The sequence below is a fragment of the Mixophyes fleayi genome, chromosome 5 (assembly GCF_038048845.1).
Source record: "Mixophyes fleayi isolate aMixFle1 chromosome 5, aMixFle1.hap1, whole genome shotgun sequence".
In the NCBI taxonomy this organism is placed as follows: Eukaryota; Metazoa; Chordata; class Amphibia; order Anura; family Limnodynastidae; genus Mixophyes; species Mixophyes fleayi.
Window position 1 is genome coordinate 218,698,420 of NC_134406.1, and position 144,179 is coordinate 218,842,598.

At 38.1% G+C, this 144,179-nt stretch overlaps 1 protein-coding gene across 1 annotated transcript; it reads left to right on the forward strand.

The window, feature by feature from the left end:
- The first annotated feature begins 11,284 nt into the window (after positions 1–11,284).
- Positions 11,285–111,370, forward strand: ASXL3 (ASXL transcriptional regulator 3). The gene is made up of 14 exons (XM_075214416.1): positions 11,285–11,338; positions 26,945–27,061; positions 43,156–43,238; positions 51,575–51,577; positions 61,256–61,364; positions 62,104–62,212; positions 64,825–64,922; positions 85,653–85,770; positions 87,296–87,415; positions 93,530–93,693; positions 97,452–97,548; positions 99,550–99,655; positions 100,508–102,422; positions 105,705–111,370. Exons 1-14 carry the CDS (start codon positions 11,285–11,287, stop codon positions 109,236–109,238), a joined length of 6,627 nt encoding a protein of 2,208 aa, XP_075070517.1. The 3' UTR covers positions 109,239–111,370.
- Positions 111,371–144,179: the final 32,809 nt, after the last annotated feature.

Consider the following 144,179-nt stretch of genomic DNA (forward strand, 5'->3'; position numbering starts at 1 on the left):
ATTGTCTTGCTAACGTCCTTATTTGATATTACCTGCTGAACTTTGAATAAATAGAGTTGATATGAAAGGTCAAAGACTTAAAGCCATTGGCCAATACCAACACTGTTGGGTTTAAAGAACCGCTATACTTATCAAAACATATCGTCTAATTCCTATAGCTGATGGGTATTGTTGAATGTAAAATCATCCAAGCATATCAAAAGCTTGTTCTGTGTTGAGCTCTATCTTAAGGGCAGAAATATTTTACTAGTATTATAAATTAGGTCAATTGCATGTCTTGGGGTATATTTACTAAACTGCTTGTTTGAAAGATTCTAGTTATCATTTATTTAGTACATTCTACAAAATGACAGCTAGAATCTTATTGGTTGATATAGGCAACATCTCCACTTTCAAACCCGCAGTTTAGTAAATATACCCCCTTGTGTTGTCAGAGGCTTGTTTGTCAGGTATGAACCCCACTTGGTCCGAATGAACTAGAGATATAATTACTCTATTTAATCTACTGGCTAACATTTTAGCAAATAGTTTGAGGTCAGCATTCAGTAAAAAATAGGCTTTTAGTTCCCAAGTTAAGGTTCCTCCCTGAATTTGGGATAACCATTTTATCTGCTATAGTGTGACCCACAAAGTGGGATAAAGGGCTTCCTTTTTAATAGCATATGGCAGTAAAGTAATCTGGTTTATGTATAGAACTAATTTTGAGCTCCTTAACTATTTGGCTGATCTTGTCTATTATATATCTTTTTATTGAATAAATAACAGGTTCTGGGCGCTGATCAGTGTGAGATATATGGCAAGATGGATAAGTGAATTAGGATATAATAGATGTTTATTGTAACATGGTTTGCATGAAACACATTCCGGCCGGAAAAAATTGTGCATGCAATGCACTACATAGTGTAATAAAGGCACATGGTAACACAAATGTATCACAAAAAATTATATAAATTGAATAAAATATTGATATATATCACAAAAAAGGAGGTCACAAAAATTGTATATTTGTGTGTATACAGGAGCTCAAAAGTAACGGATAACAGTGGAAAGACAAATGAAGGTAAAATCACGGAAAAAAGACAGTCCTGGCTTAACATGAAGCCCGCTATGTAGGCAATGAGCCCTTGTGGATATAGCGTTAATGATTGAGAATGTTGTCCAAAGAACCAATGTGTATCCAAAGGGTTAAACAAAAAGTCCAGGGTGACTTACATATTTTCGTTCGACAGAGAAGGTTTGTTCGCGGGGCGAGGATTCCTCCTAGGATGCGGCAGCGTCTCTTGTCCCTCGGTTGTGGATTTGAGAGAATCGCAGGCACGCAGCCTGTGTATACAACGGAGGTGGCGTGTGTAACGTATGCACGCTCTCTTTGATTCGCGCCCAACAAAAACCTGATAAGATGATTCAGATGAATGAATGAAAATCTAGCATGCTAGATGATCCTTAGCTGGAAGAGTGATGTCGCTATGTATCCAACGCGTTTCGCTCGTGGCTAGAATGCCGGTGAGCTTCCTCAGGGATGGTGTGTCAGTGCTGGTCTTCCTCCCAGTATGTTTATATATAGTCCGGATGTTTGCAATTATCCGGACTATATATAAACATACTGGGAGGAAGACCAGCACTGACACACCATCCCTGAGGAAGCTCACCGGCATTCTAGCCACGAGCGAAACGCGTTGGATACATAGCGACATCACTCTTCCAGCTAAGGATCATCTAGCATGCTAGATTTTCATTCATTCATCTGAATCATCTTATCAGGTTTTTGTTGGGCGCGAATCAAAGAGAGCGTGCATCCCTGAGGAAGCTCACCGGCATTCTAGCCACGAGCGAAACGCGTTGGATACATAGCGACATCACTCTTCCAGCTAAGGATCATCTAGCATGCTAGATTTTCATTCATTCATCTGAATCATCTTATCAGGTTTTTGTTGGGCGCGAATCAAAGAGAGCGTGCATACGTTACACACGCCACCTCCGTTGTATACACAGGCTGCGTGCCTGCGATTCTCTCAAATCCACAACCGAGGGACAAGAGACGCTGCCGCATCCTAGGAGGAATCCTCGCCCCGCGAACAAACCTTCTCTGTCGAACGAAAATATGTAAGTCACCCTGGACTTTTTGTTTAACCCTTTGGATACACATTGGTTCTTTGGACAACATTCTCAATCATTAACGCTATATCCACAAGGGCTCATTGCCTACATAGCGGGCTTCATGTTAAGCCAGGACTGTCTTTTTTCCGTGATTTTACCTTCATTTGTCTTTCCACTGTTATCCGTTACTTTTGAGCTCCTGTATACACACAAATATACAATTTTTGTGACCTCCTTTTTTGTGATATATATCAATATTTTATTCAATTTATATAATTTTTTGTGATACATTTGTGTTACCATGTGCCTTTATTACACTATGTAGTGCATTGCATGCACAATTTTTTCCGGCCGGAATGTGTTTCATGCAAACCATGTTACAATAAACATCTATTATATCCTAATTCACTTATCCATCTTGCCATATATCTCACACTGATCAGCGCCCAGAACCTGTTATTTATTCAATTTAAACCCTGTTTCCCCTTGGGAGGGTAGGGATTCCCTCCTACACATTTTCAGGTTCGTCTATTGGCTGCTTCACATATCTAGAGGTAGCGCAACCCACCCTATCTGTCTATATCCTATATCTTTTTATTGAGTAAACCATGTTTGCACTTTTAAATAATTTAGGAAGGCGCAAGGTACTAAGGAATTTTTTAAAAAAATAAATAAAATCCCCCGGCAGTTGAAACATAGCTTTTGGGCCGCCTCTGGACCCCCCCAGGCTGGATATGGTGCGCGGTGGGTGAGTAATGTCTATATGCTACTTCTCTGTCGGGTAGCCATTGTAACTGTGTGTCCCAGCTTTTCTTAGCAATGTTCCAAGTTTGCGTGCCTATCTATTTATTAGCTATTTTGTTGACAATATTTGTGCCTTTCTACCCCCCTCCCCCCCTTCCCTTTCCTTCTCACCCTCCCCACCGATATAAAAGTATAAAACTCAGAAGAAACACCTTGATTATTAAGATTTTTCTTCTCAAAAATGTTGTATGTACTGTTCCTGTTGTTTCCTCTTCAAATAAAGAGTTTAAAAAAAATAAAAATAAAGGGTTAGATTTACTAAACTGCGGTTTTGAAAAAGTGGAGATGTTTCCTATAGCAACCAATCAGATTCTAGCTGTCATTTATTTAGTGCATTCTACAAAATGACAGCTAAAATCTGATTGGTTGCCATAGTCAACATCCCCACTTTTTCAAACCCGCAGTTTAGTAAATATACCCCAAAGTGTCTATTTGTGAATACAAGTTATAGAGGGATATTTAGTAATCTCTGAAACTATTAGCTTTTTTAGGGGGATAGTAGATGAGTTTATGTCTAGCTTTTGATCAAGTTGAAGTGATTATAAGTATGTTTGTCTCTCAAAGTGTGTCAGCACTCTTCCTTTTCATAAAATTTCTTAGATCAATTAATTGAAGGTAAGTTTTGCATTTGGGGTGTGGCTAGTGTGTAAATATTAAGATTTGTGTCTCCATATAATAATCACTTTTGGCCTGGATGATTACCTAATAAGCCTTCAATAGAATCAAGGGAGAAATTCGCAAAGAACTGTTGTGTGCATATGATTTTTGAGTCACTTTAGAAATCTTTGTGACATGTTTAAAGGAGAAGATACTAGTTAAGTCTCAATTTTGAGTGGAATGGAGGTGAAGAGGCGATGTTGATCTCGGGGATCATTGAGGAATGGTCAAACCAGGACACGGGGAGAGAAGATGTTGTATTTTATTAAGGACACTATAGGGGAGATTCAATATGGGGCATATTCAAGTAGCCACGATGCTGCGCACGTTTTATGGTACTATGGCACTTCAATATTGTAGATTTCTCCTCGCACCCATATAGGGGGTGGTGAAGAGAAATACGTGATGTTACATCGCTGCGGAGTGCCTTCGCGACTGGAGGCACTCTGCGGCTAATTGAATATACCCCGATGTGTCTCTGGAACAGTCCATGGAGACACATTGAGGAGATGTCCAGCATGAAATCCTCGCTCATTTTGAGCGGAGATTCCTTGCCATGATAGGCGGCAATGTGAGCAACTGGATATCGCAGTAAAGTTCGACAGCACATCTCACTAAATCAAATTTCCCCCTATGGACTTTAGAATTAGGAGTAACTGCAGCTATAATGTGCAATTCTGCACCTTGGCAATACCAGGCTGCTCTGCAGGGGTGGCAAATTTAAAATGTGCATACAAATTAGAAATTTGGAGAGAGGTGTGTGGATAGAGTTGCTATTGTCCAGTTCTTAAACGATGTATCCTGTAAACATTATTTATTTTTGATTCTGAATAGTTCTGATCTAGTTATTAGTGATTGTTAATTACAAGAGATGGGTATTGTGATGACTTGGTGAAGATAGCTGACACGGCTCAGTATTTCATCTTGAGCGATGCTTCCGCTTACAATACTCAGATTCAGCTTGTCTGGATTCATCTGTAACATTGGTGGATTTAGTGATGTATCTATTATTTCCGTTATTATCATTTTGGTGTACTTAATAACTTTTGTGTCAGTGTTATGGTAGTATGACATACTACTTTGTTACAACTAATAATATTTGTTAATTCTGGTGTTCTGGTGCATCTTTTAATAAATGTTATTTGTGGGCATATGTGTTTTGTATATTGCACATTCACAATAGTCATCTTATGTGACTGAAACATTGGTGAAACAAAAGTTATATTATGTTTTGAAAAGTCCTGCACGGGGATACATACTAATGAGCCTGTCATATACACTATCTATCTAAATATTTATTTGGAAATGGTTTATTTGAACATGTTATATGTGTAAGTGCTTTAATATGTTTAAAGTATGAAAAATATATAATTTTGCTATTTATCACATATCACCTTGAGGTTTGCTCTCATGCCCTTGGAGACAGGACACTTTCAACAACCCTCCACCCTTCTGCTGCCATGGGCTCCCTTTCCTCTAAGAATGTGCTTGATGTGAAGTTACTGTTGTACACTTATCGTGGTCAAACTGTATTTAAACCAAAAGAATAAAGATGGCGAACTATCTTGCTTGTTTACATTCTAACATACACTAAACTTCAATGTGCTGAAAACAGAGCATGTCCAGCATACCTGTGAACAGGAGAGTTTGCCATAGGGGAAACATATTCCCAATGGCTGCTCTTTTTTCTTCTTGTAGTTTAAGTGTGGTTTGACTATAGTAACTTCACTGCAGACTAAAATAAGTTTTTACCTATACCAACCGAGGTGGTTACATGCACTTTGATAAAGTTCAATTCAATTCAATTGCCCCCTAAGTACCGCCGCGTTACAGATATTATCGTTATTATGGTAATATTAACCCTGTTTTCTGCTCACAGCTCTGCAAGCAAAACTCTGGCGTTACAACTACTGTAATAACATGCACTACTTTGGGGGAATTGAATTAATAAACATGGCATCTTCTTGTACACCTAGAAGTACCATGCCAAAAATGTTGACACTGTGCTGTGAAACCTTACTTGCTGTACTGTTTTATTTAGCATATGAGGCTATATGGAGGTATTTTGGCTCTATGGAACATATTAACTATCTGGTTTCACGTAATGTTTTAAATATAGAGGTATACTGGTTATGTGGTAGCATGTGAGGCTATATAAATGTATATTTTTTATGTGCTGGCATATTGACTAAATGGGGAATGCGAGACTAAATAGAAGCATTGAGGGACAGTAGCCTCTGATGTACAGTACTGTACATGCAATATTTTTTGCATTATATGTAGGGATGTGCACTGGCGACTTTTGAGGTCTCGTGTTTTGTGTTTTGGATCCGGATTTTCGCGATGTTTTGGGTTCGGATTTGTTTCGCAAAACACCTGCCGAAAGGTTTTGGTTCAGATTTAAGGTTTTGGATTCGGATTTTTTTTGAAAAAAAACTAAAAAGTGTAAAAATCAAGTTTTTGGGCTTATTTTCACTCCTACGCTATTATTAACCTCAATAACATTCAATAACACTATATAATATATAGAAAACCTTCAACAGGTCTGCATTACACCCAAAAATAGTATCTGGACTGCATAGAGTAGTGGGTACTGGCCACCACAATAAAAAATATAGAGAAAAACTTCAACAGGTCTGCATTAGACCCAAAAATAGTATCTGGACTGCGTAGAGTAGTGGGCACTGGGCACCACAATAAAAAATATAAAGAAAACCTTCAACAGGTCTGCATTAGACCCAAAAATAGTATCTGGACTGCGTAGAGTAGTGGGCACTGGGCACCACAATAAAAAATATAGAGAAAACCTTCAACAGGTCTGCATTACACCCAAAAATAGCATCTGGACTGCGTAGAGTAGTGGGCACTGGGCACCACAATAAATAATATAGAGAAAACCTTCAACAGGTCTGAATTACACCCAAAAATAGTATCTGGACTGCGTAGAGTAGTGGGCACTGGCCACCACAATAAAAAATATAGAGAAAACCTTCAACAGGTCTGAATTACACCCAAAAATAGTATCTGGACTGCGTAGAGTAGTGGGCACTGGGCACCACAATAAAAAATATAGAGAAAACCTTCAACAGGTCTGCATTAGACCCAAAAATAGTATCTGGACTGCGTAGAGTAGTGGGCACTGGGCACCACAATAAATAATATAGAGAAAACCTTCAACAGGTCTGAATTACACCCAAAAATAGTATCTGGACTGCGTAGAGTAGTGGGCACTGGCCACCACAATAAAAAATATAGAGAAAACCTTCAACAGGTCTGAATTACACCCAAAAATAGTATCTGGACTGCGTAGAGTAGTGGGCACTGGCCACCACAATAAAAAATATAGAGAAAACCTTCAACAGGTCTGCATTACACCCAAAAATAGTATCTGGACTGCGTAGAGTAGTGGGCACTGGCCACCACAATAAAAAATATAGAGAAAACCTTCAACAGGTCTGCATTAGACCCAAAAATAGTATATGGACTGCGTAGAGTAGTGGGCACTGGGCACCACAATAAAAAATATAGAGAAAACCTTCAACAGGTCTGCATTGCACCCAAAAATAGCATCTGGACTGCGTAGAGTAGTGGGCACTGGGCACCACAATAAATAATATAGAGAAAACCTTCAACAGGTCTGAATTACACCCAAAAATAGTATCTGGACTGCGTAGAGTAGTGGGCACTGGCCACCACAATAAAAAATATAGAGAAAACCTTCAACAGGTCTGAATTACACCCAAAAATAGTACCTGGACTGCGTAGAGTAGTGGGCACTGGGCACCACAATAAAAAATATAGAGAAAACCTTCAACAGGTCTGCATTACACCCAAAAATAGTATCTGGACTGCGTAGAGTAGTGGGCACTGGGCACCACAATAAATAATATAGAGAAAACCTTCAACAGGTCTGCATTACACCCAAAAATAGTATCTGGACTGCGTAGAGTAGTGGGCACTGGCCACCACAATAAAAAATATAGAGAAAACTTTCAACAGGTCTGAATTACACCCAAAAATAGTATCTGGACTGCGTAGAGTAGTGGGCACTGGGCACCACAATAAAACATATAGAGAAAACCTTCAACAGGTCTGCATTACACTGCACATACGGCTGCTCCTCCATCCTCTCCATCAGTGTGGAGTTTCAGCGTGTCAAAACCTCTTGTTTTTGATAATGTCAGTGCATTTTGAATATTTTTCGATTTGCCCCACAACACTGAATGTACTTTATCTATGATACGCATCTATCTTTCTTGACTGCGTAATGTGGTGGCCCCGGTACACAATTTGGTACCGAGGCCACAATATAATTAAAAAACCCTCCACGGGTCAGAATTCCACCAAAAAAGGGTATGGACTGCGTAGTGTGGTGTGCCCGGAACACAATTTTTTACAGCGCCAACAATATAATTTAAAAATTGGGCATCAACTGTCACCGTTGTTTAATATCTGATACACCTAAATATGGACTGCACAGTGAAGTGGCCCGGTAGTAAATTTGGTGCCGGGGCCTCAATACCTCCTCCGACTTCCAAGTGTAGTGTTCATAAAGACAGACAGCGTCGAAGTGTTATTTGTTGACTTTCTTAACTCTAAAATTGTCCCTGTTGCAAATATTCGTGCAATGGGGAGTTACTTTTTCATTGAAAGACTCAAGCTTTCAAGTGTAGTGTTTATAAAATATAAACAACAATATAGTAGTTCTAGAGCACGACAATACCTCTTGTTTTAAATTATGACAGGGCATTTTACTTTTGGTTTAATTTCTTGAATTTTTTTAAATTTGGTTTTACTTTTTGAACATGGTAAACGACTGTTGATTGGTCATATAATGCAAAAAAAAAGTTCCAAGATGGAATTGTCCTTGGGCCCTCCCACCCTTATGTTGTTGAAATAGGACATGCACACTTTAACAAACCAATCATTTCAGCGACAGGGCCTACCAAACAACTTTGGCTGAAATGATTGGTTTGTTTGGGCCCCCACACCAAAAAAGCTATTCATCTCTCCCTGTACAGACTAAACAGGCTCTACTGAGGCAAGATGTCGTCCTCATCCTCAACCGCTGATTCCTCTCCCCCTACAGTGTGTACTTCCTCCTCATCACACATTATCAATTCGTCCCCACTGGACTCCACAACCACAGGTCCCTCTGTACTATCTGGAGGGCAGTGCTGTACTTCATTGAGGAATTGATTATTCATTTTTATAAACATCATTTTTTCAACGTTATGAGGAAGCAACCTCCTTCGCCGCTCACTGACCAGGTTCCCCGCTGCACTAAAAACTCTTTCCGAGTACACACTGGAGGGGGGACAACTCAGTTAAAATAGAGCCAGTTTGTACAGGGGCTTCCAAACTGCCTTTTTTTCCTGCCAGTAACAATATGGACTGTCTGACATGTCTACTTGGATGGTGTCAGCAAAGTAATCCTCCACCATTTTTTCAATTGTGACAGCATCCAATGCAGCGAGAGTAGACATGTCTGCAATGGTTGGCAGGTCCATCAGTCCGGACCAGATGTTATCAGCATCCCCGCCCGCGCCTCTTTTAGGAAAACTGAGCTTTTTCCTCGCAGCCATAGATGTGGAAGAAAATGAGGGTGGAGCTGTTGGCATGTCACGGTCCTCTTCAGAGGACAATCTCCTGACCAGCAGGTCTTTGCACAGCAGTAGACTTGTGTCCGCCGGAAACAGAGACACAACATACGCTTTAAACCGAGGATCGAGCACGGTGGCCAGAATGTATTCCTCTGACTTTAAAAGAGTGACCACCCTCGGATCCTGGCAAAGCGTACGAAGGGCTACATCCACAAGAGCTACATGCTTGGTGTAATCGCAATGGCTTACCAGCTCCTCCCTCACTTTCTCCAGCTGCTTCTGCAACAGCCTGATCAGGGGAATCAACTGACTCAAGCTGGCAGTGTCGGAACTGACTTCTCGTGTGGCAAGTTCAAATGGCTGCAGAACCTTGCACAACACGGAAATCAGTCTCCACTGCGCTTGACTCAGGCGCATCCCCACTCCTTTGCCTATGTCGTAGGTGGCTGTGTAGGCCTGAATGGCCTTTTGCTGCTCCACCATCCTCTGCAGCATATAGAGGGTGGAGTTCCAGCGCGTCACAACCTCTTGTTTGAGGTGATGGTACCAATGGACTTATACTGCTGGATTGGTTTTGCAAATTTGGTTATAATTATTATTTTTTTTAATTTTTAATTTTTTAAAAACTTTTTTTTTATTTTTTAAAAACTTGGGAATTATGGGGAATAACTATGGCCTTAGAAGCACAGAGCACAGGACACAGCACCACTGGACTGAACAGGACACAACACAGGACCCAGCAGCACTACTGAACTCAGCAGGACAGAGCACAGGACACAGCACCACTGGACTGATACTGCAGAATGTGTGAACTTTGTAATATTGCAGTACCACTGCACTTTTACTGCTGAATGTGTGAGCTTGGTAATATTGCAGTACCAATGGGCTTATACAGCAGGATTGGTTGTGCAAATTTTGTTGTAATTAAAAAAAAATTAAATTAGTGTTTTATATTTTTTTAAATATTTTTTTTTTTTTTTTTTTAAACACTTGGGAATATTGGGGAAATAACTATGCCCTTAGAAGCACAGAGCACAGGACACAGCACCACTGGACTGAACAGGACACAGCACCACTGAACTCAGAAGGACAGAGCACAGGACACGGCACCACTGGACTGAGCACAGCACAGCACAGAACTGAACAGCACGAGATATAGCAGGACAGAGGACCACCTAACACACCCTCCGTCTACCCTGATCAATGCCCGAGTGAAGATGGCGGCGACTAGCCAGGAATTTATAGGATCCGAGTATCGCGAAATCCGACAACGGGATTATGAGTCAGAGCCTCGGTTTCAGATTTGAATTTGGCGCCAATACCCGGATCTGTCTCGGATCGGCAACGTTCGGGTGGGCTCGGATTTCAGAAATCCGAGTGCGCTCATCTCTAATTATATGTTTATATTTTTGCAGTTTATCTTTACCGTAATGAAAAATGTCGGTAACACACTTGCACACCATGCTAGTTTACGGGATTAATCAATGCAGCGCACTACATATAACTTTAGAGAAACCTAAATGTTTGATTTAATAAATAGATTCATGTTGTAGCATGCAGTTCTAAAGTAACATCTCGCACTACAGAAGTCTGGGATGTGCATGATTGGCCTGTATTGGATCTAATAGAAATATAACTATAACCTGAACTAAATGTTGGAAGTTATTTGGTGAGTGACTCCTGCTGCACAGCCCCATGTAACGTGTGTGCGGGCAGGGAGGAGAGAGGAAGCAGCGGGCGACTGGCTGGATCTAGCTGGAGGGAGGGAGGGAAAGATGCATGGATGGATGGAGGGGGAGGAGATCTGCACAGGGAAACCCCGGCCCCGCTGACTGGAATTCCAAGCGCTGCCCAGGGAGAGCTCGCGAGCTTTGGCCGCCGCTGCCGCCGCCGCCGCTGCCTCTTCCCTCGCGAGAGCACCGGGTCGCCATTCGCAGTGACGTCACTGTGTATTGTTGTGAGGGGGAACGGGAGCATCCCAGAGCTGTCAGCTGAGCAGTGTCCGCTACCTGAGCCAGTGCTGCAGCGGCCGTTCTCCTGTCACGCTGAGCCATTGTCTCCACGCGAAGCCCCGAGTACCCGTGGATACCCCACGTCATAAGAACCATCAATGAGATGCAAACATGAAAGACAAGAGGAAGAAGAAGGACCGCACCTGGGCCGAGGCTGCCCGCCTGGTAGGTGCCTCTCCTTCCCTTCCTCTAGGCAGCCTGCACAGCCGGGTACGGGGCTTTGTTGTCATGGGCTGTACGTGCAGCACCAGGAACGTCCTCCCATACATTGCACTCACATGCATTATGTGTGCTCAGTGCACAGCACACATACTCACCATTCATACTCTGCTTTCTAGTATTATCACACATGTGTCTATATATAGCCTATATATATATGTACAATTCCCTTTATTCACACTGTAAGCTGCATACATGACTCTGCATTACATTTGTGTTTCATCTCTGCTTGCATAATTTAAGTGGCTCATGCATATTTAATATACTTCAACAATATAAACAAAGCATGTTCATCCATTAACTATGACTAATTTCAGGTATATTATTAGGTTGTTTTTTTTTTTAATTACAGGTGTATTGTGTGCATAAAAATACAAGCATATTGTATAACTACATGCATATATTGTATGAATATATCTATAATAAATATAATTGAGTAGTACAATTACCTTAATACTTTGCTTGTTTTATGTGTATTGTTCTTTTTATAAAAAAAAAGTAAATGTATGTTTGTGAACATTTACTGTATGTGTTACACTGTGTAAATATCCTGTGCATCCCTTTCATGCTGTCATGAGATATGTGCTTTAAATTGTAATTTGCTTTTCAATTCATGGAAATACTGTACAATATTCAGAATTTGCAGAGTGATGCACATTTTAATGACTAACAATGTTCATGTTAAATTATGCATCTTGTCAATTTCTGTTTTTTATATATAGCAAAGGGTAGAATTGTGTGAGTGTGTTGTGTATGTATATGGGATTTCTACATAACTCCTAAATGAATCAGATAGAGAAGTATATAAACACACAATAGAATGATGCAGCCATTTTTACATAATATGAACTGTCATCTGTCAGTTTTCAGGATCAAAATATCTGATTTGTTCCTAATCAAAAATTAAAAGGATCGCCTTCTAACCAAGTAATGATAAGTCATTCTTCATCCTTTTTATTTATATATATATATATATATATATATATATATATTTTTATATATATATATATATATATATATATATATATATGTGTGTGTGCAAATATGGTCTGTTTATGAGTAGGCTCTAAATATGATTTGGACACACATCAGTGCTGTATTTTTTTTAATTTTTTTTTAAAATGTTTAGTGGAAAAAAAACGTTGAAACACTTTATCATGACTTTGTTGGTTGTAGAATGCATTTTTCCACCATTTATTTATGCAGCCGTAACTAACTAAAATTTATAAGTGAAATGATATAAATGATATATTAAAGGTGTTTTATGAAAGTATGTCCGTATTATATTTGAAAGTAGGATGTGCATTATTTTATTTCTCGTATAAATAATAAAACAATAACCATGAAATGTCATCTTTTCAGTGACAACCACAAAATATTTCCTCCTTTGGAGGTGTAGTATGGGGGCTCTGGTAGTAATACCAGGATGTAAATGTATCACTGAGTAACTGATATTCATCCCACCTTCCCTGTTTCAAACTCCAAGGGGTAAATGTATGAAAGTCCGTTTTTTTTCAACTCGCCGGAAATCGGCGACTTTGCAGCTAAAATTTAAAGCGGCGATGCCTTGTAAAGGCAAGTTTGCCTTTACAAGCCATTGCCGCTTTAAATTTTAGCTGCAAAGTCGCCGATTTCCGGCGAGTTGAAAAAACTAGACTTTCATACATTTATTATTATTATCTTTGACTAATAAGGCGCCACAAAGGGTCCGCAGCGCCGTACATTACATATACAGAAAACAGAACCAAGACACAAGATGATATACAAACACAGGTGACAGGGTAAAGCAAATCACATTATATCTGACAGATAGTGAAAGGGATAGTAGAAATCCGCAAGAAGAAGGCTGAAGATTAATAAAACAGGGCTAGCGTAGCAGGCGAAGAGGTACAGAGGGTGAAGGAACAGTAGAAGGAGCACACAAGGAAAGAGGGCCCTGCTCATGAGAGCAAACAACCTAAAGGGAGGGGGAGACACATAAAGGGTGGTACTAGCTAGGGGAGAGAGCTAGGACAAGAAAGTTAGGAGGACTGATAGACTTGAATAAAGAAATGAGACTTAAGGGCACGCTTGAAGCCTCTGAGAGTAGATGCTAACCTGATGGAAGGTGGAAGATCGTTCCACAGCAGGGGAGCAGCCCGGGCGATGTCCTGAAGATGAGAGTGAGAGGAGGTGATCAGTGAAGTAGTGAGGCGGCGGTCAGAGGCAGAGCGGAGGGGGCGGGTAGAAGTGTAGGTGGAGATGTAGGGAGGGGAAGATTGACTAAGAGCTTTAAAGGTGAGGGTGATGAGTTTAAATTTAATTCTGTAGGGTATAGGGAGCCAATGTAGTAATTGTTGGAGGGAGACCGCAGAGATAGAGCGGCGGGAGAGAAAAATGAGGCGGGCAGCAGCATTGAGGATAGACTTAAGAGAGTCAAGGCGAGAATCAGGTAGGCCAGAGAGAAGAAGGTTACAGTAGTCAAGGCGAGAGATAATAAGCGAGTGAACAGGGGTTTTCGTGGCTTCCGTGGTGAGAAAGGGACGTATCTTAGATATATTCCGAAGGTGGAAGAAACAGGATTTAGAGAGGGACAGAATGTGAGGCTTAAATGAGAGGGAGGAATCAAGGATGACCCCAAGGCATCGGACTTGGGGGACAGAAACGAGGGTAGTGTTATTAACAGAAATAGAGAGGGGGGGGGGAGGTGGGAAAGTCCTGGCAGGGGGGAAGACTATTTATCGCCAAGTCTTTCAGATATTCTTTGTACATTTAGTATTATTATTAATTGGATCAGCAAGTTGAAAGGATAATATAGACATTATATCTGTTTTTTATTACTGAAATCTGCTCTAGCAGTTGCTTGGCTTAAAAAAACTAAAAATAAAAAAAATAACCGTCCAAAGGCTCCCAATATAAGGTTGGGTGCACATTGTGCTGTGTGTTTCACCACCCTTTGCTGCGTTCAGGTGCTTGGTGAATGAAGATTTAATATCACTTATGCATCATGGATCAGACCACACATTTTATACCCCAACCCCTCCGCAGCGCAGCATGATTGCGCAAGGTGCAAAAATATACTTTTTACCAGGGTTTACACCTAACTCTAAATTAGGTCCATAGTGATCAATGAATACACAATGGCTGCTACTTTCTGTTTTTTTTTTTTTAATGCATTCTTGATAATTTTACTATGAACGCCTTATGGAGTCTTCTATAAGGACCTCATGTGAATAATGTTGATACTGAATTTGCCTTGTCTGGACAGACCTGCAACTTTCACCATATGGGTTGATAGATCATATATGCATCAGAAGTACTGTTTGTATCCAGTTGTACCCAGGCTAACAGTACCACTAATCAGTGGACAAAGTTTCATTAAAAATGGTCACCTTATATTACTCAGTAAGTCATGTCTCACTATAACACATAAAGCTTTCCGTATACAGAAATCTTCCTTCTGTAAGCCATCAGTATGAATGGTCCTAACAATTGAACCATTTATCGTTGCTAATCTCTACTTGATATCCTATCACTTTTCAGTGTTTAGAAAGTTTCGTATCTTTAATTTCCAATGTACTTTAATGGATCACTAAAACAGAGTTAGTGGAAGTTAAGTAAGGTATGCTCAGGTATTCAAACACGTGGGTTTATGTAGATTTTGTTATTTATAATTTTGTGTAAGGAGAAGTTTGGGATCCAACTCTTTTTTACTTGTTACAATAATTGTTATGCTTTATTTTCAGTATGAATGAACTAAACATGTAATGTAGTACTAGTCATAATCTATTACTTATTATTGTCTTTTATTTCTAAAAAATTATGAAGTTCTCTTTATTTTATTGTAGTGTTTACATTCACTTGTCTTTTGTATAAGCTTTTTAAAACACAAAATGGGAGTATCAGTAGGATGTCAAAACCATTACAGAACCAATAGGATGTTTTTACATATGACCAGTAGAATATGTACATGATGTAGAGTGGTCTTTGCATTGCCCCCTTACAGGTGGTAAACAGAACCCTGCTAGTTGGTGTTGTGCCAACCTCACATTATCAATTACCGGACAGGTCATACTTGCCCATGTTTTCCTGATAGGCATGTGAATCTGTACACCTGTAAAGCAGAACATTAATTGTAAACATAAGACATTACACCAGCGCAGTTCTGATCTGATACTACTCTCTCATTTTAATTCATAAAGTATACAACATAAGACCAAACAATGAGATTGATGTACAGCATCCAAAATCAACAATTTGTTAACTTGAAAACCAACTTGGCTACAAAATTGTCCAGAGACAGCTTGTCAAATCAAGGATTGATAAAGCTATCCGAAAGAGACGTTCACACCTTTCCTCTGTTAATGTGCATTCCAGTCAGTAACTAATGCCTGAAAGTCCATTAAAATAGGATGAATGGTTTTGTTATCGCTTTGTTCTTACTATTACTTTCTAAAATTGTAACCTCTCATTTAAAATATTAGAAAAAGATATGACTTATTGCCCATGCGTAAATGCACGATACCAGTACATTAGATTGTATTATCAAAAGAACAACTCAGGAAAGGCACATGGAAAACGCATCACTAAAATGGGTCCATGTTTTTATCCATTTTCCAGCACATACGTGTGAACAAACCTGAACCTTAAAGTGTAACTTGGTTTTCTATTGAATTACAAAGAGTTCTTTAGTCATTTTGTTAGGAAGCCAATTAACTGCAGATTGCCCTTTGTACCTTGAAGCTTATAGTATAGTGGTTGGCCACAATATTGCAGCATGTGTGTCCTGAAAGTGGCCTGGAAATTATTATCATTAACTGGTAATCATGTCATAAGTGAGGTTGTAAGATGACCAGAGATCACTGCTATATGTCTGTGTGTATGTAGTCATCTTCCAACTGCACCAACTAACTCCAGTCTTGTTGGGAATGATCTGACAACTCCACCCTAAGGTCTGGATCTCATCTAATTCTGTCATTGCATGTGTGGACAAATTGGACATCGGGCAACAATGTCCGCCCATGTGTGTCATGCTAAATATTCCTGGACCCACAGAGAAAGTACTGCTTATGTTCTAAGGTGTTTTAATTGTCTTTCACATGGCTGCTTATTAACACAACAGGCAAACAATGGTAAGGTGAAAAATATGGATAAACTATTGTTATGTGGGACATGTCAGAATAGGCCATCTTTACTTCAAGGTATATTTTCAGAGATGGGTCATATAGCGTTCACTACCTAGCACCAGTTTAAAAAAAAAAGAAAATGCTAAAAAGACCGACTCCCAAGTCTATGTGAGAAGTGCCCCTTTTTTTTATTAACAGTCTAAAACACTGGTGCTGATCTGTTTGTATGTGTATATATAATATATATATATATATATATATATATATATATATATATATATATAACACACACACACACACACACACACACACACACACACTCTATATGGACAAAAGTATTTGGACTCGTGGCCTTTACACCAACAGGGACTATAATGACATTGTATTCCAATACATATACTATAATATGGAGTTGGTCCCCCTTTTGCAGCGACAACAGCTTCCACTCCTCTTGGAAGGCTTTCCACGCAATGTTGGAGTGTTTCTGTGGGAATTTGTGCCCATTCATTCTGTAGAGCATTTATAAGGTCAGGCACTGATGTTGGACGAGAAGGCCTGGCTCTCAATCTCCGTTCCAGTTCATCCCAAAGGTGTTCGATGGGGTTGAGGTCAGGGCTCTGTGCGGGCCAGTCAAGTTCTTCCACACCAAACTCATCAAACCATGTCTTTGTAGTCCCTGCTTTGTGCACAAGGGCACAGTCATGATGAAATAGAAAAGGGCTTTCCAGAAACTGTTGCCACAAAGTTGGAAGCATAGCATTGTCCAAAAAGACTTGTTATGCTGAAGCACTAAGATTGCTTTTCACTGGAGATAAGGGGCCTAGTCCAAACCCTGAAAAACAGCCCTATACCATTATCCTTCCTCCACCAAGCTTCACAGTTGGCATAATGTAGTCAGATTAGCCCATCTGACTGCCAAACAGAGAAGTGTTATTCGTCACTCCACTGAACACGGTTCAACTGCTCCACAGTCCAGTGTCGATGTGCTTTACACCACTCCATCCGATGCTTGGCATTGGTCTTGGTGATGTGACGTGATGCGAGTCTTGCATGCAGCTGCTCGGCCATTAAGCTCCCACCGCACGGTTTTTGTGCTTTATTTTATACACCTCTGGCAACGAGTCTGATTGAAACACCTGCATTCAATAATTAACTGGTGTGGCCAAATACTTTTGTCCATAAAGGACGTCTAGTTTCTTTATTTTAAACCACTCAAGTGTTGCTCTTTGGTATACTACATGCCCAAAAGCATGCAGACACCCCCTTCTAATTAGTGTGTTTGACAATTTTAGCCACACCCACTGTGTGCCGACACCCAAGCAGACATCCATGCAGTCTCCTTAGTCAAACATTAGCAGTAGAATGGGTCATACTGAAGAGCTCAGTAACTTTCAGCATGGCATTGTCATAGGATTCCACCTTTCCAACCTTGCTAGAGCTACCCCAGTCAACTGTAAAAGCTGTTATTGTGAAGTGGTAATTCTAGGAGCATTATCAGCTCAGCTGTGAGTCAGTAGGCCACACATGCTCACTGAACGGGGCCTCCGAGTGCTACAGCATGCTCCATACTCTTGTGGAAAGCCTTCAGACAGTACAACTATCATCTCTGATGCTATGTTGGTGATCTACATGGGGAACAAGTGATCTAGCTCTTTGACCATCAACAAGTATGTCAAAGTAAAATACCAGGTGCATAGCTATTCTGAGCTGGAGAATAACCACAGCAGTGCCCATGCAGCACAAGAGTGAACATATTTTCCAGAAAGAAAAGTGAGGTTCCATTGTCAGAACCCGACAAACATTATAGTTGCCAGGTGCTAACTGTCTTGACATTTCTACAGTGACTGGTTCATCTTCTCATGTTTCCAACTTCCACTGTCTCTCCTCGCTATCATTAGCTGCAAAAAAATGCCATTCAATAATGGCTGCTTTAATATTGGTTTCCGATTATGCTTCTGCCTTGCAGTGGCCACACACCCTTGCCCTGCCACCAGTGTTATGTACTGTTCTCCACACCTCTTAGATTGTAAGCTCATTTTGGCAAGGACATCTAACTTCTGTTTCATGTCACTGTATGTGATTTATTTGTAGCATGGTCCCCTCAATGTACTCAATGTGTTGGTACTTTATAACTAAAGTATAATGATAATAATCATTTGCAATAATGCCCTTTTTGTTTTTATTTTGAAACGTCTTGTGTGTTTCTCTACCATGCTGTAGGATTTCTCATAGGCCGTGATATTTATGTTAAAACAATTCACAATACTCAGTTTTTGCACAGGTGGAGTTAAAAACACAGTGTGTAACTTTTGAGGCAACATATTGCCCCTGGGCAAATTGTGAATAAAGTAATTTACATTTTTAATTTTTAGTAATTTGTGGAATGGTTTGGGGAAATTTGTCTTGCATTGACATTGCACTCAATGATTTGTGAATCAGTAAAAATAATCGTACTTTTCAGTTTATCAATTAAGAATCTATGACAGCAAATGTGAAATGTGCTGGGAGCTGAGTACTTTTTCAATACACTGTATGTAAATATTGCTTTATGTGTAACTCAGGGGTTCTTAACCTGTATTACTAGCCATATTATATTAATAATAATTTGTACAAGTCTCCAAATTACTATCCATTTATATCTTTTAACAATGGTATGCTTCTGTTAAGGAAAGAAACCGTAATGTAAAAAGGAAGTATATTTAAAAAATAAATTAATAGTTTGTGAAGCTGACAGACATAAGTTGCTTTTCACATCAGGTAACCATACTTAAATAGTAATATAGTCATGAAAAAAAGTACAAAGAACAGGGCGCCACATAGTGTATTACCAGATAAACATGGAATAAAAAATGCACTACAATAATTTCTGAATAAGAAACCACGTGACTTTCAAGTTAGATAACCCCGTGAAGTCAGTGCAACACAGTGAGTGAAGTGACTCAATTCCCAAGTGAGATCACCACTGATTAAGGTTTCTGCGTACCGGATAAAAGACTTGAAAAGCACAACTGAAATGCTGATGATATCAATAAGTCTGCTTAGACAACCGATGTAGATTTCTCCTCAGCAAAATGACACTGATTGCAGCTGGAACATCTATCAGTGCAGCTCCATCCAACTCTGCTCAGTGACTCCCTGCTAGGAGAGGTTTGATGGCATTACGTCCATGTAGGGGTGAATTATTGTCCTATTAGATATTCATGAAGTATCGAGGACAGCTCGTCCTCGATACCCCAGGTATAGGGGTTTACATCTAGCAAAGGCTGGAGTAATATAGTCATACTTGCCTACTTTTTAAATCTGTACTTGATGACGTGATTAAGCCCCCCCCCCACCCCCCATAATTCAATACCGTGAATTTCAGCATTTTACAGGGTCCGGGAGGTTTGCCTACTCTGCGAGTCGACGAGAACTCCCCGAAATTCGGGAGCCTCCTGAAAATTCCAGGAGAGTAGGCAAGTATGAATTTAGTATAACAGAGAAGCAGTGGTGTTCAGTATAGTATAATGTATAAAGAGTGCTAAATTATGTCGGCGCTATAGAAATGAAGGAATATATGTCCTGATGTAAATCTTAAGGACAGCTGTCCCAGAAGAATACCCATGCATATACAGATATTAAGCAGTAGGAAAGTGCTTAAGGTCACAGAACTCTGAAATTACTTCTAATAACTGTAATAACTAAGCAGGGTGAATTTTTCTTTAGACATACGTTTTTCTAATAAAGACCGAAGTGATTACATAACAACTTACCATTTCAGAAGTATTGCCATCAGACCTGTTTATACAGACTATGTTTACATAGTTTATACATATATTAGAATTGCTTGTGTTATATAATAACTTGGAACAAGTAACAGGACCTATGGGTCCAGAAATTTCCCTTGTTGGTACAATCCTATTTTTGATGCGTTAAACACTTGCTGTAGTTTTGCGCCACGCTAGTGTACAATTCTCTGCTTGTACAAGTTCATGTTTAATTATTTGATAAATTAATTTATGATATGATTAGAATGGACATGTATGCAAACGCCAGCAGGATGGGTTTGTTGCAGTGTTTTTGTTAACTGAATATGGAGAACAAAAAAATGACAGAGTATAATTTTTTCTTGTTTTGTGAAATTTAAAGATGCTATAGTTCTGAAAATCCTTTCTGGTTTTGGTAGTAGCAATATATGTTCTGGAATATATCTCTCCAAATATGAAACATATTGTTTTTGTTTGTTTTTTGTTTTTGTTACATTTTTCCAGGGTTGTTACATTTTAAATAAAAAACACAATATTTTGTTATTCAGTTAATATTTCCCACATAAGTTATGTAAATATCAGAATTGCAGCTATATTTCTGTTTTTGTAATATAGACAGTGATGCTGGTATAGAATGGTATGTTATACTGGCACTTGGTGATTAATTACATTGGTCCATGCTCATTTTATTGCCAGTCATAATAGAGTGATTTTGGGGTAACTTTGTGGTACTGATTCCAAATATGACATTGGTTTTGTGAGATTGGCTCTAATTTTGTAAATAATTGGTACCCCATTGAAAAACAGATGTAAAAAATGTAATAGTCCGGACGATCCTACTTACAAATTGCATAGAAATGGTCTCAAATCATACAAAAGTAAACACTTGAAAACCATAATGGCATTTTATTTGATATAATAACAGATAAACATAGTAAGCTGATTTGGATAATTACAATTAATGCATAGTAAAACGATGTTCTTTTATGTGGGTTATCCGGACAATCATGTTGGAGGCTCCAGCAATATTCAGCCATCGTGTGTCTGTCTCATCTGCCTTGATACTTTTCTTTCATCACCTTTATTTCTTGATGATGAAACCTCTCCCCTTGTTTCTCGCTAAAATCACCAAGATTGTCTGGAAATTTGTGTAAGTTGAGAAAATGTACCTTTTTATGCTCATACCCTAATTTTTAAAGTTGGTGAGCATGTTTTGCACCAGTTCTTCATAATTGTCTGCTTTGTGGTTACCCAAGAAGTTCTTGACAGCTGAGACATGGCTGTACCAGGCAGAAGATTCAACATCATTCATGAATTTTGTGAAATTAGAATCCTTGATAAGTTTAGGAATTTGAGGGACATCAAAGATTCCAGTTTTTAGTTTTTCCATACTTAGTCCAGGGAACGTATTTGTAGCTATTGCCATCTTTGTCCAAGGCCTTAACAAATTGTTTAATAGGATATTGTCAACTGGGCGTTGTAGATAAAACACGTTTTATCCTTAATTTGCTTTTGTCCAATGCAGAAACCACAGTGGCTGAGTTACTTACCTAGACTTCAGTGCATTTTGGGCTCCAGAAAATTGGCTTACGCTTGTATCATTTGGTCAGTAATGAAGATACACTGTAAAATAAAAATAATTTCACAAGATGTCCGGGCAAAACTTTATTTAGGAACTTCTTCTCAGCAGTAAGAACAAATGCCCTTAATGCGAGAATATAGAATCCTAGCAGAAATGACCTGGTTGTGGATGAGTGTATTTTGATAATTTCCTATGTTTAGCAGAACATTTATCTCCACCCCAGCCCCCCTACATACATATCCTATATCCATAGGCTTTTTTGCATTTTATTTGTCATTAAATGGGCATGATCTCTAAACCTATACATATAAGTGTCAGAGTGTGTGTGTGTATTGATTTTTTTTTGATTTTTTTTTCTAAAGCTACACTCCTAGGTAAGTTAAAAAGAAATTGCACTACCAGGAGAAATTTGGCTAATGTATGTGAATACTTACGTTCAAAAACAGTGCTCATCAAAGAGTATATAATTTGACCCCACTTCAGGACCATTAAACTGCATTATATTTTACCAAGGGTTAAATATTGTTAATGTTGCTGGTAACTTCAAAATTGAAGTGAAAGTGGCCTCTAAGCATATTTGAACTGGCTCCATGGATGGACAAAAGGTGTTTTTTTGCTGGTTTTTTTCCTTTTGTTATTCCATACAGAAATCTATTTAAAGACATTGAACTCTCCTCTTACCCTTTGACTTAGAAAACACAGTCACCTACACTGTAGAGCTAAGTACAGTAGCTATAAAAATTATTCACCCCGTTTACCAATTTTCACTTAAAATGTTCTTATTTTATGGAACCAAAATGGTTTTGTTAGGTGATCCTTACCATTGATCAACTCAAAATACTCATAATGTCAAATAAACAACTTTCTCATCATGAACAACCAAACACATTAAAAGCAAATTAGTGAAAAGGTTATTGAAAGCAGGAGAAGACGTAAGATTACATACACTGTAAATATCCCGTGGAGAACTGTCAAGTCCATATACTACAACTGTAAATAAGTTTGGCTGAAGCGACTCATTTAGAGGTGGTTGCATATGTGCTTTTGGCGTATGTAGGAAAAGACGTACACCAGAAAAATCAAGCTTGTGTCCATGTGAAGAATCTGACCAATTTTGCATTGTATACAACAAAGAGAAGTACTTATGCCTGAGCCTGTATGTACTCCTGACGGAGCTGTAGGATATGCAAGTGTTATGTGTTAGCGTTCGATGCAGAAGTGGCATTACTCTATTTGTACACAGCCTATATATTGTAATGTAAACTCCTTTTAATATTACTACCAGTGGTCAAAGTGGAAATTTAGAAGTGGCGGTATTGAAGATGTAAGGTAATGAAATTTGATAGTTTTACAGTGAGAGCTGCTGGAGAAGTGGCGGTATGGCATACCATCGTATATATAAATGTCTAGTGGCGTGTGTTAGTCTGTCTGTCTGTGTGTGTGTGTGTGTGTGTGTGTGTGTGTGTGTGTGTAAAAAAATAAAACCAAGCTGCAGCGCCACCTGCTGGGCGGAGTTATACACTGACCTACTAAATTCTTAATGTGTGTGTAAAAAAAAATTCAGAAAGGGCTGAAATTTGGTATACTAAGATGTTTTTAATTTGTTAATTTAATTTGTTAATTGTTAAGTGTTTATAAAGATTTAAAAATATATATATATATTTCTTGAAGGAGAAGTGACAGTTGGGAGTGGTTGGTGGTTGCCGGGGGTGACAGTGGGGAGTGGTTGGTGGTTGCCGGGGGTGACAGTGGGGAGTGGTTGGTGGTTGAGGCCTGGGCTATGGCCCAAATGCATGACAAGAACCTTTTTAATACCTTAAGTAGCTTGATTTGACTAGAATGCATGAGTATCATGCACGGGTTAACTTGTCGTGTATATACCCCCACTTCAACCACTGATTAATACCATATTAAAAAAAAATAATACAACACCTCCACATCTGTTTATTTCTTGAAAAATGTAAATGAGTATAATCCTGCAGCAGGCCATATGGAAATGACGGTTAATTCATGCGAGTAGATGGCCTGACTTGATGTAATATAGCTGTGATGTCCATGTTTTCAATATTGGAGAGGTCAATTGGCCAATGAGAAGCTGCTGCTGGTAAGCATCATCACCTTTATTTACACCAGCCCTCCAGTATTCGTAAGAGATACTCCTAACAGATCTATCTGAGTCGCACTTACGCGTCTACTTCTACAAGAGCCCCAATGGGAGCATAATGCTGTTGGATGCGTCTCTGCCTCTGGGACTGGAAAATGTTGCAAAATGAACAGAGCAAGAAATAGACAAATCTTGGAGGAAAACCATTTGCAATCTGCAATAGACCTAGGACTTTAAGAGAAGATTTATAGTCCAGCAGGACAATGACCCAATGCAGACAGGGCAAACAACATTGAAGTGGTTTAAATCTAAAAGAAAATAAATGTCGTAGAATATGCCATTAAAATCGCAGACCTCAATCCTCTCAACAATCTATGGAATGATTTGAAAATTGTTGTACAGCAATGGTCCCCAGCCAACTTGATGGAGGACAAGCAATATCACAAACGAGCATTGGATTTATGTGTCCAGATGTGCACAGTTGGTAGAGATAAATAAAATAAACTTACAGTGGTAAAAGCCGCAAAAGGTGCTGCTACTAAGATTTAAAACAAGTATCTAAGAGAAAGCATTACACTTTTTTTAGTTTTGTTTTTTTAAATATTTTTCTTTTGTGTTTTTTGAGTGGCAACAATTCTCTAATCCTTTTTGGTTCCATGATTTAAGAAAATACAATGTGAAAAATGCCTGAGCAAGTTTATATTTTTTTTATAGTAACTATATTTTGCTAAGGTATTCCTGTGTTGTCACTAATCCATAGTGATTTGTTGGAGCTGACAGTTACACAGGAAATGGCTACCTCCACTGTTTATAGATGGTGGGTTTACTTTTGATAAGCACTTTAAAAAATATATGCATTGCTCTTAATATAGAGTTTGTCCTGTGTCTGCTGTTAGAATTGTGACCTTAGAAAAGCAGTGAAGTTTTCATTGTTGTACCAGTGTTCAATGCAATGAAGAAAAAAATACAATTACTTCAGACATGAGTGGCAATTCCTTTCTAGTCCTGTATTGCTTGTTTTATGACAGTCTTGCCAAGCAGTTGTAAGGAATGCTGAAATATAATTTTGCCTGCTGTTGTTTACCCATCTGGGAACTTCCTTGAAATATAGATCAAGGTTACAAGTAAACCATTTAATATTTAGAACATTAACTCAGTTCATTAAGCTATTTAGTTTTTACTAGCAAAATCAAATAATATAACCTTCAAAATATGCAATTGCAAATATCCAAGATTTACTGCTTGAACATGAGAAATTATAAGAACTGTAAATCACCTCTGTAGTGTCTTCTGTGAAATAATATTGAAATAACTGCTCTCTCCAAATTGAACTAGAAAGTAGATTACATTTATTTCTAGAAACCTTCTGTATTATTCAAATTCTCAAATTATTTCTGTGTATGTGTGTGTGTGTGTGTGTGTGTGTGTGTGTGTGTGTGTGTGTATATATATATATATATATATATATATATATATATATATATATATATATATATATATATATATATAAAATCTATCTACTATATAAATGCCTAGTGGCGTGTGTGAAAAAAAAACAACAAGCTGCAGCGCCACCTGCTGGGCAGAGTTATACACTGACCTATATATTTCTTAAAGGAGAAGTGACAGTTGGGAGTGGTTGGTGGTTGCCGGGGGTGACAGTGGGGAGTTTTTAACACCTTAAGTAGCTTGATGAAGGATGTGGCGATGAAGATGAAGGATGAGGTAATGGAGAAAAATGATGAGGTGGTGACATGTGGACAAAACCACGTTAAAAAAGGGCGCTTGCGTCGGGAAGTAACGCTCTTCCCCTGAGGAGGCCTGGGCTAGGCCCAAATGCATGACAAGAATCTTTTTAACACCTTAAGTAGCTTGATTTGACTAGAATGCATGAGTATCATGCACGGGTTAACGTGTGTGTGTGTGTGTGTGTGTATATATATATATATATATATATTGGAATATATATATATTGGAATATATTAGGCAGCAAGTGAACAGTCCGTTCTTGAACTTGATGTGTTCTTAGCATACAAAATGGGCAAACGTAAGGATTTGAGCGACTTTGATAAGGGCCCAATTGTGATTGCTAGACGACTGGGTCAGAGCATCTTGTGGGGTGTTCCCGGTATGCAGTGGCTAGTAGCTACCAAAAGTGGTCCTATGAAGGACAACTAGTGACAGGGTCCTGGGTGCCCAAGGCTCATTGCATGTGGGGAGCGAAGGTTTCACAGATCTAGATCATCATATTATTTATTCTTGCCTAGTTCAACGAGTGGTAACAGTATCAGTGCACTGATAATTGACAGTTAATTGCTGTTTTAACAATGTTATTTTTATTTTTGGTTTAATAAACTGCCTTGATATATTTCCTACACGTGGATTAATTTATTTATTCTGGGTAGCGTTTGGAGTCTCAGCGCTGTTTCATATTATATAAAGCGAAGGCTAGCCTGTCTGGTCCAATCCCACAGAAGGGCTACTGTAGCACAAACTGCTAAAAAAGTCATTGCTGGCTATGATAAAAATGTGTCGGAACACACAGTGCATCACAGCTCTGTGTGTATGGGGCTACATAGTTGCGGACCAGTCAGAGTTCCCATGCTTGCCTCTGTCCACCACCAGATACACCTACAATGGGTATGTAGACAATGTAGCAATGGAAGAAGGTGGCCTGGTCTGATGAATCACGTTTTCTTTTACATAAGGTGGGTGGCCAGGTGCATGTGCACCAGGATGCACTATGGGAAGAAGGCTGATAGGCAGAGGCAGTGTGTTGCTCTGGGCAATGTTCTGCTGGGAAACCTTGTGTCCTGGCATTGATGTGGATCAGACCCCTTCATGGCAATTGTATTCCCTGATAGCAGTGGCTCTTTCAGCAGAATAATGTACCCTGCCACACTGCAAAAATGGTTCAGGAGTGGTTTGAGGAACATGACAAAGAGTTCAAGGTGTTGACTTGCCCTCCAAATTTACCCAGATCTCAATCTGATCGTGCATCTGTGGGTTGTGCAGGAGCAGCAAGTTATAGACATGGAGGCCCCACCCTGCAACTTACAGGATTTAAAACAGTTGTCCAAACTCATTCCTCCAGGACTACCTACAGTTCATGTTTTCTTTAATCATGCACAGGTGAGTTAATCTATTTGGCTGGGTCAGTAATTATCCCACCTGTTTCTACAGGCAGAAATCCTGAAAACATGCCCTGTTGGTAGCCCTTGAGGACTGAGTTTGGACACCTCAGAGTTAAAGGATCTGCTGCTAATGTCTTGGTGCCAGATACCACAGGACACTTTCAGAGGTCTTATGGAGTCCATGGGCTAGATTTACTAAACCGCGGGTTTAAAGAAGTGGAGATGTTGCCTATAGCAACCAATCAGATTCTAGCTTTCATTTTGTAGAATGCACTAAATAAATGATAGCTAGAATATGATTGGTTGCTATAGGCAACATCTCCACTTTTTCAAACCCGCCGTTTAGTAAATATACCCCCATGTGTCTTGACGGCTCAGAGCTGTTTTGGCAGCAAGATGGGGACCTACACAATATTAGGCAGGATATGCTGTGTATGTTTCTGAAATATGTTTTCTAATTCATCAACAAGATCTACTAGTAACATTCACATAGTTGAGAACAAACTATTTTCTCTGTTATCAGCTAAGGTTGACTAAAGTTTACCATACACTCATCCGGCACCTCGGTTCACTCGTTGGACAGCCAGATCAACGTTAGGCTTGTCCGTACACATACATAGACATCTATGGATAAACGTCTGAAACTTATGGATACTAGTTAGTGTGGCCAGACAATGACCGTATACATGGTCAGAATATGAATTGTCTGAACGCATCTGCCTTGTTAGACATCTGAGGGCTCCCTGTGAGATGTAGATCAGGATCAGCTTGTGCACATTTACATAGCGATTTGTGTTCCAGTAGCTGTAAAACAGCCTGATTGGCTGCCCAAATTTTTGGGATACATGTGGACTTTCACAATTAATATCTTCCATTTTGATGATGAGCTCCTGAAAATTATATGTAAGACACCTTATAGTTTAGGTTTAGTGAGCCTTTAATGTTTTATTCTAATTCACTCAAACAGCTACACAAATGCACAACTCTGCCATTAAATTTAAGTGAATTATTTAATCTTTCAAGAGGCTTCTGTAGAAATCAATTATATTTTTGTCATAGTCGATTAATAACTGGAAAGTTAAAAAAAAAATCAGTTGCTGTATTTATTCTTGAAATGTGTACTTTCTGCAATACAGTAGTATAGTTTTGATAGTAGATGCTCTAGTTCAGGCCTGGCCAGCCTGTGGCTCTCTAGGTGTTGTGAGACTACAACCCCTAGCATGCTTTACCAGAAGATGACAGAGCATGCTGGGACTTGTAGTTTCACAATATTGTTAGTGCCACAGGTTAGCCAGGCCTGATCAAGTTTATTGCTTGCAGAGGCACTAAAAATAAACTGGGCTTCTTCTATTATCATACACCATTATTTAGTAGTTTTAATAAAGCAATCAGTGAAGGAGATAAAGATTTACATGTGTTACGCTGCAACTACTGGCTAAGATGGGGCATATTCAATTGGGATTCACGCCCGATATTACACGCGGCTGCATGGGTCCCGGTACTGCAACATCGCGGATTTCCGTGCCCACCAGAAATCCCTGATGTTGTGGTACCGTAATGACACTTTACACGTGTAGCTGTGCGTAATCGCGGGCGACAATCCTAATTGAATATGCCCCTTACTGTTATGAGAACGGTAACATTGCTGGATGAGAGAGGCACCTTTAAGGGTCTGACACAATTATATCTCTGGTTATGACAGCAGAAAGTTATTTTTTTATAAAGGAAATGTATTTTCTTGCAATTCACATTATTCTTATTTAAGTCCTCCTTTAGAAAATAAAGTTATAGCAAATTATTCCTTCCTTTGGTCATAGTGGATATTTGGAAGTGACAGTATGAAAAATGTAATGGGAATGTAAGTGAATGGAATATGATATTATTACAATGAAGGCAGTAGGAGACGTGTATATACCTCCACTTTGACCACTGATTCCTACACAAAGCAAATGCTTCATATTAATTTGTTAATAATGTATGCATTTTGAACATTCACACAAGTAGCTTGAATTCACTGACTAAATATGGGAGGAGAAGTTTGTCCACGACAAAATACAATTGTTAGTTGCAATGCTTAGGCAGTAACAGTATCTGCAAAGTGAAAACTAAAGGAGATATAAACAATATACCTTGTGGGGGTTTTCACTAGTGAAACCCCCACGAGGTATATCGTGGGAGGTTTCACTATTGAAAAATGTTAAGTCAGGCTGAATAAATTATTAACAGAATATTAAAAGGAGAGATATTCTTTAATGAGTCATCTATCGTTATTAGTTTATGTCTAACTGAGCTTTATGTAAAGTAGAGTTTGGAGTAGCCTGTAATGCTCAGTCCTTACTAATATTAAAATTGTTCAGGATTAGTATATAATTTACTGTAATGGGGTAAAAAACATTTTTTCATCAGCATTTTCAGAAGCCATTATTACTATTATATTTTAAGAAACAGTATTTATTTAAAAATACAGCATAATAAGAACCTCCCATGACATCTCTGGTATGGAAGGAAAAGCTCATTTTAATGCAATGTTTATTTCGTTACGTAATTCAACTCGCAGTATAAAATAGAATGACCGTGTACAGTATATCCTTACACTCAGAACTCCTGTGGTGTTTTATTACCTCCTTCAACTACCCATATTGCAAATTTAATTTGTAAGCTGTGAAGATCCGTGCTCTCACTGTACATAAATGTATGAAAACATAAGAGTAATTTACCTTAAGAATACTGCTTTAATAGGTGAAGATTTCCCATCTAAAGTAAGTAATCTTCAATGTTTGTATTCTTTTCAAAATTCTGTTTATTAAAGGCATTGAGTACATTATAGCAGTGCTACACAATGACTGACTACTTCACTCAATAGAAAATTATCAAAACGAGATACTAATGGACAAAAAGCAGCATAACCAGCAGTAGATGTAAGCAGGTGACAATAGAAGCGAATAAATTGATGCCAACAGTTTTAAATAACTCCTAAAGAGGTATTTATTTTTCATGATTAATTGCATATCTTTAGATATGTTAGTATGTGGTTTTTTTTTTTGCTTAACAAGCTTGTATTTACTAGTTTGTTTTTTATACCAATGCATACACACTTTTTAAAAAATCATTAAATTAATGGAGATGTTTGTTATTATTATTATTATTATTATTATCGTTGTTGTTGTTATCCTACATATTGTGTCAGTATATTATGCTGCACTTTACAGAGAATGTTTAATAATTCACATTCGTTAAAGATAAAAAGCATAAAAATGGATGAGCCCTTAACTTAACTTATACTTGAGCAATAATACAGAGCCAGGCTTGAACTTAGAGGCAATCAACAAAAATAATGACATTGCATATTAAAAATGATATTTAAACAACACAACATGCATTTATACACTGTGACATGGGGACAAGCACAGTGAGGAACAATAAAATCTTACTTGCAGAAAATGTTTTAGAAAGCTTAATTACACCAGTTTGTTTGTTGTTTTTTTTTTGTTTTGTTTTTTTGTTATGGACCTTTTCACCTTTCAAAAAGATTATAGAAACTGGTATTATAGTTGTAGTAGTATTTCCTGTGTGGTATTTTAAATATATATTTGTGTCATAAGGAGTAATTTTATATCTCATCAATGAACCACAAAGCTAACAATCAAGTACTATATCATGTTAATATATACAAAAATCTAAATCCTCATTATGATATGTTTATGTGAATGTCACTTTTCTGAATTCATATTCAGAAAAAATGGTGAAAATTAAATTTAAAATGTGATGTATCGTATGGCACAAATCTCTAGGACCTATTTTAGTTTAGGAGAAAGCAATGTGGTTGCTTTGCACTGGTAGTCACCAAATGTATAGAAAGTACCTTTTGGTGTTTTTTTTTAGAAAGATACAAACAAACCACCCTATGTGCAATGATTGGCTGGTGCTTCATTTAAAAATTAGCTCAGAGACCACCAATTTCTTATAAAATGTGAAAAAAAGTAATTCCATTTTAAAATTAAATACATACAACCGGATTGCAATAGTGTCTCATTTTACAGGTCTTTTATGTCTTTAATAATTAATGCAACATAGTAGTAAAGCTTTTGGCTTTGCCTTGAGCATCCACTCCTCCAATAGCAGCATAAATGTTGAGTTAATTTGCTCCCCGCCTGTGACTATTAATTTAATATTTTCTCTTCCCACTTTTTGTTGCATACTTAATTCAGGACGTAGCATCTGCTGCCCTGTGGCTAGAGCAGAAATAAAACTTGTGTTATAATTAATTTCTGAGACGCTGTGATATTATTTGCATTGCAAAAGGTCCCCTCCAAGCATGAATTCACTGTTCTGACTTTTTTTTAGCATTGGAATGTTGTCAAAAGAAAATTGAGCTTTATCTAAACAAATGGCCAACTGGCATATCTGACATTTTATTTTATACAAACCAGCACACTGCTACCGAGTGTTAGCAAGTTACATCTTTTACATGTTTGTTTAAAGATCAAGTGTATAGATTTATAATACACTAGTGATATATCCTTTACTAGAGGTCCTCATTCTTTGCTCTCCAATACAGTACGTTACCCCTGGGCTTCCCTTCACTGTCCAAACACATTTACTACTGGTATGCTAATAGGTGATTGATTAAGTTGGCCCTGGTGTGTGTGTGTGTGTGTGTGTGTGTGCAAATTAGATTGTGAGCTCCACAGGGACAAGAACTGATGTACCTCTGTGATCTCTCACCTCTGTGATCTCTCTGACTTCTCCAACTCTCCCTTCCCACTCTCTGACCACCATCTCCTCTCCTTCACTCTATCCTCTGCCCCTGCTCCCACCCCGCCTAAAGCCACCCTCACCAGGCGCAACCTTGACGCCATCGACCCCATCTCCTTCTCCTCCTCCCTTGATACTCTCCTATCACCCCTTCCATCTCTGGCCTGCCCTGATCAGGCGTCCTCTCTCTATAACCTATCTCTCGCTACTGCCCTGGACACCGTTGCCCTGGCCTCTTCTATCCGCCTTCGTCGCCTTATTCCCCAACCCTGGCACTCCAAACTCACCCGCTCCCTCCAAAAGTGCTCTCGCACAGCTGAACGCCTCTGGAGGAAATCTCGCTCCCTGGCTGACTTCCTTCACTTCAAATTCATCCTCTCCTCTTTCTGCTCTGCCCTGTCCCTCGCTAAACAAACAATCCTTCTTTAAGTCCCTTATCTCTTCTCAGTCCTCTAATCCCCGCTGCCTCTTTGCCACATTCAACTCACTCCTCTCCCCCCCTCCCACTGTCCCACCTTCCCTCTCTGCTTCTGACTTCGCCTCCCTTTTCTCTTCAAAATTGAAGCCATCAGACAGAACATCTCCTCCTCCCACTGCTCTCCCGCCCCCCTCTCCACTTCACCTCCCGCCATTAACCAGCTGTGGTCCTCCTTCATCCCCACTTCAGGTGAAGAAGTTCAATCCCTTATTCTTTCCTCTCCACCCTCTACCTGTCCTCTTGATCCCATCCCCTCCCACCTTCTTCGCTCTCTCTCTCCCACTGCCTGCTCCTACCTCGCTCACCTCTTCAACCTATCACTCTCCTCTGGCGTTGTCCCATCCTCATTCAAACACGCTCTTATCTCCCCTATCCTCAAGAAACCCAATCTTGACCCCACCTCTCTTGCTAACTACCGCCCTATCTCTCTTCTCCCATATGCCTCCAAATTACTTGAGCGGATTGTCTGCAGCCGCCTCACCAAACACCTCTCTTACAACTCCCTCCTTGACCCTCTCCAATCCGGCTACCGCCCCCTCCACTCCACCGAAACAGCCCTGGCTAAAGTTACTAATGATCTCCTATCAGCCAAATCCAAGGGTCACTACTCCATACTCATCCTCCTCGACCTCTCCGCGGCCTTCGACACCGTGGACCACCCCCTCCTGCTGCAAACTCTACTCTCTCTCGGCCTCTCTGGCTCTGTCCATGCCTGGTTCACATCATACCTTGCTAACCGCTCCTTCTCTGTATCCACGTCTGGTTCTTCCTCCACCCCCTCCCCTCTCCCTGTTGGAGTCCCTCAGGGCTCTGTTCTTGGCCCTTTTCGCTTTATACCTCCTCCCTTGGAGCTCTCATCTCTTCATTCGGTCTTCAGTATCACCTATATGCTGATGATATTCAACTCTACATCTCTTCTCCTGATCTTTCCTTCTCCATCCTCTCTCGTGTAACTGACTGCCTCTAAGCCATCTCATCCTGGATGTTTTCACGCTTTCTTAAAATTAACATCTCCAAAACTGAACTCATTGTCTTTTCCCCACCCAAACTCCCTTCCCATCATGACCTCTCTATAATCGTTAACAACTCCACTATCTCCTCTGTCACCCAACTCCGCTGCCTAGGAGTCACTCTTGACTCCTCTCTCTCTTTTGCCCCCCACATTCAATCCCTTGCCCAAGCCTGTCGCTTCCAACTCCGTAACATTGCCCGCATCCGTCCCTTCCTCTCTCAAGATGCCACCAAAACTGTCATCCATGCTCTCATCATTTCCCGCCTCGACGACTACAACTTCCTCCTTACTGGCCTCCCCTGCTCCCACCTCGCCCCACTCTGCTCTATACTTAAAGCGGCTGCGAGACTCATCTTCCTCTCACGCCGCTCCTCCTCTGCCTCCCCTCTCTGTCTTGCCTTACACTGGCTCCCCTTCCCCTACAGAATCCTTTTCAAACTCCTCACCACCACTTACAAGGCTCTCTCCCAGTCTACTGCCCCTTATATCTCTAACCTCCTCTCCATTCACACTCCTGCCCGCTCCCTGCGCTCAGCCAATGACCGTCGCCTCTCCTCCACTCTGATCACCTCTTCCCACTCTAGAGTACAAGACTTCTCCCGAGCTGCCCCCCTTCACTGGAACGACCTTCCTCGCTCCATCTGTCTCTCACCCAATCTGTGCTCCTTCAAGTGGGCACTTAAAACTCACCTGTTCCTTAAGGCCTACCAACCATCCACTTAACCTCTCACCTCTTCTGTTTCTCCCCTGGCTCCTCTTCTCTCCCCTTTGCTTCACTGGCTCCCTCTTGTGCCTGATTTTGTTTACCGTCCCTTAGGATGTAAGCTCCTGTCTCCACACCTGTTCTTCCGCTCCGTCTTTACAGTATTTGCCTGCCTGGAGTTTCTGAAGTTCTGGTACTTTTGTGTTTATTGTTCTGTATTGTTTTACCCTGTATAGTCTACTGTTTGTGCCGTGTACGGCGCTGCGGAAACCTTGTGGCGCCTAACAAATAAACAACAACAATAATAATAATAATAATAATAATAATAATGTACCTGAATAATCTTTAATTGTTCAGCACTATAAAATTTGCCGATTCCTTGTAAAATAATGATATACCCTATAATATAAACATTAAGGCTATTAGCAGTCACATAACCATTATCTGACCATATACAGACACAAGACAAAGGACTAGTATTTTTCTATATCTCACATATCCTCTATTATAACCTTCACTAGTAGCTTAGCTGAGCTGAAAAGTCCACAATGAATAGTAAAGTAGTGACATTACTGCTTACTGTTCACACTGATTTATTTATATTTATGTAGTGTCACACGCATGTATTTATATAGAGTGTGTATGAATTGATGTAAATAATTCTTCGGTATACAATGCCTAGTAATATCACCACTTTGGTATTGCAAAACATGGGGTGTTGCCTGCGCTTAGGGTACGTTATCAATTATATGCCGGTGTAAAAGATGTCCGAGAATATTTAGAACAGAAATTGTACTAGGTGAATGGTATTTGTAAAGTAAATAAATTCTTTTAACAACTAGTAAATTGCGATAATGTGTATTCTTAATCCCTGGCATATGTGGGCAGGCAAGACTGCGATTTTATGCGACTATCACAGACAGGTCACAGAGCAAGACCCGGGAACCAATTGGCATTATAATGAATTACAATGATCACAGTAAAAGTTTGTTTACGGCAACAGACTTTTACTAGCATTCTCACACTCCCCTCTCTACCCTCACAACCATTTTAGCTGCCTGAGACCGTAGAGTGTCCTTTACCGCATGAAGCAAAGCAAAAATTGTTTTCTTCATTTTTATTTTTTTTGAATGAAAATACCCTGTTCCCAAATTAACCCATTCTATCCTGAATAGGTAGTATTTTAGTTGATTTGGTCAGTTAGTTTAGGTGATAGACAAGTAAGAAATATACTGTTTAGTGTTGGTTCATTAAATGTTAACGTTTTTGTTTGTTTTGTTCCATAACATATAGTTTATAGGGATTTATACAGTATGGTTAGTTGACTATTTTAAAAAATGTAGATATATATTGGTTTGTTACTGTGGGGGTATCTTAAGCCTGTGTTTCGTTAGTTAGAATAGATTAGTCTGTTACATAAAAAAAAAAATGTGTAAGATTTATTATGTGTACCGGTCAGAACCTTCATTTAGATTGGTAAATTAGCTTGTGCTCTGAACTGACTTTGATGTCTCATTCACTTTTGCTCCATGACACTTGAATGACTAGTTTATAACAGACAGTTATGGAGCAACACAAATGTAAAAATATTGTATCCGTTTATCTTCCAAACCCCTGACCTTCATACACCAAGCAAAATGCCTGGATAATTTTCCTGAAAGTAAAACATTCTACATATGATCATAGTAAAAAGAGGAACATCAATATGATTGGAGTGGTGGCTAAGTCCCACACACTGTAGTCCTGCAATACCAATATGACAAACTGGTGAGGATTTTGCACTTCAACTATAATTCCCTGTGTCTTCCAAGATATCATCCTGAACAAATCCTTAATAAAGAAACACACACTTAAATATAGCAGTGGTAAAATGTATATATTTTTTATTAGTTTATACATATGTATATACATATAGATACAATTAATTCAATGGAACCAATTAAGCAATAGTTCCAGATTTTAAAACTATGTATGTGTGTATATATATATATATATATATAGTTAAAAAAATTTTTTATTTATTTATTACTGTTCTGCCTTATAAAAAAAAATGGGGCAATGTCCTGAAATAAGTTCTACAAAAGTAAAATGTGAAGCTTTTCACTATGTATTGTTGATTTATAATCACTGTGGCCTGATACAAAAATAAAATTGTTTTGCTTCACTCGTATTATTCTAAACTGTTTAACTTAGAACATAAATAAATCTCCATTTGGGGGCAACTCCATCATTGGAGACTATAATTAACTTCCTTTCTAAAATAGGTCTTCCTAGGCTGTCCGCTTCAGTAGCTGGCCACCTTTTATGAGGAAATATCTATAGAAGAAATCCCCAAAAAGATAAAAGGTCAAAAAGCTGCAAAATCTCCCAGCAGAGATGGATTTTCTGCTGCATACTGAAAAAGATTATTTGCAATTCTGGTTCCCCATCTCTGTATAACGCTGCCCTTCAGGGAACCCCTGTCTCTAAATTTATGTTAGAGGCGAGAATAGTAGTAAAGAAGGGGAAGGCCTATCTCCCTTTAAAATGGCCTATGTCTATGAGCTAAAATTCTAGAAAGTGGAATTAACAGAATACTCCCAGCTATAATCTATTATGCTCAATTGGGATTTGTATAGGAGGCTAATGGGCTAGGAACAGTAGAAGAAGGGCAATTGACTTTATACAAATTATAAATAGATGGAAATCTCCAGCGATAATTATGTCTCTAGTTGCTGAAAACCCCCCAAAATATAGTGTCCTCAAGTTCATTTTCCAAACATTTAAGACCTTCGGAATTTCAGGTGAGTTTCTTATAGGTATTCAAGCGCTGTACACAAACTCTATAGCCAAAGTAATAGTTAATCTCAACCCGTCAGATCTATTTTCCGTTTTTAATGGAATCAGACTACGCTGCCGACTGTCGTCCCTGATCCTCACTCTGGTAATAGAACCGCTAACAACACTAATTTGAGCTCCGCAGCCATCCATGGAGTGGAGGGAGAGGACGCCAGTTAAAAAAAATCTCTGTTTGCAGATGGTGTTCTCCTGTCTTACCCAAACACACACCTCCATTCCTGCATTGTACAGCCTGATAAATAATTATGGTGCACTGTCACAGTATCAAATTAACTTGTCCAAATTGAAGACCATGCTTTTGCATGTTCCATCATGAATTAAAGCAGAAATCCAATCCACCAATAATGTAAATTGGCAGAAATGGAGGATAAAGTATCTGGGATTGCTTAATACTTTTTCATATTAACATTTGTTAAGAGAACGTCCACCATTTAATAACAAAAATGAAATCAGACTTGCTATTCTGGAGAAACCTTATATTGTGACTGTGCAGGCTCATAGAACGTAAGATTGCTGTACCTTTCTCAAACTCTACCAGTTTATTGTTTGTTTTGCCTACTTAATTTCTTCAGTAAATAAATTATTTTAAAAAAATGAAAAAAAACCCATTTTGCTCAGCAGTTAAGTCCCCTGAGTGATACCCAGTCATCCATTCAGCCAGCTTAATAAATTATGTCGTCAATTGACAATTTAGGGACACACATTAGACCAAATTAGACAATGATGTAATGAGTGGACTGAATAAATGGATCGAGTCCCCATGTTACTTATCAGGAGATGACAGGACGCATATGTCTATTTGGTCGACTGCCACCAGGAATCCCACTGCTTAGCTTAATAGAGCTATTCGAGTGGGTCTCAGGGAGGGAATGTGTCCCCCCCTCCCCCACTTGTCCATCTCCGCTCTTGACTTGGCCACCTACTTCAAAGACAAAGTTTACTTTATCCACAATTGCATCTGTTCTTACCAGAATCTCCTCCCCCCCACCTGTCCTCTCTTTAACTCACTCTGCCACCCTTGGCTCCTACTCTTCTGTAACTGTGTCTGAGATCCTCACAATCCTCTTCTTCTACAACCTGTCCACTTGACCCACCCCCTCCAAGTTCTTCAGCTCCCCCTCTCCCAATGCCTGTCGTCACTTCGCTCACCTCTTTAATCCCTCTCTCTCTCTCTCTCCACTGGTATCTTCCCCTCGGCCGTCAAGCTTGCTCTCATCTTCCCTATTCTCATGAAACCCTCTCTTGACCCATTTCTCTCTCTCCAACTATCACCCCATATCTCTGCTTCCATTTGCTTCTAAAATTCTCAAACTATTTGTATTCAATCGTCTGATCCACTTTCTCTCTTCCCATTCTCTTCTCAACCCTCTCCAAACTGGCTTCCATCTCCTTCACTCAACTGAAACTGTCCTTTTTACAGGGACAAACGACTAACTCCCAGCTAAGTCCAAAGGTCACTTCTCCCTTCTCGTACTCCTCAACCTCTCTGTGTCTTTTGACACTGTCGATCATTCTCTTTTCCTCACTACTCTTCACTCCATAGGTCTTCGCAAAACAGCTCTCTCTTGGTTTTTCCTCCTACCTCTCTGGCCGCTCTTTTAGCGTCTCTGCTTCTAACCCCCCTCTTTTTTTTTTTTTTGGTGTCCCCCGAGGCTCTGTCCTTAGCTCTCTACTCTTCTCTCTCTACACCACCTCTCTTGGTGAACTTATTCAATCATTTGGCCTCCAATACCACCTCTATGCCGGTGACAGGCAAATCTATATTTTCTCCTCTGACCTCTCTCCTGCCTTGCTAAGCCAAGTATCTAGCTGTCTCTCAGCTGTAACTTCCTCAGACTCAAGATCTCCAAATCCAAGCTCATCGTCTTTCCTCCTGTCAGTGTTACTATCCCTCCCAATATCTCCCTTTTGGTTGACAGCATAACTCTCTCTGCTGTTACCCAAGCCTCCTGCCTTGGAGTCACCCTTAACTCTGCCCTCAGCTTTACTCCTCATATCCAGTCCCTCACCAAATCCTGCAAATTCCTTCTCCATTACATCACGAAAATCTGTCCTTTCCTCTCTCAGGAAGCAACCAAAATCCTGGTCCATTCACTTATCATTTATCGTCTAACTCTAGACTATTGCAACATCCTTCTCACTGGTCTTTCTGTCTCTCACTTTTCTGACCTTCAATCCATACAGAATGCTAGGCTTAGCTTCCTCTCCCGTCGCTCCTCGTCTGCTGCTGCATTGTGTAAATCCCTACATTTGCTCTCTGTTTCAGTATGTTGTTCAGGCTCCTTGCCCTCGCTTACAAAGCCCTTTCTGACATTTCTCCCCTGACCTTGTCTCGAGATACATACCTACCCAACCATTCCACTTCCCCTCTGACTCCTCTCAATACCTTCTCCTGTGCTCACCTCCAAAACTTCTGACACGCTTCTCCCAATCTTTGGTGATATTGCTGGCTTCACAATTGGATTATCACAATAAAATATACTATATACACAACACACCAGGAATCACACTTAAAAATACATTTTCTGATGTGAAAATGTATAATTTTCTTTCAGTGGTTTTCTTCAGTGATGTGAGCCTGGACAATGTACCATTCAGAACTCTTGTAGATCCAACAAAACCGGAGCAGCCCAACCATTCATTTCTGCCTCTTTTTTTTTTTTTTGGGTGGAATTAAATTGTCATTTTTGTAGATTTGGTGGGCAGAGATAACCAAGTACTCTATCCTTAGCAATACATATTTTTCTCTTGCTTACCAGGTAGATTCACATACATCTGCTGATGCAGAAGCATGCATACAGCTCTGCAGTATGCAGTATGTTCATTTTACATGTGAGTTTTTTTTTGTTTTTGTTTTTTTTTGCTAGTAATTTACTGTTTTGTTTTTTTTATTATCCAGCTCTGGAGTGAAGTACTAATTGCTTTGAAATCGGTGAGCAGACTGATCGTCTGCTCATCAGACATTAGGGATAAGGATGGTTGTTGGAGTTTGGCTAAACTAGTGGTCACTGGCAGTTGCTTAACATCCTGGTCATGTTCTGTATAACAGTTGTGATATGTTAGTGTTGAAGGTGTGGTAATATGAGATGATGCAGGGTGCAAAATGTATGATCTACAGATAGTACACCTAACACAAGAACCTACTATATTTCAAAAACATTGCTCGTGGGCAGCACGGTGGCTTAGTGGTTAGCACTTCTGCCTCACAGCACTGGGGTCATGAGTTTGATTCCCAATCATGGACTTATCTGTGTGGAGTTTGTATGTCCTCCCTGTGTTGCCGTGGGTTTCCTCCGGGTGCTCCAGTTTCCTCCCACAATCCAAAAACATACTAGTAGGTTAATTGGCTGCTCTCAAATTGAATCTAGTCTCTGTCTCTATGTGTGTCTGTGTGTGTATGTGTTAGGGAATGTAGACTGTAAGCCCCAATGGGGCAGGGGCTGATGTGAGTTCTCTGTACAGCGCTGCGGAATTAGTGGCGCTATATAAATAAATGATGATTGCTCAGGTTTAAATTTTAATATGTAAGCAGGGTTATTAAGATTGACAGATAACAACATTGCTCCCCCTACTGCGCTTGGGAAAGGAAACCATGCTATTTTTTATGCGTTTTGATCTTTTAGCATTTTGTTCTTTGAGAACAATTTTATTGGACTTCAGAATAGGTTTCATTGCAGACATTTGTTTGCAGAATGTGTTTTGAACACAATGACTATGATCCACTCAGTATGTACAATTGGTAGCAAAATGTAATTTTAGCTTATGTTTCAGAGATGGCAAGTTAAATGCATAATATATATTGTTCTTTAAGAATGTGTTAAAACAATAAATTCAGAATATTGGTGGCAAGTAAATGGATGTACATTTTACTAGAAGATAATCAGAACATTTAATAAAGCAGGGATAAATTTGACCTGGATATGCCAGTGACGGCATAGCTTGGGAATGGAGAGAGCTGCGTGTTTTGGGTATTAGTTTGGAAGGCTCAGTTGTATGTCTTTAGGACACTGTCACAGGGGATAGCTATTTCTAGTGAAGCAATACTAAGGGTAAAGGCATTTATGTCTTGATTTGTTAATTCCAGGGGATACCATTGACAATCATTCCATGCTTTATTTTATTAGATGGGAAAACTGAATACTCACTCCCAACATCTGTCCTGTAGAATAATACATAAAATATGACCTTTTTGCTCTACTCCTTTCAAAAGAGCTGTACTTCTCTGTGCATTTCACCATTCCAAAGACAAAGTAAACTTAGTGTTCATTTGTATATTCAGTAACCAACAAAACCTCCTTTCACATACACATTTGTATTCTTCTATAGCTCGTTTTGCTTTTGGTATATTTATTATTTTTGATATTGAAAAATCGTAAGCATAAGTAATAATTGCAATTTCCCATATGTAAAATCTGTTTTGTCAAACAATCTTATCCTTCATCTTTACCTTCAGCAACACAAACACCTTACAAGATATAGGTCGTCTGTGAATGACTCACCCACCAGAATAAGAATTTCTCAGTGACATGAATATATAGATATCTGTGTGTGTATAACATATCAATATATGACATTGACTATTTAATCTGAGAATCACTGAATTTGTTTGAGATATGCTGAAAACAAGTAGGACATTTATTTCATGTGTTAGGTTTATTTTATTAGCGTGTTTTGTAATGTTGTTGCTCCACGTATTGTCATTTTCCATTTTGCTTTATTAGCTAGACCAGTGGCATCTCTCCTTTCATCACCATGGGCATTATGTAGAAAGGGGGATTTTTATTTATTTATGTTTTCTCTTGCTTGAGTTTTTGTCAATTAATCTGTAATATTATTTTTCAGTAGTTAGTGTGTGTGTGGCATGACTTTTGTAAAATATATCCCTTTTTTCTAATGTATGTTAAATAGCAAATAGTGCACCGACTACTCATGTATTTCTCTGATGGAAAGGTGAGGGTGGAGCATCAAATCCGTTTAAGAAACATGTCTGTTTTTGGAAAGCCCAATATTTCAGCCTGACCCTGTCTTGAATAAGCATTTTGATTGTAATAAGGTTATAGAAGTGTGACTGCTAGTCATCATCTGCATAAAAGTTGCTCTTCACCAGCTCTTGTTCAGTTAAAGCGAGTTAAAGTATTTTGTTTTTGAAACTCTTGGGAAGTCCACGCTCCACTTCTCCTTCTGGCAAATGTAGATCTTTACAAGGAGCTAAGCACATAATACCAAAGTTTGTCTGCTTGAGGGTATATGATACCGCTGCCTCACATATATGTCATAGAGAAGTTAATATGCAGCACTATGATCAAGCTTGAAGAAATTATGATTATCTGGGCTGTGCAATACAGAACAAATGACAGGGGGAAGATTTTCATGTTTTAATGCAGCCCTCAGTACACAGCAGCACACAGAGCTCGCTGCAGCAGTTCTGAAACTTGGAGGAATTAGAAGTTATAAATGCCTACAGCAGCTTTTTCCCCAAAGACACATTCTTCTTTCTCTTCAAAGTTGATGGCATTTGAAACTTGTCTTGCTGGAGTGTTGGAAACAGCTGTATTATGTGCCAATCACTCGTTAAGTCGCATTGTCCTTACTGCCCTTTTCTATTCTTGTACTTTCTAAGAGTAACACCAATATGTGGTTTGTTTTCTTCTCTGGAACATTTTCTTTATAGAGTCAATACAAATGTGTTGCTATGCTTTACCTCCTTTATTTCCAAGAGGATATATTGTTTTTTGGTTTGGTTAATGCTCATTAAATTGTCTTTCTTAGCGTTATAAAATCCTGCAAATTTTGTTGCTAAACTGCATCTCCCCTGATGCTCGGTTTGCTGATTATGGGGTGTCTTGAGGGTATGTAGTTTAGGAACAAGTACAGTATATGATATGTTTTTTCTTGACTTTAAAATGTTTTGCTATCTGTCTTCCCCATTTATTGTCCCATCTCTTTCCTGGATACATTTTTATTATGGTTGAGTTTTTAATATATTATCTCAAAATGGTTTCTCCATATTCATACTTGCACCTAAAATAAAGTTTGATAACCATTAATTACAGCTATGTGATCTACTATTAAGGGTCCTTCCCTTTGTTGCCTTGATCATGCTACTGTCATCAAAATGTTTCGTAGTGCTCCTCACAGTGACTGCAGGACACCCTAGTTGATGGCTCTGACTGTGTATATGATATTATGTTTATCTTTCTGCATAATGGGTTTCTGGATAAGAGATCCCACACCTGTATTTGAACGCTTTACAGCTTGTGTTAAAATAATTACATCAATTTACCATCATTTCTTTTTACCCTACAGGCTTTAGAAAAACATCCCAATTCACCCATGACTGCAAAACAGATTTTGGAAGTCATCCAGAAAGAAGGGTTAAAAGAAACCAGGTGTGTACATTGCGTTGTATTCATCTTCTATGTTTCATGTTTTAAGAGTCTTGATTTGTGACCATACCAAAGCAGGTTGAGCCTATCTTCTGTGATACCACAGTGAGCAAAATATTATCCGAACCCAAAATTTGGGTGGCTGCCATGGACATCAGGTCATTGCGCTGTTCAAGACGATGTGCAGCACATTAGGAAAATGTTTTTACAAGTGCACATGTGGCTTGCTCTTGTCTGCTCATGTTACATGTCCTCCTAGGAAATTAGCATATTGCTTTATTAATGGTGGCTGGTTGACGAGCGTGACTGAACAACAACATGCATAACCATGAGGGATCCAAGCTGTACAGAACACTGCAGTAGTTCCCCGTGGCTCTATGGTGCTTTCCGATAAATACCAGCATGCAGCTGTGAACTACGGCTTTGACTTCATATCCTGTGTAATGATGAATTGATGCAGAAAGGCCTAACACACTAAACGTATTTAAAGAAGAAATAATGCTTAGCAAATACAAAAACAAAACTAGTGATTACGTGTGTGTGTTTGTATATGTATATATGTGTATCCTATAAATATATGTGTCTGTCTGTCTAAGAGAGATATATAGATATCATAAATACACATTCAGTCTGCACTCCATATGAAAATAAAAGTTTTAGATCATTGGCTATAATTACATTTTCAACCTAAATTTTAAATGAATGCAGTTATTTTCTTATAAAGTTATAAAATAAAACACTAAGATGGAGATTCATTTACGGCCAAAGTCCCGCAGTAGTATTACGCAGTGTATTACTGAATGATGCTTTAGTAAAGAGCTTTGATTTTTTGCTCACACCTCCATAGGTGCAAGCACAAGAGTGAAGTTTTAATTACCGCAATTTATGGTAATGCACATATAACCACAATTGAATTTGTCTCTAAATGTATTAACACAATGGTAGAAACACCCAGAAAGAAACATAAACATTGATAGGCCAAGTGTTTCTGCTGTGAGCACACATGAAACATAAAAGGAAGATAAAAACACTTAAAATTTTAGTAAAAGCAGATCATGATAGCCATGTGATAAACAAAAGTAACCCCCCTCAAAATAGTGCAAGCCACCACACTGTCTTTCAGGATGTTCTCTAAAGATGTATTTAAAGAGTTTACAGTTAGTAGAACTGGCAGCGTAGAGCAGGGATACTGTACATGTCAGGCCTATATCAGCAATGATAGATATACAAGGTGCCCAAAACCACCACTGTGTAGGGAACCACTCTGTCTATAAATGGTTCATAATATTTATGATGCACTAAGGGGCATGATTTTGAGAGTGTGCAAAAGTCTATACCATTTTTATTAAGTAATTATATAAATAATCAGGAAGCCCCAGACAGTAATGAATATGGACTAGAAAATTAAAATGTTGTGGTAACATTTGTGATAAAAAAACAAAAACAAACTTGTATCATAGAGTTAAGTATTCTGCATACAAAGCCAATTCCATGAAGATACCTACAAACACACTAGCACACTGTAGTGATATCCGTCATATTATACCTAACAATGTAATGAACTTTGACAGGAGCAAATTGTTTCCACTGCATTGTTTAGGTGGCATTATATTGTTTAGTTGTATAACTCGAGGTGTTTTTGCCATGTATTTACTTGTACAAATTCTGTTTTAGCTGCATCACTTTTAATCGTGTACTTTGTTGAGCTTATATATTGTTTTAATTTGTCTCTATGCTGGGTTGTGCCTGGCATTAGGCTTCTTTTTAATAGAAATATAAAAAAAAATATCAAACTTTGTAGTAAGACAAGTACATTCCGAAATTGAATGTCTGTAGGGAAACATGTTCACTTGCAAGTATCAGCCTTAAATGTAAAGGCTCACAAGACATAGTAAGAAAATACTGTATTCCGGGCATTCCCCCCTCCCCCCCCCCCTTCCCCCCGAGAAATTCTCCCCTGTTCTCCACCATTTTGTGAAGGTCTCTATTGTGGACTTCTGCTCACACTTGGCAGCATACCCATTAGAGGAGTGTGCAATACATTAAATTGACTACATGTAACCCATAGAGAGAGGGAGTAGATGTGGATCACCGGGAATCTCTTGACTAGAAAATCACTTAACAAATTTCATCAAGGAATGTTTGATGCAGGGGCAGTCCCAAAGCAGTGTTTTTCATCTGCCATTGTCAACAAACATTAGGTTATCTGCTAGCATTATAAGGAGCTAATCTTTTGAGTGGTGAATAGAGTCCAAAATGTGCTCCATGATTTTACACTAAAGGTTTACACCACTTTTAGAAATAGTTTAGACCCTGATCCTAGCCACATATGCCAGTATCGGCAAATTTGCCTGAAATAGCTGAATTTGGGGCCACAAAATGATCAGCATATTCAAAAATCTGGATAGCAGTTGACAATTATTATTGACCTGTGTTTGCATTCATTCGCTGATCACACTACAGGGCCCCATGTTATCTGGCTGCTCTGTCCAACAAATCTAGCTGCAATTGTTCCTTGGCAGTCGTCAGGAGTGTGGTCAGCTTGTGTATTTTATATAAAGGGAAGCCTACCTGAATTATAGTTACTATGTAACAGGTGCTCTCACTTTACTGCTAATAAATGGTTTTCATGGGAGCACACCTCCTAACACACACACACTTCATCCTCCTCCAAATGGGGAGTTGGGGATGTTTACTTATATTCTGTCTTAATGTAAACCATTTGTAAGTAGGGAAGAGAGAGTAGAAGATAGTCCGTCTATTATATTGTGTTTCTAATCAACAATTTATGCTAGGTAAAATATTGTTATTTTCGAGAAATGACCCATAGGTTCTAATCTTTTTGTAAAATAATTATCTTTATTTTTTAATTTTATTTTTCTTCTAAAAGTGGACTTGGCTTTCAGGCTGAATCTCTCTCCAAACGCATTCATACTATTTATCTAGTGTTGAAGTAGTTAATATATTCATAATTCTACAATATGCAAAATTCTAACACAAAAAACTCATATACTCAGATATTGGGGTGGTAAAATATTAGTCACTTACTAGGCTGTCCGTTGCCACTTTGTCACACTGGTAGAGAAACCCGAATTGTATAAAGTTTTATAATATGCCGATGTTTGTCCATGCGATATTTAAATTCAGTCTATCAATTCCCATTGAACCAGTGATATTACTAAAATACATATTAGAGGCATCTATTATGCAAGTTGAACAAATATTTTAATACGTTTCAGTGAACTTGTGCATCAGTAATGTCATTGGTTTTTAATAAGTTTATATGGTGCTTCAGTTGTGGCTATATGTTCATTGTATATATTTATTATTATGATATTCTATCCTCTTATCCCATTATGTTAGCAGTACCGGCCTGTCACTTTTGCATTTGCTGGCCATAGACTAATAGCTTTAATTGACAGCAAATACTAAAAGGAATCTATAACGTCTAAAATATATTCTATATACATAATACAGAAATAACTGCTGTTAGAATTTTACACAAGATATTTAGACTGTGAATATAGACAGATGGACATTAACTTGTGTTCATTAGACATAAACATACAAATATAAGAAAAGAGTATTCGTAGAGTTCAAGAGGCAGTATTTACAAGATCAGAGCATTTCTAGTACACGGGACACACATTAACATAGAAGAGAGGATAGGTTACACCTTATTACAGAAAAGGTGATAGATCCATGGAATATTGTTGGGAACTTATGCAGTGGAAGAACACAAGAATGCATGGGACAAACATTTTGCTATTGTTAAATCATTGAAAACAGTAAAGAAATATGACCCCCTGTAATCCCATCCGAAAATAAAAACATAAAACACATAAAAAGAGCAGACTAGATGGACTGGTGTGTTCTTTTCTGCCATCAAATGCTATGCTTCCATCTCTGTGCATTTCATTTTTGGACTGTGTTATTCAGATTCTCCATGTGTGATTGCTCCTTTACCCATTTAATGCTTTACAGCATGTTGCGTGACAAAGTAAAGAGAAATCAAATGTGTTTTTTTCAATATGACATATATCCTATTACTCCTACATATGAGAGAGTCCAGCTCAGGGGCAGCTTTGCTCCAGTGGCTCCAAGTAATTGGTGTGTATTGAGTTATTTTGATAGGTCTACAGCACCTGTGATCTAACATATAGGGGATAATAGACCAGTGACCATTTTTTCCCTTTGTCACAGGGAATTAATATTTCATAAAGGTCCTAATGCTCACTTTCTTTCTGTATTTCTTACCATGTTGCCTTTTATAGACCATTGTGTTTTCTGAAACCTTAGTTAATATATAACTAATATATTGTTTACATAGATATGGTTACGTCTTGTTCACTAGCATTATTGAGGACGTGTCTATTAACATGCTGTCGAAGTCAGCAAATTGGATAAAGTCATTTCAATTAAAGTCGAGCAAACTTGGTTGTCTTTGTCTGAAAAGATGCGTACGGTACGCTACAGCATACAAGGGCACGCTACGGCGTGAAAGGGCGTACACATCCACTACACGTGGCAGCAACAGTAATCGGTCTTTTACCATACATTCGCACAGACACGCATACTAATAAAATAGTATACATTAATGGTAGTTGCAACACATTGTTATGTTGAAATATAGTAGTAGTTATGTGTAATATTAAAGTTACATGCATATTAGTGAAATATACGGAACAGGTTGAAGGAATCATATCATATGTGTTATCATAATAAACCTCTCTACATTTCTCACTTATTGGTTCACTCTGCGAAGGAATCGCAGAGTGCATACACAAGTTATGAATGATAGGGAATTATGAACTACTTAAGACTAGGGAATCTTGGCGGGAAGAGCCGAGCATACCCCCTGGAGGGATGACCCCCTCCTTTGGATTCCTTAGGATGAACTAGCCAATGATTGACAACCCCTTGGATTTTCCTGAGACCTGGACCAATAGATGCAAGCTATACCATCTTCATTGTATTACTGTATTTCTGTGTGTATATAAGCAGCAGCTTCACATCTAGTGTTCAGACATCTTGTCCCCAGACTTCAGGATTGAATGACTGCACACTGGATCCAGAGCGCCTGCGATAAGTAACGGCTGTATTTATTATTACTTCGCTTCAGCATATTATTCTACTTATTGCGAATAAATCTTTGTGCGTTGGAAACACAAATCGAGGTTCGACAATCGTTATTGGTTAGCGACAATACGCACATAACATGCCTACTCTTTAATAGTTAAAATAAAATAATTTAAATGTGAAATCTATACACCTATACAGTAAAACAAAGTTATTCAATCAGAATATCCATGGATGAAATTACACTTTCTGCAATTTCTAAACCCAAGCACAGTACACACTTTACATCCACCTCCAAATATATTATTACTATTACTATTATTATTATTATTACTGTTGTTGTTGTTATTATTAACAGTGCTTTACATAGTGCCAGCATACTTGGTAGCGCCTTACATTTTGGGATAAAACAAAACTGGATATTATAGACAGATATAAGAGGGTTCTGCTCAGAAGCTTACAATCTGTAGGGAAATAGGCGTATGATATGTGATAATGCCACATAATGCATATTGGTCCAGCCAGGTAGCAATGAGAAAAGGGCTTAGTGGGGCTATGTGATCCAGTCAGGGGTTAGAGGGCTATTGAATGTAGAAGGAGAATAAATGTAAGTTTGAGTAGGCTGTGTACAGTGGTAGAAACTTGCTGCAGGTTATAACTCCTCTAACCCCAGCTCTGCCTGTAAACTGTCCTGAACATTGCTCAAAGAATAGTGCAAAGAGCAAATGGTAACACTACAGTGTCCAGATGTTTAAAACTAGTGGAGACTTAGCCAAATAATCTTACATCTGTGAATGCAACTAAAGCTGTCTTCTACCAAGTATGAATACAAGGGGGTGCATGCCTATGTAATCAAACTATTTTCTTTTTTATTTGTAATAGATAAAACTAATGTTTTTTTGCATTTTGCATCACAGAAGATTTTGTGTTTTAAAATTGTACAAATTCCCAAATAAACACATTTATCATCACCATTTATTTATATAGCGCCACTAATTCCACAGTGCTGTACAGAGAACTCATTCACATCAGTCCCTGTCCCATTGGAGCTTACAGTCTAATTCCCTAATATACACACACACAGACAGAGAGACTAGGGTCAATTTGATAGCAGCCAACTAATCTACTGTATTATATTTCATTATGTAAGAAAATGGAGTGAATACTTTTAATACCCACTCTAGGTTTGTGTGTTTCATAGACACTAATACACACTTTCGTGCTTATATGCTCTATTATTATTATTTATAAAAAAAATTGAAAAAAAACATACACCTGTACACGAGCACACACATGTTCATGCACACTCATGTAATAGGAAACAAATGCTTGCACACATACACATACCTATTCATACAGTTCCGCACATTGTTATTTTTACTTTTTTAAATATCAATTTCACTCCTGTCAATGACTGGGTCATTTGTGTCAGTTAAATATAATATAACATTGCAGTTTTATTTCAGATGTAGCTTATATTACTGTGCAATTTGTTTTATAAAACTTATCTATAAGTTCCTCTACAGAGTAACTTTGTAATACACAAGTAAGGGTAATATATGTTTGAACTCCTGTAAATAATAACTGTATAAACGATGAGTTCTGATATACCGCACAAGTTTTCTTAATGAACGCTGAAATGGTTACACGGAATATCACACATCTATAAATGATGTGTATAAGAAGTCACCAAGGAGTTACTTGAACTGCTGTGAATATGGTCATGGTGCTTCACAGTATTTCTGATATATTTTACAGTAAGGAGGTGCATTATCTTGTATATATTCTGTGACTCAGAACTTACTGATTAGAATGTTATTTTGGTTTTTAATATTATTCACTAGGCCTATCTTCATTAATCGTTGTACAAGCAGGTAAACTGTCCACAGGCAATCAGCAGAATAGGTTCAGAATACTTTGCAAAGATGAAAACAATAACTTAGTCCACACAAACTAATAATTTACTTTGGTAATAGTAAGTAGAAGAGAATAAAATATAAAGTATTACTTACCTGCGCCTCATCGATACAACAGTTTGGCAGGTTCCATGATTCCTGTAGTGGTAGTGACAAGCCTTTTTCAAACTAATTGCAAGGTTACATAAGCCCCACCATCCCACAACGCCTCATATTAACAGTCTCCATTACATTTACCAGACACAATGGTGTTTATTCTGTTGTAGAACACTTTTACAATCAGTCATTTGACACATACTGCCAGATCTTCCAAATGGACACTCTGACGTGCACAAAAGGCACATTTTAGCTTTGGTGAGAAACGTAAAAATAGTGAGTACTTTAACAAGCTAAATATCACTCATTACTTCCTCCAGTTAGTGTGTTTTGGTAACTGGTCCAACTTTTGCAGCGTGTATGGAATAAAAATTACACGATGCCGAGTAATGATCCTATTGAAATTAATATGATCATTTATTGTGCATGTTGATAAATTGAGGTGGGAAGAAGACCACTCCCACAAGCTGACAGGGCCCCCTCTGGTCAACTTCTGACCACAATTTTACAAACATCGTCGGACAACACAAACCGGCCCCTTTGAAGCCAGAAGCATGCGTTAATGGATAGATCATTGTAATTGTGGAAATCTAAGAGGTGGCAGTTATATGGAATATGTTAGAAATGCAAAAAATGACCAGGCACTTAGAGGTTCAACCCCACAGACAGATTAGCCGAACACATTATCATCACCATTTATTTATATAGCGCCACTGATTCCAGAGCGCTGTACAGAGAACTCATTTACATCAGTCCCTGCCCCATTGGAGCTTACAGTCTAAATTCCCTAACACACACACACACACACACACACACACACACACAAAGAGACTAGGGTCAATTTTGATAACAGCCAGTTAACCTACCAGTATGTTTTTGGAGTGTGGGAGGAAACCGGAGCACCCGGAGGAAACCCACGCAAACACGGGGAAAACAACATACAAACTCCACACAGACAAGGCCATGGTCGGGAATTGAACTCATGACCCCAGTGCTGTGAGGCAGAAGTGCTAACCACTTAGCCACCGTGCTGCCCCATTATGGAAGCATACTGGAGAAATGAAATATTCCCAATAGCCAAGAAAATATGTTTTGTTTTGTTTTTTATTTTACCTAGTTTCAATGTAAATGAGTTGAGCTATAAAAATATGAGAGTGATATAGTAAATAATGCTAACTAACCATGCTTTCTTTCCTTTCCCTTTTATTTGAATGCACCCGCTGGGTCGTCTGTGTTCCACCCATCTAGAAAGTAAGTCACAAAAATTTTCTTGGCTGTACAGTCGATGTATGTTGCTACATGTACGTGTGTATGTATATGTGTGAAGATATATATATATATATAGTGTATATAGTGTATATTTTCTGTAATAGCTAAGGTAGTTAACTAAGCACGGTCATAAAGCAGCAAGACATGAAAAAATTGAGGTGTGCTTGTTATGTTAATTACTATTTCCTTCTTCAGGCTGCTATTAATGACTTATAATTCTGCAGGATTTGCAGTGTCATGTAACTAACATGGCATCCACAGTTACATGGCAAATGTTGTAGTGAGCTCCTCTGAGCTCAATCTGCTCTGTGCACTGCAAAACACTCCCCCCTCCTTCTTTAATTTCTGCCATCACATGACATGCTGAGAGCTGTAAGCCTGTGTGTGCGGCTTGCAGCCATACTTGTCTTCTCTCCCAAAACATTTTGAAAAAGGCAATACCGACTTAAGAAGGACAGCTAAGATAAATTATGCATTCGTAAACGATATTTAGCCTTTTTTTTATTTAAAAAGCAAGTTATGTGGGATTGCTGCTTTAATTAAAATTTAGAGAAAAAAAATATAGGAATCATGTCTACCCTGCTTTTGGGGTTGCTCAGCCCTAGATGTATCTTTTAACTGAGACATTATTCCATAATATCAGGTGTTTTGAATCATGTATGTTTGCACATAATATATCTTTATATGAAAGAAAATCCTGCATTTTTTGCAATCGGTTAAAATGTTAAATTAAAATTGTAAGTAATCTTTTTTAAAAAAAATTGTGTAACTTCTTTCATTGTATTTTATATTACTGTACTTGTATTGCATAACGTGTACTTAATATATCTGCAGTAATGTAATCTTCACCATGATTTGAAGATTAGAAAAACAATACATGGAAGACATAACTTGTCAATTGTAAACTTGAAGAACGACTGCTCCATAGTGAATGTACATCGCTGCACAGACTAAAAGGGAGTTGTCAGCTACAGCATTTAGTTGTACTAAATAAGTACTCTTTCAGGATCATATTCATTGATTACCATATATTTGTGAAATCTCAAACATATTCTGTAATTTACATTTACAAGTTGGCACAAAAATTGGGGACAGAGGTATTTGGCTTCAGTAAAGAAGATCATTTGAATAAATGCAACCTGGGAGAAAATCAGATTGTTACATAGAAGAGGTTCAGTCCAATTAAAGTTTCAGAGGGATTAGTGAGAGGAGGTTGTACAAGAGGAGTAGAGAAGGACATCGTTGCTGGTGTACAGTTGACATGTAGTAGATCACATCAGGGTTGTAAAAAGGAGCAAATTACTTTGAGACTGAAATTGGATAAAATGTGAATTTGTCAAAATAGTTTTGACATTTAATGGATCAATACCTATTTCATTTAAAAAAGTCTATGTTGACACAGTCGTTGGTTCGTTAGCATTCTTCCTGAAAACACTCACTTCAAAGTTAAAGTAACCAGCTGACTATTTCTGTATCAAATCTCTTCAGGCAGGACAAGCAATTATCCTGTTTTGAAGAAACTACATTTACACAATTACAAATAACAAATGTTCCCTCCAGAGATGAATTCAGGTGCAGAATGGAATATAGAAAAAATTATTGTGTAAAAAATAAATAAAATAAAATATATAATATTAATCAAAATGTCCTAAATTTAAATTGGCCCAGGCTGCTGTATTAAGAGATCGCCTACATATCCCAAAATAGAAAGAGAGCATGCAAAACAAAAATGCAATGGTCTGAAAGCCCTATGGGAAAAATAATAAACTCCAGATACCAAAATAGAAAAATACAGAATAGTGAGCTGCAAGCAACAATCTTGATATAAAAAAATTCACACATTTTTATAGCATAAAATAACAAATACACATACATGAATACAAAAAAATCACAATAATAATAAAATACTGAAATCTCCTAAAAAGAAAAAAATAGATACTCCATAAATATCAGGTGAATCAACATGTAGATATACACTACAATAACCTCCTCCAGATAACGCATAAAAAAGGCTATTAGATTATCCAGATTGTATACAGAATCAATAAAAGTGCTGGTTCAAATAGTGGTACTTATATCAGTACTCGATATCTGTAATGAGTAATCTTATAATCCAACAGACAATCGCTTTTAAATGTTCTTCCCCAATTCCCATGAAATGCAGTCTGAGATTTAAATCACCAGCATCTGCTTTCAAATGCTTTGAAAAAAGTTCGCTGACGAACAAAACGCGTCGTAGCAGCAGCAGCAATTGTAACCTCCTTTCTGGATTTATTGCTCTCTGAGGCATTTTTATGAAATCTGGAGTGGACATACTTTATGCTTTCATACAATTAAGATCCCTGGTACGCGGTATTTGTAGCAAACAACGTGGACTTCATGACTGAAGTTCTAGCCTCCATGTGGGTAGCCATCCGAATGGATACTTATGTCTTTGCATGTTGAATACGGTGATTTATATCTCAGACTTGATTTTCACAGGAATTGGGTAAGAACATTTAAAAGCGATTTTCTGTTGAATTATAAGATTACTCATTACAGATATCGAGTACTGATATATGTACCACTGTTTGAACTGGGACTTTTATTGATGCTGTATACAATCTGGATGATCTAATAGGCGAACAGTCCTCTCAGTACTTTTTTATGCCTTATCTGGAGGAGATTATTGTTGTGTATATCTAAATGTTGATACACCTCATATTTATGGAATATCTATTTTTTTCCTTTTAGAAGACATTTTAGTATTTTTTTCATTGTGAATTTTTTTTTTGTATTTATGTATGTTTTTTTGTTTTATTTTATGCTATTATTATTATCCTTTATTATTATTATTATCCTTTATTTGTTAGGCGCCACAAAAGTTCCGCAGCGCCGTACACAGCACAAACAGTAGACTATACAGGGTGAAACATTACTGAACAATAAACTTAAACAAAAAAAACCAAAACTTCAGAAACTCCAGGCAGGCTAATGCAGTAAAGACGGAGCAGAAGAACAGGTATGGAGACAGGAGGGAAGAGGGCCCTGCTCAAACGATCTTACATCCTAAGGGAGGGTAAACAAAACTCAGGCACAAAGAAAGCCAGTTGAAGTATGTGGGGAGAGAACAGGGTGTCCGAGAGGTGAGAACGAGTGTAGGAGATGAGGGGGTTAGGTGGAAGGTTGGTAGGCTTTGGGGAACATGTGAGTTTTATGTGCCCGTTTGAAGGAGCATAGATTAGGAGAGAGACAGATGGAGCAAGGAAGGTGCTTCCAGTGAAGGGGGGCTGCACGGGAGAAGTCTTGGATTCTGGAGTGGGAAGAGGTGATCAGAGTGGAGGAGAAGCGACGGTCATTGGCCGAGCGCAGGGAGCGGGCAGGAGTGTGAATGGAGAGGAGGTTAGAGCCTTGTAAGTGATGGTCAGGAGTTTGAAAAGGATTCTGTAGGGGACGGGGAGCCAGTGTATGGCGAGGCAGAGCAGGAGCAGTGAGAAAGGAAGATGAGTCTTGCAGCCGCATTGAGTATAGAGCTGAGGGGGGCGAGATGGGAGTGGGGGGAGGTCAGTAAGGAGGAGGTTGCAATAAGCGAGGCGGGACATGATGAGTGCTTGGATGATAGTTTTGGTGGCATCTTGAGAGAAGAAAGGCTGGATGCGGGCAATGTTGCGTAGTTGGAATCGACAGGCTTGGGCAAGGAATTAAATGTGGGAGACAAAAGAGAGAGATGAGTCGAGGATAACGCCCAGGCAGCAAAGTTGGGTGACAGAGGAGATGGTGGTGTTAACAGTGATAGAGAGGTCATGGTGGGAGGGGAGTCTAGGGGGAGGATAGACAATGAGTTCAGTTTTAGCGCTGTGAGTTTTGAGAAAGCGCGAGGACATCCAGGAGGAGATGGCAGAGAGGCAGTCGGATACACGAGAGAGGAGGGTGAAGGAAAGATTGGGCGAGGAGTTGTAGAGTTGAATGTCGTCAGCATAAAGGTGATACTGAAGACCGAAGGAGGTCTTCAGTATCAAATTTTTTTTCAAGACTGTTGCTTGCAGCTTACTATTCTGTTTTTTTCTGCTATTTTGGTATCTGGTGTTTATTATTTTTCCTATAGGGCTTTCAGAGCACTGTATTTTTGTTTTGTATGCCCACAATTAAACATAAACTGTGTAAATAATATGTAATGATAGACAAATACAATCACATTATTTAGCATTAGGTTTATTACCAAAAGGGAGACTACTATTTTTTTATTTATTTGAAACACCTCTCTATTAAAAGCATCAAATAAATACAAACAGGTATCGGACACAGAGGATAAATGAAATAAAAGTGCAGTATGTTATGATGTAACAAGAAAATGCTGATGTACAGTAATTGTACATAAAAATAAGAAAACCTTTCTGTTTTTTTAAAAATGGAGAGAGGGAAGGAAAAGAGGGGTGGACTGAGGGAGAGGGGTTAGCTCTCAGACAGTGAAGTGGCGTTAAAGAATTATAATCTTAGGGTGAGCTTCCCCACAGTGTGCGAGTCCAGATAGCCCTAGTTTTATAGAAAGTAGCGGATGAATTCCTCAAAATACTCATCATAAACTCCATCTCGTAAATATACCAGACCTTTCTCCTGAGGGCAGCTTTGCTTGGTGGATGCTTGTTTTTTTTAAAGAGCTTGTTTTTTTTAAAGAGCTGGCTATTAGACAGGTGGCTGCACTTAAGATGTGCCTAATACATTTGATTAGATGTTTTGGAAGGTTTGCAAAAGACTGAGGGCTAGATTTACTAAGCTGCGGGTTTGAAAAAGTGGGGATGTTGCCTATAGCAACCAATCAGATTCTAGCTTTCATTTATTTAGTGCATTCTACAATATGACAGATAGAATCTGATTGGTTGCTATAGGCAACATCTCCACTTTTTCAAACCCGCAGCTTAGTAAATATACCCCTGAGTGAGTAATACGTATTTGGGGATATCTGTGGCTGTTGTACTTACAATGAGATTTCAAGCCTCAGACCTAAATTTCTGTTTAAATAAACAAGGCCACCAAGAGGAGAAACACGTGGCTAAATCTTTTTCAATCTAGGTAGAACCAGATACCAACGGTATAAAATCTTATACATTTATACATATTTTCTTTAACACACAAATTAATAGAGGATTCAGCTATATCTGTCCATATATCTGACCAGTCTTCTGCATCCAGGACATTATTTAAATCCCTTTCCCAATTAATGAGGAACCCCACTCCATTTAGTATCCATGAACAGTGCTGATGGACTCTAGTGACTGAGAAGTACACTAAAGTCCTAAGTTCAAGCATGGTAGCTTGTATGCTTGAAACAATGTTTTGCTGTGTAGTTCAATTATTTTTGTCAATTTCTTCAGTATTGCATTCATGTTTACCATCATAATTCCCTTTTGGTTATGTACAGACGGATATTTTTTTTTTTTTTAATGCCACAGGTGTTTGTTTGCCCCCCTTCCCTTTAATGCAATGTTTAGCAATAGCTGTCTTGAAAATAAAGTATCTGCATGTTCTAAGCCTCTACCTGTTTTCTAAAGATGCTCATATCCATTCAAGTGTCTCAAATATCTGAATGGTGAAAGCTCTTCAAATGCGAATGGGAGAAAATTCAGGACATAATCTAAAAAATGATTAAGGTGAAGCAGGTTAGTTCATTGTTAAATACTATTATTAAAAAAAAGCATGATAATCAGATACCTGATGACATTCTCTGGATAGAAAGGATTCCTATATCCAGTTCTGCGTAGCTCACATATACTACAGGGCCAAAAGTTTGTGGACCTCTGAACATCACATCCATATATGCTTGTTGAGCAACTCATTCTAAAACCATGGGCATTAATATAGATTTGGTCCCTTATTTGCTGCTATAACAGTCTTCACTCTTCCGGGAAGGCTTTCGACTAGAATATAGAACATGGCTGCAGGGATTTGTATCCATTCATCCACAAGAGCATTAGTGAGGTCAGGCACAGATGTTGGGTGGTTAGACCTGGCTAACAGTCTGCTTTCCAATTCATACTGAAGGTATTTGGAATTGAGGACCGGGCTCTATGCAGGCCAGTTAAGTTCTATTTATTAAGAAACCATCACACCAAGCCTTCATATTCCCAAATACAATCATCTAAATTTACTCGTTATTGTGCAATTATCTAGAATATTGAGTCCAACACGCAAGGTAAAAGAAGAAAATGTGTCTTCGATTGGGACACTCTGTGAACTAAATTTCACAAATACAGCTAATATTACAATCTTTACTGGTATTCATTTAAAAACATAGGCGTTTACTTATCCCTTATTACTGTCATTGCTAGCGAAATATTGTTAAAAAAATAATTGCATTAAGTGTAATAAAAATATGTTTTAAAATAACAATATCAACTGTCAAACCTTGCTATGCTGTATGTTTCATTACCAGATTATTTATGTATGGTATGAATTGACCATCTGTTTTATTCATATAATCCAGATCATTTATTTGTTGCTGTGGACTATCCCACTTCAATTGTTTATGCCCTCTCTCCCTGCTTATATTCACTGGGTAGGGGCACAAAATGACTTACTAAGTCTCTACACACAATATAATCTATATGTTTCACTTTGTGTGTCTGCTAGCTTCTAGAGCATTAATCTATTGTATTCATTATATATCAATCATACCTATATGATAGATTAAATTATTCGATCTCTTGCCCACAGCTGTACTCTGTACTATAAGACAGCTCTCATCTATGGGCTATATATTATACTTAAGAGATTGTATCTCACTTTTCATCTCACAGCTCTTTATTTTAAATCATATTCGCCCTAACTGAAGTTAGCATTCGTGCTGAATTTAAGCATAGTTTCTGACAGACACGTCAAATCATTTCACATAGTAAGGTGAATGCCGACGCGCGTTTCACTAACTCGCTATTTCAAGGCAACCCAGAGTAAGGTCTTGACAGGTTATTTTTAATAATTTACTCCACCCATAACCATGACATTTAGATCTGTTTGTAGATCTAAACATCATTGATATGGTAGGACCCCACTCGGCTGTGGGGAATGTGGTAATTAGTAATTTTGAAACCTCTGGAGTGGTAACTTTGTCACCACACTAATCCCAATATATTGGACATGGGTCACCAAGACTGCCTACTCAGTATAACAAAATAGAATGTGGGGAGGAAGACACATTTGAGTTTATGTTCTATATTTCATTTGACCTTACCAAAGCCAGCATTGGTGTTAATGAATAGAGATATGCAATTAAATCTGCTTCTTTACAGAATTACTTCTGGTCATGCATATTACTGAGCGTTTTTATTTTTGGCATTCTTACTGTGGAAATTGTGCAATGATTTTTAAATATCTTTTGATTCCCATTAGTATTATATTATTTTACTTTTAGGTGGTTAGCATGTAGGTTTTAATAATGCCTGTTGAGCTCTCATCTGACAATGCTCAGATAGCATGAGGCGTGTAAGGTATCAAGGCAAGGTTTATGGATATGTATATGTATTCCAGAGGCATTGCAACAAATTCTGATAATTTAATCTACTCTGCACATTTGGTGTGCCCACAAAAAAACAAACAGTAAGGCTTAAAGGTTTATATTATCCCAAGGGAGTGAGATTGTATAAAGAGAACACTGATCTGAAAGTAGAACAGCTTAATTTTGACTGTTTAAACAAATAAATTGTGAAAGTTAATCCTGTTTGAAGGATAATCCTAAAATGTATGCAGTCTTTAGTGGTTCTGTGACCCTGGTTTTCCATTAGAGCAAACATCTGAAGTACCTTTGTATGCATGGGATCGGAGAAAAAGCTACATATGCTTCTTAGGTTGGGTACACACTACAGAATATTATGAACAATGTGTTATCTACAACGATGGTACTGAGGACTGGGGGAAAAAATCCTGATCATTATGCCGATACACCCTCAGATCTGTGCTCTTCATCTGTCATAACCATTGGCTGAAAAGATCAGGACTCTGTACACGCAATGGAGATCATGATCGTGAGAGCGTACACACTGTAGGATTAGAAAATTGCTGAACGAGATTTATAGTTCTGCTAAACAATCAAATCAAACAATGATCTGTGCTCTGAAACGACTGTCGGTCATCGTGAAAGTATACATACTAATGCGATATTGGGGTGAACGGTCGTTTATCGGGTGATTGGCTGTAAACACTGTAGTCTGTATCCAGCCTTACTATCCTCTGCCTACATTAGATCGCCTCTTTGGCGGTGCAAATGCAAGCTGCATGCAACTCTGCTCTCTTTGTGAGCATGCGCAGTCATTTTGGTGACTGGCGCTACTCAAACCGGTGTAAGTTCAACTTCTCATCAGGCCCATAATGTCTTAAAAAATGTCTTCAGATTCATATTGTGTGTCTTTTGACCTCTTCAAAGGTCCATCGATTATTAAATGTATCACTAGTTACATAAAACTGCATTGGTTGGTGTCATGTTGTATTATGTTGTTGTTGCATTGTTTTTTAAAAGCGGCTACGTAAAAACTACCGTTAAGTAATCCCTTTTATAGACATATGAAAAATATATGTATTATTTTTCAAATTGTTATGCTTTTACAGAAATTTGCTTTACAAATATAATCTTAACATTCTTTTTTTAAGTTGTATTTTTTGTTTGATTTTGTGCATGGTCTGCTTTTTTTGCCCTACATTTCCACAAACGTCATGTGTTACAATATGATTAATTTTAAATGTAAGTTTTCGACATGCCGCCATATGTGCAAAGCTTGTAATTGTCTTAGTGGAAGCTATTATATAATTATATCAATTTACTGTGATGATAATTAGGTGTCATTGGTTTGATGACCTGGTAATAAAACAAACTATATCTGATGGTAATTGTTCGCATAATGTTCCAATTGTCTGCATAGCACCAGATTTATTGTGATTTGACCCTTGACTTCTGTCAGTATATTATTCATGGGGCTGCGCTTTATCTAGTTAAATATGAAGCTGTTATTAACATTTCCAAAGTATGCTCTTCCACTGAATATAATTGGTGTAGATCCTTTACATAAGACCCTGCCCCTAGCTGCAAACTTTAGCATGGAACAGCAACTTAATTTTGACTCTTAAGACAGGATCCCCCCTCCCCCAGTCCAGAAACATAACTAGTTGTAACTTAAATCTGTTCTTCCGGGGCCTTTTCTTACTATTCCTTTGTTGCCTTTCATCCTAGGGCATACAGCTGCCATTGAACTTGCCTTTTTTTTTTCCCTTCTGATTATTCATGTGCATCGGTCACATTGTCTGCAGCATTTTCAAAACCACAGCTTTCCTATGTTATACTGAATGATTTTGCTTAAATATTTGGACAATGCTTTTTCAAAAGGATACAGTTCTGTTGGTTTCTCTTCTTTTCTTTTTTTCTTTTGTTTTTGTATGGAAAAACATAATTATATTGCACAGATTTTTCCCCTGAAGCCTATGGAGCAGATGCATTTGATTAGGATTGTCGAACCCTTTATTGTAATGTAGATGCTTTCAGGCTCGAAAGAATTTCTCTAAAGGGGAGCATGAACAGAAAAAGGAAGAGAAAAAAGCAAGGGGAAGAGAACGCATTGTAAGATGTAGTCCAGTTCACGTGTTTTACACTCCTTTTCATGCATGTTTCTTCTGTTTTGTTATTGTTATCTTGCGTTGTAGTGGTACTTCTCCGTTGGCTTGTCTAAATGCAATGCTTCATACTAACACTCGTGTGGGCGATGGGACCTTCTTCAAAATCCCTGGGAAATCAGGACTCTATGCTCTTAAAGTAAGTAGAATTTTCTGTCAATGGCTTATATTATATATTTTATAGGTTCTTAATGACAGAACCACACCACTTTATATATAGATCGGAAATTAAAGTTTAAAAGCAGGTTTGTTTCCTTTACTTGCCATTTTTAATATTTATATACATGATCAAGCTTAGAATATTTATCTTTCTCAGGTAATAGTCACTGTGCTCCATTTTTTTATTTATTACTTTGTTATACCAGTACGTATTTTGGTGATACCAGACTAGATTTACAGAATGAAAAATTCTTGTATTGCTGCTGTAATGGTTTTTATTAATGCATTTTATGCTGCATAGTTGATTTGCCTTTTTTTTTTGTTGTTAAAAGTCATTTACAGTAATATTAAAATTGATCTGTGTGAGATATTTTAGTTTAACAAAAGTGTAATGTTCTTTTACAACATTGAGTAACCAGCAGGTTAGCCACTACTTAGACTTAAACTAAAGTACATTACATACATACGCAGCAAAACCTATGTGCTTTATGCACTCACTGCTTGATATTTTAAAATGTGTACATACTTTTAAAAATTCTTGCTGGTAGATTTTTCTGCAATAAGTTAGCATAATAATATGTTATTTTGTTCAAAGTAGTTGACAGACTAGAACAGTGAAATAAGGCATATACCTTGCAGTGCTGTGTTAATACTGTGTAGTGTGCCATCTCTTTTTGTTTGTGATTGTGTTTCATTCTCTTTATTCCATGTGCCATCAGAAAGAAGAATCTGCTTGCCCAGCAGATGGAACACTGGAAATAGACTGCGAGTCTGAGTTGGATGGGACTGAAATGGCAGAGGCAAGCAGCAATGGAGAGGAAAATGAAGGTAAGGACTTGACCATCAAGTTATGTTTTCTTTACTTAAGTGCCATGTATGGCAACCCTTGTCTGTGCAGTCTATTATAGCTGATGTTTTATTAATGGTTTGTCTATAAATACAATTGAATCTGCACTTAATGCAGCATAATGTTTACCATACTTGCTGCAATATTTGCAGTGATATCCGACCATAGGCCAAATATTGCAGAGCTTGGCCCCAAAACATGTCCAATCATTCTTGTCATCAACATTTATAGGGCACCACAGATTCCACAGTGCAAGACGATCATTACAGATATGACCTAGTAAATATGAGCAGAAGCATGAAAATGGTTAAGCATAATAACAAATAGATGAAAACAGTTATGATCGCAACATCAAGTACAAATAGAAATCAAGAGATGAGCAAACAATAACAGGTACAGGCACAAATTCAATGGGTGTTTGTAAACAAACAACATAGCACTCACACCAAATTCAGCAAAAGAATGGACAGGTAAGGTAAATGGACAGTGGATGCACACGAGACATAAGGAAGAGATGGGGCATAAAGTAGAACGTGGTGGATGGAGGAAGCAGGGGGAATGGATGTGCGGGTCTAGAAGGGGGTAGAGTAGATAAGCATGAAAATATGAGTTTTGTGAGAGAGTTTGAAGGATTTTTGGCTGGGGGAGAGTCTGGTAGCGCAGGGCAATGAGTTCCACAGGTGGAGTGCAGCATGGGAGGAGATGATGAGAGGCAAAGTTCAGAGGCAGAGCAGAGTGGTCGAGTAGGTGTGTATCTATTGTCAAGTTAAGAGATGTATGAGGTGAAGCATTAGTGAGATCTTTGTATTTGAGGGTGAGTAATTTGAACTGAATTCTGAATGGAATGGGAAGCCAGTGAAGGGATTTACAGAGAGGAGCAATGGATGAGGAGCACCAGGAGATTAAGATGAGTGTAGTGCAGCTATCAGGATGGATTGTAAAGGAAAGAGATAGGTCAGGTGAAGAACAGTGAGGAGGCGGAGAAGGAGGTTACAGTAGTCAAGGCGAGAAATGATGAGCCAGTGAAATATGCTTACTTCTTGAGTGAGGAAGGACATATTTTGGAAGTTTTGTAGAGGAGGAGGCGGCAACAGGACTCAGAAAGGGACTGGATAAAAGGGGTGAAGCTGAGGGTGCAGTCAAGGATGATGACACCAAGGCAGTGGTCATGAGTAACGTGGGGGGGGAGAGGGTGATGATGTCTGTTGAGGGAGATGTGGGTAGAGGTAGTGACACTAGCAGGGGGAAAGTTAAGGTGCTCATATTTGGACATTTTAAGTTTGAGAAAGCGTTGGGACATCCAAGTGGTAGTGGAGGCTGAAGGAATGAACGAGTTCTCAGATGTGGTGTAGAGAGAGAAGAGCAGAGGGCCAAGAACAAATCAGGCATGTAGGTAAATGTGGTGTTTGAAAGATGTGCTCTGCTCTGACCTTTTCCAATTGGCCACACATGTCCATAACCATTTTGGGCACTGATCCTGCCTAATTAGGCCAATCAGTAGGATGGGCTCCTATGTTACCAGATACACATCCTCACCTGTATCATTGTCCAAATATATCATCCATAGTTTCCTATATTTTTATAAATATTTTCCTGTTAAATTAAGGCTACAGTAACATACTCATGCTATGATGTTATGTGTTGTGCAGCATTGTAAGGCATTTTCATTAAAAATTTTTGCTATGAATTACTGTACACTGCTTTTGTTAAAAATATATATTTATTTTATTTTATTTTTATTTAACATTAGTTGGATACAGTCGGTAGCAGACAAGCATATATAAAAAAAAAAAGTACGATTTGTATGGGACTCAAAAATTAGAATATTAATACAAAAAATAAGTTGTCTAACTATACAATAAAACTGGCATAAAGCCAAGAAAATAAATTATATGAAATATAGGTGGGTAGGAAAGGATAGGAGGCTGGGGAGGGAAGGGGGACTAAAATTGTCTGAAACCACTAAGTTATATAGACTTATGTATGGAAGTAGGAATCAAGAGTAGTTTGCAGCCACACTGAGAATGCAATGATATATCATGTCATGTTTATTACTAAAATCATAATATCATAAATTGTAACAGTTGATTGTATGCAGTATATCATACAAAATAAAGTAGAGATCGATCTTTATGGCTCAAAGACATTATTCATATCAGTCTATATGTCAGACAGAGCAGTCATGTATTCTGATCTTATTATGAGAAACTCCTTCATACAGACTATTTATAACAGATGTCTCCAATGGATTGGAGCTAAACTCTTTCCAATCAAATAGTTCAAATAACATTCAATGTCATCCAAAGCTTTTCACTATAAAGGAGGTGAGTTTCTGCACAAGCAGCATAATTACATGTTGGTGTGGATATAATTATAGCAGCAAGCTGTAACAAACCTGCGCTCATGAATCACTTTATTTTATGGCCATTCATGTGGCCTATACAGACCAATCCACACTTGTCTGTATGTTCAGAGATACCTCAAATTAAACAGATTTAATATAACTTGTAGTGTTCGCTGTGCAGGGTGACCTCTCAATGTTAATACTTTATTGAGCCCTGATAACAATGACCATCTTCTTTTATGTGAACAGTGTGCCTGAAGCAAGTGACTGAAGAAGCGTCTTCCAACCGAGTGCAGAGCAAGCTAGTGTCTTCCTTCCAGCAGCACACCAAAAAGGCACTGAAGCAGGTAGGATCAATTCAACTAAGGTTTTTGCAGGTGCAAATACTTTGTAGTGATTAAGAATTTCTCCAGGGCAAGTGTGCACATTCCAGAGGCAAGCAGTTATTTTTTAAGGTACTCTATACTCTATCAATTCAACATTTATATACCAAACAAAGAATATGTGTACAGGATGTGTATATATCCTTCCCTGCAAAAAGAAACCAGGGCAAAGACTTTTGGGGGGTATTCAATTGTTAGCGTTAATGGGAAAAAACGAGCGCTCAAAAAATATTACCGTTTATACAGTAATATTGCGCGAGAAAAGCGTTAATACGGTAGTTTACTCGCGGAATTTCAGCTCGCCGCTCAGGGAGCGGCGAGCTGAAATTCCGCGAGTAATTACCGTATTAACGCTAAGATTTTTTGAGCGCTCGTTTTTTCCCGTTAACGCTAACAATTGAATACCCCCCTGTAGTGTTAAAAATGTTCATGCACAATCATTGCTTAGGCATTAAAATCCCATTTCAATGTATCTGATCTGGATAGGGATTTCAGACCCTATAATTTTCCTTGGTCTCCCCCCAGGTCATTTCCTGTGTGTTTTGTTGTTGAGCCTCCTGATACAGCTCAGCATATTTGGAATTCTGTAGTTTGCTCATCTGATTTCTCTGTATTGTTATAGCGCAAATCAATGATTATCTGAACATTTTGCTTCTTTTTTTTCCCTGAGATTGTATAGTATAATTGCTGCAGTTGATTTTGATGTTCTTCTCCATGACATTTCATATGTACAGTTGGTTATTTATCATTATGAAATTTGGGATTTGGTGGCTCTAGTAAAGTCGGTCAAAAATTGCTGCTGTTTGTTTGCGTGTGGCACTGTGCATGTAAATATTTGCATTTGACTATTGGATTGTAAGAAAATATAAATACCGTATTTCCCCATGACGCTCCACTGTATAAGACGCACCTGTATAAATCATGTGAAAAAATTGAGGATAATTTCAATTTTTTCACAGAGTAATTGTGCAGCGAGTACAGAGAGGAGAGACGGAGTTCTAACCCTATTGCAAATTCTGCCTTACCCTGTCAGATGCTTCCTCTGTATGGTAAAGTCTTTCTTCTGTCCGTTCTGATGCTGGAAAGTCGCTGACCGTCCTTTTTCGCGATGACCGGATGTCCAATCAGGATGTTGACAAAGTCCTGATTGGACAAAACGCCAAATGCAGAAACTGGAAGTGTGCGTTCAAACTGCGGTTCACGCACCTCATCCGGTCATCGCGAAGAGGACGGTCAGCGACTTTCCAGCATCAGGATAAGAACGGACAGAAGAAAGAAGACTTTACCGGACAGAGGAAGCATCTGACAGGGTAAGCGCTACTACCACTGTATATGACGCACCCAGTTTTTAGACCCAAAATTTGGGGAAAAAAGTGCGTCTTATACATGGGGAAATATGGTAGGTGAAACAGACTGCTGCTGTTTTACTTGGTATTGCTGGTTATATATGCACTAATGTAATTTAATTTTGCCTACACTCTCCATTGGATGGTTTTTGTCTGTGGCACCCTGAAAAGGAAGTGTTTTGTGCAATTCTCCCATAACATTCAATCCCCCCACTACCAATGTACCCAGATAGCCTCTGACCGTGTGATATGAGTTCTGGGATTGGCAAAGAACCCTGTGTTGTTATTGCAGCCAGTGGCTGTAAAGTTTCCTCAATTCAGCGGCTTTGGTGCAAATGAAGAAGTAAAGATGGATCATTTTAGCTGCAAACTGCAGCACTTATTTAGCCAAGCAGGTTGATTTCCATCACCTAAATATCTTATTATTGGATTCTATCATGGATATTTTATATAATTAGTGGAGAAATAATGTAAAGCCAACATATCATTCAGCGGGTTGACAATAGTCTAGACTTTTTATCTTTGTCTTTATCAACTAGACTGAAGAGCTTTGCTTGCACGCCTGAGTTTACAAAATAAGTTCCAATATAGGGACTTATTTAAAGTTAGGAACAAAGCTAAAAAAAAAGGAGCAGCTTTGTTCCTTGACAACTATATTGAGCTAGGATATATCTCTGCTTTAGTTTTACAGAAATACATTTTTACTTTTAATTTGTTGTGCATGTATTTTTTTTTTAAATGTAATAAATTGTTCCACCTTATTTTGTATTACATGTATGTGCTTTTGCAGTACTATAGAAATTTGCTAATAGAAATCTGCTCTCTGACATGGGTTGCCTGAGTGAGAATATGAAGTTTTAGTATGTGTGATGGATAGATTGTCTCAGCACTTACTGAAACAAGGAAATCATTTTTCAATCCTGCGATACAAAGGACAAAGTTCACCCTACCTGGACTTAACTATCAGTAAAATAGGTTGACCTATGTCTTAATACACACATTCCACTTGCCAAAGTGCTTGATCAGATTACTTTTGTGATTACATATGCTTCATATCGGCTATGGAAATATTAAAGCACACTATCCCTTCAAGTTCAATGTCTGTCCGATGTACCTAAAGCTGGGTACACACTACAGGTTTTTCATCTGATTATCGTTCCAATCACATGATAACCAAATGTTAGGTCCTATATTGCATTAGTATGTACGCTCCCATGATCATGTTTTATCGTACCAAAGACTCCAGTGATGTCAACCCTACCACTTCCACAACTTCTACAGTGCATTATTTGATTTGATTTTATAACCGGACTAAGAATCTCTATAAACGATGTAATGTTGTTGTGCAAATTCTGCAGTGTGTACGCACTCACGGCCCGCAGTGTAGGCAGATCTCCATAGAGATTACAGAGTCACGATCTTTTCAGCAGATGGTTATGTCAGATGAAGAGCACAGATCTGAAGGTAAACAATGTAAAATTGTGTAAGTGTGTACACATGAATCGCCATGCTGATCCGGACTTTCAGTTGTTGGTAAACCGTTAAAGATATCGCATTGGGTGAAATTTTCTGTAGTGTGTAGCTAGTAAAACTCTAGTACCATTGGTAGTCTGAGACTGTACCCCTCTGCCCAACAACGGTTAAAAGCTAACATTCTCTCCAGATGTTGTATGGCAATACCATACAAATAGTGGGTGTATAAGAAGACTCTGTGGACAAGGAAGAATTGTTGGTTTAGTTTACTGGTCTGGCCTCTATTAAAGATATCACATTTGATTTCAGCATGGAATTTCCAGTTGATGATAATTTCATCATCATTAATTCCGAAGCGCTGTACACTCGCTCACATCATTCCCTGCTCCATTGGAGCTTCCAGTCTAAATTTCCTATTATACACCAGAGCTGCTGTAACAAATAAGCTTGCTTCTTGGTCTCCATGAAGGATTCTTTACTAGAACCACTGTACTCGGCATCCACGTCACCCTAGCTGGTGGGAATATGAATGGAGAGATTCCCACAGTGCAGTTCCTAGGTTTAATTTATAAAGGGTAAAACGCACCAGTCTTACATTGGCAGGAGGCTGATTCCAGCTGACCTTAAGAATATCACTTGGCATCCTTTGCATCGACGAGACGCTCAGACACTGCTCTCTCTTGTCACAGAACCCAGAGACTGCTATACTTTCATGGGATAATTCTTGACTAACGTATCTGGTTAAAGAACAGTAAGGCTGAACAGTCCTTTATTCCGCTTAATGTGAATGTCTGCCTTTTGCTATAGCTGGCATCATTCTCCAATAATAATTCCACCCTCACAGGGCAATGCAGCGGGGCATTCAACAGGGATACGTTACACACAGAGGATTACTTCACCAAACAGGGCTGAGGAAGGGGGCAGATGAGCGGGAGCTAGGCATGGGCAAGCCACTCCCAGTGGGCATGCCCAGTCACGGGACTACTCCACTACATCCAGTATTTTGCCTCGCCCTTCTGAAGATGCTTAATCTAATTATGTGAGTTTCTCCTATACATCTTTGTCTGACCGTTATCTTACAGTTGTCTTCTGTGATTCTGATTAACAAACGCACCCCTTTGTAAGCAACGTAATGGGCCTCATTTAGAAATAGGAGCGCATAACAAAGAGAAAATTCAAATTTGTTCCTGGGACAAACCATGTTGCAATTCAAAGGGTGCAAATGCATTTCTTTTTATTTGTTCTACTTCAGGAAATTTTCTGACCCCTTTTGCATGTAGCGCACAAATGCTAGAATTTATTTTTACACTTCATTTAGAATTGATTGAGCTAGGACATGCCGCCTCCCACCTGTCAATCTGTCGGCACATTTGACATTTCCTCCCTCTGCAGTGCAACACGGTTCTGCCAAGATACAAAAAAAATTTCTCTTTTTTTTTTTTTTTTTTTTATTTTCTTTGCTTCTAATGTCTAAATGAGGCCCAATGTGAGCATTGTTGCCTAAAGTGTATCTTCATTATCTTAAAAGGTAACTCCATTCAAAAAGGAGGAACGATTTTGCTTTAATAAAACCATCATGTGGGTGAAGCATTGTACTGTGATAACTCTGTGGTAACTCCTGATACTTGACCGTTGGAAGACTTGGCTGTTGCTGTCATGTGGTAGACATGTTGTGAATATACAGCACTCCTTAGCAGCACCATAGCAGTAACCATGGAAACAAACTTTGGACTGCAATAACTGTTCCCATGGTTACAGATGTTCCTAAGTGTTGGATATTCACAATATGCCTGTCAAATGGCAGTGCATCAGCCATGCCCCAGTCTTCCAACTGCCAATTTGTGTAGAGACCTAAATATTAGGAGTCATTTCAGTAAATTGTGGTACCCAGCATAATTATTAGTCAAATTCATATGTAGCATATTTGAATGGAGGTACTATTTAATTGTTTGGCTAGTTTATGGATGCTCACAATATATGAATTGACTTATAAGGTATTATTCATTTGATATGATGGAATAGGTATTTTACTTTCTTCTTTAATTGGATTTTATGCAAATCAATGTCAAATTGAAAGCCATTTAAGTCTATTATAAGTATAAAAGATAGACCTTTGGATAACATGCTTAACTCTGAATCAGAAAAGGTATGAATGTTCAAGCACGGTGTTAAAGGCCAATTCAGTTGAAATTAGGTGACCTAAATCTAAAATGATATGCTTTTACTTACCATATCAATCTTAAGAGTGTCCAACATTTTCATCAGCCTGTGGTTTTAAATCAGAGTCCATAACATATTTAAATTAAATATATAAGAACAGGTTTTAAAAAAAAAAATAAGGAACTTCCTTTTTATCTTGTAATTATGAACAACACCAACTTGGATGTTCTAACAGCTGCCAATAATTGTAAAACGTAGAATAAGTGACACTTCTTAAGTTAGTAAAGAATCGGTGTATAGAGTTCTGGGCAGGACTGAGATCTTGTGATGTGCCTAAAAGCCTCAAATCTCTGATCGTAACTTGCCAGTGTCCTGTTTTGACAATTAGAAATATATTGGGAATTACCCTGTACACTGTTCTATCGTTCCAGACAATGCACTGGAGGAGGGGGACTTTGCAGATCATGACAATGATTTAAGTTGTGAATAGTGCACTTTTATTTCTTTAAGTGACTTTTGCTGTGTTTGTGAAGAAGCCTATAGTTTTTCTTGTCTGCCTTATATTATTATTGAGGTATAGCTACAAGTGGCCCTGCCAAGCAATCCTTCAAAAGCTGCAGACTTCACAGAACAATGTGTGTTTTATTTTTCTTCCAGTACATTCAATGTAAAGTGCAACAAGATAATAACTGAGAGCAAATTCCTGGTTCGTTGACTTCTTGTTTCATTTGAAATACTGTCAGAGAATTCGTACAACAGAAAAGTGTTGAGGCAGAGACCTTTATGTTTTTATTATATGAAATATAAGCACAAATGTTTGGCAATACTAAATATGTGCAGATAATATAGTGTCTTGGTACTATCATTATCATTTGTCACATTGGATGAGATTTTCATTTGACCTGTAAATATTGCCATTTTATGTGTTTTATTTTTATCTTATTTGCTTTTTATTTTAAACGGATGGGTTTTAGTTTTGGGTCATTCTCTTGGCCTTCTCTGTCGTTACTATACACCCTTAGGACAAAAAAAACATTCATGACTGCATTTTTGTTGAAGTATTTGTATCATTAGAAAAATGGAACCAGTTATTTTTCTTTTTGGCTGTTTCAGTGTCCATTAAAATGCAATCAGTTAGAATAACTGATTTAAATTTTTATATGATACAACCACTTTAAGTTGTTATTAATATTATATTTTACTTATATAGTGCCACCATATTAATAAGTGCTGTACAATGAGAGAATGCAGCAAGATGTATTATTAGGTTCTTCATTCTGCTGCTATTGCACATGAATGGATACTGTAGATTTAATCTGGTACCATAGAAATAAATGATGATGTAAATGATTTGAGAAAATACTGTATGCAAAGCAGGTTGTGAAATTACTGAATAAGGTATTTTTTAAAAATTGTCTGCCTACATCACCTGTTTAGTTGAAATGTATTTTCTATCAACTGCTAGTTTGTTATATCTTTTTCTTATATCTTATATACAGTTCTGTTTTCTTAATGATGAGAGCAGTAGTCTGGTGGATTATAGATTGGTTATTTATTTTTGTAATGTAGTATTATTGTGTATAATAGTATATGTATTCAGTAGCATAAGAGTACCCAGTATCCTCCATTGCATTAGATACTTTATCAGATAAGCTTTACTCATTTTTAATATTTTGAGCCTATAGCCCCTCTCCCCCATTTCCGCTAAGTAATCGGTAAACAGTTCATGTGTTCATTCTTTTATATAGTCTTTTTTTTATCACTAAGCAGCTCTCTTCTTGACAGGTTTGGTAACAAGGTAAAATAATGCATCCTGCTTAATGTGAACTCACCCATACAGTGATTTTGCTGAATTTTTACTGGACCATCAATTAATCGTCCGTCTTGTGTAGATGTTATTGTAGAACGTAATGGGCCTGCTGACTATATTGCCCAATAAAGTTTCCATCTTCCATCTGATTAAGCATTCCATTTCTATATCAGACTCACAAAAATGGGGACAAACTTGGACTAATAGAAAGTATAGGAGGCCCATGGGTAGGAAACACGCTGAGGCCCCCTAGTAATTAGCTTGGTATATTCCAGGAACTGGCAGTACAGATGGGAATCTCAGGATAATGACATTTTCACAAACAATAACTAGGGCCACAGGTGTTAATACCTGTCTTCCTTTTGACTTCTGCAATAGTTTGCATCTATTCAGCTTAATCTTTACTAAATGATTCCCATTTAGGGGTGCATTTCTTTTGTTCTAAAATACATTTCTTATAAATATTGTTTTAGCAGTGTTGTCAGAATAGGATCAGCATGTTGCAATGTGCTCTAATTATGGCAATTTGCTTGTGTTAGTTAATTTGCAAAAAAATATAGTGTGCACATAAGTGTAACCGCATCAGTAAGCTTCTAACCGACTAAATCTGGCTGGTAGTTAATACTTGAAAAGCTACTCATTAAAAGTATTGTCACCATTTTGGTTGCGCAAGAAGGAGCACAGAAATAATAGCAACTTTTATCAAGAATAAATGCAGGATATATAATAAAAATTGCTTAAAACACTAGGAGGGGAAGAAAAAGAATAAAAAATCCACTTCAGGGAGTGTCATCAGCCATATTGAGTGAATGACACCTTAACTTAAGAGAGTACATAATTAGTGTCTTCTATCCAAGGGTTCAGAGAGAGAATAATGTAGGGCACAGTTATCTACATACCAGACGGATAGCTAGGATGAGAGCGCTTCTATCTATATTGCCTATAGCAAAATACAAAATTATCCCAGATGCAAAAGGTTAGTCTGTCACAAAAAATGTAGTTTTATAAAATGTTTATTATGGATAATCAAAATACAATAAAACCATTATATGGCTGAACAATAAACCTATCAAGTAAGTCAGTCTTGTTAGAACACACAAGCTATCAGACGAAAAACTTTATTTTTATCATTTTTATCAATATATCCTAAGTACTTTTCTGATGCACACCAGTATAATACATTCAAAGTCTTTACTCCAATCCGTATTGGTTATTTCCTTTGTTTGTCACAATAGGATGGAAATAAATAATTTCTCTCGAATACAAGAGTTCTCACTTCTTAATCAAACACATCCAGTCTTACCTTTCTTGCTGACACAGAGTGTGGGGGATATCGTACAGTGATGTTTCTCCTGTAGGTCCAGACCCCTTCACTTAATGTGCTTTCAGTATCCACATGAAGACATGGGATGTGCACGTGTGGATATTGAAAGCTCACCCAGGGGCTCTAGGGCTTAGAGTAGCCATAAGGCCTCTGTAAAAGAGGTTCATATCTGGTTCATAGGTTCTAAACATGTGTTATGTTTTGGGGAAAAAAGTATACTGCAGTAGAGGGTTGGATATACAGCGCAAGGGTGAGTCTGGGGTAGTTATCAGATGTTGTAGGAGACTTAATATTTTTTTACATAGTACCAAAAAGGTCTCAAATGTGAATTTAATATATGTGTTCTGCTATATTCACAGCAAGGAGTATATGTACATGACTGGGAGTTCACTGGCTCTGACTGGGGTGAGGAGTGCAGTTGGGATCTCACTCCTAATATTTCATGTTTTTGTTCAGATTTTTTATGGCTGGGATTAAGGATGGGGGAACTTTTTGTCTGCTCACTTGGAATATCAAGGGGCTGATGATAAAATAAAAAGGACCCTTTTCCTGAGGCAACTTAAAAAAGTACCCGGAGTTCGCCTGCCTAGTTGAGACTTATGGGCTCAAGATTCTTTTCCCTTTTTTGTGTTGGAACAGGTATAATAGAATCCTATGGGTTGCCTTTTATACATGCTTTGGTGAACTCATCCCCACTTGTTATCCTTGCAGTTTACATCCCCTACATACAATAGCAAAGTCCCCCAAAAATGTAGCTCTTTCATGGCTTGATCCCTTGAAACACCCATTATCTACATAGGGAATTTAAATAATGTAATGAATAAGCAGCTAGATAGAAAGTCCTTCAGTTTCAGTCAATGATAGACAATCATTTCTGTGCCTGGTAAATGGATTGGGCTTGGTTGATGTCTTGCAGGCCAGGCATCCAGATGTCATTTTCCTTATTCTGCAATGTTCCATTCATTTTCCAGACTAGACTTGGGTCCTGTTTCCTATCAGCCGGACTCCTCGGTCATTGTGGTTGAATAAAAGCTATGGGGCATATCCGACCACATCCCACTGCTGTTAACAGTTGACTTTTTTTATGCTTTAGGGCGCGAAATTTTGGACATGTGTTTTGGTTAAAAATAATGGGGTCTCCACAAGAGAAGAGAGTCTCAAACTAAAAAAATAAATAAATTCAAAGCAGAGGGACAATAATAATGAGTTAAAATGCTGTGATTTGGAGCATGGTTGTGTCTTGGCTCATGCTTAGGAAGCACAAATAATGTGGTTATCGACCCAACAAAACTGGACTGTTTTATCTTGCATATATCTAAATGCAGATTTCTCTGTGAGAAGCTTACCAAATACTTCCAGGATGATAGAGGTGGCAGTTTTCTGCTTTGTGTGGGTGGAGATCTCAAGTGTCACTCTGGATTGGACAATCAAGGCAAGAAAACGGTTCTAAGATGTAACATTGCCTGTCTTATATAAATATTACAACTAGTTGTATGCCTCACAGGTGCAGCTGCCAACACTCCTCACTCTCCTTATTCTAGTGTCCTTCTTGATGCCCCCATTCACCTGGAGGAGGTGGATTTGGTAAAGCCTCAGGGCTTAATGGTCTATCTATTAAAAAAAGCATTAAACATTTTATGTTACCAAGTTCGCTGAAACTTTTAATTCACTGCAGGACAAAGGCTTCCTGAGCCTGGAAAAGGTTTGTTTTGTCCTGACTCATATAGGCTTATATCCTTGTCAACCACCAATGTCAATGTATTGGCTAACGTTCTGGCTTTGCTTTAACAAGTTCATATGTTTAATTATTTAATCTACTCAGACAGGTTTTAGGCTAGGTAAATCTACAACCACTAACCTCAGATGCCTGTTCACACACATGAAGCAAACACATGAAATAGATAACAAGACAGTTTTAGATGCCGCAAATGCCTTTAATTTTGTGGAGTGGATATACATGTGGGAAGTGTTGCATGGGTTTTTCATGGATGAAATCTTAACTAGTTTGGTTAGATTGTTATATTCTGCGCCCTGTTGCCATAGTTTGTATGAATGGGTATGTTTCTGGCTCCATCTGGTTGGGAAGGGACATAAGGCAGGCATGCCATTGTCTTGTTTGATTAGGAGTCAGCCAGACATCCTAGGACTTGAGGTGGGCCGTGAGTTGATACTATCACCCTTTATGTAGATGCATTTGACTCTCTTAAAATCCAGATCCAGGTTGCTGACACATTAGTATACTTATCTGGTCTTAAGATCAACTGGACTAAATCCAATATATTCCTGGTCCAAAGGGACTGCTCACAGAATGGACTGCAACAACGTCCCCTGCATTGGAGGTCTAAACCTAAATATCTAGGCAAATTGGTATCTAATAATATGTCCTAGGCATATAAGTGTCTAACAACTGTGGGAGACACAGGGTTTGGGAGTGACTGAGATGCATCCATTTCAATATTTACCCTCTGATTGAGTCTCTGGAAATGAAAATCCCCTCATGGAAGTCACTATGACTGCTAAGTCAATTTAGTAAAAATATTTGTCCAACCAAAATTCTTATATGCATGGGGGGCATGTCTATCTATTGATACCAGGACATGTTTTCCACAAAATAGATCAATATATCTCTTCTCTGGTGAGGGCACAGAGTCAGGATAAGTTTAAGCACACCTTGTAGGACCAGGGCCTCTGGCAGGTGAAATTACATTAACATTATTCACTTTTGGCACATCTGCAGGAATGGATAAGGGGATCCCCAGAACTGCTTACTATTCAGGCTATATGCACTTGTGATTCGGAGCACATACTTGTGGGACACACATGGATTGACTGGAATACTCTGCTTTGGCACAGTTGAAAACAAGGGAAAATTAACAACATGGTGGTGGTGTGTTGTGTTCGAAGTAATGTACTGCAAATCTATATAATTTTGGCATGCTTTTGTTCCTAGGAGGTTCTCCACTATCTCAGTCACAGAACTAATCTTTCTGATGACATAATGGGAAATACCAGCTGGTGCAGTTTTATATATTCTTCATAGGGTATACATCATACCCAGAAGATTAATGAAACCAGACCAAAGTGTTCCAAACGTGGGGATATTTTGGGATCAATTTGCCACTTATTGTGGGGGAAAATACAAAGCTTCTCGGTCGCTCTAAGTGTTTATGAAAGACACGTGCTCCTGTTTCCTTGCTTGTCCTCACGGAATGCGTATTTGTGCTACCCCTAATATGAGACTTATGCCGTACTCCTATTCTTACTTGCCAAGATTGGCATAAAAAAGCCGTAAATGATCCTATCTTCCAGGATTGGGTAGCTCTGGTCAACGAGACTGTTAGACATGAGAGATTTGTGTATACCAGCTGGAATTGTGAGATAGAGTATACCTACATTTAGTGACATAAACAATGTCAGTCATGCGATTGGAGTTGTGGAAGGCAGATCTCCTTGGCACTTACAACATAGTTTGTCAACTACTGAAGTGTGATATTTCTTTCCTTGCACTGTATGACATTATATTGAAGTGGATTTGCAGATGTTCTTGGGGTGCACATATGTAATCCATCTATTGTACTGCCTTATGTAACACTGTGTCCATGCCATCCTATGCAGCACTGTATGCATTTATCTTCACATAATGGGTTTGTAGAGTTATGTTTTATTGAGACACCTTATAGTATCAGTAATAGCATTAGTGTTTCTAATTTAGGGCCAGATTTGATTAAGATTGAATTCCAGTAGGAACCTTGCTTGAAGTGATACTGCCTCTATGATGTGCCTCTATGATGTGCAAACAAAAATAAATGGACTGTGAAAAAAACACTTGGAAAAGAATATTAGGCATCTGTTCAAATTGGTGACCTTGAGAGTTGGGGTGGATCCTCATGAGCCTCTCTTTCCAAACCTATTGTGCACCAGCCACTAATCAACTAATTACTAATCATGTGTTAACATTTTCTCCAACACCTTCCAACTTTTTAGTATATGTAAAAGATAATTGAAATGGATGACATTATTACTCAAAAAAAGTGAATAAAGGTGTAGAAAAACGATGTGCAGATCTCATTTTAGTCCTTCTCAACAATATCATCATCATCATCATCATTTATTTATATAGCGCCAACATATTCCGTAGCGCTTTACAATTGGGGACAAACATAATAAACTAATAAACAAACTGGGTAAAACAGACAAAGAGGTGAGAAGGCCCTGCTCGCAAGCTTACAATCTATGGGACAATGGGAGATTGACACATGAGGTTAATTCTACATTTTGCATTTTGGCCCAGCCAGACTGCAAAGGTAAAAGTGACTCATAAGCTAAATGATCCCGTCACACAACAATGTTGGTCAGGGGATAGTTGTCTTGTGTGAAATTGTGTAACAGGCTAAAGGTAGCGAGGTTAAGAGGGTGGCTGAGGAATATTATAAGCTTGTCTGAAGAGGTAGGTCTTCAGAGAATGCTTGAAAGTTTGTAGACCAGAGGTGAGTCTTACTGTGCGAGGGAGAGAATTCCATAGAGTGGGTGCAGCCCGAAAAAAGTCCTGTAACCGGGAATGGGAGGATGTAATGAGGGTGGATGAGAGACGCAGATCTTGTGTAGAACGGAGTTGCCGAGTTGGGAGATATTTTGAGACAAGAGAGGAGATGTATGTTGGTGCAGCTTTGTTGATGGCCTTGTAGGTTAGTAAGAGTATTTTATATTGGATTCGGTACAAAACAGGCAACCAGTGTAGAGACATACAGAGTGATTCAACAGAGGAATAACGATTTGCAAGCAAAATAGATTGTAGGGGTTTGAGTCTGTTTTTGGGAAGACCAGTATGGAGGGAATTGCAATAGTCAATTCGGGAGATGATATTAAGAATGAACTGCAGAAGTGGCTGTTCAAATGCCGCTTACCCCCCCCCCCCCCCCCCCCCCCCCATCAGTCTACAAATGTGATTGTGAGGCTGCCATGCCAAATTGAGGTGCATAGTTTCCAATGTCACATTAGCATGTTGAACACATTACAGTAATATTTGATTTTTTTGCAGTGCTTACATTTAAGTGCTGTGAAGAGCATTAGTGACATGAGGGCAATTTTACAGACACCATTATGTAGAGTTTGGGTTATACACAGAAATGACAAGTCTGATTATGCGAGTAAGCACAACATAATATCATAACATGCTTTCATGTTACAAAAGCCGTTGAAATTTCCTCTGACCCCAGCCAATGTAAACTGTAAAATAATTGTCTAAAACTGATAAATATTGTAATTGACTCAAAATACAGTTTCCAAACAGTACTATTACTTATGAAACTGAGTTATATATGTTGTTGTTTTCCTTTATTGCAATTTATAATTGGCAGTCAACCAAAATATATTCTCCAGTGGACTAATTTTTATATCATAGAACTAGAGTTTTAGATACTGATGGCAGTATAATGTTCACTATGGGGAGCGTTGATAGAAATAGTTGCAAAGTATGGTAGTCATAAACCGTTTTAAAAATTATTAGGCAAAGTATATAAATGTTGCAGTTTGTGGGACAAATGCTCGGCACATATATAAATTAGCTTACTCTCACAAAGGTACTGAACATTAAATTATCAGCTGTTGTATTGCTACGCCATATGTTCACCAATGGCATCCTTTTCTAACATCATGTCATGCAATGGAATCTAGTCAATTAAAATGATTCTCAAGTCACGTCACCCATTTGTTTATTCTATAGACAGCTATATACACACACACAGATAACAAGTGAAGATTGCTAAAATCAGTCCTTTTTATAAATGATGAAACACAAGTTTCAAAGCATTTGATCAGTATTTGTATGTCCAACATCCTCAAAAGGCTCTGAACTATAGCAATGGTATTTTATATCCAATCAGAGCGCTCAGGGACACCCCACATGGTTGTATGACATTACTGTCTGGCCCAGATGTGGAGCTTCTCATATAAACTTGCTGATATAATGGCAGTAGTCTCCTTTTACACATTGTTAGCTTGTGAAAGCACTCTTGTTTTATTTCTATTACATTTATTAAATGTAGCAACAATGATGAGTAAGTACATTGTCAATCCTTGCTGCTGTAGTAATTCATCAGTAGATTTTGTTCCTAAATAATATCTTGTGCTAATATGTTTATATCTGTGCAATAACATTTAATCTTTTGTCTTCCGAATGGACTTTTTGCTTTTAACCGAGTATTGCCGTGATAATTTCTTTTAAATAGATTCCTTTCTAATTTACCATTCTGTACTACTGGATATAATTGGTTCAGGGTTTATATAAGTGTGCAGTAAAATGAAGCTGTGGCAGTATCAATAATAACAGAACCATGATTGAATTTGTAGCTTTATTACATGATGCTATGAAATGAATGCAGACTATCAACAGTACATTTTTTTTTGCATTGACTTAATATCAAAGGATGTAGCAATGTGTTTCCATTATTTATTTAGCATAGAAGAATTTAGCTTGAGCCTTTATTTGTATGGCAGAGTGGTTGAGTTCCTGTCGCTTTCCCATGGTTTTTTGTCTTTGATCATTATTGTGTGAAATTTCAAAGGTTATCTTACATGCTGAGATTTTTTTCAGGACATTAAATTGACATTTTGAAAAAGTAGTAACAAAATGAGAGGTTAACGCTGCCAAAAAAATGTGAAATGATGTATTTAGCACAGTAGCAATTGGTACATCTGTAAAAACATTTTTTTCAAATGGACCTCCCTTTGTGCAGGGATAAAATTGGCTTGCAAACTTATTTATCCCCATCTCATTAACCTTGTCTATCTTTCACTAATGAGCACAGTACATGTCATGTACCAGTAAATTATTCAATGTTTACAATGAATCAAGTCGCTTTTTCCACTTCTGATTCCTATTAAATCAATTGACATCATTTATATATGGGACTAATTATAAACATAGATCACTATAATGGGCAGTGCTGTCTTCCTCCTTTTTTGTAATATGTCTTTTAGTATACATTTATGCTAGTCCAGTATAGTTTTACTAGAACAGTATATCTGTACTAATATCAAATTATTATTTATTGTACATTCTATTTAGTTTACAGTTTTGCACTGTGATGTGTATGTTTTGGTTGGCAGTTAGTAGACTTATTTGGATTATCTTCTAACCATTGTTGGTTTGTACATAAACGCCTCGTGCCTTTCTTCCTTCTGTTACATCTATGTTTTATTCTAGATCTTAATGGTCACACTTCTTTACTAGCTTTCCAAGGTTTATGTTGGACTCTAGATCTGTTCCCCATACACAGTGAAGGCAGCCATTGGGGCTGAACAAATATTTAGATGATCAGTTGACTAGGATCTAGTGGCATCATTAAGGCACGAGGTGAACTGGAAAGTTCACCTCACAAAATGTTAGTATGTAGGTGAGATGTTTGTATGAAATTAAGAATTTTTATCCACCCTTTTTCTTATTGTTATTTTAAATGCAATTTTTTTTATTGTGTATCCTATCGGAAGTTGATTTCATCTGTGTCTAATGCTACCTAAAGTGTGCACGAGTCATATTTGTACCACAGGAAAATGCCGTTGAATCTACTGTGTGGATTTATGAGTATTTTGAAATAATGGTAACTATGGATAATTGTCTCTTTCTGCATTGCCTACGTTTGTCTTCTAGGCATGTGTTGTTCATGTGGCTCAGAGATCTATTTATATTTAGAACACAAGCTGTTCTCAATGTACAGTCTTCATTATACAAAAAGTACAACTGTAGTATTAGTACAAAGTAATTATTATTAATATACTCTTTTCTCCATTTGATAATTTGAGTATTCTAATTCTTTTCTCTAAAAAAGCCATAACAAAGGATAAAGAGATGACGCAGACTTTCTCCTCTTAGCTCACCAATTAGAGACAGTATTATGTCGTACTAAATACAATTATTGGATGTTGTGAAGTGTTTATGGAGGAGCACTGCCTCTAATGTAATGTTATTGTGATTGCCATATCTCCCTCAGAGGAGTTATACCAGGATAAAAGACAAGTGCTTCCAGGAAGTGTCTCTACACATCAGACTTTCATACTCTTATTGTCCAAGTGTTGGTCATTTGGGTGCAACCAGTTATTTTGAATTGACTATTGGAAGATCAACTATAGTGCTAAGGTTGTTTCCTGTTGGCGGCCAGCGCCTTTCTGTGGAAACGTTTTCCTGTTGAGCGGCCTTTCCATAGGATGAACTTTGCTGGCTGGATAACAACATGACATGGCCCCAACTAGTATGTAGCACCAGTCAAAGTGTGACAAAAAAAATGTTTTGAGATCATTATCTGCCTTTTAAAAATCATGATCTGTAAAAAGATAATGAAGTGTCTGTTGTATCATACTTCATTAGTCTGTAACTAGTGATGTGAGACTTTTCACAGAAATATGGCAGCCTACAGCGAGCAGCTGTTGAATGATGTTTTGACAGTACAGGGCTGTTCAATGAATGATACACAGTATTGCTGATCATCCTCTGTAACATACAGATATTATTTTCATGGTTTAGTTCAACTTCAAAAACACACATTTCTCCTAAACACCCTCTGGGATAGTACTTAGATCTATTACATCACAGTCAACAAGTCTCATCTTATAGGCCAGTGAAGGGGTAGTGCCTGTAGATATAGGTGGTCATAGTGGATTGAAGCCACACCTAATCTGTCCCTGGGGTAAATGTATCTAATAGTGATATATGCAAATTGCCAATATTCGGCAAATTTGCATGGTAAATTTAAAACAGCAATGGCTTTTAAGGCAAAACTTGCCTTTAAAGCTTTCAAGGTATCTTCTGAATTGCATTTTGAAGCACATAGTTACATTTTTCATAATACATTCTAAAATGTTCTTGGTGCAAAATACAGTTACTGTGTAAAAACAATATACCATACTTTAAGGCAGCAAGGGAATAAAGCTTCAAATCATATGGACACCACAAAAAAAATAGTGTTAAAGTAATATCTCATTATTTTAGTGCAATCTATCTTTATTGTACACATTGTCTTAACCTAAGCCAGTAAATGTTTTTATTTTTCTAGACACTGGGAGAAAGGTTATAGGTGACGCAGGCTACCTGTCTCAATTTATAATACTTATTTATAGGCAATAAGAATGTATGCAAATATAGCATTTTTATGAGTACACTCATATCTCCCTAAATAAACGGACATTTTTAGATGTGTATCAATTCTGTGACTTAAATCCCTTCAGCTAATGATAATAGGATGAAATATTTGTGGTTTGTCCTTTAACTTCATTTAAAATCCCCAAAATAGCTTTGCGAAAGCAATTCAGCATTATAGATGGAGTATTTTGCTTCTACTGGCAGTTGTGTGCATGGGTGTATATAAAACTATAGGTACATTAATCATGAGAGAGCTGTGATGTTAGAGATTTGAGATGTTTGCCGACACCCACCACAAACTTGACGATGGCAGGATACAAAATTAATATTTTCAACCATCCCCAAAGTAACCCACACCCATATCAGTCATATGTTTTTCACACTTACCTATGCAGTGCTCTATAATGCTTAGCTTTCTATAATGAATTTCATATAGATTGTGATATGCTATAAGTGACAGCACGCTGTACTGAAATCTTGCACTGGAATATGCTATTGCAAATAACACATTACAGTATATTAGAGAGGCAGGATACCTCAGTGAAAATGTGGGTCTGCAGGACCATTAAATCCAATACTTTCCACAGTGCCTGTACAACACTTGATCAGCGCTAGATAAATAAAGTCATTAAGGGGCCAGGGAATCGATCTTTGTAAACAAAAATGGTGAACTCATTTAAATTGAAGTAAGGCTAACGCAACATTTTATACGATGTGGTAGAAGATGTACTGTATTGCTTTAAGCTTACCAAACACAGAGAGATATTTATTTAAATTGTGTTACTCTAAATTAGTAGTAGCATGGAAAAATAGACCTGTCTCCAATACATCACACAGAAGCAGATCACAGTACGTTGACAACCGGCCTTTAAATACTCTAGCTCTGCCACGGTTTTATCAAATTATAAATTTTTATCATGGGCTTCTATTACATTAGCATATATAGCATAGAAATGCCAACTTTGAGAGCCCTGATCATGACAGCTTTCAGTAAGCAAAGACTGAGATTATAGACTGCAGATGGGTATAATGCCTTTTAAGTCTCATTCACATGTGCACACAGGTGTTTTTTACAAGGAGTTATAAAATAAGTGTTCATGTTTGTGCTTAGTTCCATTTTACAGGATTTCTAGCCCTTAATTTACCTATGAGTAAGAAAGTCCCAGGCGCAAATAGGGTGAATAAAGAATTATAGTGTAGTGGAAGAATGATAAATTATATTAAATACAGTCTAATGCAGAAAAATGAATCCAATAAATGGTACAACAAATTATATTAAATAAAAAACATTTAGGACTTGTATCGTTATCACTCAACTAGATCACTCTATCAGGTTTTAACACCTGCTATGTCCTTATGTCAAACTATATATGCACTCATTGCATTAATGTGTGACCATCATGCAACTATTTGGTTGCTTGACACTACCGTGATCCAATTTACCCTATGTATGTATATGTATGTGTGTATATATATATATATATATATATATATATATATATATATATATATATATATATATATATATATATATATAATTATCCAGTGCACTTGGAACTTGTTTTTATTTAATATAATTTGTTGTACCATTTATTGGATTAATTTTTCTGCATTAGACTGTATTTAATACAATTTATCATTCTTTCACTACACTATAATCCTTTATTCACCCTATGTGCGCCTGGGACATTTTTACTGAAAGTTTACCATTAGGGGTTAGGGACCTTCCCCCTTTCTTTATTCCTGAAGGCAGCACAACTATCTCTCACACTAACAGGGAAGCACAGATTTCAAAACAGATTATTTTGCTTAATTTACCCATGATTTGAGAAAAATACCCTTGTTTCATTGTCATGATAGTGCTCATTTCTGTCCACACTGGTCAGTTGGCCAATATGAGCAGCTGACAAAATTATTCATCCCTTATTGCTAGTTGAATTATATTGTATCTGTGTCAATCTGTTACAGTGTTATATTTTCCAGAAAAAATATATGTAGGCCAGGAACTTAATTAAGCAAGAATAATCGCGTGAATAAGCCCCCCACCAACATTAACATAGTGTATTGTCTTCTGAAACACTGCCTTAGGCTTTTACATCCTCTGTATCACTTTCTTTTGCTGTGAAACCAAATGGATATGCTTCAAGGATGGATTAGACTATAAATAGATTAGAAATGTATTGTCATCACTCTTAAACATTGTTTTGTGCTTTTCCTTTTGATTGTTTGTTATATTGGTTTTCAGGCTAAAAAAGCTTATTTTCCCCTGGTTTGTTTTCTTGGATTATTCCCAGATTGAAATAGAATGGATGTAGCAATGAATACGTATTTCACAAAATTCTGCCGTTGAAGTGCGCAAGCAATTTGGCTTGTAACCATGGGTTATATTGGTAACAGTTGGTTGATCTTGAAAAACATGAGTAGTGGAATTAATGTGCATAACTATGTGTAAAACCTGCAGTTACGCGGTGATGGTTTTATAACGTTATACACTTGAGTGGCCCTGTCGTTTTACGCGGCGATGTGTGTTTGTTGATGATGTTGCTTTTATATTTGTTGATTTGCTCTTTTCTGCTTACAGCAGCTTGCTGGAAGAAAACAAACAAACAAAACATTAACTCCTGCTTTAAAACGGCAGGAATTGGTTACAAATGTATCCTTAGAAACACGGAAACAAAGAACGCTGGAGTGGTTGAGCTCTCAGACAGTTATGGTTAATGACAAGATCTTAACTAAACATTAGCACACACGTAGTAGCCCTTTACTGCTTCATCATTTGTTGGCACTGTTGATTTTTTTTTCTATTTAATACATTTTTCAAATCCCCTCCTGTTGGCAGCTTGAAGGTTAATCCCCAAAGTCAGGCAGACAGAAGCCCTGCAAGTACTGCAAGTATTCGTAGGCTGGGAGCGATTCCTTCTCCTCTCAGAAATAAACGATTCCTGCCGTGTTCAGTGATTTTTGTGCAGCACTCCACACGGCTGAGCGAGTGCATCAATACTGTAGTCCTTACATGCTGTACATACTGATGACACTCTCTGTTTAACTTGATTGAGTGAGCAGGATCCCGAAGCAGATGCACCTGCGAGAGATGTACAGACATACACATATTTCCAGCCTGATTTCAAACACTTAACGCTTTTTATTTGACTTGAAAATCATGGTGTGATGTGCCTGATGTGGTGAATTGGAGGTAGTACAATCGGCTACAGATGCCTTTGTTGTCATGAGCTATAATATAAATGCAGTTAGGTGCAGTCTGTATTTGGAACTTCCAAGTTTTATTTTTGCATTGTCTAAAGGTGAGCTGTATAATCTCATTAATGGGGGTTGGCACCTGGTATTGTATGCTGTGAATATATCTAATGTGCTGGTGTCTCAGTGCTTGTTTAATGTGCTGGCTGATGTTCCTGGTAAACCTTACACTGTATTCTTTCTCTTTGTTTAGGCATTGAGGCAGCAGCAGAAGAGAAGAAATGGGGTCTCTATGATGGTAAACAAGACTGTCCCTCGTGTCGTCCTGACGCCCCTAAAGGTGTCTGACGAGCAGTCGGATTCACCTTCAGGTAAAGATGAAACAGACTGCACATTTTATGAGAAAATCCACTCGCTGAGCCTTTGTGAAAGGAGGGCAATGTGATAAAGGGAGAGCTGCATCAATAAGGCTATTTTGCTGCTCTCTTCACAGTTTTATAAAATTGTCTCTGTCTAGAGATTTGTATTTTTCCACTGATTTGCACCCACCTATACATGTATAAGTATGTTTTAGAATTCAGAACGCGTAACAAAACTGTTCGGCTACTGCAGGAATATAAGGGAAACCAATCACTATATGACCACATGCTGGCTAAAAATCCCTGCAAATGTAACTCAGTTGCACACTATTATTTTGTGTCATTTGCCTTGTAGAACGTTAACAAATAGTATCACTGTATTTGTGTGTGGTATGTGAAAATAAATGAGTAGGTTGCTGATTATGTACTATGTTGTTCAATTATATTTTTCTACTGTGTCATGTACATTGTTATATTTATCTTGTATTCTCACCTGAACACTTAGCAGTTTTATGCATTGTTTCTTGCACTTGTTTACACAACATAATAAACATATACTTGTGTAAAGCATTGTTGTAAAAGTATAAGTAAACATTTAGCATTATTCTTTTCTTTTCAATGTTTATCTGTGAATTTGCAAAATCTTATTGATTTACATAGCATGCAAACAGCAGATGTAACCATAGTTACATTTATTTATAGTTTTGGTGTCTATGGTATTTTCTTCAGTGTGTTTAATTGTTAAGGCATTTATTTTATTAAGGCCAAATAGGTTTTAAGCTTTATTTTGCATTTTTCCCCTTGTACATCTGTAATGACAATGATAGCTGTATTTGCACAAGAAGCTGGAAAACGTAAGGTTAGAAGCTAGTGTACTATTGACGTTTCAGTGGTTATTGGCGGGGAGCACGTGTTTCTTATAGCAGCTTGTGTTAATGTAACGACTGCTGTTCTATGATCATTGGTCTATTATATTACGTATAATAATATTTTATTCTTGATTGTTACCGGGTCTTTTATATATCATACTGATGTCCTTTTATTTTAAAGTTACTGTAACCTAAAGAATGTAAGAGAGAATAGCTACAGAATTTGCATTCGATTTGTCACTAATGTAATTAGCAGAGAACACATTTGTAAATAACATATATTTTAGCTTCTGCTGTCACAACAACACCTGCTAAATAATTGGATGAAAGGCAGTGATATGTGAATATGCAAAGATTGGGATGGGATAACTGTTGTACTGGCTGATGATTCCAGGAGCAAGAACAATCTCTTTGGGGCTACCCTTCAAAGCTATGCATTAGCTGGATGGTATTTCTCTTATCTATTGGAGCGCTCGGCAAGTTATTGATTGCATTCCTATCTGATTCAGCATCTGCTATTGTCTCCAGTGTACTGAAAGAAAAAGAGGTTTCAACTAAAGGATGTTCTGGACCAAATAAGAAAGCGTACCAAAATGATGTTTTTGTGTATCTAAAGGAGAAACAGATATAAAATATGTGTTTATGGTTTGTATGTGTGTTTTTTTTAGGGTCTGAATCAAAAAACGGTGAAGCGGACAGTTCTGATAAGGAAACCAAGCAAGGGCAAAAATCACCCCCTGGCAAACAAATAAGCCAGCACTTAAAGAGGCTTAAAAAATCAGGTTTAGGTAAGTGATTGTAGTTTATGTTTATTTTTTTTACAGTGTTACTGGCTACGCAGATAGATTTTTTTGCTGCCTGCTCTGTATAAATGTAATGTTGTACATTACATTTATACAGAGCAGGCAGCAAAAAAATCTAAGGATACTAATGTACCTTGCAATGTAGTGAGGCATTTGTATGGAAAACAGTAATGAAAGTACATATGTTAATGAGAATTAAATGATTATTGTCCAGGACATACTGATCTGGCTGCTTCCTGGAGTAGTGTTTGTGGAATTCTGTTTGAAGGTGTAAATGGGCAGGTCAGGTGTGCTGGAGCTTCTACTGGTCCTCTGTCTCGTGTCTTCCCTACAGAGCAGAGCAGTTTGCTGTATTTACACGCCACAATGTCAGTACCATGACCAGCAATACTGCCTTTCTGACTATGCAGCCTTTATTTCTATTACTGTAGTGTACTGTGGGTGGAAAGTACTTAGGTTAATGAGAAAGAGACACAAACCTATGCCCTATGCAGATGTTTTGGATTTTTTTATTACTTTTATCGGAACACTTCTTAATAAGGAAAGCATTAAAATTCTTACAGCATGTATTACACATGAGCCAAAGATATATTACCTTTAATTTACTAGTATTGCTGTGCCTCCACAATGTTATTAGCTGTATTCTCTATTTTATGGCTTTGAGGCGAGGAATCTCAACAACATCTTTTATGGTGCTTGCATTTCATTGAGTCAGATTTGCTCCACTATATTTGGCAGATTTTGCAGGCAAGACAATTTAAGTACATCATAAAGGGAAAATGCTGTGTGTCCACTTTATAATGCTAAACGTATGATACAATAGTACCTCATTTAAATGTCCATTGCACCATCTCATACAGTGGTTAGCAGGTAAGGGATAGGTAATAAGAGCCCCCAGAGAATAGGAAACTCTGTCGATGCTACTACACTGCAACCACCAACACCTTACCATTCGTATATTCAGTGTGACGGCTTGTCTGTCTTCTAAAGAAGTGGCTGGGCAGATCTAGAAGTGATCCAGCACTTTTAAGGGCTGAACAAAACCCTGTTTGGGCCTTGTTAAGTGATCATTGTGAAGACAATAAACATTGAGCAGCTGCTACACTGTGTTCTTGTCCGTGTGCAAAGAATGAAGATGGCCTTATCTGTGCGGAGGTTTTATGACCCCCCCGTATTTGCGTGGGTTTCCTCTGAGTACTTTGGTTTCCTCCCACACTCCAAAAACATACTAGTAGGTTAATTGGCTGCTATCAAATTGACCCTTGTCTCAGTCTCTCTCTCTCCACTCTCCTATCTCCTCTCGAAATTTAGTCAGTAAGCTCCAATGGGGCAGGAACTGATGTGAGTAAGTTCTCTGTATAGCGCTGCAGATCTAGTGGTGGTATATAAATAAATGATGATGACTGGGAAGTAGAGATTGCAGCTGAAGAATTGCTGTACTGGACAATAATTGGGGAGTCTTTTAATTATGACTGTTCAGGATATAGACTGTGAACAAAATTATATTTATATATATATATATATATATATATATATATATATATATATATATATATATATATATATATATATATATATGTATATATATATATATATATATATATATATATATATATATATATATATATATATATATAATTAGTGTGTGTGAGGTGGAAGTTGATCAGAGCTATAGTTGCTCTGAACATGAGACATGGATATAGCTTATTTATCCTTCTATTTGAACCTTGATGTGTTGCACAATTAATAGTAATGATACTGAAATGATGGTCTGTGCTGTGATGTGGAGGCTCGTGTTGATTTTGTATTATTTTGTGAGTTGGACATATGTTGATTTTTTTTGTCTTATCTAACTAGTTGTAAATATAGTGACAATTTACAATTCGGTTACTGTACAGTGAAATGTTTTGTGGTAAATACATTTGTGTTTGGTTCTATGCTAAGCATGAGCAGTTTTACAGTACAATACAACACATTGGGGGCCATATATAGACCAATGAAAATGCACCATCCATCACTTTTTATAAGCACAGTTGTGTTTATTTTTACACAGGTTCATATTGCAATGAATATTCATTATATACAGTCAGACACTGCAAAGAAGTCCTTTAGGTTAGTGGATAAGTGGTGGATCGCAGCACCTTGTTGGGACTTTTATACTTCAGCTTTCTTTTGAAATGAGCAGTACTCTGTTTCTAAGGGGCATATTTAACAAGCACCGCAGAAAATGAAAAATAGTTTTTAATCCTTATCGCATTGATAAGGATTGAACTATTTCTCATATTTATTAAAAAATCTCCACAGGAACAGCAGTCATGAAAAACTGCTGTTCCTGTGAAATTAAAAACTTACCTTTTCACTGCTTCTTAGCTCCCGATGGTGCTGTGCGGCCCACAGAAGCCTTGTGCGCATGCTCCGTCTGAAAACTCCTCTGCACCTCACTGTTGCAGAGAGTGGAGTGTGACAGGGAGGGATCATGTGATCCCTCCACACATGCGCTGTAAAGCTCTGCTCTTCGGAGCAGAGCTGAACAGTGCTGAAAAATAGCAGAAATGGTAATGTATGTCAGCCTGAGCTGGCGTACATTACCGTATGTGTAAAAGGATTTTCATTCATTGAGGTACTTAGCAGTCCCCATAGACATCTATGGGGACTGCTATGTATTACGGAAAAAAGTGCAAAGTAGCAGATATCTATGATATCTGCTGCGATGCACTGTTGATAGATTAGACAAATACTTTAATTGGCGTCTATTCCCCGAAAACAGTCATTTTCGGGGAATTGACATGCAAATGAGGTTTAATAAATAAGCCTTTAAGTAATTTCTTTAATAAATACACATTTTTTTATTTTCAACCCTCAAATTCAGAATATATTTCCATCTTATCTTGTCACCAGTCTTCTTCTTATGTGTTTTTTTTTATGTAGAATGTCCTCTTTTACTAAGAGTGTAGTTGTTTTCTTTTTCAAAAATGTTCCCAACCATGCCCATCATGCACATCCAAGTCATAATTTAATAGGGTTTGCCAATTATTTTTCACAGTATAATGGTTTGTGATTTGGATTGAATTGACAATCCACCATTGATGTGCAACCAGTGTTAGGTTGCAGTGCTTCCGCATCAAATGGTGGCCTAACATACAGGGCCATCAGAAACTGTGGAGCCCAGTATCAATTAATCTGGCAGGGCCCCCCTCCCTCTTTGCCATACATACGCCCCCTCATCACAGTGCATTCCCCCCACTCCCTCATCACAGTAAAGGTTCCCCTCCCCCTAAAGAAAATGTCCCCCTCCCCCCATCACAGTTAATGTCCCCCTTCTCCCTCCCCCAATCACAGTTTATGCCCCCCTCAACCTCCCCAATCACAGTGAATGTCCCCCCAATCACAGTTATTGCCCCCCTCCCCCCCAATCACAGTTAATGTCTCCACCCCCACAGTTAATGTCCCCCTCCCTCGTCCCCTCTTCTATCTGCTTGCCTCCTATAAAATGAACACCTAATAAACTTACCTTCTCCTCCGTGATGCTGCAGCTCCCAGTCACTGATACACTAGGAGTGCGGCGTGCAGTGATGACGTCACCCTGCCGCGCTCCCAGCCTATCAGTGCCTGGGAGGCGGAGCTGCCGCATTGCGGAAAGAAAGGGCAGCACGGTCAGTCAGACTGAGGGGCCCGGACAGTCCAGGGAGCCCGGACAGATGAAGAGGTCTGTCTGGGCCCCCTAGTCTGTCCGGGCTCCTCACAACAGTACTGGCCGTACCCCGCTGATGGCAGCCCTGCTAAACATATGCAGCAATGGTTATACCTGTTGCAAATCCAATCCAACCAAATCCGATTTTGGGTATGATGAGCACAAACAGAGGTCAGTTACATTAATCAAATTGACCAATTAAAACCACACTCTGTGGGCAGCTTAATATCAAAGGCACGTTTGAAAAGACAGAATTCTAAGTAAATATTTGTATCTTTCAGAACTAAAAGGAATCACAACTATGTTGTGTCCTTTACAAATAAAATATAGTTCGTATATATCATCTCCATTGCATATATTCAGCTTATTTTAAATGTTTTTTACTGTGGTACTCTTAGATTCTCATGACGCATCTAGCTGAACATATACTGTATGTTTCTCATATGCTGCTTGAGTATCGCCACTTTAAATGGATTTCCTATATATTTATATCTATTCCCTTTACCCATGCTAAAAATTTAAGGTAATGTCAAATCATTAAAAAAGGACAATGAATTGAAACCGCTTGTGCAGAGAATGCTTTTCTTTCACTAGAAGCCAGTATTTCCATTTTCCATAATGGCTGTTTTAATGGCAAATCTTACAAATATAGAAAAAATCCAGGGCTTTTATTTACTGACCTCGAACATTCAATGAAAAGATCAAAATTATGTCTGCACTGAAAACAAAAATTAAATAAATGAGATTATGCAAGGTTGTATAATGGGTATTTTTCTTCTGGTCAAATTTAAAATGAGAAAGGACTGCATTAGCTTTTGAAAGTAAATTGATAGAATTAAATGTTGTTTTTAAATCTAAAAACTTTATGCATATGAGATAAATTACTTATTATTTCCTGCTAAGGCATCTTGTAATTGACTAATTCATGTTTTTTCTGACATTACAACATTTTTTGAAGTAGATAGTGAAATGCAACACAAGTTATTCTTTGCATTTGATTTGTGTGTGAGAGAATGTTTGATGAAAAGACACATAAAGCTTGGAAGGCTGAGCTTTCTTACAGGCGGGTCAACGTTTTTACTAATAAAGAAACAGTTCCCTTGATGATATGATTTGGCGCTTTAGAATTACCACATGTTTATAGTTGCTTGGTCTGCAGTTACAATTAGAAAACATTTATTTCACATCTTTTTCATACCACAGGGTTCCAAGAAGTGGTTTATGGAAATGCATTGAAAATGGGTTTTAAAAGTAGAAGCATCAAAATTAAACAAAGATGATAATAAAAACTGTTCAAGATATTCTCTATTGCAAAATATCTCCCAAATCAACACCTCCTTTCTGCACAAGATCTGTGTCTCTCATCACATGCTCCCAGTCCCGGTTACAGGACTTTTTTCGGGCTGCACCCACTTTACGGCATTCCCTCCCTCGCACAATAAGATTATCCTCTAGTCTTCAAACTTTCAAGCGTTCTCTGAAAACCCACCTCTTCAGACAAGCTTATAATATTCCTCAACCACCCTCTTAATCTCCCTAGGTTACCCTATTACCATCCTCTACACAGTTAACACAGGGTAACAACCCTCTGACCAACATTGTTGTGTGACTGATCATATAGCCCACAAAGTACTTTTACCTTTGCATTCTAGCTTGACCAATATGCAATATGATGTAGCACCTTCAAACTTCCATTGTCCCATAGATTGTAAGCTTGCAACGCCCTCTTACCTCTGTTTGTCTGTATTACTTAGTATTGTTCCCAATTGTAAAAGTGCTACGGAATTTGCTGGTTCTATATAAATAAAGATGATGATGATGATTTGCAACCCACTTTCCACAGATATTAATATGCCATGATAATAGATCTCTTCTGTGATCCATTTCCTTTAAAAAAGGAAACATGACTCCCAAAACAATTCGATTTGTGTGTAGGGAGAGGTGTCAAATGAAATCAGACCTACTGGGATAGAGCTGTAGCTTTGGCAAAATGATGGCAGTGTGGCTGGGCAGACCTAGACTAACCGGGGACTTATTTATTTTTATTTTCTGCAAATGTTGGGGATATATTTAGTGACCAATCCTAGTATACAGCTTGGGACAGTGAGAGGGAGAAATACATCTATTACAGGTGTGCTGAGGAAAAGTACACACATCTGCTGAGATGACTGTAAATATATACAACTATTGCAGTAAGGCTGTATCTAGCATATGAATGGGCTCTTTCTTTATTAACAATAAAAAAAAATATCTAGCCAGCATAACATCAGATGAATCTCTTTGGGTCTGTGGCTTGCAAAACTGTGAAAACTGTTTTAGGATTAAGAGCAATAGATATGAACTGTAAACATGCAGCATAATTAACTTTATCATGAGTCTTATTAATAACTTTGTTTTCCTTATCCAAGGGCATCTGAAATGGACCAAAGCAGAAGATATTGACATAGAAACACCAGGATCAATTTTAGTGAACACTAACCTGAGGGCTTTAATAAACAAGCATACATTTGCTTCTTTACCTCAGCATTTTCAACAGTACCTCCTGCTCTTACTCCCAGAAGTAGACAGACAGGTGAGTGATTTGTCAGTTACTTTTTGTTAAAACTGAATTTTTGCTGTAATCATTTTTGGTACTTTTTTAATACTGCTGCATAAATTAACCATTTTAAAAGTTATAGTTTATCTGTAACAGTATTTTATGTCTTTCCGCTTCCATCCATGCTGTGGGATAGATACAGGTACAGCATCTATGGATCCAAGCGTTTTGGATTATAGTGTCACACAAATGATTGCCTGCTTTTAAATGCAACATCTAACTGCTAAAGCATTAAGACATAAGAAATGGAGACTCGAAACGTTATACTATAAAATAGCTAGGTCTGGCACTCCAATTGTTACTTTGTATCAGTGTTTTTGCGGTTGAGCTCCTCATTTAATAGCTGGGATTTTAGTTGCTTTTGTGACATTACACCTAGGGCTAGATTTACTAAACTGCAGGTTTAGAAAAGTGGAGATGTTGCCTTTAGCAACCAATCAGATTCTAGCTTTTAGTTATTTAGTGCATTCTACAAAATGACAGCTAGAATCTGATTGGTTGCTATAGGCAACATCTCCACTTTTTCAAACTCGCAGTTTAGTAAATATACCTCCTAGTGTTTTTTGGAGGAAAGGGTTTTTCTGTGATTTTAACACCATGCCAAAGATATATACTAAATTTACATTTAAAATGTAGTCTTATCTCTCCCCACAATGTATCCTTCATTTCCCTCATTAAATTGATTAGTAGAATTTCTCAAAGTGATTGCAACAGGAGAGACACATGGTAAATCATGTATGTATGTATGTTTATATGTATGTCATTATCACTAAGCAACAGCTATTTACTTTTTTTTTTACCTCAATTTTGCTGAACTTTCAGGATAAGTTGTTTTTGGATAAAAACCCCATACTTGTATGTAAATAAGTAACAATAACTAGGTATCACTTTTGCAAAATTTATTTAGACTGTTTGGGTAACAACAATATTTGATGTGAATAATGAAGTGAAGTGCCCTAGTAGTGTGTAGTTGTACAGTTACTGTGATTTTAGATACCTTTCTATGACCAAGTCACTGTTAAACACCCAAATATTGCAGAATAATTTTAATGCTGCATTTCCACTCATATTTTGTTCATCACTCCTGTTTGCCAGTTTCCGAATATTCACTAGGCAAATGTGACGCATATAATAATTTATAAGATACTTATTTAATATTGAAAGAAAACTATGAGCCGTGGGGCAGCACGGTGGCTTAGTGGTTAGCACTTCTGCCTCTCAGTGCTGGGGTCATGAGTTTGATTCCCAAGCATGACCTTATCTGTGTGGCATTTGTATGGTCTTCCTGTGTTTGCGGCTTCCTCTCACACTCCAACTCCAAAAGCATACTAGTAGGTTATTTGGCTGCTATCAAACTCTAGTTTTTGTGTCTGTGTGTGTTAGGGAATTTAGACTGTAAGCTCCTATTTGGCTGATATGAGTGACAGATATTCTCTGTACAGCTCTGCAGAATTAGTGGCGCTACATATATATTTAAATTAATGATAAGATGCTATCACAATTATAAAATCAGTCCCCATGCACTTTCTACACTTTGTGTGTTGCTGTCTAGATTTGTTGCCAAGAAACTGGCAGTGCCACCTTTACACCGCACCATAACAATCTGTCCACAAGGTGTCATGCAATCCATACAAATCTAGTATCATTTCAACTTTTTATGTAACCTGTAACATCTGTAACTATTTATCAGTTTTTATTCCAGCAAATCTCACCAGCCATGTCCCAGACCATTAAATACAAGTGTTTACAAGTTGTTTACTGGTAAATACCAACACAAAAAGAATGAGGATCTTACGAAATGAATTGCTGGATTAGTTAATATACAGAATAATGTGTAAGAGTGCAATAGTTCTGAATATTACCTTAGGTTATGGTACAAAATCTTGAGTAGAATTTAAAGAATGTACATGCGATAAACCAATACACCATGTTCATGTATTTGAAACTTCTCATGTGTCTACTCTTTTATTGTTATTAATACAGTAGAAAGATTTGTACATCTCTTCAATAGATAAGTAAGCGAATATGACTTCTGAATGCAGTTGTATAAATTGCATCTGTCTCCTACACACATTCTGTAGGCTAGATCGATAATTATGAGAGCACAGCCAATCAATTCACCAGGAAGCAGTGACATCGCTGACATTAGTTCACTGGTAAAAAAAAGTCATTTTTACGAATATTGTTTCAGCTCACAATATGTTAGCTGTGATAATACATACACTGTTAAGGACTCGAACACACAAACACTTTCTCTGATATGTGGAAAATTTAGTGTGAGCTGTGTTCACTGCTTGTTTGAATGCAGCTTAATTGGCATTGCAAATAGTGTTCATTGAACCTTATGAAGAAAGTGCCAACAGTACACTACAAGCATTTGTATTGTACCAGGTGTCCCAATCGCCTTTTAAACCATTGCACTTGTCCTCTTACTATAGGTGGAAATTTCAGGAGATGGTTTTTATCTACAAACACTTATGGACTGATGCAGAGTTGAATGCAACTTGGGCGTAATTTATGTGCTGCAAAGAGTCGCATATTTTAGCCCATTTGCCACGTTGGCGGCATCTAAGAGAATAAAACACACACTATGCAACTGGGCGTAAGTTCAACTCTGCATTAGAACCTTACTGTTCTTAATTAAAAGCAAAATGATGACCTTGCCAATATGTTACCGTATACATATTTATATAGTGAGAGCATACTCTGCAGTGCTTTACACTTGGGAACAAACTGAGCAATAAGACAAGGCTGGCTATTAACAGAGAGGGAAATTAAAATTTGCAAAATAGAAGTTCGATAGAAGTGACACATTGCGTATTGGACCAGCCAATTGCAATGGGAAAAATGCCTAGTTGGGTTATATGGGCCTTTAACACTGCAGGGTTGGGTTGGAGATATCAGCAGGTTATTTGAGTATAGAAACAGAAAAACAAATTACGTTTTGCGTAAACTGTGAAGAAGAGTGGTAATTGGGTGGAATAGCATAAGGGGGTTAAGAAGGTTTATCAGGAATCTGATAAGCTTGCCAAAATAATGCGAATTTAGGAGCAAAAGAGGTGTGTATTTAGGAGAGGCCAGGGGAAAATCTTTGTAACTAGCATTGAGAGCCAATAAGGAGTGAGGATGGGAGGCACAGATCTTTGGCAGAGCAGCGGGATCATAGACAGGTCTGAGTCCAGAAGGACACTAAGCAGCCAGCTTCAGGGCTTAATGTCATCAACATAAATAGAGTTGTCTGGTAAGTATGTTGGCTGGTGGAAATATTAATAGCTCTGTTTTTGAAACATTAAATTTGGGGCACCCAGAGGACATCCAACATGAAATGCAAGAAGAGCATCTAGTTATGCAGGCCAACACAGATCCTAATACACAAAGTAGTTTATGAGTTTTCTAAAATAAATGGATTAGATAGAGAAGAGCAGATGGCTTTGGACTGAGCCTTGTCGTACTCCAACTGATAGAGGAAGGATAGGGTTGAATCCAGAGAAATTATCACTCAAGATTTGTAAAGCAGGATGAGAACCAGATTAGTACATTGCTGAAGACATAGGGAATACATTGTTTGTATGAGGTCAAGGAAACTTAAAGTCGAGTGTGTTTATATAATATTTATTAATATATATCTATATATATCTCACTTGTCTTCAGCAAGGCCTATGTTATGTAAAAAGAAGCCTTACAGTCATGGAAAGGATCTTTCATTCACAGATTCTTTCTTGTTCTCCTTCCAGATGGGAAGTGATGGGGCTTTACGTCTTAGTAATTCTGCTCTGAATAATGAATTCTTTGCATATGCTGCCCAAGGCTGGAAACAGCGATTGTCAGAAGGTAAATGTTTTTTTTTTGTTTTGTTTTTTTTTATTTTCTATTTATTTTTTTTATTAACATTGCTATGTCATCTACACTTGAAACTATTAACCCTAATCTATTTTTATATGACAGTGGTTTATTTAATCTCTTCAAGACTGCCCATGGGACGACAGGTTATAGCATGCTCACCTCTGACCGGCAATGTACAGAACACCACAGTGAGAGCCATGCTTTCTGTAACACTAACAGAACAGTATATGATGTAGAAAAATAAAATTGTATTCATTTCAATCTCTATATACAAGAAAAATCAGTAAAATTAAATAATAGTTACCCTGGCATATAATGTATTCTGATATAGTGATAATATGAGTGTTACAGAAAGCATGACACTGGTTTGAGAGAATTCTGAACGTTGCACATATTGGGGTAATCACATTACTGGTGTATTGATTTTTTGCTCCTTAGAAATTTGTTACACTGTATCATTCGTCTTTTTTCATACCAATATTGGCAGCATTCACACACTAAAACAGAAGGAATGCAGATTAACCACAACTGTATATTCTATCTCTGATATAATGTATATAAACTCCTGGTATTTTCAAGTTCATGCTCACTTGCTTGCAAATTTGTGATCGCACTGTCACTAGAAAGTTGCAATTACATGGCATGAACCAGGAATCATTACGGTCATTACTGTTGAATAAATATTTGTAAATAAATTAAAGATCTGTAACCTGCCCCGTCTCCCTCCTTTATTTGAGAGAAAGGAGTGTGCTGGCTACAGTGTTGTGTTAAAAAGTAAAAATAATAAAAATAAACAAGTTGGCCATTAGGTATACATGTTTAAGTAGGTTAGTTAAACAAATTAAAAAAAAGTAGAATTTTAGTGTTTTTTGCCAGTTTCATAAATGAAAAATAATTTCTTTGTTCTATTAGTGTTAATGTGTTTTTTAGTTTGTTTTTTTTTTTTTTTGGGGGGGGGGGGGTAGTATTATTGAAGAGTAAGTAGTAGTTGCTAGTTTTAGAGATTAAAAAATGTTTTGTGGTTACTTAGGTGAGCGTTTTATAAGCTATGGTTTTGTTTTAACTGTTCTATACCTATAAACTATACATGTAATATTAAACAATAAGTGTAGTAGTTTTAGTGTTTGCTTGTTCAATTATTACAATAATTTAGTATTATAGGTGTTGTTTAGTCATTATATTATTGTTATAGCTTCTTAGGTTATTTTAGTTTTGTAATTTGTTCAGCCATTACTATTTACAGTAGCATTCCAACAAAATAAAATGGTACACAGTGGTTGGCGCTCTGAGCAGGCATACAAAATGATCTGCTTGCCTGATGAGAGCAATAAAAAGAAATCCTTAGGTTTAGAGTTTAAGCCAACTGAGGATGGTCATATACCTCTGACTCAGGCTATGAGGAACCCTCAGAGGGCCAGCACTTACCACAGGGGCTTACGGGAGTGTGGAACAGGGTGCTTGCGACATCATTACATTTACAAGTAACTAGCATTTGGTTTTCAGTGAGTAGAGTCGCAGAAATCACTGCAGTAGCGCAACCACAGTGTGTGAGGGCACAAAGCAGAAAGCTCCAGATATCCTAGTGTAGTGTGCCAGAATAATATGCAAGCTCCCTTCATTTCCTCATGATGCCTTCATTCCTGTAAACACAGGGTGGCCAGGTACTAACAAGTAGAAAGACATATCTCGCCTTTACATTTTATGCAGCTGCTGTATCTCAAATGTGCTCTTAGACAATGCTGTGCCAGTGCTATAAAGGTGTTTTGGACTCCCTTTTAACATTGGTATTACAGAAAAATATCAGAATTCAAGTCTTACTGGTCTACACATTCCGCAGATACCCTTATATTTTTTTATGATTGGTAGGTAATTGTATGAAATAGTAATGCATTTTTTTTTTTGCATTCCAATAATAAGAACCTTTGCCCACCAAGAAGGAAAATGTTGAGGTTTGAATTTAATTTCTGGGGTTTTTTTATTTCATTATAGGAGAGTTTACTCCAGAAATGCAAATGCGAATTAGACAAGAAATTGAAAAGGAAAAGAAAACAGAAATTTGGAAAGAAAGATTCTTTGAAAGATTTTATGGAGAAAAGTAAGTGATAAACTTAACAGCTCCTTTATATCAGATGATAAAATTAATTCAAATTGTAACCAATGAGAAATGACACTGATCTGGAGCCACTTGCCTAAAGTAAAAAATACAATTTCAAAATATGTAAATGTGTCCTTGGTATAAGTTTATGTGTTGGGTGTTCCCTTACCTTTTGAACCTTCACCTTTTGAATTATTTAAACTAAAATCCATTAGTTAAAACTAAGATTATTCTGAAATAATAGTATATATAAGTATGGTACATGCACAGTGGAGGAACTACTGCGTTGTAAGAGATGCAGAGGATATGGGGCCCAGAGGTGAGGGGGGAGGGACCTGTAGCCACTACATAGGCTGCAGTGGTTCCAGCCACTGTCTGTATTCTAGGTTTCACTGCAATTGATCTATGATTTTAATAAACATTTCTTCTCTTCTGAGCATAGCGAGGGCTGCGGAAATACAGATAGTACATAATATATTTTGCATTTAGCAAAGCACTAATGGTACTCTACAAAAAAGAAAAAGTTGGCTGTACCATTGTACCGATAGCTTACTATGTAACCTGTGCACATTAAAATGTAGCCGATTTGAAGGGAATTGATAGAACATGGAAGAATTAACTAAGAGAAGATGCATGTGTTGCTGTAATTGGTGCTCTTGGATATATAACGTGTATTGAGGATCATCATCGTTATTAAAGTGTATTTTTAAAATACTGCTGTCAGAACTGGGTGGTATACTCTTGTTACATTTTTCTCAATTCATTTTAAATGTTTTTTTTGTAAAAAAAAAAACAGGTTTGTAAATGCAGACAGTCTATGTTGGTTACTTGATGATGTTGTTTTGTTATCAGATCTGGAATGTCCAAAGAGGAATCTTTACAACTAACTTCTGGGCAAAATAGCAGTGAAGATGAAAGCAGTTCATTAGAAACATCTCTAAACTTGCCAGGCCCATCTACACAGTTTGAGAGCAGCACACCGGCCAATAATGAAACACCACTGATGTTGGAAACTGAAGTTGTTGAAGAAACTGTGTGTAACATGGAGCATGTTCCATCAAAGGACATGATGAGAGAAACAGAACTGGAAGAAATATTGATATCTGAGGAATCGTTAATACATGAGGAGATTGCTGAGGAAGTAGAGACCACAATTTGTGAATGCCAAGAAGGTGATGACAAAGCTGAGATTGAACTGTCTGAAGATGTGTCAAATCAGGAGACACCGGAAGAGGAAAAAGAAGAGTGTGTTGAGAACGTGGAATCTTGTGTTGTCATGGAAGATGAGATTTTGCCTCTCTTGGATACTAAAATAGTAGAAAATATAAAACCTGATGACCATCAAAGTGTCATCTTGGAAGATGCCACTGAATTCCATGAATGCAGATCTCCATCCCCTGTGATTTCTCACAGTTCATCAGGTAAAGCAGCTGAACAAGAACCACAACCAGTTGAAGATATAAATGTGTCAGTGGATAATGATGCTTCCAAAGCTACTGAAGATTCTGTGTGCACTGAAGAGGCAGCTGCTGTGGATATGGAGCTGATCAGTGAAACAGATGAACAGTTCTCTGAAACTGCATGTGTTTCTGAGACATCCTATTCTTCACAGAGTCCAGAAGAGGCATGTGTTAGTCTAGCATCTCCAGGAGGTGACACGCAGTCAGCTTCAGAGGAACCATACACACCTGCATCTGTTGAAGCTGCTTACCTATCTGAAGTGTCAAGCTTTGAAAATACTGAGACAGAAAGTCAACAAAAACCTATAGCTGAAAGTTCTCCAACTTCTTTAGCTTCAGATGTTTCACCATTATCCAACTCGCCAGTGATGTCAGAAGCATCTCCTCCCTCTAATCATCCACTAACACCTGAAGCATCCCCAGCATCTAATTTGCCATTAACTTCTGAAGCATCTCCAATGTCCGATGTACCTATAATATCAGAAACATCTTCAGTGTCTTCCATAGCACTGTCCTCTGAAACCGGACATGCACCAAATATACCTGCTACTTCAGATGCATCTTCTGGATATAGTCCTGTTCCAGATGAACATCTCATGCTTCAGCAGGAAAGCTCCCCCACCTCATCCGATGAATCACTGTCCCCTTCAAAAGATGAAACTGATGGCTACTCGGAAGCATCCCAAACAGATACTATTGGCACTGAACATGAAAGCTCTGAAACCATAAAGTATAATTCAGCAACTCCAAATTCTGATACTTCACTTTCTGAAGATACCCTGAATCAGAAGCACTGTAGTTCTGAGAGGGAGCACGAGATACCAAATGTAGCATCCTCACCCGAACTATCACCACCAGAAACAATAACCATTAAAAACAATTCAACCCATTATCGGATTGTTGAGAAAAAATATTTATCTGCCTCACAAGAAGGATTTGAAGGAACATATTCTAGAAACAATGACTCTGTTTACTCAAAGTCTCATGATAAACAGTATGCTGCCTCAGTAGAAGTATCTGGATTTTATGAGTCCTCTAGAGCTAAATCTCATAAACCGCAAGGAGGCTCCCAAAGCAGAGTAGACAGTTCTCATTCTAAGTCATATGAAAATAGTAAGCATTGTGAGGCAGTTAGTCGGGAGCCTGAAATCTCCAAAAGAAAAACTGTGGAACTACACACTTTTGGAATCTACAGGGAAAAACGACCAAGAATAGACAGTGATCACCCAACTAGAACATCTTCAAATTCAAGTCAATCTGAGAGAGAACACCCACCCAGAGAGGAGCCCCGTGTTCCACCTCTCAAGGTAAAACGGCTGACCATATACATATGTTTTCATAAGTAGTGGAAGGTATTGGCAGAAGTACATCAGTACAGGTCTTTGCTAAAAACGTAATTGTAAGACGCATTGATAGCATGTCAGAAAATGTCTGAAACTGTATTGACCTTTTCCTTTTATTGGAACTAAGTGTCCACGTAATGTACAATCTAGGAGCCAGTAATAAAAATCAATTTTTAATCTTCGTTTATAAAAAGCTAGAAGTGATGCCCATAAATAAATTTATAGAAAATATTGATAAAAATGTGATTATACCACCAGGGCAGTGTTTAGTTGCCTTTTCAACATGGTTTTTGGTATTTGTTTATACTGAAACATTTAGATGTAAAATTTAGAAAAAGCGTAAAGCTGGGTACACACTACAGAAATTTCGACCAACTTTTTATGCCGAGCGATTTTACATGCGATCGATGGTCCGATCGCTCGGTCCATGGACTGCATACACACTAGCCTTGTTTAGGACAAGAAAGGGAAGAGCGGACCTCACGTTACCGACTTTTTACAGCCATGTTGTCGTGAGCAATGACTGTATTTTCATACTCACTGTTGTGGATCAGTCGGAAGTTTATACACACTACACAACGGAAACGAGATTGGAACGAAAATATTAAACGGTACAACCAACCAAATGAGGCGACAATCGTCCATTTGGGCAGACTTTCGACCATCGTGTCACTGTATACACTGACCCGACTTTTGAACGAGTGGTCGTATGTCGGCTGATTTAGCCGATTATTGGATGAAAACTGTGCAGTGTGTACCCAGCTTTAGTCCATCTTAAAGTTCTTTTGGGCTTATCTTGAAACTATTTGATCTCCTTGCGTTCCCAGCACCAGTCCCTCTTTGTTCTTTACATTTAAATCCTGACCTTACTTCAAGAGAGAGGACAAATAATGACACTACATTGACTTCTTCAGTCTTGAACATCATGCAGTTCATTAGTGAGTGCGGATTAAATTACAAAGGGTAAATACTATCAAATAAAAATATAATGAAATGAGCAGATTGCATTTGAATTTGTGGGAATTTCTATTACATACCAAATTCATAGGACAAACATGTAATTAATTTCATAAGCAACTGACATTGGCACCAGAGGATTTAACAAGTCTGTATATGTCTTACAGTCATTGTTCTTTAAGGTGCATCTGTCATTTCTATATAAATTACACTGGTGTTTATAATGTTACTTAAGAATTTGTCTACACGAGTCTTTGTAAAGAGCTTTTCATTCCCACAATGCAGCAATGCAAAATCTGTCTTCCATCCATTTGCACAAAATAGCCACTAGTGTTACACATGGTGGGATTGGATAAAAATACTGTATTTAAATATATATCTGGATACAGTGACATTCCATTTGTAACTTAGAAATATCACAGGTTTTCCTCTCTATTTGCCTTCATCAAAAAAGACATTTGTTAAAATGAAGAAACAGCCAACTACCCATCCCTCTGATGTGTATCTTCTAAACACACTTGATGAACCTTCATGTTTTTTCATCAATAGGTAGTTGCCATGTAGGTTTTTAATTTGTATTGGATAGAAAGTAAAAGGTCAAACAGATCTTTTAAGTCTCAAGAGAAATTGATATGTTAGTATTGAGTCATTAAGACTTAAATTAATAATGTTAATATATGTGTAAACTCTTGTAGATAATAATTGTCTGAGCAGTGAATTCTGGTGCCATCACCTTAGTGTTCATCAGCAAGAAGTGTGTAATAAAGGGAATAATGCATCCCATTCTATAAATTATTATGAATATTAGAAGTCACCTTAGATCTCTGTGACCAGTATAGAAGCTCTCTGTTCTGCTTTTATGTGGTTACAGATCTCCTCTGTGTCTTCTAATATCCATCTACTTTACACTACGGATTGCATTATCCCATATATAAACCAATCCTATATAGTGCGACACAGTGTTGTAAAACATGAACTGCACAGTCTTTGTCAGCGGTAGACATTCATCAGAATGTCAAGTATGTAACTAAATATATTTAACCTATAACCATTTAAAGTGATTCTGTAATCAGTGAATTTTATTCAGGCACATCAGTCCCTTGCTTAGTAGACTTTACAATGTAAATTCCCTACTACAGACACATCAGAGCAAATTAACTTACCATTATATATAGATGGCCAGCACTGCTAGTCTAAAGGCAAGGTCCAGTGTACAGCGAAAGTTAGAAGCTTGCACAGCATCCTCCCAACCATTCAATTGTTCTTCATTGCATGGTAGATGAGAGGCTCCATTAGTATGAGTGAAGACATGCTTGTGATCACGCCATTAGAAAGAAAGATACAGACATGTCTGCATACAGACATTCCTGTCTGTATGCAGTTCTAAACTGTTTGTTTGGCTGTCCGTATATATAGGTAGGACTTCAGAAATTATAGTGGCTCAAAAATGCAACAGTTATATGTAGCTTCCTTATTAAGTGTTGCTGACAGTTGAAATTGCTATAAGGAAATGTTTACAGTTTGATTTTTACTTTATCACTTTCCCCAACTTTGTTCAATGTCTTAGTGGCTTACAGAGTATCCCATTGTTATTGAAAATAGAACAAATACATTAATGGCTAAAAAAAAATAATGACGCTCAGGTGACTTGCATAAGACATTTTCCCCGTTTTCAAAGTGCATGATCTGCCATATACCCAATCAGGTTTTTAATCAAGTATCAACGTTGCCATTTGAATTCACTCCTGTTACTCCAAAGTGCTTTACAGTTGTATTAAACTTCACTTCTATACCACAGCATATTCAGGTACTTGAAATTGTGATTATATAAATTGTAGTATATCAGTTCAGCTTAATATTAGGTTTCATTGGTTTAATTTAGGAGCACAAATCTTTGTGCTCAGCAGTCATTTTCATCAGCTATGCCGGAAAGTGCAGACAACCGTTGATTGCAATCTTTATTTTCTTGGTCATTCTTTTTCTACACAGATTTTGCCTTAGTTGTCCTTTATTTAAACTAATAAATTAACTGGAAGAATGTGCAAATGTCTGCATATGCTATATTCATATTTTAATCTGGTAAAATCTTATAATTTATTACATATTAAATATAGCAAAAAAAAACAGTGTATAATAGTATAACCATAACCTGCTACCTTTAAATATTTTTTAGGGCAAGTCCTGTAAGTACAACAGATAAATGTCCACTTTTTGTGTGTGTGTTTGTATACAGTAGTTACGTAATTATCTATTACTAATGCTTTGTTATTCTGCTTGTTATTATTGTAGATCCAACTATCAAAGATTGGACCACCATTCATAATTAAAAGTCAACCCGTCCCAAAGCCTGATTCCAAGATTTCTTCTAGTGCATCGGTTAGTGCAGGGAGGAACACTGGAGCTAGAACCCTTGCAGATATTAAGGCACGTGCACAACAAGCCAGGGCACAGAGAGAGGCGGCTGCTGCTGCAGCTGTGGCTGCGGCTGCCAGCATAGTTTCTGGAGGTGTTGGAAGTCCTTCAGAAAGCAGCAAGACCAGAACTTTAGCCCACATCAAAGAACAGACAAAGGCAAAGTTGTTTGCGAAACATCAGGCGAGGGTCAGTACACAACAGACTAGTAGAGATGGAAAAATAAAAGAGGGTCTTCCAGTAACTGATGTGCCAACTCCTTCCGATGCAAAGGTTGAAGTTTCCACTGGTGTTATTATTATGAATCCAAATTGCAAATCTCCTAGCAGCAAGTCTACCCTCCATCGAGAATTGAATTCAACTTTACAAAAATCCTTCTGCTCTTCAACATCATCGGAAACTGACTCCGATGCATCTGTGCACAGCTCTAATGAAAATATTCATGTGCCACATTCCAGCGACAAAACTGCTACATCTACCTCCACTGAAGATTGCAGTGTGCCAATGCATTATAGCAAAAATATAGGCTCAATGTCTGTCTGCCCCTCTGCTGATGCACCCTTTACAAATTCACTTGAAAAATCTGCTGTTCTAATGTCTGTTGACAGTGAAAACACTACATCATCTGTCTGTAACATTAATATGCTAAACCCTGTTCTAGAAACTGACATTCCTTTCATAGCTGTTGCACCAAAATGCACTGATGACACTAGCAGTCATGTCTCCATAGTGAGCTCCATTGTCCCTGATTCTGTTGATGACAAACGAGTGCCAGTAACAACAAGTAATGTTAATTCTTACACCACTGTGCCAATTTCATCCATTGGGAGTAGTTTGCCAAACCCTCTTCTTACTAACTCTTTGGTGAATTCGCTAAACTCCTCAGTTGGTCCTAGCAACATGCACCCTGATAAATTAGCTACACCCACATGCGAAGAAGATAATGCTGTAAATGTCTGTCCTCCTGTCCGAAGAATGTCAAACCACGAGGAAATCATGCTAGATTCTCATGGCAGGTCTTCTGTTCCTCTGTATTCCAACGCCAGAAAAACAAATTCAGATTCTTCACTCGCCAAAATGCAACATGATAATTTAGACAAGAGGTCTTGTAGTAATTTATTTGGTGCAAACAGTAAAACACTGCATTCCGGTTTAATGCAGACGAATAGATCTATCCCATGCAAAGTGATTGTTGATCACTGTACAACTCCAAATTCAACTTTCCCTTTCAATACTGAAAATGTAGAAATTACAGATACTCAGAATAGGCTTGGGAAAATTGAATCTTCCATGCAAAATAAAGCGTGTCCTCAAGTCTCTGTCATAAGTAGACAGGATAGCCTCATTAACGAGAGTGCTGAGCACTTGTCCAACACTAACATTGCTGCTAGGTTGTGCAGAGATGGCAGAAATAAGGCTGCTGCTTGCACTGGGCTTTTGGAAACCTCTTACATGCAGCAAGAGACGTTAAGTAACTCTGTTTCTTGCCAACAAAACTTTAATGAGCAACTACATTGCACTCCTTCATTTAAGTGTGGGGCAGATAATATGATTAACTCTGAGTTTATTCCTAATAATAGAATATGCTGGAGTGACAAAGAACAAATCAACTCTGACAAAGCAGTTATGAATCATTTAAATACGCACAAGCATATAGAGTACTCTGAAGAGAGCATTGTTCATATAAAAAGTGAACCTGGGAGTTACACACACGTCTCAAAACTTAACAGTCGAAGTCCTGTGACAAACAGCATTCCTATCAAATCAGAGGTTAATGATACCAGCAAGTGCTTTGGGATGGATGCAGAAGGATTTTCGGGCCGCAACCCAACACCCCAAGCACCTGACTTGGACATAGGCTTACCAGCATCAAAAGCACCACTTGGTGTTTCCAGAGAAGAACCCTTGTCATTAATCTCTGATACTTTGAAAAGGGTTACAAATGCAGCAAACACAAGCTGTCGACTTTCATCTGTTGAAGCAAACAATCCCTTAGTAACACAGTTGCTTCAAGGCAATTTGCCTTTAGAAAAAGTTCTCCCTCAACCCAGACTAGGAGCAAAATTGGAAATAAGTCGGCTCCCGTTGCAGACTACCTCTGTGTTTAAAACTGCATCTGAGAGAATGGTATCTGAAAACTCCTCCTGCTCACCTACCCCTGATGGCAAAGGCTACCCGTTAGGTAGTTTAAACCCTCTGCAAATGAGAAAGCGTGAAAATCATCCTAAGAAAAGAATGGCTAGGACTGTGGGTGAACATGCTCAGATTAAGTGCGAGACTGGAAAGCATCCAATGGACACTGATGCAAACTTGTCTTCCTGCATGATGGGTTCTAATATGAACCCACTGGGACCAGGGCAAGCTTTTAAGCAGGAGTGGATGAACAAGCATGCTGTTACAGTCAGGATCGCTCACAGTCCAGAGATTAAGCAGCAAAAGAGGCCACTGCCTTCATGTAGCTTCCAACAAAATGTATTTAATGTTGATAAAAATGGCGGCTATCATCCAGAAGCCAGTACCTCGCACAGGCAGCATTATTACCAAATGCCCATGACTCAAAGGGGTCCGAGTTCTACAGTGTATATGCCATCAGGTTCTACAAAAGCCCAGACTGGTAACAATGTTTTTGTATTCAACAGACACCCTGAGCAGAAAGCTTTGGCTGAGCCTAATGTACCATCTCTTTCTCATAGAATGGGCAATTCTTATTCACCACACATTTACATTAAAGAAGGTGATGACCTAAGCAATGCCCCACAGACTTTGCAACATAAATTTTTAGTGCATCCTCCCTTATCTAATTCAGATGTCCCTTCTGATCAAAAGCAGCCAGCAGTTACTATGGAAACCACTAAAAGACTTAGTTGGCCTCAGCCTACGAGCATCTGTAGCAATATAAAGTCTGAGCCCATCTCTTTCGAGGACAGTCTAAACAACAGCTGTGAACTGACCATGAAACAATCTTCCTATGAGCAGAGCGAAGTCAAAGAACAGTTAAAAGCATTCGCCTTGAAAAATGCAGATTTTTCTTCCTATTTACTTTCTGAGCCACAGAAGCCTTTTACTCAGCTAGCTCCACAGAAAACACAAACACAGCAGCTGCCGCAGCAGCAATGTGGGACTTATCCAGCGATTCACTTTGGTAGCACAAGCTTTAAAAGAGCGGCGTCTGCTATTGAAAAATCTATTGGAATGTTAGGGAGTAACCCTAAGCCTGCCTCTGGACTCATTAGTCAGAACACAGCGATCCCTGCACAGAATTTCGCTGACAGCAGCAGTGCAGATGAACTGGAACTGAAGTGTTCTTGTAGGCTGAAAGCCATGATTGTGTGCAAAGGCTGTGGAGCCTTTTGTCATGATGACTGCATAGGTCCTTCAAAATTGTGTGTAGCGTGTTTAGTTGTTCGATAGAAACCGAATCAAAGATGGAGCATCACTTACAGCCTACATTTCTGTACCAAGAGCAGTAACATGTTTCCATTATTTTACAGTCTGTTATTTTTGCTTTTGTAAAACATACCATGTTCAGTGTTACAGTCAATTCTAGAATTTTTCTAGAGGAGAAAAATATTTCTCATCACCCTTCTAATTTATTCAGTATCAGTTTACTGAGGTGTTCAATTTGAGTTCGCAATGCAAGTATCTGCCATTTTTCTATAAATTGGAGACACTCTGGTTTCCAATAAATCTCTCTTAGGGCCTGGTTATACAGGCATTTTAGAAAGTCATGATTTTCTGACCGGGAAGCTGCTACTCTCACTCAGCATCACATGGAAGTGATTAGGAACGCTGTTCCCCTGTCATATCATAGCGATTCCACTACACATGCATTGCTTTCCTGGTCAGAAGATGGCATTGTTCTAAAACGCCCGTGTGACCCGGGACTATGTGTCCTTTTTATGATTGTATGATAATTACCCAGGAAAGTATCATTAAGGTACTTACTTAGTGAGCCCTTTGCTCACTCCCACATAAGGCAAGATAGGGTGAGATTTTAATTAAGCCAGCTGTTCTGTCTTCTGCCCAGGGAAAGTTTGTTTTGTGTGTGTGGAGGATTATCAAATGCCACAGCTTGATTCTTCACAGTAGAAATATCAGTTTAGCAAATAAACACTGTTAGTCTGGTTATGCATTGCTTTACATGCACAAGTGTATCTTCAGTCACTTAGCAATACTTGGGATAGAAGGTGTCGTTAAGCAAAGTCCATTAGCAGAGAAACATGAAACATAGCCATTTTGCTGGCTAGTACCAAATTATATGAAATTGAATGGTTCGTAGCAAATCATTGGTTGACTGTATATTACCACCTACAGTTTGGCTGTATTTTAAATTAGTACTGTAGCCAAGACCACTTTTTATCATGTTGCGATGGATATTAGTACTATCATGTGTACAAACAACTATGTCATATCTCTTTTGTCATGTGTGACCATCCATAGAAGAGTTTGCACCATGTATTTCTCAGCTTAGTATGTATACCAGGATGCCGGGGCATAAATACTGCAGTGGTCTTTTTGTACCAGGTCTTCCTGTATCTGTTCGGCTTTCTACAGACTGTATGTTGTGTTCCACTGTTCTAAAGGAATGTTCAGAAAAGTAGAGGGCCTCTCTCAGTATTGCACTGCAGCTCATAGTGCAGGTGGGACTGTATTTGTCCAATCTTGTCAATAGAGGTTGATGAGAACGCTTTAGAGCCCTAAAGGCCCATTGAAGAGGATTGGATGGACTGCATTTTTCTAAACTGTGAGTTGTAGTTCAATGCAGATACAGGTAAATGGAGGGGCCTTTGGAGACCCCCATTTGCTACATTGGGTGGAATACCACAAAGGGGGGGGACAACTACATTCATGTAATAATCATAGCAAAAATTGATTTCTTTTTTCTTGTTGAGAGTGGGGAAAGGGAAACAGGGTTGTTTATCACACTTACAAATGCAATTATGTTGTACTCACCTGTAACCATTTATTTTAAAAGAAAACCAGCAGAAATACAAATGAAGCAAGGGCAGTAGTAAGTTTCCAGTTTCTAAGGGACTATTTCATTGCATTTTATTGAATTTACTCATTTACACGTTGCAGTGAATTGTCTGATAAGTTCTGCTTCCATTACTATCAGATGAAGGAGTTAGAAGCTTCTTCTGCTACCTGAAACTATACTGCAACTGTTTTTGTGCAAATATAAATTCAGGATTTAAGATTTGGACTTGGTACATAATCCCTATTATCTAACAAAGTGCACATGTGCAGTGAACCGTACCAATCGGCATTTGCGCAAGTGAGTCTAGTTCTACAGGGAAAACTATTTGCAGGCCAAGAGATCTGCTGGGGGAGTAATACTAGCTGATGAGTGGAGTTAGGTGAATGGAGAGCATTGCTTGCTAGGTGCAGATTAGGCATGTGTGCGTTTCCTGATTTTGAACAGAAGTGCAGAAACAAGATTTCATTTTGAGAGATGGGGTTATGTAAATGAAATAACTGGTGGAGAGGATACATGTACAAAGACTGTACTTGATTTATTGCTTTGCAGGTGTGCCTACAACCTGTTCCTTCCTGGAAAAAAAAAGACTTTAATTCTCTGCCTCCTTTTAGAGCTCAGATCAGATCACACCCCTATAGTTGCACTTGTACAGAAAAGCTTATTTCTAGGCACAATTACAACAATGTAATAAAAAAGCTTCAACCACAGAAAGTGACAAAAGGAATAAAGACAGTGCTAATGTCCCTCACTCTCCTGATTAATTTAAGTCATAAATAAGGCTAAACTAAGCAGTATTTTAAGAGAAAAGTAGAAAGTTTAAATAATGGTGGTGTACCGAAGGTGGTGGTAGATTTGACTTGGATATGAGGTTTTAATTTTCCATTGGGCATTTTCTGGAGCATCTGTCAACCCCCAAAACGATGCATAAAGATTTTACAGGAGTTTTTCTTAAGACCAGGGAGTGCATCTTCAAATACATAGACTAGACGGATACACAGACATTTTCGGGCCTGCAGATTTTGTGGTTCATGTGTGAGCATTGTCTAATTTCTGTCATTCTCCCCGAATTGCTGATTAGGTGCGATAGGTTACTGCACAGTTATACTTTAGTATCTATGCTAGTAAAAACCCTCTAGAGTCTTTCTATATGCTTTGCCAGTGCTAGAAACAGCTACTCTCTGCCTGTTAACCTGACTCCTTTCTGTAATGTGATTATGATCTGATTCTGCTTTCTGCCTTATTTACCAACTGCAGTAGAATGGGCTGAATTCATTAGTTGATGTTAAAATAATGCCCAATTCAATACAGTGGGGACTATTACAGTTGGAATATAGTGACAGAAGCACTATTATAACACTGAAAAGGAGTCCGCTTTGTTAATTTGAAAGTTCTTAAGAGGCAAACCTACATATGCATTGGTTTGATTTGGGTCATCTAGACCTTGAAATTATTAGAAATGATTATGTCTTGTGAATTTTTATTACTAATATTCCTGCTACTGGTAGCTGTACATGCTTACAAGCTTGCTAACACTAGCTAAAACCTGGGCTTTCTGTTATTGTGAAACAATTAGAAATGGTTACTTTTCATAGCTGGCTACAAAAAAAAAATCTTGTTGACTTTTTGTATTCCCGTTAGGGAAAGAGAAAGATCATTTATGAACACTAAATAATGACACTAAATTACATACTGTAACTGGTTAAGTGTGTATAACGTTCCCTGTCTAAAACTTTTAAGTCAATGAACAGCACTATATATAGTGCAATGCTGACATCATGTGGTCGTGTTGACTTCTGAAGTACTCATTCTCCCCATTGTATGGAATATTACCTTGCCTTGTTACATAAGCTGCCTCACTTTATGCCTAATATGCTGGTTCAATACATAAAACACAAATTGCTTTTCCCGTAATAATTTTTAACTTGTGAATAAATTTAAATGACAGTTTCATAATAGCGTAAAACTCTTAATAATATTACATGTAGTGAAAGAAACATGTAAAGTTTTGTGATAAATGCTATCCCTTTATTTCGTTTGTTGTCCACTGTGATCTGGATTATACATAGGTTTTACATTTTCTACTTTGTGGATGCCACATACTTTTGATATCAGATATTTATTTTAGTCTTTAATCAAAAGAAATTGGCGACATAGTGCGTTTCCCTGCTTTTACTGTCCGTTCTTGCCTTTTTAATTCTTTATTTAATTAACTATATTAATACTGTTGCATTCTACGCCCGTCATGTGCTTTTATTTTTACCTTTTTATGTTCCCATACATGGGTGTTACATTAATTTCCATGTTTAAAAAAAAAAAAAAAATGTTTCCGCCTATATTGTTAACCTCATACGTTGTGTGTATAGTTATTGTTTTGATTTGATATGAGCTTTGTCTTTATATTTATTGACCAATGGAATGATATGGCGTGTATGTAATTTGGTTATTGATAAACATTTTAAAGTAAAGGGAACTAATCAAGCTATGGGCTCGTTCGGAGAGGTCCAATACGTTGTTGATATTATTTTGTGGTGCTTTAGAATACAATTGATGATAGGCTGCAAACTCTGGCCTCAGAAAAATATAATCATTATATATATTTATGCATTGAGTGAAGATGTATAGGTCATTTTGGCAAACATTATTTTATTGACTGCAGCCGTTCTAAATTATTTTCATCCACAGATAACGTTTTTTTGTTAACCATTTTCGAAAAAAAAACATGTTACCAATCAACCAGTTACCTGGTTTTATCTTCATTTAAATAAACATATGGATTATTTTATTTCTTATAAATAGAAAAAAGCTGCTTATTTTCAACATATTAGGCTGTGTCCTATAATTGATAATTATTGTTTAACTTAGCATATAGATTACTGTATCATTGTACTGTTAATAAGTGTTCTGAAAGTGCTTCACTCTGTTGCCATATTTGTTTTGTTTTTTGTTTTTTGTACTAATGTAAAACATTTTTTCTTGAAAAAAGGTTTTGTCCCCCCCCCGTCCTCCCCCTCCCAACATACACACTATTTCTGAATGTTTACACATTTGTTATAATGCAAGAAGTATTATACAGCAGTCAGTTATACTAATGGCAGGATCCTGTGTTTGGTGATCTGTACTGGAACTATCTGCAATGCATTGCTGGGCAGTGCATTCCTAGTCCTTCACTTCAGTGTGATATTTATTCTTGGACAAAACGTGCGATTTGCCAGCTGGTTTCCCAAATCCTTTAAAGCCTTATTTCCATGATACCAGTCCATGGTGAAGGAGTTTAGCAGTATCCGATGTGTTAGTAGCATAAAACAACCCTTTGTTCTCCTACCAAAGAAAATGTTCTTATACTACAAACTTGTTAATAGTTTAATTTCAAGAGTTAACAGTTGATTACTCTCTCACACACAAAAAAAAACATTTCTTCTGACAAAACAGCTATCCTAGCATTGCTATCTGACAACTTATGTGACAGTACTACATCTTTTATTTATTGTTTTTATTTTTTTTCTGTAACAGTATTTTATTTAGAATTCAGGGATCATGCTTTTTTAAAGGTGCTTGTTGTCATTTTTTTCCCCCCCCAAACATTGCCTACAGAAATGACTGCTCACAGTACTATAACTTATATACCATAAATGTTTTCCCATTCCTCCATTCTCCACCATAATGATAAAAAAAGGTCTTCTGCAGCAAATATCCAGAAGAAAATAAAGAAATGAAAATATGAATAAACTTGTTGTTGCTTTTTTTCTTCTCAAGTATCCATAGCATGTGGGTGTTTCGTATTCATTCTGTAGGAGTTTTAGCTACAAAACACAGAGTTAATGTTCAATCCCAGGTTCCACCAGAGCAGATATGCGTACGAAGACAGAAAACAGGAAGATACATTTGTGAGAAGTCTTTAATAGAACTTACATGTAAGTTTGTGAATAGAACAGTACTGAAATATAAACCGTATAAACAAGAACATTAACTGACATTGTGCAGGAGGGATGCAGCATTATTCTTCCACAAGAAAGTCAATCGGCTAATGGCTGGTTAGTGGTGGTGGTGAACACTGGCTCTGGTGTCGTTCCAGAACATCCCATAAATGTTTGAGTTCTGATCTGGTGACGAAGACATCCATGATGTACGGATAACATCAGAGTCATGGTTGTCAAACCATTGGGTGCCTGTGTATGGAGGCAGTTTATCCTGTAACACATTGCTCCCATTGGGAAAGAAATACAACTAAACTAAGCCAGGAAAATGCAATATCAATTTTTTGGAACCACCAGAACTCTTCACTGTTAGAAACAAGCACTTAGGATTGCAGAGTTGTTTAGGTTGGCTCCACGTGCTATTTTCTGTCAAGATATGGTGACTAGCCCTTTCATGTTGATAGCAGAAACCATTCTTGCATGTGTTTAAAGGTTTTATTTGCATACCGTGAACCAGATGGAAAAAAATCAACATGGCAAACCATGTGCGGTATCTCCCCATGCTATATAAATCACCTTAAGTATACTAATGTAATACAACCATAATTTTGACTGTCATAACATCAATTCTTGTCCCTTAGAGTATAAAAATAAAACAAAGTAATAAAAAGGGAATCTTTAACGCTTTAATCTTTTAAAACGGGGGGAAAAAATAAAACTATTTTTTACGAACTAAACTTACGTCTTCTAGTAACAACTTTTTTTTAAAAAAAGATCTTTGGAACACATTTGATTCACAATCGTTAGTAAAAATTTAACTTATGAACAATTATAAATAATTCAAATAAATTTAACTCAATCACTCTTGGCTGATATCAAGGCAGTTTTTGCATAAACAATGAGCGTGTTCTAAGCATATAGATGCTTTACACTTTTCACGTAGGTAATATGTTTTTCGGTCTTTCTTTCTTTGGCATGTAGAGCATTGCTGCATGTTTTTAGACCTTTTTGCTGACTTCTTCTGGGGTTTCTCCAAAGTATCCGTAAAAACGTTTATGCAAGTTCCGTCGAAGTCATCTATTTTTTTTCTTTTTCGTGCTCTTCTCTGATCGGATTTTCCTTTCTCTGTCCTGTTATTCATCACATGCAATATCATTCCATTGATACCTGCATGGTTTAGCATTGAAAAAAATATAGTTAGAGACCAGCGTTTAGAATTACGGGACAGGCAATATGTTCTAGCAAGCTTGTCGACAATGTCCACTCCACCCTTGGTTTGATTAGAGAAAAGTAATGACAGCTGGCTTTCGTTAATTTCACATCTCAGTGTTTATTTCTTTATCATGATGTAAAGTATACATCATATGAACAATCTTATGTGGTTTTATTACATAAGAAACTAAGGTGATCTCTTTTTGGAAACCAAATAATGATGACTTCTCCCTTCATTTTGTATTGAATTGTGGTGGGATGCAAGTTTTGTTTGCACGCAAAGTACCAACTAGAGTAAGTTGATGATTGCAAAGTAAATTGTCCGCAGTTTCGTAACTAGTGAAAAAGTTATCCATGGTCACATTTCTCAAAGATCCAGAAATGCAACTCGCCATATAGTCCACAACATCATTAGGCTTGTTGCTGACTGCAAAGGGGCTATTGTCAGGTTGTTTTCCACGATAAATTTCAGGCTTCAACGTGTAATAATATGTTTTTGCATCTACCAATGAGTAAATCTTTATACCATATTTGATCTTCCTCTGAAGGCTACCAGCTCTTCATCTAATGTTAGATATTCAAATGGTGTATACGCACTTTTTTCAATTTTGGACAAAGATTTCAAATATCTCATATAGGCGCTAAATGATCTGTTTATCACGCATCTCACCAGTTTCGCCCAATGTGGTTCACTGTGTGCTTTGGTTTCCCTTGGTTACCGCTATCTGCTGTTCAGCCTGGCATTCCTCTATCATCGGACCCCATCTTGCCTAGTGGTCTGCACATGCGTTTTCCTGGGAACCTTCAAAACTTCTGCTCCACAGTGATCGGATCATCTGCAGCCAGTTCCCTTTATAAGGGCCCTCCTCCCTTTAATGGGTGTCAGATCATCAGGTCTCTACCTGATAGGAGTCAGAGGAAATGCTTCCTGTTGTTCCTGACATCGTGGATGGTGCAGCATGTTGCTACTCTGAATTCCTGTGCTGCTTACGGATTGTCAGCAACTACCTGTGCAGCTCATCTCAACTCAGCAATACCTGTGCAGCTCACTGATTCTCAGCATTACCAGTGCAGTTCAGAATTCCTGTGCTGCTCACTGCTTCTCAGCATTACGTGTACGGCTCACCACTTCTCAGCAATACCTGTGCTGCTTACTGCTTCCCAGTAGTACCTGTGCAGTTCATCACTTCTCAGCAACTACCTGTACAGCTCACCACTTCTCAGCATTACCCGTGCAGTTCAGAATACCTGTGCTGCTTAATGCTTCTCAGCAATTACCTGTGCAGCTCATCTCTACTCAGCAATACCTGTGCAGCTCAGAATTCCTGTGCTGCTTACTGCTTCCCAGTAGTACCTGTGCAGCTCAGCGCTTCTCAGCAGTTACATGTGCAGCATTATCACTGCAGAGCATAGCTCATCATTGGTCCTGTTCCAGCGTTATAACACCTGTGTGGATCTCAGTGCTATTGTTCTCTGCAGCTCATAGCTTCACCACCATATAGGAAACGGTCGTCTTCTTCCTCACTTTCTTGCAAAAGTTGAGAAGACATTTCAAAGTCTATGTGCCTAAAACGTACAAAACAATAAAAATAACAAAATATGTATAAAAAGTAATACATTTTTTTTTTATCTCACCTATTTCACTATGTGTCAAACAGGTGGGGTATGAGATGCCACACGCACTATGCACGTGTACTCGCTGTGTTAGTGCTCGCCACACTAACCCGCCATCACTACGCAAATTGACAACGTCGCAGCTGCACAAAAGACAATTTGCGCACATTATTTTTTAAAACAGGAGTTTGAATCTTGCTGGGGTATGTCATACCCCGCTAGGTTCATCGAAGGTTAGACTTTATAATAGGTGAGTGCGAATACACGGGCAAGAAGTTGGCATACATCTTGCATAGAAAGAACAGGGGTTTTTTTTTCTTCATTACTTTTAAGTTTATTTCGAGATGCACACCTTTAAATTAAAGAAGATATGTTTGAAGGAATCTTACAAACTAATCCATTGCCTCAAATAGGTGAGCATAATTCACTTTGCACTTTTTTCACACTATTTGTGTTTGAATCGTACACACATTTTAATTTTCTTTTTGGTGCATCTGCACTGAGTGTCACACATCAAGTTCTTCCACTGAAGAGGTGATTGAGTCTTCAATCACATCCAGGCAGCGACACATGGACTTTTTCATCATATGCCACCCTATTGATTACACACTTATTTTTACTGCTTTGTGTTATTCTCATCTGGCGCTAGTCTTTCTATTACCATTTCTAATTAATACTCATATAATTGGAGCTATAATACAAACCAGTTACCAGTGTATCCCAAAATTACACAAGAATCAGGATCAAAAGACTTACACAGTCTGAACACAAACAATGCTGGCTGTGGTGTTGCTACCCTATGATATAGAAAGGAACTTCAGACCCTTCTCTAGAATCAGATTCCAGAGGCTTCTTTATCAGGATGAGGAATGTCTGGTTCAGATCAAAAATAAGATTCCCTGTATCAAAATGGGTTTTATTTGTAAGTGTATCTGACAAACATGTCCAAGACTTTAGAGACATTCTGATATTGGTTTGAAATGTTGCAGACCTCTGGCTCCTAGGTGGCACAGCAGGTCTCTCACTGTTCCCTCTGTGGCTTGGCAGAACCGGTCTCTGCAGGTCCCTCGGTGGTATAGCAGACCTCTGGCAGCTGGGGTTACCACACACTCTTCAATATTAGCTGAACTGACCTCCAAACACAAACCAAACTGGCAACAGGAGGCAGAGCAGACGATTGAATGCTGTTGAGACATCCGAATTGGAAACTATTTGCTCTGGGAACGCCAAAAAACACTTAAATAATAAAGCAAGACAGGATATAAGATGTTTGGAATATGAAGGCTAAGCATAGGTGAAGCAATTAGCCTTTGTGTAGCCCTGAGGCCACTGCCCCTCTGATAGCCTCACGGGGAATGGACACGTTGTCAAGCCCTTCAGCAGATCCCATGGCAAGAGGGGCTCTTCTAGCCTTGCGGTGAAGGGGGACTGAAGACCCTCGCCCCATAAGAGACCGTTTGGACTCGGGGGTCGGGGATGGAGAGTCCTTTCTCTTTCGAGAAGGACTAGTTTCGCACCCTTGGGCACTTTTTGCATTTTTTTTTTACTGTTCCTGGCTTTCAATAAAAAAAAAATACTGCTACCACGGCTGAAGCAGCTTGCTCAGAAATTCCAGTGGTATGATAAGGATTAGTGGTAGGTTAGGACAACACAATGCCACAGTGGTTAGCATTGCTGAATCACAGTAATTGGGTCATGGGTTCAATTCTGTCAAGGGCCCTATCTGTGTGGAGTCCTCCCTCTGTTTGTGTTTCTTATGGGGGCTCTAGTTTTTACACAGACTCTCAATAAATCCTAATACGTGTTTGTGTGTCCATGTGGTATGGTGTTTGAACACTGGGCCTTATTTATCACCTCTAACTTAGTGACTGGACCACACAAAAGCATTATTTCATGCAGACTTTATTCTTCCCAAACAGTGGAAGTAAGGCATATGGAGTAGGAGGCTTATAGTGAAGATTAAAGCTGGTTTGTTCTTTCCTTCATTCACATGGTGAAGACCTAGGGTATTACAGGGTAAACTCACAAAGCGTACCCTCGGATATTTGGGTCAAGTCACGCAGACAGGAGCCAGGGAAAGACCGCAGTATCTTAGAGAGTTTTCTAATACAAGTTCTCTAAATCAGCAAAGAATAAACCATAAAAATATAAACCAGACTAACAAATCCCAATAAACAGCAGAACGTTCCCACACTGTCTGTGATTAATGACTAAAAGATCCAGATGCTAAATGATGGAAAAAGACCATGGGAGTCTTATGGAGTTACTGTTCAGCAGGGCCAGCAAGTCCTAGAAAAGTTTGTAGTCCAGTAATCACGATACTCCAAAGCGTAGTTCTTAGCACATTGACAGCAGCCAAGACTCCAGCATCGGTGATTTTTAGATGCAAAACACCCAGAAGCCACTCCGGCAAGACTTTTTAAAGGGCCAGAATTTCCTATGCTGGGGATCCCTCCTGGCAAGGTTATCCACAGGGCTTAGGAAAAAGGTCTCCCCTGATTGGTAGACTTCAAAGAGAGACTGTACAAGAGAGTACTCATGTCTCAGGGCAAAATGAGCCCCGTCCCCCACCTTGTTGTTTTCATGCCACAATGTCTGACAGTCCTAGGGGATAACAATGTGATCTTAATGTAATTAGTCCTTTGGTGATGGTGGGTGATAGCCAGTCAGTACCTTATTTTAACCCCTTCTAGTCATTTGTGATGTCAAAGGGGCTTCAGATGCTCCCAACTTCCTGTCCTTAGTGTCTTTACAGGAAGTGACTGGCTCAGAAAAACACATCACAACTGTCCCTGTTTAAGAACAATAGCTGATCATTCAATCCTATACTTCAGGTTGATTGCTGGAAAATAACAGGCCTAGGTTATGTCCATTCCATCACACACACACCCTATTTATTATGAAGTTAGCAACCACTTGAATATTTGTACAGTTTCAATATAATTGAACCTTCTACCGATTGCCAAATTTGCCACCTTAAATGTGTAAAATGCAAAATACTTTACACATTATTTCACAATAGAAAGCAAAAATGCGGCATACACAGAGAATCGGCAATATTCCTATAAATATATGAAATGCTTTCTCCTACACATAGACAATAGACAGCGTTACTCATTCAGTGTTCTTATTTATCTTGTGGCACCCCCACACTGGGAGCCAGCAGCTGACATGAAGATGCCGCAAAGTCACTTCAGATTATTTTTACCTGAAGACTAAACCAGCTTTAGTCTTCACTATCAGTCTCCTACTGTTCATTGCAATACATCTGCAATGGTACTTATGTGTCTGATTGAAATCTGATGATCAAGTGGATGCAGAAAACTAATCACAAGTTGGTACTCAACATGAGCAGCTTGCACCTGAGAATAGTCAGGTGCAAGCTGGTACATTAGGCTGGTAGAACAGAAACTACCATTGATTCTTGGAAGGTAGTGCTGGTTATCTTGGTGCAAGTCGTGGCCTCGTGGAGTCAATACTCAGACTAATAATCATGATCAAAATCCAGCATGCTAACCTACTATTTTGGGGATGGCAAATGACCTTGTGCATATGCAATTGGGGGACATAATTGTTGTTAGTTGCTCTTTTATACAGGGTAACTTGTGTTTCAGATTTAATTGTGCCTTGTGTTACACATTTGCTTTTAATGTTTACTCTCTGACAATCATTTCACCACAGATGTAGATAATGTGAATTAAGGTATTATTACTATTTTAATATTGGCAAGATCAAATTTCACACTGGCAACAGGGTCGGACTGGGCCACTGGGGAAGGTGCTCCTCCCGGGGTCCCTTCCCTGTTCTCCACCACTACCCAACAAGAGCGCTAGTAACTACTGTTTCTCACTAAGTAACTCCAATCGGAGCTCATCACACATTGTTCTGAGGCTCAGTCATGTAAGGTTGTCCGACCAGAGTGCGTTGAGCTCTTATTGGATGAGTGCTGTTGCCATGTCAGCCTGTGCAAAGTCAGAGCCCTGTAAATGTGGGTAAGGGCGGAACGCAGCTGAGGTTTTCTTCACCCTCAGTCTGGCCATCTGTACGTGGGGGCATATGCCAAGAAGAGCCGGAAGGAGCAGAGAGGAATCCCATGGTAAGTTTACCAATTCAGGGCTTGTCGGATTGGTTGCAAGAATAATGTAAGTGTGGGGGAGAAGAAGGGCTCTTTATGTAATGTTCTTAGAGGTTCTTAGAGGTTAGTGGTCTATTTAATAGTGAGGTAATGGCTAGTCATTTAACAGTGTGTGGATGATATTAATTTATTGGTAGGGGAAAGTTGAGGAAGTTTTTTTGATGGTAGGGGCTACTTAATTTAATAGGGGGTTCATGGTAGTGCCTATTAATTTAAAGTGAGGTGATGGGATTATTTATTTAATGTTAGGGTGGTTTGGGGCTAATAATTGAATATGGGGCTGTGTTTAATAAATAGCCCACCTTGTTACCAAATAGCTGGGTGGGAAATTGGTTTATTTATTAGATGTGAACACTAATAATCTAATATCAAGGCAGTTTGGGGTTAAATAGATCTAATGTGAATACTATTAATTTATAAAAATAAATTAAAAAAACACAAAAGGCAAAAAGTTGAGATTACAATGTGAAAAACAGAATCATATCAGGCAAAATTCCAATAAATTAATTCACACAAAAAAACCAAAATTTTCATTTTTGTAGGTTGGAGAGGGAAGGGAAATAGAAGGTGGGGGAAACCGGTCATTAAGGGTAGACAGCGCAACTGCGAAAAAGGAAAAGGATTATAAGTTGACAGGCCCAACCGATGGAATGTGGTGGGAGTCCAGACATAGCGCAGGGAGCAGTTCAAAATGAAAGAGACACAGGGAGGGGGGGGGGGGACCGGTTTAATGAAGAGCCTGGGTGGCCAGATTTGGTGGAATTTATCGTCTGTCGTGTAAGTGATGAGTGATCTTTTCCATCGGGACAATGAACCAGATATAGATCTTCACAGCAGTGAGGCGTCACACTGTTTCCATGTCTTGGCAGTTAGACATCAAACAGCAGCTCAGCAAGTCAATTTTGCAGAGTGTTTATCAGCACCTGGAAGTGAATAGCAGAGAAGGAAGATCAAGGGATCCTTGCGGATGGGACATTGAGGAGCAAGGATAGAAGGAAATGTCTCAATTTTAGAAGGAGATTTTTGAGCATGTCCACCAGATGTTTAGAAACAAACCTAATTGATTGACCACAACCACGCATCAGTTGAGGAGGCAGAAAGATAGATTTTGGCTGGTGGCCAACTGTTCTTTGATAACTTCCCAGTAGTCATCTGAGGGAAGCTCAGGTCCTCTCCCATTCTCTCTCATACCTGTTACCATGAGCCGAAACAGAGTAAAAAATCATACTTTAAAGGGAAGAGATCATGCCCCGTTGAAGGAGGTACATAATTGCTGAAATTGGGATATAGGTGGGGAGGGGGGGGGGGGTGTTTCCAAGAAATCCAACAAAATGTCCAAGTTGAAAGTTATTTGCTCTTGTCGTCTCTCTCCTGCAGGGAACTAATCCGATTATGCAGTAGAGAGAAGACAAGGAGAAATAACTGGGCTCGATGTCTACCCAGGACAGAAAGGAAGGGGAGGTAAACAAGGCCATAATTTGAATCAAATGGGCAACCCAATAATATATTTTAAGATATGGAAAACCTCTACCCCCACATTTGTTTTTTTCATAATGGCTAATTTGAGACCTGCCATTCCACATGAAACGCGACATATTTTTGGATGAAGTCAGTTCGGATAGATGGACTTTGGTGGGAAGAGTTTGGAAGTAATAGAGTAGTTTGGGAAGGATATTCACCTTTACTGCAATAGTCCTGCCCAGCCACGAAATGATCTCGTCTTGGCAGGTTGAGTAGCATGACCTCAGACTTAAAAACATTTTGTAGCTAGAGATACTGCCGTAAAGAGCCAGAATCCTGGACAGGCTGGGGAGAGATGTCCTAGGCTGTTGGAGAGTCAAAAGGACATTATCTACAAAAATAGATTACTTGCTCTCAAGGTCTTTCATCTGTACAGGCTTTAAGTCAGGGCAGGCTCGTAATGGTCACCGCAAGGGACTCAATAACTAGGGCAAAGATCAGAGGGAAGAGGGGGCAGACCTTACGCATGCCATTGTGAATGCTGATGGTATTAGAGGGAGAGCCACTGACCATTACTCTTGCAAAGAGATGGGTTTAGAGGGCTCTGATACCTGTGAGAAAGCTGTCAGATGCCAAATTACATTAGGGTTTAAGACCTAAAACACCAGGATATTCTATCAAAAGCCTTCTCGTCATGTAGGTAGAGGAAAATGTTCAGGGATGTTCCGAGTATTGAGGATGTGAGTAGATATTTGCATTATTTATATTTGGGCAAAGCAGCATTTGTTACAGGAGGTTTCAAAATGCTTGATCTTTGATTGTGACAGGGGTGTAACCATCCAATGGAAGGGGCATGTCTAGCACTTGGCTATCATTAGTCCACCTCCAGCCTTTACATTTTCTTTTGTAATGTTGCACGCATCATTGCATATTGCCTGTAGCTCGCCCTTTGTGCTGCACTGTATTGCAGAGTGGCACAATAAGGGACTTACTTGAAATGTGCTATTAACATTCCTGCTCCCTCTCCTGTGTGAGTGCAGTCTTTTTTTCATGTTCCCACTTAATACCCCTCCTCCCCCAAGTTAAGAAAGACAGACCTATAAAATCTATCTTGCTGATCCAGCCTGTGCACCCTCTCTGTACAAAGTCTTTTTGGTATGGTGATATCTATTGGAAGCTTACTATATTGCCAATATTCTTGACGTAGTATATATTTGCTCGTAAAAAGAGCAAATACTATTTTGCAGACCACGGACAAGAATTAACTTGTAAAGTACACTTAAGCAAATCAGGCTGCCCTAGTTTCAATAGCGTCCTTGTGACATAATAGAAATATGTCACTGATATGGACTTCAGTAGCATAGTATAAACAAATCACTATATGCTAACTTGTCTTTCATTTTGCAGTATTGACGCTCTGGAGCTTTGAGGGAATTGCATGAATATGCAGGATCTCTACATGCAGACTATGCAGTAGGTTTATGCCAGTGGTGGCTTTTCTCAAATTCTGTCCCTTGTTTTGAGTAGTATAGATTTTAATTGTTTCTCTCCCTCTCCAATTTTTCTCTCCTTTCCTTCTTGCTCTCCCCATTTCTTCTCCTTTCCCCCTTGTCCTCCCTTTATCTCCTCCTTGCCTTCTTTACTGTTCCCTTTTCCCTCGCTCTCCCCCTTTTTTATTTCTTGTCAGTCTGCACCACAACCCAGGTCTGACCTGGTCTGTCTTGCACCAGCTGCTGTTCCACAGACCACGCTCCTCCCAAAATGCTTATAGAGAAATTGTGATTATAGACACTTCCTTTCTGAGCATCATTACAATTGGCACTCTACAATTCCCGGCAGTGTGCACTACAATCTAGGGTGTCAATATTATTAAAGTATCATTGCTGATCAGTTTTCTGAGTGCTAGGATAAAGGGACAATTCTCAATATGATTTTGACTCCCAATTAACAAAGTTAATCATATTCTCACCCACCAAAAGAAGTTACCTACCTAACATTACTATTTCTGCTGACAACACGACAATATATCCCACCTCGCAAGCTCGCTGCCTTGGTGTGATCCTTGACTCAGAACTATCCTTTGATCCCCACATTGTCTGTATATCTAAATCATGTTACATACGTCTAATAATAATTTCATTAATAATCTTACATATGGTACATATAATAGATGACATTCAGTGTGTAGGTACATTATCTTTTTAATCTCTTGCTAATTACATATGTGTGCCTGCATGTATGTGAGTGTGTGTATGTATCTCAGAATTTATTACCATTCCCCTATTGGCTGCATTATTCCATCTTAATCCTAATTGCACTCAATATAGATATACATTCCCAAACTGCGTCGTGGCTTCCTGGGGTGCCGCGGCCAGGGCCGGTGGTAAGCAAAGAGGGGGACTGCTTGGTAATTATTTTGACTTGGGGGTGCCTTGAAAAAATTATGGAGACCCTAAGGGTGCCTCAATCTGAGAAAGTTTGGGATCCACTGGGATAGATGATGGCAATTTACTGAGTTTAGATGTGGAATCCTTATTTCCAGTATACATATAATAATAATAATAATATATATCACTATTCCACTACATACTCTTCTACTCATAATTAAACGTATCTCACAGTGCAAAGTTGCCACCCAAAGTGGCCGATCTTATACCATGCTTTGTTAGAGCACATGCTAGCAGCATGTGGCTCCCTGGTGGCTATTTTCCTAGCAATGCAGCCTTTATAGCTATAGTAACAGGCCAAGTTCTTAACTTATGAAACTACACAACCAGTATTGGCAATAAATCTCCAGTAATACAATATAACACAATACTTGCAAGTCCATGACTGATATCTCTGTATTTAGCAATAAGTATTTAGGCTAGCTTCCAAACAATATCACTTAACTTATCTCATACAAGAGTCTTTGCTATCTTATCACACATATGTTTGTCCAGCAACCAAATACGGTCAAATACAATCTATTCAATCACTTACAAACTAACACTTCTTAAAAGTTAGACCGATATCACTTATTCAGTGTATTTACAATGTTACCATGTCACAGCTACAATACCAGCCCTCCATGTTGTCCCAATGTAGCTCCTATAGTTTATAGCGTTACCATTAACACATTGACAATTAACACTGAACTTGTTACTCATATATGTCTATTCCCTTATGTTCAAAATGTTACCAGAGCCCCATAAAAGGGTCCATGCTATACCTCTCTGTTCCTTGTGTGCCCAGCTAGTAAGAGAGCTACTGCAAAATGTATCCCCCCAAAGGTAGACCGAATCCCAAAACAGTATGCCTTGTCTTGAGACATGTTAATTAAGCAGCTAGTGTTTCAGGATGTCATATAAAGTGGGGGGTGGAACGAAAGTTGTCTTCTACTAAGTAAGGAAAATGGAATATATAATCTTCTTCATACTCTACGGCGAAGTGAGAGTCCAGCACAGAGTGCTAATTTTGACATGAAACTAGACATCCCGTGTTTCTCTTGTTTTTGTGAGCATGTCCTACCAGCCTCAGTTGGTAGTTTCACAACAGCTGGGAGACCATAGGCTGTCTGACCCTGGTACAGTCTGCATCTGCTTTCTTCTGCTATATCATATCTGCACTTAAGAAATATCCTAGTGTCACTAATTGTTATTAGAATATTTACAAGAATAACTTTTTGTAGTGCAACTTATCTGACAATAGGAATAGATTGAGTACACGGTCCATATCAAAATCAACTGATAGACAACAGATGTCTCGCTTTCCATGACAACTATGTAATTATAGACCTGAACTGTTATCCTAGGCAATATCACAACACTCACAGCACTGTTTGTAGATGCTATGTGTATGTGTGCTGTGTTTTTGCAAGGAATTTGCACACATTAAAATGTTAAAGCTTTTACATTATCCAGATGTCTCTTAATATAACTTCACCTAATTACCAGTAAAATGACTTTTCCTTTTAGGGGTTTAGTGCAGTAATGGTAATACCTTTTATATGGAAAATGATGTTTTTTTTGTTTTGTTTTTTTGTTTGCAAATTCTCTGAGTTTATGTTCTAATGAAATGGAGAAAAAATATGTTTCTACCACTGTTTGGAGTACCATTGTTATCAAAATATTTTTTTTTACCTATGATGCTTAGTATATTGTTTTTTATGCTGTTTATTGCAGGTTCACCCACAAATCTGAGTGTAGGTGTCTGCACAAATGAATAATATTCAATGTTCCAATGTGGAATCATATATAGCAAAGATTGCTTACCCAAAATATTGTGGGTGCGATTTTTCCACAGTCGACTATGAAATGTCTTGCTGCTCTTAAAATACAGCAGTACAGAACCCTTTTCTTGGCAAAAGAGCAGAGAGTGGACCCCTTCTGAGCATGCTCAGAGTCCGACTCATACTCAGTGAAGCCCAAGTCATGTCTTCACTGAGCAGACTCCGCATATGTTGAGAAGAGGTCTCCACTTTGCTCTTCGACAGCAAAGTGGGGGCTAGAAGTAGGGACCCATCATTATTGCTTAATATCCATAGTTAAGTAAGTTACTTCTAGTGATTGCTTTGTATGTATAAAACAATAAGATATTGTACTTGAACAAATCTATTTACAACATTGATTAGTGCCACCATTCTTTTGATTTCTTTTCCTCTGTTGCCTGGATGCAGATTATCACAAGTGTCTGTATAGGCTCAGTGTCAGTTGCTATGGTTTTAACACTGCATATGTTCCATTTTACCAATTGTTGTAGATATTCACAACACACACACACACACACACCTGAGCCTTAGTGATGGAGCATCTGGCAGTGGGATTGTATTCATTGTTCCGTTCCCAACAGCATAACGTTATTTGCTGGTTCCACAATAGTGTATAGCTACCAATACTCCAGATGGCCAAAGTCTAAGGATCCCTGGACAACCATGTGATTGGTTTGTTCTCTACATAACGGTCTCCTCTTGGCTTCTTTGGGCTTTAATGCTTTTGTACAGTTATAGGATCATATTCCCACTAATTTTAATGTAATATACTACACTTGACTTGTAATTTGAGCAGATTAATTGTTGCTTATACAATAACCACAGTTGGAGCACATTTCTTTTAGACAAACAACGTGATTGACTGTATGTTGCACTGTGCGTCAATTGCGCTATTCACATTTAGCTGCCTTACAACATTAAAATATGTTGAAATAAAAAGGGGGGGGGGGGCAGGGTTATCACAGTGCAACCCAACTGCTTCTTCATGCTTTAAGGGCACTGGATGCCATTCATCTTCCAAAAAAGTGTCCCGTATAGGAATTGGAAGACTTCTGGACACACATTAACATAAGACAAAGCATAGCATAGGACGTTACTAACAATGAACAACATGTAAAGTAAGTGTGTGAAATATCGAGTTACATTTTTATAGATCACATTTAAGCAATATTATTACCTATAAATTTTTATCACACAACAATATTATGATAAAAAGACTCTACACAACAAATCGCCAAGCGTTGTGCGTCATTTTGTAACTCGCAGGCCATAAAATACATGAAAGTGTACTGATTATAAACGGTGACTAGTTTTTATCATTAACATCCAGTATATGCTACACAAGGCCCGGTCACTTAACTTTGTTTTTGGTTATTATAACTGTAGTGTAGAGTAAAATGCACATTAATAAACTTAAGGTACAATTCGTGTTTCTCAAAAACTGCGGAAATAAAAAGATACCTTGAAATGTGTGTCGGACTGTATATTGATTCACTTTTCATAGTCCTGACATTTACTGTATGTGCTGCAAGACCCTGGCTCACAGTTAACATAATTTAAGTAAAATCAGTGATTGTGGGCAGAGTCACGCTTGGAACTCTCTGGAAAGGTATATGGCAGTTTATTTTCAGACCGTAATGTGATTAAACATGTTTACTATCTACTATATAAATGCCTAGTGGCGTGTGTGAAAAAAACCAAAACCAAGCTGCAGCGCCACCTGCTGGGCAGAGTTATACACTGACCTATATATTTCTTGAAGGAGAAGTGACAGTTGGGAGTGGTTGGTGGTTGCCGGGGGTGACAGTGGGGAGTTTTTAACACCTTAAGTAGCTTGATGAAGGATGTGGCGATGAAGATGAAGGATGAGGTGAAAAATGATGAGCTGGTGACATGTGGACAAAACCACGTTAAAAAAGGGCGCTTGCGTCGGGAAGTAACGCTCTTCCCCTGAGGAGGCCTGGGCTATGGCCCAAATGCATGACAAGAACCTTTTTAACACCTTAAGTAGCTTGATTTGACTAGAATGCATGAGTATCATGCACGGGTTAACTTGTCTATAATACTATCTGAGTGAAACGTACACAATTCCTGCTGAATGAAGACAACCTAAAAACATGCTAATCTGGAAACAGCTCAGCACAGGAATGAATAATGCCAAACACAGTGATTAGCAGGCTCTGACACACCCCTGACATAGCAACAGGCAGTTTCATTGCCGAAACCACTGTTGCTGTATGACCAACAAAAGCCTTGTGATTCCGATATAAACTGCTGTGGCTTCACAGACTGAAATCACCTGTGATATATACTGGAATGAAGCCCACAATTTCATTGGATAAAATCGTGGATCTTGCTATTCATAGGCTTATAACATTAGCTGAGTGCTCTCATCCCTGCTAACTTGAAGAGAACACAAACCACCATCAAACAAATTGGGGTTAAAATAGGAAGTAGGACTATTGGGCTATTATGCTGGGTACAGAGCTGTACATGGTGAGCACAGCACTGTATCCTGCTAAATGCTGGGCTATATGTGGTGTTACTGTATGCTTGCTATGGTTATGTTATATGTGGTGTCATGGGGCAATATGCTGGCCATGTGACTACTATGCACAGTGCATTGCCATACCATGTACATTTAAAATGTATCTTGTTCCGTGTGTGTGCATCCGTGTGTGTGCATCAAGTATGTATTTTTCACTATACAATGCATGTTAATTAGTTCCACTATCACTATACATGCCTTTATAAAGACATACTAGGTGCATCATTTTTTGGCATACAGCACACACTATTTTTTGCACCATACCATGCCATGCTCTCTGGTTCTCAACCATGTAGGCCCACAAAATACAATGCTGGAGAAGTTGGACAGCACTGTCTGATATGTACAATGTTGTCTGTAATTAGTCTGTGTACTACACACCACACTGATTACTATTGGTTGCTCCATTTGGGCCAAAGATAATATAAGTAACAAGCCTATTATAAGCCTATTATATTATACTATTAGAGGATCTCTCTGATATCTGCTGCGGTCCCCATAGGTGTCTATAGGCACTCCAAAAATATCCTATCACTGCGATAAGAAATGATAATTAACCTAATGATAATGCGAGTGGTCATAAATAGACCCTTTATCAGTTATTTTGTCTAAAAAGCTATGTAGGGTTAAGAATGTGACCCAGCTACAGGAACACTAATTACAATGCTGATCACACATGGTGTGTTATTGCTTCTCTGGGAGAATATTTGTTTCCAATTTTGCCCATTTTCTCTATTCTAAAATAATATGAAAGTAAAACCCTATCTATCCTCTAAGTTATTACCAGTGAAACAGACGCATTTCCAAAACATAAAAATTGGTCTGGTCATAAAGGGTAAAAAACTTGCAGTCATTAAGTGGTTAATTTTGATATTTTCTGTTTAACTGAGACACTTGGAATTTAACTTTCTATAGACAAGAGTAGTAACTATACCTCAAGATCTTAAAAGGAACAAACACTATAAAGAAAGCCGGTAGAGGGACTGATTCATGTTCAGACATGTTAGTTTTTGTGGCATATGCTGCGTGAAACAGCGCTACACACGCTTATTAACTGACCTTACACTCGTGATCCTAACTGCATGTAATTCATATCTGAACGGAAATGACACTTATAAATGGCTAGACTTAAAGGGCGGAACGGGTGAGAAGGTGTGGGCAGTGTACAATAAGAACTTACCCATACAGATGCAGCCAATTGAAGTCCTAGGATTATCTTAAGTACACTTGTTTCAGCCATATAATTTGCACCAGCTACAATGCAGGTATAAGCGCTGATTGACATGGCATAGTCTTTATTTAAAAAAGTACACGTATGCACACAGTGTATGCAAGATAGACCATAAAAAAACGCATTATATATACCGTACGCATTAAGAACATCTTGATTTTTGTATGTAATATAAAGAAAATTGTGAAAAAAAAAAAATAATTTTTAAACCAGCCTTATTTTCATTAATGATTATAATTTTTTAGAGTTGATCATTTATTTTACAATATAATTTTTTGTATGCATTCTGATGTGATCTTATATTGCACATAAGCTTTTGCGTAGACTGCACCCTGTTCTGTCTTTTAACATATGGCAAGTACCGGTTAGGCAGAGCGTACTTACACCCACCATCAAATTGAAATGCATGTTGAGATCCGTGCTCTTTTTTAAACCGCAACTTCCGTGCAAGTTGCGTTCCGATTTGAATCAGACCCAGAATCTTTACAACTTATTTGAGAAAATCTAAAATAAGTTTAAATGTTTTAAGTGAAGTTTCTTTATTTATAATATTCATATTTCTATGTATCATCTAGTGCTAATTATAGCAGCTTATTAATAAGTGATTACTGAAAGGAGGATCCTCGATGGCCTAATGATCCCACACCACATTCTGCTCTACTAGTATCCTTTTACAATCCCCTATCTATAAGAATGGGAGGCACACTGGGTATGGGCATCAACAACAAGCATTGGCAAGAGTACGGCATAGGATGCAAATAGCCATCAGAGACCCCAGTGAAAGCTGTATATATAAGGTAAGTAAAATTTAGATGTTTTATAGTCTTTTAATTCCTTGGATTCCACCTTTCAGCTGTAAGTTAAGTTATCCTTCAACATCACTTTAAATAAAGCATACTTTAAGTAATATTCTGCTGAGTTTTATTATGGGCTTATAATTGATAATAACTGTTTATAATATCCATTTCTAAAGCTAATGTCAGCCATATTGATCTGGCCAGCCCCTTCATTATAATTTCAACATAATACATAATGATACACATTTATGCTGACTTTCCTGCCTCTATCTACATGACTTTTAAATGGTTGGGGAATATTTACAAGACGATGCGGTCATTGCTCTTAAAATAATAAGAATTGTGAAAGAACTTTTGAGCATTCATTCAGTTATTTTATATTACGAGATATTGACCATCTTATGAACAAGAATCCTAATTAATTACTTGAACTGTCCATAGAGAAGAATGGGAGCAAGAGACAATGCTGTCTACTAATCCTCTGGTCTTTTGAAATGTGTTTAGGTAATCAGGGCTACTCGCATATGACTCTGTGTATTCCCAAATGATGACGAAGAAGAGAAAAGTGTTTGGATAGGCTTTACAAACAGATTATTGTTCATGTTAAGCAGCTGTTACTTGGCAGTAATGAAACAAACTGTATTAAGCAGGACTGTCCCAGGTGCAGCGACAGGTGAAACACCTGCCACTAACTGCCATAGACCTGTGCTAAACCCTCTATTCTTCACACAACATTCTACGCTCTGCAAATTAAATACTGAATTACACTAAGTTGGGTTCATATTGCTAATAAGTGCCTGCAGTTTTCATCATCATTTGTTAGCAAAAAAAGTATTTATGTTTGGATGCAATGGATTTATGGTTATGGCAGAGAACGTATGTGCATGTACAAGAGTCTATAAAAGCATCACATTTAAGGTTTGTACATTCAGTTCACTTTGCTCAACATGCTGATTCTTTATTTTTTGCTTTTTTATTTAATCAGCTAGTGGATCAGAAAAAAGTCTAAGCAGCAGATAGGGTTCAGATTTATGTATTCTGGTGCTGGGACATTCATAAAAGTAATTTTGCCCATAAGATCCTCTATGACCTGACTCCATCTGCTACAGATTTATTGTAATTGGCAATAAACATTGGGTAATAAAGGAAGGTTAAATCAGTAAAACTACACAGAATAATCTAGAACAGAACAGTGCTGGTACCTCTGCTATGGGGGGCCACTTTGTTGGCCCAGATAGTATTGCATTGTATGGGGAAAAGCAAATAGTGTGTGTGGTGTGGGAAATATGAATAAACCCCAGTGTATACCAGCAAAATATTGTGGCGTGCTCACCAGGTACAGCTCTTTACCCAGCACAATAGCCTCATGTCCACCATACACACTACAGATATACCAGTCATACACTGCCATGTCCTGCACAGTCTCATGCCTACCTTAGTAGTATCATAGTTGTAGTTAACTGTCCTGTGCAAAGCATACCACCAATGTATACACCCATCTAAGCCCCACCCCCTCAGACTACCTTCTAGTTAATTGTCCTATGCTTGGGGCTGGTTGGTGTTTTTTCCATGATAGAAATTATGCTAAGCTAATATATAGAGCCTATCGAGAGGAAGCTCTGTGATTTCCCACCAAAAGAAAAACAATATAAGCATTGATGGAACAGCGTTTCATAGTGGAACCATGTTCTTCTATGCGTTTGTTTCTAGTCCTGTCACTAGTCGGCTGACTAAGGAGTAAACCCATATGTTACGGCAGCCATGGAGTCTCTCAAGGAATAACTGTTTCTAATGTCCCTCCCGCATGTACTTCTGATCCAGCAGTGTTGGATCATTGGAGACAACGAGGAATGTCCAAATGTTTCTATATACTGCACTGAATGGGAGTAGAGCTGTGTATTTTATGTATTTTTTTTAAACACCTACAAATGTAGTTTTGGGTGAAAATTTTCTTAAACAATAAGGAATATCTACTGTAATAAAAGGAAATTAATAACAACCTGCTATGTTTGCCAACAATATAGATAACTACAGTCATGGTCAAAAGTTTTGAGAATGACACAAATATTGGTTTTCACAAAGCTGCTGCTTCAGTGTTTTAGACCTTTTTGTCAGATGTTGCTATGGTACACTGAAGTAAAATTACAAACATTTCATAAGTGTCAAAGTGACGCCCACCCATTTTTGCCTAATCAATGTTTGGAGTTTGTAAGAATTTGTGGGTTTTTGTTTGTTCACCCGCCTCTTGAGGATTGACCACAAGTTCTCAATGGGATTATGAACCTGGGGAGTTTCCTGGCCATGGACCCAAAATTTCAATGTTTTGATCCCCAGTCCACTTAGTTATCACTTCTGACTTATGGCAAGGTGCTCCATCATGCTGGAAAAGGTATTGTTCGTCACCAAGCTGTTCTTGGATGGTTTGGAGGATGTTTTGGTACCATTCTTTATTCATGGTTGTGTTCTTAGGCAAAATTGTGAGTGAGCCCACTCCATTGGCTGAGAAGCAACCCTACACATGAATGGTCTCAGGATGCTTTACTGTTGGCAGTAACTTCATTGCTGGCCTTCTTGACACCAGGCCATCCTCCAAAAGTCTTCTCCTCACTGTGTGTGCAGATGCACTCACACCTGCCTGCTGCCATTTCTGAACAAGCTCTGCACTGGAGGTGCCCTGATTCTGCAGCTGAATCAACTTTGGAACAGAGTCCTGGCGCTTGCTGGTCATTCTTGGGCACCCTGAAGCCTTCTTCACAACTATTGAACTTCTCTCCTTGAAGTTCTTGATGATCCAATAAATGGTTGATTCAGGTGCAATCTGACTAACAGCAATATCCTTGCCTGTGAAGCCCTTTTTGTGCAAAGCAATGATGACTGCACATGTTTCCTTGCAGGTAACCATGGTTAACAGAGGAAGAACAATGATTTCAAGCAGCATGACCGAGTGATCTCCAGCCTTGTCCTTATGAACACTCTCATCTGTGTTAACAAGAGAATCACTGACCTGATGTCAGCTGGTCTTTTGTGGCAGGGCTGAAATGCAGTGTTTTTGGGATAAAGTTCATTGTCACGGCAAAGAGGAACTTTGAAATTAATTGCAATTCATCTGATCACTCTTCATGACATTCTGGAGTATATGCAAATTGCCATCATAAAAGCTTCGTGAAAAACAATATTTGTGTCACTCTCAAATCTTTTGGCTATGACTGTATGTATGTCCGTGCACAATTTTTTCCAACTAAACCCTTTTCTTCTATGGACAACCTTAATAAAATATTTTTTAAGTCCATACTTAAGCCTTAGAGGACATTGATACAATTTAAAATAATGTTGAGTGTGTTTCTTGCAGGACACAAAATCAATCATGCTTCCTTAAGTGAAGACTACATTGTGCTTGATCTAATTGCAGTTTATTATTATTATAATCTGATCTATATATATATATATATATATATATATATATATATATAGCGCCACAAGGGTCCGCAGCGCCGTACATAGGGCATAGGACAAAACAGAACACAGTATAAAAGGCAGTACAAAAATAATGTGCAATTAAAATATCAACTGGAATAAGAACAGACACACTGGGTAAAGAGCTATGAGTGAAATCCAGAACACTTAAAAACAAAGAAAGAGAAGGAGGAGAGATGAGGAGTGAATGAAAGCAAGCTGGAGTGTGGAGGCAACTAACAGGATCAGAGCTAGTGATGGAGATATGAAGAAAAGGGAGATGAGGAGACCGAGGGCAGAGGGCATAGTGCTGAGGAGCAAAAATGAGGCTGGGGTCCCTCAGGCAATGGCAACAGGAGGAGGAGGAGGACATGAGGATTAGAGGGCCCTGCTCGCGGGACCTAACACTCTAAATGGAAGGGCAGACTGACAGGAAACACAAAGTGGGGAGTCAGGGTGAGGGGACTAGAAATCTGAAGGGAGAGATGTAGGTAGTATGAGGAACGGAGGAAGAATGAATGCAGGTGATGGTGTACATACCAAGCAGTACCATTGACAGATGAGGTTTTTGTTGAGAAACAACTCTGATATGTAACCTGTATAAGTATGCTATTTTAATCCAGTGGTACCATATAACCTATGCACTGGCTGCTGTCCAGGGTCATTGCTGGGCTCTCGGAGAGGTGTGGCCTGGTCTCATAACCACGTTTACCACATTGTAGCAGCTCTGACAATGCACATAGAACATAGTCATAAATTACATTAAAAGAAGAAATCCCTGCTGTTTATAGCTATAATAGTTTCACAATTATTAAAACTGTAAGTACATCTAAATATGTTGTTATAAATTATTTAAACATTAACTATAAAAAAAATCCATTTTAAAAATGACCATTTTGTACACCTGAGGTCTCTGGCAGCATACAGAGTAAAACCGGTTATATATTTACCTGGATACAACACCCTCTAACTAGAGAGGTCCTCAGTTCTTCTTTACATTTTTCCTTCTACAGGAGAAATTGAAGTGTCATCTATTCTGTTCTCCTAGTGGGGCGACACTGGCTTATTCCTTTGTGCACATGACATCTGGAAACAGCAATTTGAGGAGTATAGAGCCACACGTTCAGGATTAATATGGGTGTGACTGTAGATGGGTGGAAGAGAGCAGAGCACACAAGTATATGGTGATGATTGATGATGAGCGGGCTGGGGTGTCCTGCTAAGCACTTCAACTTGGCTTAAAAAAATACATTGGGGTTTTCTGTTCATTTTAGCAATTTAGCTCCAGTCTATTATTAATGCCTTTTCACCCACTGACCTTACCTTATAACACACAAAGCTATATCCTCTTCTTTAAACACTTCGCTCACCACAGGATCAAACCTTTCAAGCCATACTAAGCCCATATCTTCTTATAAACACCTGATTGTCAAAGCTGGACACATCCTGAAACCGTTTCCTATCATGTAAGCTGATCCCTCTTTCTTGTCTGCTTCAGATGAGAGCTCACGTGCACATGATCCATAGAGCATGTTCGGTTTTTGTTTATTTTTTGTTTGTTTTTTTGTTGTATGAATTTGGCTCTTTGTATTGGAAAGTTTTTGGAATACCGGTAACAACTACTGTAGAGAACTTTCTCTCTCTCTCTCTCTCTCTCTCTATATATATATATATATATATATATATATATAAGCCTAGTGGCGTGTGTTAGTCTGTGTGTGTGGAAAAAAAAAACCAAGCTGCAGCGCCACCTGCTGGGCGGAGTTATACACTGACCTACTAAATTCTTAGTGTGTGTGGGGGAAAAACTCAGAAAGGGCTGAAATTTGGTATACTAAGATGTTTTTAATTTGTTAATTTAATTTGTTAATTGTTAAGTGTTTAGAAAGATTTAAAAAATATATATATATATATATATATATTTCTTGAAGGAGAAGTGACAGTTGGGAGTGGTTGGTGGTTGCCGGGGGTGACAGTTGGGAGTGGTTGGTGGTTGCCGGGGGTGACAGTGGGGAGTGGTTGGTGGTTGCCGGGGGTGACAGAGCGAGAGGAGTGTGATACTCAGGACCGCTGAGAGAGATCCCTGTGTCTGGATAGACATCTGGATAGATGTGGCGATGAAGGATGAGGTGGTGACGTGGACAAAACCACGTTAAGAAAGGGCGCTTGCGTCGGGAAGTAACGCTCTTCCCCTGAGGAGGCCTGGTCTAGCCCCAAATGCATGACAAAAACCTTTTTAACACCTTAAGTAGCTTGATTTGACTAGAATGCATGAGTATCATGCACGGGTTAACTCGTGTGTGTGTGTACATATATATATATATATATATATATATATATATATATATATATATATATATATATATATATATATATATATATATATGAGGAATGGTTTCTCTGTCTTCTATTTAACCTACAGTGAGAGGTGCACATAAGGGTGGTGATCACTACTGAGTCTAGAAAGATGGTAATGAATAATGCTTTAAATCGAAGTGCTGAAAGGTAAGGTAATTGTCTAATAAATAAAAGTTCTTATAGCTGGTGCATTGTTTAAATGTTTCTAGCAAAATTATTATTCTTAGTGAATTTTGGATTTACATTTCAGTTGTACTTTGTTAAAGAGTTCCTGCCACCTGCAGAGACAGCATGCTAATATACATTAGAACCCTATGAACTAACTAGGGACCAGTGATGTCTGACTCATATCAGAACAACCATTGGTAAGGTCTAACCAATACTCGTGCGTCACTGGTTCTAGTGATAAGCTAGGCTGCACTTTCATGATTGGTTTAGTTCACAAAATGGCTGCCTCCACAGTGTGTGGGTAAAGTAACAATTATAGAGAATATGGGTGTGGTCATAAAGAAGATGGGTGGTTTTAAAGACAATTGCCATATTAGTTTGAAGGTGGAGCTAATAATTACTATCTCTACCTTCAAATATAGCATATATAAGAGGTGGGTGAATGCAGATTAAAGATCATAACTTTTCAGCAATTGTTATGACCAATCATAAAATTAACATTTAAACAAGGTGCTATGCAGCATATTGAAGAGAAGAGGTAATCATAACAAAATGATAAGTTATGACAATTAGGGGGAGATCAATTGTCTCGATGTTTAGATGCGCCTATTGCAGCCATTACGGAAGGAATCTCTGCACATTTTTGTGCACCTCTATGGGGTGCGATAAAAAATGAGTGGAGACTTCTTCCATAACATTGACGTGTCTCCCTGAACGTTCCGGAGACAACTTTTGCAAACTGAATTTACCCCTTAATCTAATAAAATAAGATATTGAAGTAAATTTAGCTTTACTGATCTATAATATATATATAAAAAAAGATATCCAAACTGTTGCTGCTTTGTAAATATTAAAACTGTTTAATTGTTTTCTTTTGGTATTTTTATGTTTAGTTCATCTTGCAACTCAGATGTAGTTCTTATCTTTTACCACATGGAGGCACAAACATTTGTAATACTAATACCTAATCAAACCATTTTTACTCTGACTTCTACTTTAGTTTTTGTTATAATTATGGCATTTCAAACCAGTGATTTCTGTTCATTCATTTTGCAGATAGCTCTGTGAACTCGTCCCAAGTTTGTGGTAACTCTTTTTTGCAGTCATCTGATAATAGGGTAAGATACGTCATTAATAAGTAAATAAATATAAATAAATATAAATATAAATAAATGGTGATGATGATAATGAGTATTGTTGTTCCGTTATATTATAATGAAAGTTCTTATTACGCTTTTTTTTTACTTTTTGTGCATATGGGTTGCACATTCTGAGGGTTGTATGTTAAACATGGTGTATTTCAAACTTTTGTTATCATTTTCTTCATCTGCAAGGACAAATGTACTGTGGGAGTAACAGGACATGTAAAATTAGAGAATAATCTGTGTAAAAGAGGTGTTGATGCGGAGAGATGGTTTGGGAGCCTACATGTGTGTATATATGTGTGTGTGTGTATATATATGTATGTATGTATATATATGTATGTATGTATATATATATATATATGTATATATATATATATATATATATATATATATTATATATAATATGTGTGTTTTTTTTCTCTGGTTTTGTTTCAAAATATTGCCTTTTTGTCATAGCAGCTGTCCATCAAGCCTATTTAAGGCACGTTTGGGTGTGGCTCACAAGCCAGCCCTTGCTTGATGTAAACCCCTATACCTGGGAGGTGAGTGCATCTGATTTTAACTGCATTTCAATGGTGTTTAAAGCATATAGGTCAGTGTAGGACCTGCATATAATGAGGTTCCCTTGACGTTGGGATGCAGGCTTAAATCTTTTGATCAAAATATGAACTAATACCTTTTGTATGCATATTTGGCCATTTATATTGCCAAGCAGCTAGTACCATATAAAATATGGGATATACCGAGCGCTGGCTTGTTTTTCTCTGATATATATATATATATATATATATATATATATATATATATATATATATTAAATACATATATGAAACTTTCCTAAAAGGACAACAAAACACAATGTAAAAACATACAATTTTAGGAGTTGTTCATCTGCGGTATAGTGCCACTTAGAATTTGGCATTTCTTTATCTTCGTTAACATATATAATGCTGTCTTTTTAGTCAAATGGGTGCAAGATTATTGGTCACAAATGCAACTGTTTTTATGGGAAGTGTATGAACCTCACGTCAAATTGGTGGCGTCACTGGAGAATGGGGTACTTGCTAATGCAGACTACGCACATGCTATTGTGTCCACATGCAAAAATGAGATTTAGTTTTACAGGATGAATGTTCAAGGGGTGGAGAGAACATATTTAGAATAGTGTTTCTTGTTTAGTGGGAAACTACAAAGCTTTTTCACCGAGAAAAGAACTTGGTTAGTACTTCTCCACAGAGAATTCTGATTGGTCCACAGCTTACACTTTCCAGGGGAAGCAAATCACAGACGCACTTTATATGGGAAAGCACATTTAAAACAATGTAATAAAAACATTCAGATCTAAGAAATTTAAATATTAAATGAAGACTGTACCAATGTCTCTCACTCTTGTAAGTCAGTTAAGACCTAAATCAGACTGGAAAAAAAAAATTTTTGCTCACAAAATCATAAAGTTGAAGTGAATAAGGGAGTGGTCCTAGAATGACAGTGGACTTTGAATTTACATTTTTTACTTTTCCCAACATGTATATTTCCAGCCACAAGAAAACAGAAAGTGATGTGTATCTATACCTGCAATTAAATAAGCATATTTGCTGACCAGGCAGTACTCAATAGACTTTGGTACACACACCATCATCATCATCAGCTATTTATATAGTGCCACTAATTTCGCATTAAATATATGATTTGCATCATTTACAATTTGTTTAATTTTAGACTACTGTTCACAACTTGATTTAGACAAACATTTGCTTATGCTGTCTAGTGCACCTCATATACAATTGTGTATGTTGTAAAAGGACAGCGCTATATGAGACTGTTCCCTAAAACTACCTGAATTTATATTTTTGTATTAGCTTTCATTAAATAAAGTCGTCTTATTTATTTTTTTGCCTAAAATGAACTGCTCTGTGGGGATGCGTTATTATTATAATATAGTCATAGTGTTTCTAGACATTGGCAAAATTGGATTAAATCTTCACAAAGTGTGAAGCTTGCGTAGTTCTTTAATGAACAATACAGAAGTGGAAGTTGCTCAATCAATTTATAGGTTCATCGCAGGTGCTTGTAAGGGTGGGGTTATCCTGAAAGGAACAAACACACAGAAAAATCCCCCAACACACTGCTATACCAGCAAAGGAGCTGCCATTTCTACTTGTACATAAAAATGCAGAAATCTCAGTTGTGGTACTGTGATATGAGATTTAATGTCTATTTCCTGTGCGAGAACCTTGAGAAGTTTCATTGTGAGATCCTCGAGATGTTGTGATATTTTATATTGTAACAATACAAAAGCAGAGTCAGTACCCAAGGTGAAGTCTTCATGTTGTGCAGCTCTCCTCAGAGCCTGGTTGTGGCTGTCTACCATCTCCTGGGAAATCATACTTCATATGAGCCAGTATAATCCTCCTCTGAATGAAAAGCACAAAGTCTTTGCAGGAACACCTTTTGCTGAACTTATCTGAGCACTTACAAAAATCAGCCATGAATGGTTTCTGGTATTCTACTAAAATGCTAATCACAATTATTTGTACTCCTGTTTACAGAAAAATCCCACACCCCATGTTTAAACCAGTTTCATTGAAATTATTCAAATGTATTTAAGGCTGACATGGCACATTGTAGAATTTCCCTATTTGAAGATTTTTGTTACTTTGTTATTATTTTAGTCAAATGAGTGCAAGATTTTTGGTTACAAATGCAACTATTTTTATGGGAAGTGTATGAACCACACGTCAAAATGGTGCCGTCACTGGAGAGTCGTAGTTACTCCTCTCTCTTCTCTCTTCCTCTTCTTCCTCAACCTGTCCTCTCAATTCAGTCCCCTCCAAGTTCCTTGGCTTCTCTCTTCCAATGTCTGTTGTCACCTTGCTCACCTCTTTAACCTCTCTCTCTCCACTGATATCTTCCTCTTCAACATGGTCTCATCTCTTCTATTCTCAAGAAACCGTCCCTTGACCCATCCCCTCTCTCCAACTATCGCCCCATATCTCTGCTTCCCTTTGCTTCTAAAATTCTCAAACGACTTGTCTTCAATCGTCTGACCCACTTTCTCTCTTCCCACTCTCTTTTTGACCCTCTCCAGTCTGGCTTCCGTCCCCTTCACTCTACTGAGACTGCCCTCGCCAAAGTAACAAATGACTTACTCCCAGCTAAGTCCAATGGTCACTTCTCCCTTCTTGTACTTCTCAACCTCTCTGCTGCTTTTGACACCGTCCACCATTCTCTTCTCCTAACTTCCCTTCACTCCCTAGGTATCCAGCGCTACGGAATCTGTGGCGTCTTATAAATAATAATTATTTGTACTAATCCTTAGGGTTTGTTAATATCTTTCCAGCTTCAATTTGCTAAAGCATGGAAAGAACATTAAATAAAACCAATGGTATATTTCACACTATTACCTTTTTAAATGGCAAGAATGGTATAAACTTGCCCTGAACAGGTATCACATTGTTTCACTGTCATGCAGAAATCAGCTGGTCACATATAGACAAATATTTTGTTTTAGAATGTATCGCTTGCTATAGGCCTAGGAAGACTGTACTGCAGACACAGATCTCCCTCGGCTAATTCAGTTTGAGCAGAAGTCAGAACTAATATACAGCAGGGTATGGGATTTTTCAATGAAAGAAACACCGGCTTAGATAAGACTTCCAGTTCACTTCAGGTCACATAAAACTCACAACTATGCACACAAAACCTTGTATTAAACTATGTACTACCAAGTATGGTTAATTATAGAAAGGTTTATTGTTAAGTAGTATAAGTATAAATTGTGTTCAAGGGGTATAAAATTAACTTATTTAATATCGGCGTCTTTTTTTTTATTTTTTATGAACACCTAACAAAAAAATCTAAAAAATATACTTGAGGAAGACCTGTTATGTATTGTTTTACATTTTCTTAATAATACACTACATCATCTAGTATAAAGAGTCTTGATCTTGTCGTTTCAGATGGAATTAAATTCACTTGGACTCACTGGCTCAATCCTGATTTTGAGAAAAAATATTAATATTTTTAAGTTCAATGCAATTTCTATTCTTAAGGCTAAGTTTATATCTATCCACTATATTTTTGCATGGCGTGCATGATCACATTATTTTGGCATGCTGACTTGTTTACATTCATTCATAATATGCTGTTTGTGTTCTTCTAAAGCACTTTAATTAAATCCCCACAACATTTTTTTAGTCTTCATGCTCAAAAGAAGAACTTGGTACACCAGTAGCTTTGTGCTCTGTCGCTTGGTGTGCCATATTTCTGCAATGGAATAAGGCATTCTAATAGCAGAAAGGGTAAGAAAATATGCTTATTGTATGGTAAATATGTGTCTAATCTATCCCATTAGTGCTAATTTATTGGTTTAGTCCAACCTATTCTGTTTATTCCTAGTTTAAACATGTGGCACAACCTGCTGTCACCAGTGTCGTATGGACCCACTGGTTACTGGAAAAATCCCTGGTGGGCACCGCTGTCTGTGGGTTCTGTCCCTTACAGAGAGAGTACAGAACTGATGAGCATACTGGCATATCTAGTAACTATCATGGATGCAGGGTGTGCTATGCACATAGGTGCAGAAGTCCATGGTGCACCGTCCTTTTGACACATGGACCCCCCTGCACCCATTGTGCAATAGCCAGGGAGATGGGCAAGGCTGCCATCCCATTATTGATATGGGCCCTGGCCGGTGAGACTGCTGCACTATCCCAGTTACTGTAATTCATTTGTTCTATAGATAACCAGCATGGAATGAGAGGAAGAGCCAGGAGAGTCTGCTAAGACCACCTTCGATGGCTGAGCAGGTCAGGTATCTCAGTCCACCTAGCTCCCTGCAACTGCTGGCCCTGAGGCTGTACTATACCAAGAGTGAAGCTTGCCATAGGATTATGAGCTCTTCTGATCATTACCTATATCTCAATCAGTCATTGAAAGAGGAGTGTGTACATCTTGACCAATCTGAGGGTTGGAACATTAGTCTAAGTTTTCCATGAAGAACAGTAAATCACTGAAGACTCCATTTACTAACCATATTCCTAAGCTATGCCTAATAAAACTGGGAACCGATACCACTATTGGTGATAAC

Coding starts and splice junctions, on each gene's coding strand:
- ASXL3 (XM_075214416.1), top strand. CDS start 11,285: ATGAAAGACAAGAGGAAGAAGAAGGACCGCACCTGGGCCGAGGCTGCC. Junction 11,339..26,944: donor GGGCCGAGGCTGCCCGCCTG/GTAGGTGCCTCT, acceptor TGGGTTGTGCAG/GAGCAGCAAGTTATAGACAT. Junction 99,656..100,507: donor GAAAGATTTTATGGAGAAAA/GTAAGTGATAAA, acceptor TTTTGTTATCAG/ATCTGGAATGTCCAAAGAGG.